Below are 133,384 nucleotides of genomic sequence, written 5' to 3'. Positions count from 1 at the left end.
CTTATTAATGAAAGCCAGGATGGCCCTTGTTCTATTACATAATAAATGTTACGTTATTTGTTAGCGATTGAGTTTATGATTTATATGTTACTCCGCCGAATATCGCGCTGCCCTTCATCAATCCCGCCCTGCTATTAGGTCGAGCTAGCCATTTCCTCGCACACCGACTTATTTCGTTTTGCGTCTCCTTTTGATTTTTCTCGGTTTCGCGGACGCGAATTTACGCGTCTGGCGCCCAACAATAAATTCGGTTCGTGTATCGTCGGAGGTGCGAGAGAATCGTCGGAGAGGCCTATCATCCTTCTCTCCTTTCCCCTTTTGATCCGTCACATGCCCCGGACCGCTCCGGGAGTGAAAAAGTCGTGACAATACATAATGAAACATATTACATATTCTCTATTAATTTCTTGAATACACATATTTTATGTCATCTAGTAATACATAAAATGGGTCTCCTGCAATTCTTTTTATTGTATATTGCTACAAATATTCACACAGATGATCGACTAACTTATCTTGTTTAATACCACCTCTACTACGAGCTCGTAAAGCACGTCACGAACCCATGTGACAACTCGTCTCGCGTGAAAAGTATATGCGTGGAGACAGTAGATTCCGCCTCTCTGCGGGGGGCTCTACTATTGTTAAACTTGTGCACGGCCTCGCACTTTTAGTGTACGTTTGCAATAATCATTTTTCACAGATAACTTTTTTGTTTAGAGTCTAAACCTAATTCTGACAACGGTATCGTATTTTTAGATGTAATCCGCTGGCCACGCTACAGTCTTTTTGTAACAATACATTGTAGAATTTTTATACAAAGCGAATGTTTTCGCAAGTTGAGGTTAAAACAAATGTCGGTATTACAGACCCGGCTATAGGATTCCCTTAAACCATACACTTGCTCTCTGACATTCCTCTACATAATATTCCATACAGTCATTGCCATTGTCTCACAAAATACATTTTTTACAATCTTCTAACCAATATTTTTTTGCTTTTTCCAAATTTCCGCATCTTAGTTTTACTAGAGCTCCCACATCACCTATCCTTCCTCTTTTTAAATTATCCTTTTTTAAATATTCCGGATCTCCATCTAACTTATCTAACACTTTATATCTTTTATTATACCTACTCTAGGATTTTATTTTCTTTCCATTGTCTCTGATTATCTCTTCCCTACTTATTATTTCATTCTCTAAATTCGCTCCCTCTCTTCTCAGTTCTTCCAGTATGCCTATTCCCCATCCATTCTTGTTGTAATATCTTTTTCTCTCAATATTATACCTATCCTTCCCCCCATAAGCTTCCTTTTCCTTCCAACAGTGCCTTACAATATCTTCTCCCATATCTTTTAAAATTCTTTCTTTATATTTCATTGCCCTTATCCCCCATCCCACCTTTAATTTAACCATATCTAGTTCTCTTGATATCACATACCTTGGTGTACAAAATTCTATAGCAAATATCCAACAAATATAGTCCATCATCATTTTTTCCAACTCTACCTTCTCTTCCCATCCCCAAATTTCTACCCCATAAGCCATAACGCTCTGCACCAAATATTTAAACATTATCCACCTCCTTAAGAAATCCTCCCTACATATTTTTTCTTCTAGTCCCCAGACTTTTCTAACCGCCATCCTACCTTTTTTCATCAATTCTCTAATGTGATCCTTATAATTACCATTCTTGTTAAACGTAAATCCTAAATATTTAAAAGTCTACCTTTTTTATATATTTTTCATTACCTCAGCTAAATTCGCTGTATACAGATTGAACAGAAGTGGACTCATTACGCAACCCTGCCTTACTTCTTTTGATGTCTGAACTCCTCCGTATATCCATGACTGGTCCTCACCATAACTTCCGTTTTCTCTTGTACCCATTCTACAAAATTCTTTCCTCCGTTACTGATTATCTTATCTTTACTTCTTCTTTCCAACTTTATCTCCTTTATGTCCAAACCTCCTAACTCTCCTATCTTTTTATTAAAATCACCTTCCCCTCTCCTCGTTCTCCAATAACCTATTCATTCTTTCCTCCAACTCTCTCCATGGCCCTCGAGTTGTACACCGAATAAATTCTACAACTTTCTTTCTCTCCTACTATTTCTGATACCACTACATTCCCCTCTTCCTCTTTAATTAACCTACTATCTACTTTCCCCCAATCCTTTTTGCCTATTACAAAACCTCCCTTTGCTCTCGCTCTTCTTTTTACTTTCCTAGCATAGCTGCATGTCCATTCGTGCATCTTTGGTAGCCTGTTTTTAATCCTCTCCCATCCCTTTTTTTCTAGCCACGTTTCACATAAACTAACAAAGTCGAACTTCCTTATGTATTCCCAAAACTCCCTGTCCTTATTTACCAAACCCGCTGTGTTTCAAAACAAAAATCTTCCCCCCCCTTTATGCTCTTCCCTCCCTTTTTGGTTTTCCTTTTTTCTCTATCTCCTTCCTTGTTCCTCTCCCCTGTGCCACCTTCCTGGCTTAAACGAAATTTTGTTCCTTCTCATTACCCTTACTTGTTCTTTACTTGTTCCTTACTTGTGCCCCAACTTCCTCTCTCTCCTCCCCTTCCATTCTACTTTCTCTGCCTATCTCGTTTTCCAACTCCGTCCATACTTTCCAGACTCCTTCCACTCTTATCCTTCCAAAACTTACCTTTATCTCTTTACTTCTATTTCTTTGCTCTTTGGCCACTCTCTCGCACGCCACCTAACCAAGTCTTTTTAAAAATAAAATAAGAAAGTTTAAATAAAATTCTTGATTTTTAATTTTTAATTGATATAATCATGACCAAGCTCAATTGCGCCTAATACTGGTAACCTCTAAATTTTATGTTCCTAATTCTGATAACCAGATGAACACATTAGTGGCAGTTCTTCTAACCAAACTTTGAAAGGTTTGCACAACGGAGGGAATAGGTATTCGTTTCATCCGGATAGTTTATGTTAAGGTTTAAGGTAATAAGTAGCCAGTAGTATGCACACATGCCTGCATTTATTGCAGATAGTGCTTCTTTTACATTATTTATACTGTATAAGCATCCTTTTTGTTTACTCATTTTTCTTTACTTTCTTCTTAATTACATTAGTACTACAAGCAAAAGTCATAAATAAATTTAATATATGTTAAAATAATATTTTAATATTTTAAAATAATATTATGATTAAATAATAATTTTACTTGCATTAAGGATATATATCGCTTAAGTCAAAATAGAGGGATGAAGGTAAATGTTATATGTGTGTTACAATAGTTTAAGTTCCCGCGCTTGCGATTAGAAAGACGCCAGAGCTTTCATGTAAACGTATATGCGCGAGCAACCAGGACGATAAGGAGAGGGGGATCGCACGATAGCAGATTGTGTGTGGTTCCGCGCTCGAGAATGTGTACGCACGTTCCAGATTAAATACATTTTTGAAGTATCAAGCAGTACGGTTATACATCATTTTGTTGTCCCGTGTATTCCTTACAAACATAACAAATTGGCGACGAGGATGGGATTGGCTCCCGGAATACGGAGACGAGAAACGGATTAACCGTCTAAGCGGACCACGCGCTACGGCCAGTAATCTGAATACGTTACACAGATAATAGCAAGTATGGTTGTGGCGACTACTGGGCAAGTACCCAATACATTTACAATTGAGCCATTCGACTCTACAACTACCAATCTATCTCGATGGCTTCTGAGGCTCGAGGCAGCGTTTCGAATATTCTCGATAAAGGAGGAAGCGAGAGCGCCATATTTACTTCATTACGTCGGACCGACGTTTTTCGATGTTCTCTGTGACCGGCTAGCGCCGCAAAGCCCGTTCGAAACGAATTACGACACCTTAGTCACGACTTTGAAGGGTTTTTACGATCCACCACCACTTGAAATAGCGGAAAATTTCAAGATCCACCAGCGCAAGCAGAAGGAGGGCGAATCTATATAAGAATTCCTGACAGCCTTACAAAAACTGAGCTTACATTGTAAGTTTGGAGAATACCTCAGGATGGCTTTGAGAAACCAATTAGTCTTCGGATTGGCCAACAAAAGGATCCAAGCACGCCTGCTGGAAATATCGGACCTGACGCTGGATAAAGCAACGCAGGTAGCCATAACCATGGAATTGTCAGAGAAAGGGGCACTGCAACTCCAAGGGGAAATGGAAGTGGGCCTGGTGCACTCAGCGAAGCGATCTACACGCCGTTTGAATGATACAGATAAGTCTAATAAAGCGAATAGTAATACAAACGTATGTAAAGCGAATAATAAGCCTAATACAGGCAAGACAAAAAATTCAAATACATACTCTGCAAATAATTCAGTAACATGTTACAGATGCAGACAAAATCACTTAGCTTCTAAGTGTTCGTTACACAAAAATGTTAAATGTAACTCTTGTGGTAAGTGTGGTCATTTACAAAACGTTTGTTTTCAGCGTAATCGTGAAACGAACGCAGTCACGGAAATATCACAGCTGGAACATGTGCAATTCAGAGAGAAAATATTTACAACGCTTTTAGTTAACGATAAAGAAATCAAATTCGAAATTGACAGTGGTGCAGCAGTGTCATTGATGGCAGTAAACCTAGCACGTAAGTTATTTCCAAATTCGTCCATCCATTCTACAGAATTAACTTTAGTTTCGTATTGCCGACAAAAAATTAAGCTATTAGGGTATATGATTGTAAATGTACGGTGCGGTGATAATTTGCGTGAGCTGAATCTCTACATTACTAAAGAAAAGAGGAATACATTACTAGGCCGAGAATGGCTAGCACAATTACGAGAAGAAAATAGTATTAAAAACTTTCTAAATCATATCAGTTCAGTAAATACAGTAGAAATTGCAGACAGAAATCGGTTGAATGCTCTTCTACAGAAGTATCAGTCAATTACGATCCCTACTATTTCAAAGATTCGATATGTACAATGTAGACTTACATTAAAGGAAAACGCGAAGCCAGTTTTTTGTAAAGCACGCCCGGTATCTTTTCGTTTACGCCCGTTAGTCAAACAAGAAATACGTAAATTAGAAGCAGAAGGAGTTCTCACTAAAATTGATACATCAGAATGGGCTACACCAGTAGTCCCAGTACTTAAAAAGAACGGCCAGGTACGCCTCTGTGGAGACTATAGCGTTACGTTAAACTCGCAGTGTTAATTGTTGACGATAATCATCCACTACCCACTCCAAACGAACTGTTTGCGTCAATGGCCGGAGGCGTAATTTTTTTTAAAATAGATTTGTTGCAAGCCTACCTACAAATGAAAGTCCGACCCGAAGATCAAGTTTTCCTTGTATTAAATACACATTTGGGTCTCTATCGTAGTAACCGCCTGATGTACGGGATGGCCTCTGCTCCAGTAATCTGGCAACGAACTATTGAGTCCATTTTAAAAGGTATAGAAGGTATAGAAGTATTTTTAGACGACATACGTGTCTCAGGTAAAAATATTGAGGATCATTTACGAAAACTCGAAATGATTTTCAAACGGTTGCAAGAAAACAATATTAGAATCAATCCGGACAAAAGTGAATTTCTCACAGACCGAATCAATTATTGCGGCTATGTAATTGACAAGGACGGACTACACAAAGCGCAAGACAAAATAGAAGCTATTAACGAGATGCAAAGACCACGAAACGTAACCGAAGTACGTAGTTTCATCGGGATGATAAATTATTATGGGCATTTCATTCCGAACCTTAGTTCAATTCTATACCCTTTAAATGGTTTATTACATAAAAATACCGCTTTTCATTGGTCTAAGGATTGTGAAAAAAATTTTCAAGCAGCAAAGAAAGCATTCACAAGCCCGAAATGCTTAGTTCATTTTGACCCTACGTTACCACTTTCATTAGCCACAGATGCAAGCCCATACGGGGTAGGCGCGGTATTATCGCATATTTATCCAGATGGAACAGAACGAGCTATACAATACGCGTCACAAACGCTTTCAGATACACAGAAATCATACTCACAAATAGATAAGGAAGCATACGCTATTATTTTTGGTATTAAGAAATTCTACCAATATTTACACGGCGGGCACTTTACATTAATTACGGATCATCGTCCCCTATCTAAAATCTTTGCTCCGCACAAAAGTCTTCCTGTTTTTAGTGCTATGAGAATGCAGCACTATGCGTTGTTTTTACAAGGATTTAACTACTCAATTAGATATCGCAAATCAGAATTACACGCTAACGCGGATTGCCTATCACGTCTTCCTATTAAGGACAATAGTACGAAGTGCGATGTTGTCGATATCTTTCAATTAAATTCTATCGAAACCTTACCTATTACAATTACAGAATTGAGAACAGCTACACGGCAAAAGACGCGAAACTTTCAAAATTATACGAATCGTTATCATCTGGAAAGAAAGTAGGAAAATACAACAATACACAAATAGACTTACAAGAATTTACATTACAGAATGGAATAATTCTTAGAGGTCATAGAGCGGTCGTCACTCAGTTACTGCGTGACAAGATATTACAGGAATTACATTTAGGACACTTCGGCGTCGTGAGAATGAAGAATTTATCCAGAGATTACGTTTGGTGGTCAGGCATCGATCAAGATATCGAATCATTAGCAAGAAATTGTAAAGACTGCAATACATTTCGAAACAACCCGACAAAAATAGAGTCACATGTGTGGGAACCCCCTACAACTGCCTTATTCGAAAGAGTACACGTAGACTTCGCGGGGCCATTCTTAGGACATTACTTTTTTATTCTGGTAGACGCGTACACTAAATGGCCCGAAATACATATCGTTAAGGATATTACTACAAAATCTACGATAGATTTATGCAGGAAAATCTTTGCTACTTTTGAAATCCCAAAATATTTCGTATCAGATAATGCAAAAACCTTTACTTCTACCGAATTCACTACATTTCTTAAAGTAAACGGAATTACGCAAAAGCTCACGGCACCGTTTAACCCATCAACAAATGGGCAAGCGGAAAGATTTGTACAAATTCTAAAAAATTCTTTACGTCGTATGCGAGGCAACTCAACAAATGTACACATTTTACTGCAGCAAATACTTATACAGTATAGAAATACAAGTCATTCCGCAACGGGAAAATCGCCAACGGAATTAATGTTCGCGAGAAAATTACGTACACGCTTAGATTTACTATTACCTACAGAAGGTGAGCATGCGCAAGTAGGAGGCAGAGAAGCGCCTATCGTTTTCGAAGTGGGGAGAAGAGTGAGTTGTAGAAATTACATAGGTTGCGATAAATGGATATTCGGAAGAATTGTAGAGAGAATAGGAAAATTACATTATAAGATTCAGTTAGATGATGGACGAACATCGAAAAGACACATAAATCAAATGCGTGCAATAGGCGAGAAAACGCCAAATAAACTAGCGGACAGTGTAATTTTTAATGATTTCACAGTCAACAATACTCCGCCTAGACTAGAGAGACCGATACAGCAGGCACCACCAGAAGAATCTGAACATTTGCAACAAGAGTTACATCAACAAGTCGTGCCTGTTGACCCACCAAATGTACCACAAGATAGAGCCGTAGAGCCTATAGCGGCGACTCCACGAGCTGGAAGACCACTAAGACCGCGTAATTTACCGATGCGTTTCAAGAACTACGAAGTCCAACTAAATTAAACAGAAACGAAACCTTTCGGACAAGCGTTTTATTATACTAGCGTTCTTTATTACACTTTGTCACTTCATTATCCAATTTTCTTTTCTTTATCTCTCCTTGACGAATCCGAACAAATGTATTTTTTTAGCAAGGAGAGTGTTATATGTGTGTTACAATAGTTTAAGTTCCCGCGCTTGCGATTAGAAAGACGCCAGAGCTTTCATGTAAACGTATATGCGCGAGCAACCAGGACGATAAGGAGAGGGGGATCGCACAATAGCAGACTGTGTGTGGTTCCGCGCTCGAGAATGTACGCACGTTCCAGATTAAAAATACATTTAGAAGTATCGAGCAGTACGCTTATACATCATTTCGTTGTCCCGTGTATTCCTTACAAACATAACAGTAAAATTTACAGGGATTGTGCATTTATATATCCCCAAAACCTGTGTTAAATTTGCGATCGATTGTCTGACCCGTTTAAAAGTTATTAACTTTTTAATTTCGTATGAATTCTTGTGGAGATTGACAGGTTATCAAATATATGCATTCAGAATATAAAGAAAAAATAGAAAACAATTATTAAAAAAATTACGGTGTATAGAGGATACATTGGCACAGATTCTTAATAAATTTTACGATAATTCACTGACTATATAGTTTCTGAGAAAAGAAATAAAAACTGCAGCATTCTCACAGATCTTGGCGATTGACCTTTTAGACTACTAAAGACCACCAAACGACCACCAGTCGATACCAATTAATGAAAATTCGATACGTTGAAGTTGTCCGGCCAACGTTACAGAGGTGTATATTTCTTTCTCTTTCGCAGATTTTTGCCAGAACTGCAAATTCGTCTTGCCTTTCTTGGCCTCTTGAATCGGAAGTGTCATCAAGTTTAAGGTATGTATGTTATGTTTCCCCGTTATCTGCGACACTTTATACTTCTCGGCGGCTCGTGCCTTATTCTTCTTTGGTCTCTCGTCTTCTTCGCTGCCGCTACTGGAGGAAGATTCATCGCTCATTTCTCGCGATTTCTTTTTTCTTACCTTTAAACCGTTTACTGGCGTCTTTTTGGGGGCGTCCGTTTTCGACTGGCTTTATCGTTTCGTGTTGGGTCGTCCGTTCAGCGACCAACACTCTTCTCGCTTATGTCCGGTCCTTTTGCAATAGGTGCACTCGAGCGTATTTATTCCACCGGGCGGGGCGTGTCCGGTTTCGGCAACGAGAATCTATTCGCCTGTCGGCTCGTATGGCAATCTCGTCCGTAATAGCCTGTTTCTCCACATTTGTGGCACTGTATCGCCTCGTTCCCCGGATATCGCGCATTTTCCGTGCTAAACTTATTTCTGTTTGTCGTCTGTCTGTTCCGCGGGGAGGGGCCCTTTACCTTTTCCTCCGCGACCTCCGCACTGGCGCCGGTTATGGCTTTCTGCAAAGTTGGATATCGCTGCGCTCTGACTATCATTTTGATATCATCGTGCAGCCCTATTTGAAAATTATGCAGTGCTTGCATCTTAATGCTGTCTAGAATCGCTTTCTGCTGCTCTTGTGAGTGTTCTTGGCCTTCCTCCATGGCCTCGTACAGTTCTCTCGCTAATTTCTCGACTCGACGTCCGAATTCTTGCGCGCTTTCTCCCGGTTTTTGCTTTAGGCAGTTAAAGTCTAATTGCAGGTGGGTCATGCCGCGCTTTCCTAGATATTCCGTTTCGAGCTCGCGCTTTAACTGCTCGAGATCGCGAATATCGCGCGTGTCGAAGTCTGTCATGGCTTTGCCCTTGAACTTTGTACAGAGTATTGCTTCTAAAAGCATGGCTTCGTCCGCGAGCTGTATATTCTTCATCGCGTATGTGCTCGCGCTTATAAATTCGAGGACGCGCTCGCGGGATTCTCCGTTTATCTCGGGAATCATGTTTCGGGCTTCCTTCAGGCTGAGGAACCCGATGTGGTGTCCCGGTTGGTTACGGATGTCGCTATGCGTTCGCCCGTATGTGACGTCTCTGGTTGCGTACGCGGCGATCTCGTGCGTCGGAACGATCGTAAGTGGCGGATTCTAGCCGGCTTACGCGGTCCTGTATATCCCGCATGGCGCGAAGAAAGTTGACGGAGCGGTCGAATTCTGCGGCCTCGGCGCGGTTCATGCGGTCTTGCATGTCACGCATTATGTTCAATATGTCGTTGAGCACGGAGTCCTGTGCTCCCGGATCTGCTCGCATCGGGTCAGGGGCTCGACTTTGGTCGGTTTCGGACGGTCGCCTGTTAGCCGCGGGTCTGAGTCGCTCTATTTCTACGTTAATCTGCGCGGGTGATATGTTCTCGCGCGGCGTAATGGCCGCGGCAGCTCGTTGCTGGTTCATTTTGTTGACCCGGGGGGTATAATCCTCTTCGGTCGGATCGATTACGTCGCTGTCGTAAGAGGTCAGGGAGAATTCTCCTCTTCCGGAGTTCTCGCTTTGTGTGTCGGCCGAGGTGTCCGATCGTGCGTCACCTTCGGTCGGGGGCGGTCTGTATGCGTCACTGTGTTCGTCACAGCTTTCGTTAGCTATGCTATCTCGCGGGTTTTTGTTCGCGTTACAGAGGCTAGCGTCTAGAAACTCGAATTCGTGTTCTACTATGACGTTGGGGTGTAATTTGAGCACCGGCGTATTATCGTCTGCGAGCTGCGCGTCTAAATTCTGCCGCACGCGGTCTAAGGATTTGTTGTCCGTACGTCGTGCGGCGCGAAGGCGGTTTCAAATGCTATTTTTGATCGCTTGTTGCGCACGTTTGCTGAGCACAAAAAACGCGTTGCTGACAGGGGGATGCCGGGATAAGTCGTTCGACATCTATCGGCGCTTACGCTTATATCTCCTGTAATCGCGAAGTTCGTTTTCGGCGCTCGCGGCTCGTTTCCCTATTTCTCGCAAGGTTTATCACAACATGGAACGGACTTACAGTAATGACGCGGTGCGCATGGTGTCTGCTTTCCGCTGAGTCGTCGTCCGCTGCTACGCTGTCCCGCTGGGCCGCTTCGCTGCCTCGCTGCTCCGTGCTACGCTGCTTCGCGGCTTTGCTGCTCGGTACCGCGCTGCCTCGCTGTGCGGTAGGTCGGGGCCGTCTCCGGTGTCGCTGATATGTGATGCTCGGCGGCCGCTACCGTTGATTCACTCCGGGATGCGTTGACGCCGTTTATTGTTTCGTTCCCGTTTTTAGGCGAACCTCTGACAGGATGTCCTTTCGGCCGGTTAGCAGATCCCACCGCTGCCATCAATTTTGTCGTGCCGCGCCTTGAAGTTCGTCTCAGGGCCGGCACAGGGTTCGCAGGATCCGCAGGAGGAAAAGGAGGAAAAAACAACTCATCCCGAGATGTATTTGGTTGCACAGGTGGTGTTTAATAAACAGCTTCTTTGTAGTTACACTCAAATCACTTATTTAACTGCCCTGACTTGCGGGATCAATAACGATACATGGAATTAACGCGGTCGCGTGCTTTCGATGGTAACTGCCCGCCGCTTATCGGAAGGGCGGGCCTTTTAACGTGTGGAGTCGCTTCCTCGTTGCTGACTCGGCTGTCAGCGCTTTTGCTTTCGGGCTTAGGTCAATCGCCTAGCGACCTGGTGAAGCCCGGAATGCCACCTAAGATGTCTTTGGCAATAGCCGGAACTCGTGCGCTGACAGCTCAGTGTCGCAATGAGGCCAACTCGGCTTCCGCATTACAACAATAAGATACAAATAAGACTACATTTGGAGACAAAACTAATGTAAAAAAGGATAAAGAATTTTACTTTATTTACCCCAAGAGGCCTTAAAAGGCGTTTTGATGGGACGTACCCAACCCTAACCTCCAATTCATCCACTACCTTACTGTTTCCTCCTTTGGACCAACGGTTTAACGTCTCTTCCGAAAGACGGAGTCCAGTTTTCTCCGCATCTTGCATGGAGGGGCGCGGTTTTACGGAAAAAAACTTTTCCATGTTACATGGCTTTAGTGGACTCGAACCTGGTTCCTTAGATTACGAGTCTGGCGCTCTACCACTAGACCACACCGCCGCCCGACAAAACTAATGTAATATATGTATTAAAATATTAATGTATCAGGAGTACAAATAAGTTTCCGCCGTTTTTTATCAAAAAAATCATTCCCAACGATTTTAAACGATGTGAAATTGCTTGTTGAGTCACTCCTAACGTAAGTGCAAGTTCTTTTTGCGTTTGGCACGAATCTTCCTCCAATAATGCTTCCAATTCCGTGTCTTCGTACACTTTCGGCCTTCCGCTACGTTCTTTGTCCTCGACGTCAAAATCACCGTTCTTAAACTTTTGAAACCACTCACGACAACTTCTATGCTTCTACAAGCAATCGATGCGCCTCAGCTGCAGATTTCTTCAAATTAAAGAAATAAATGAAAAGTTCCCGCAAATAACGCTTATTCGGCTTAAAATTCGACATTTTCGCACGAAAAGAATTATGTGATGCCGATACAGTCTGATACTATGTCAAGTTTATGGTGTTGCCAGATGTCCAACCTTACGATATAACACTTTACATCTGACAATTTCAACCATAACCTCCTGGTGGGGCCATCTATTGTAAAACGGCGGAGACTTATTTGTACACCTAATAATATATTTATTTTAATATTATTTTTTTTATATAAGAAATAATTCTTTGCAGGATTCATCATTATCAAAAGCAAATACATTCTCAAACACCTCAGAACAATCATTATGCAGCTCGACGATACAAGATGTTTCACGATCAAAAAATTTGATTCAACCTTTTCCATCGCCTTCACCAAAGTTGATACAACCTTCTCCATCGCCTTCACCAAAGTTGATACAACCTTCTCCATCGCTATCACCTTCACCAAAATTAACTTAGTTGCATAAATCTAATGCACAAAAAGATGATGAATTGGTGCAAGTTTTTCATAAGCATTTTCTTCTCTTACAAAACTAACAGATAAATATATAGGCAAAGAAGGTGAAACGAGAGATCACGCAATGGCTAATATGGTATTAACAGAATTACAAGCTGCCAAATAAACAAAGAAATCACAATTACGCGCGAAACTTATATCTGTTTTAATAGGACACATGACTTTTAATGATTAAAAATAAAAATAAGACTTATAACATAAATAAAATTTACATTTTACTTTTGCAAGTAGTATATAGATATTATTCGTGAATTCCATGTAGTCCTCTAAAGATATATTCAAGCTGCCATGATACTTGTTCTTCATTCATCATCCAAGTACTTATGTTGTTACGTTGGTTGTATGCCTCAGCAGTAGATCTATGATAATGTGCTAATGGTCTCAATCCACTCTCAATATTCTGACATTGATGTACTTCAAAAACTTCATTATTTTCTGCATCAATAAATTGTCTGCGTAAATATTGTCTTCCATTTCTTTCCTCATTTTTTCCCTCTATTATTATAAAATTATGAAGAGCTACACATGCTGCAATTATTTTGTCAACGTTATTAAGATTTTTATTTATTCCTTTTTTAAATATTCACCAGCGCGAAACTAAAATGCCAAAAGCATTTTCTGTTACTCGTCTAGCTCGCGATAATCTATAATTAAATATTCTTTGTTGAACTGTAAGATTTTTGCCAGGATAAGGTCTCATCATACGACAAGATATTTTAAATGCTTCATCTCCTACGAAAAAATAATGACTTTTTATGTTTGATTTGGGAAGGCAAACTTCATCTTTAGGTAAATTTAATGCTTCTTCCTCTATTGCTTGTCCAAAAGATGATCTTGAGAAGATTCCCCCATCACTCTTGCTTCCATATGCGCCAATGTCAACTAATGTGAATTTATATTCATGATCACAGGCTGCCATTAAAACTGTACTAAAAGTTTTTTTATAGTTAAAACACATGGAACCACTGTTTGGTGGAGCCTGTATTTGAACATGTTTGCCGTCAACGGCTTCCACGCAGTTAGGCATGGGCATATTCCAATCTTCATAGAAGCCTTTACTTATTTCTTTCCATTGTGCTTTATTTGGTGGCTTTACATATTCAGGTATTAATATGTGTGCTATTGCAGTTGTAGTTTCTCCAATTATGTTATGAACTGTTGATTTACCTACACGAAACTGTAAAGCAATCGATGAAATCTCATCTCCTGTACTTACAATTAAATATCTAAAGAAGAAATATATTATTATTTTAACATATTAATAGAATAAATTTTTAATAAATTTTTTATTTTTACCTTAATGTTATGATTAAACGATGTTCAGGCAAAATTGTTTCTCGATTGCTAGTTTTTTCTAAAAGTGGCATTACTTTATTTAATAATTTATTAAATACTTCTAATTACATTCTTGTATAGTTAAAGAACTTATCAGGATGATTTTTTAATTCTTGAACCAAAGTGCAGTAATAACCTAACGTATTACGACGAGTATTAATCGGATGCACCCACCATCGTCGATTTGCCCATTTCTTATGATATACTTTTCTTTTCTTCCTAATTGTTAATTCTCTTAACGTTGATGCGGATAGAGTGGTCGGGTGCACATAAAATAACCAGGAACATGTATAAGACGACGCTTTATTCTAAATACTTTTGCTCGCGCGTTTTTGCTTCCGCTCTCAAACGCCGATCGTAACAAACGAACTACTGAACTTCGGGAGTCGCGAACGGACACGAACGCTCTCTCCTCACTTCTGGCGGGCGCGAACGCTAACTACGCCCTCTTTTGCAACTCACTCGAATGCTACCGCGGATCGGTAACTCCGAGCGTACCAACGGCAGTACGATACCTCTTTATTTTTCACATCCTCCCACCTTAGATTTTCCGCATATAGGATGGGGAAAATCTAACATCATAAAATAAAATAATAATTTTCGCATATCTTAAAATAACATCTTAGAACTAAATTACACTTTCATATAACAGCGAAATTGAACAATAGACATCATAGCTGCTAATACAACATAAGACTCCTTATCTAATAACTGGCTTTACAGTACGTCCACTACGAGTTTTGTACGGCACAGATTCAGCTTCCTTTTCTATCGCTTTAGAGAGACTCAACTTCTCTTTCTCATCTTTCGAATCGCGCGCCGCGCTAACCTTTTTCTTATATAATGTATGTAGTTGCTCAGGGACAACATCGAAATCGACTTCAAGAGGATACAATCTTTGTATCGGGCGCACTAATTGACCAGACGCAGTAACTAAGCGCACTACTCTAATGACTCCGTCTTTTCCCGGAAAAGTCTCTATCACTCGGCCTAGAGGCCAATCCAATCGCTTAGTACAATCATTTCCTATCAATACGACATTACCGATTGATATCTTACGAGTTTCGGAAGCTCTTTTATTAACATTATATTTAAGCTCCCCTAAATATTCGGTCCGAAAACGTTTTCTCAGTTTATCTTTTAGGTGCTGTCGATACTTAAATCTACCTTTGAATTTTTCCCTATCAATAAAATCGCAATCAGGTACTCCGATCTCGCGGATCTCTTGTAAGAACATATTAGGAGTGATAGGATTGAGATCTCTAGGATCTTCGGATAAATACGTCAAAGGTCTCGCATTAATAATTGATTCGCAATCGCATAAGACAGTCGACATCTCTTCATACTCTAAGCACGCTTTCCCCAGTATTTTACGCAAAATTCGTTTCAAGACTTGAATTAGACGCTCCCACCAACCTCCCCACCAAGGGGCGCTTGGTGGATTAAATTTCCACTCAATTTTCTGCACATGACAGAGTTCTGTGACTTTATTCCAGTCAATGCGCTTCAATAAATTACTACAACCCTCAAAATTGGTCCCATTGTCACTATATACGTTACTCGGCCGACCTCTTCGGGCTACGAATCTGCAAAAAGCTTCCATAAATTTATCAGTCGACAAAGAAGTCACAAGCTCAAAATGCACAGCACGATATACGGCGCACGTAAAAATACAGATCCACGCTTTTATGTTTCCCTTCAGATACACGGGCCCCGCGAAATCAATTCCCGTTACTTCAAATACCCGAGCATCACGTACGCGGTTCATAGGCAAAGGAGCCTGCGTGTACAAATTACACATTTCTTTACAACAGATCTCGCAACTTTACGTCCGTGGATTATCCAGTATTCTTCCCGTAAGTGACTAAGTATTGCATTGACATTGCTATGTCCCAAACGCTCATGAGTTTCAGTTATTAATAATCTAGTTATGGGATTCTCGCCTAGCAAAATCACTGGATAACGGAACGAATAAACATCATCACGTTGCAGTATTTTAGATTTCATACGTATCAATTCATCGTCAGCCATAACAACATTCATTGTTCTAAGTTTTACATCGTCAATTCCATCAAATGAATCTTTCTGTGAAATTCGTAAAACCGTCTTTTCCGCAATTTTTCGTTCATCAAAAGTTAAATTCCCACCATGTCTTTCCCGGTCGGGCCATCTAGTATAACTGATAAATCGCTTAAGCCATGCAATCGCGCCTATCATTGTGTTGAACTTTGAAACTCTCGGAACATAAAAGGTTCAACTTTTACATCATGACTAACATTAGACATTACCGAAATAATCTCAGTCTCATTTATCGGAGTTTTTAATACTGCGGTTTTACGGATCTCACTTTTAATCTCGTCTTCTTGGTAGGTGACATTCGACATAGGCCACTCTGATGAATCTCTTTTAAGCCAGCTTGGCCCGTCCCACCAGTTAACTTTTATGAGAGTGCTTAAATCACACCCACGCGATGGTAGATCTGCGGGATTTAGATTTCCAGGAACATGTCTTCATGAATCAACTTTCGAAAGACTTCTTATTTCTTTAACTCGATTTTCAACGAAGGGCGCCCAAGGACAATTTCTTTGAATCCAATATAAGACTGTACTAGAATCACACCAATATGTGACTTCTCTGTCTTCCATCCTCAGTGAATTTAGGTTTGAGTTGGCTAATCTTGTGCCCGTACAAGCGGCCAGCAACTCGAGTCTAGGAGTTGTAACTGGTGAGACTGGAGCCACCCTAGCTTTAGCTGCAACCAAAGTAACATTCACATGAGAGTCGTACTCTATCCGGGCATACATCACAGCTACATACGCTTTTTTACTTGCATCGCAAAATACATGGAAGGTAACATTAGCTCCTGGATCTGAAGAGCGAAAGGCCCATCGAGGCAAATGTAACTCACTCAGTGACGATAGACTTTTCAGCCATTTTTTAAACTCATTTTGAATTTCCTCGCTCAATTCCTCATCCCACTTCACTTTTGAGATCCAAGTTTTCTGCAATAAAAGTTTAGGACATATCATAATAGGGCAAACAAATCCCAGAGGGTCAAAAATGCGATGAGCGAACGATAAAATGGTGCGTTTCGTAATTTTCTCATTTAATGTCGATTCAACGGGAGGCACTACCAGACGTAAAGAATCACAGCGCTTATTCCAAATCATTCCCAACACTGAAATATCCTCCGCTCCCGTCATTACACCGGTATGCTTCCACCCTCTAAGGTTAAACGCTCCGTGGAGCATAGCGTAACTCGCGTCATGCATAAATCCGTCAACTTCTTTCATCGTACTCAAACTAGTCACACAGTTATCCACGTAAAAACTTTCCATTAATTTACGGATATTGTCCATCGCATTTACCATACTCGACTTATATTTCTCGTCTGACATTAGTTTTCTCAAGTGAAAGTCAATTACTGCTCCGAGAAGAAAAGGGCTACAAGTTACACCGAAAACTACTCGAACATGTCTATAAGTAATTATTCTCCCGAGCTCATCATACCATAAAAACCTGAGATAATCACGATCATTCTTGTTTAAACATATTTGCAAAAAAGCTTTTTCAATGTCAGCGATAATACCGAATTTTTCTTTTCTAAAACGCAAAAGTATTGACGAAATTAATTCAATCAAGTTAGGCCCTTTTTCTAAACATTCATTTAACGATGGAGAGTCTCTGCCCTTGGCTGACGCATCGAATACAGGCCTGAGAGGTGTGGAGCTGCCTTCCTTGACGACTTCTCGATGTGGAAGATAGTGACCTTTTATTTCTGTTTCGTCGGCAGGCACCAACTCAATGATTCCCTTCTCTCGCCAGTCTTTGAGAACTCGATCATAGTCAGCATACATTCCCGAAGCTTTGAGCCTCTTCGTGGTCGCAACGAGTCTCTTCTCCGCAAGATCATGGTTGTTCGGCAGAGCAGGGTGCGATTCAATCCAAGGCAGACATACTTCATAACGTCCCTCATCGTTGGTTATGACGGTCTCGACAAAACGTTCTCGAACTTGTGCATCATAGTCCTTTCGAGATTTTTCGACAACCGGATCATTAATGCCAATGACATCCAGGCTCCATAAATCTGATATGCAGGTCTCTCGTTGTAACATAGAAGTAGTCTGGGCTGCGAATCCATCCTCGACATAATTCGGAGTTTTGCCCATTAAAGTCCAACCGAGATGCGTTTCAATTGCTGTCAGACCGCATTTGAGCTGCTTGGTTCTTCCTGTCATTAATTTCCCAGCAATATCAGCTCCAATAAGAATTTTAATTGGCTGAGCATGGCTCGACTCACCTGGTTCGTCTGTTAACTGTATGCCTAGCTCCTTTAATTCATTCATCCAAAGCTGCTCATCCCATAGAGGAACATCGGCACATATTTCGTCCTCGTCGTAGGCTTGGAAGTTGCAGGCATATTTTCTATCAAGACTGCTCATATGAACCAGGTATTTTCGGTGATCCTTAATTTCTGAAGACACGTTGCCGAACAGAGAGTGCTTCAGCTTCAACATGCCGATCGGCTCATAGTTCATGACGCGGATAAGGTCTTTACACACGTACGATTTTGTAGAACCCGAATCTAAGAACACGCGCATGATACGTTCTTCCTGTTTGTTCCTGATTATCACGTGTAATGTCTGCAGTATCACTTCTGGCCCTTTTGTGTGACTGAATAGCGACTTTTCATCTTTGACATCACATCCGTCTCCTTTGTGAGACGGCGCTACATTACGGTCGCCCATAACCTCCGGGCACATTAACACAACATGACGACGACTGCATAAGGCACATTTCAGATTTCCGCGACACATACGGCTTTGATGTCCGATCTTCAGGCAGTTGAAACACGCATTTTTGGTTTGCAACACCGATTTCCTGTCACTCAGCGTCATTTTGCGTGCTTTCTCACATTTCATGCTTGCATGTTCATTCTCGCAGAACACACACACGGTAGGTTTAGTAACCTTTCCACTCACGTGTAAACTCATAGCAGAAGGCGTATCTTTAGTGGATTCCGAGCGTTGTTTATTTTTTGACTGCTTCCGTTCATTCATGTCAAAACCGTTTACCGCGATCGTTATGCGCTTTTCATTTTCCACTTCGGATTGTAGAAATTTCATTAATCGTGTGAGTCTATCTTCTCTCGGCGGTGGCTCCTCTCCCATACGCTGTGGCGCAGATGGCGTCACTTGATTCCGCTGCCAGGCGCGTAACAATTCTTCCGGCAACGATGATTCGACGAGAGGGTACAACATGGCACCGCATCAGTCCGTTGTCACACCAAGAGATTCGAAAGCACGAAGTTGTGACTCTATTTTATCGAACAAGCTTGCTAACTTTATTTTCTCGTTCGGCTTCATAGCATTTTGCAATATTAACTTTAATAACTCACGCACATATACTTCTACAAGCATTTCATCACGTCCGAATCGATTCTTTATCGCGGCGATAACTTTATCATAGTTTTCATCGGTAGGCGGGAAGCTATACCGACTAGTTCCGCCGCGCGCGAATCCGGAACCATAGCTAGCTTGCAAGAGATACTGGAATTTGGTCTCGTTGTCGATTGTAGCGTTTTCATGAATCTTCTTGAACTGAGACCAAAATCGTAACCATTCCTTAATATCTCCGTCATACTTTTTGAGTTCGATTTTCGGCAGCTTGATCTGATCGGGTACTTGTGCACGAATGCGAGCGTCTGCCCTGTCGGTAACGGGCCCATTGGCGTTTGGCGTAGCCATGACAGGCGTCCCCATTGCGTTCATGGCGGCGAGTCTTGCTCGAAGAAACTTCCTCTTATACTCGTCGTTGGTGGCATCTTCCGTCGCGATGGCTTCGTCCGTCACGCCTTCCGTCTCGTGCATGCATGTCATTAACACCTCGTTAGCTTCCAGTAATTTCTCGTGCCTTTCCTCCAGAACTTGCAGAAACACGATTATTTCTTCTTTATTTACTGGTCGCGTGTAGCCATACCTGTTAAAGTCGCAGCTAAATCATTTACTGCGCGTGTAAAAGTGCGGTTCGTCGTGCGTTTCTTCCTGGCGGCCTCCATCTTGAGATGCTTGCCTCTTCACTCGCGATACTCGTATCCGACTGTAGTATCTCTCTTGTCCTGTCAAGGTCGCCACAATGTTAATTCTCTTAACGTTTGATGCGGATAGAGTGGTCGGGTGCACATAAAATAACCAGGAACATGTATAAGACGACGCTTTATTCTAAATACTTTTGCTCGCGCGTTTTTGCTTCCGCTCTCAAACGCCGATCGTAACGAACGAACTACTGAACTTCGGGAGTCGCGGACGGACACGAACGCTCTCTCCTCACTTCTGGCGGGCGCGAACGCTAACTACGCCCTCTTTTGCAACTCACTCGAATGCTACCGCGGATCGGTAACTCCGAGCGTACCAACGGCAGTACGATACCTCTTTATTTTTCACACTATAATTATTAGTATTAATGCTAATAGCATAACATGCACATTTATAGCAATTAACGGGATTAATTGATTATCGAGTTGATTATCCATTTTATAACTAACATTTATTTCTTATAAGAAACACACATCTCGTAAACTCGTAACAACGCTCTTATATCTTATTCTTATATCTTATTCTCTATTGTGAATTGTCTTATAGCTAATTTGTAATATTTTATTCTTAATTCCTTATGTTTAATTCCTTGTTCCTTATTCCTTTATCCTATTTCTTATTCCTCTCATTGTGACTGAGCCTTAAAAGTATCAAGGTAAAGTCAAAAAATAATCGAAAAATAAATACGAGATATTTCATATTTTATAGTAAAAATATTATGACAAAATTTTTAAGATATCTTAGGAAATTCTTAACGACAGAGAGTTTCATTACAGTGTTTTGGAAATGTCTCGACAAAGAATATGCAATAAAAAATAGTGGGTCCAATTTAAAAAATTCAAGGTGACTCTGACTTGACTTTAACGACGCCAAACTGATAAGGCCAGTAAATAGATCTTTTTTAACCCTACAAATTTTGTCTAAAACATTTTTTTTTTAAATGCGTAGTTTCCGATATATTTAAGGGTTAAATTGCGATAGTTTTTGTACACCCTGTATATATACATATGCATGTATACACATATACGTGTATGTGTACGTGCGTGTGTGCGACAAAGATACGTTTAGAAAAGACATCTGTCGAAGTTATCTTCACTATCTGTTTGTCATACTTCGTATATCTATGGTGTTAGTTATGTCTTCTTTTATACAGTCTTTTATACAGTGTAACAGGCGAAAAATATGTTCTATGAATACGGCACTATCGCCTACTGTATAAATAATTAGAATAAAATTATTAGAATATTTTTAGGGGGTATCAAAATGTTACACGAAGTTACTAACATGTAACAATATGTGCGTATATGTATAAGAAATGTGTGTGTGTGTGTGTGTGTGTGTGTGTGGAGTTATTTTTAATCTTTAAGTACGTGTACGATCCATGAAATACTTGTTTGAAATTTTATAAATATCTATTTTGTCGCTTTTTTATTAAATGAACGATGTATATATCTTGCGAGATTAATATACATACTGGCTAAAATAATAAAGTTTAGAGTCATTTTGGCCTCTTTCAATTTCTTCTTCGTAAATCTCGTGATTGCTCTTAGAATTTTTATCGCTCTCCTCTTCTGTGTCTGGTTTCGACCACCTTGTTTGCTAGCTGAGTTTACTTTGTCTATTGGACGAAGTAATTAAACTTCAAAAGTTGTACGAAAGTGTTTGCATTTTTTTCTCTTTTCAGTGTACTTCTAACGCAAGATCACGTGGCCTGTGTCAATTTTTTTTTAGCGTGTGTCACGCAGGGTAGATTTCTTCGCTCACGATTCTGACAGTTAATATTGTTGAGAGAAGATCTCGTTAAGTCGTAAGTTTTTTGCAGTAAAAAAAAAAAGAGGCAGGATTATATTAAATAAAAATATAGATAAGAAGAGGCTGTAAGGGTCACACGCGGATCCAGGTGCGTTTAAATATTATCTTGATTTATTTCAACAATTCCAAATTCCAAACGTTTCGGCTCCTGTCCGAGCCATCTTCAGTGGTATAGTATTAAATAATAAAATGTTCTCCTTAACAACATTATAGTGAGTTTACTGTTTCCAAGTTTTACAGAAACTTATTGTTAGTGATACTACAAGGTCCAAATCTGTAACGTAATTAAGGAGTTACATCCTTGTCTTAATTAGATTAATTCTATAACTCACTAAGTAGTCTGGAGAACGAATTCATCGAAAGTCATATAAAAATGGTATGAACAATGGCAAAGGCGTGATCTGTACAAAGAGATCTGTACGAGATCTTGTCGATATTAAATATTAAATAATATCGGCAGAATTGCAATAAAAAATGAACAAAGTCTGCTAACGACAGACTAGCGACGGAAAATGAACGCAGATCTAACGGCACATCTGTTCATCTCAAAAAATATTATGTATAATCTAATCGTAAAATAAAAATGTTTAAACAATAATACATTACCTCATTTGATATATATACCTATGTATAAATATAAATAAATAAAACAAGTTTCTTTTCAAGTTCAGCTAGTATTAACGACAGAATTAATTAATTATAGAAATTTAGACGTGTATACATAATTGTAGGCATACATATATACATATTATACAGATTTAAATTCTGCGTAATTTCTTTTGCCTGACGATTATTTAATTCATTTATTTATTTAAAAAAAAAACAACTTTAAATTGACCAAAAAGTTTGTCGTTAAAAACACATTCAACAATCACATTTTAAAACATTTTTTTAGATCCTGTTCTATGTACGCATTAAAATATTGATTAGTACTTTTCTCTATATTAGAATCATATTGAAAACTAGAATATTTCGTGGAATATGAAGTAAGTTGCAGCTTTACTTTGCAAATGAAGTATATTTTATCTACGTATGTAGTACATACATACACATGCACGCATGTACGCGCGCTCACACACGATTTTATAGGGGAGACCGGGGCGAAGTCGTCACCGGGGTGGAGTCGTCATTGCAATTATCTCGAAATCTGTATGTTGTGTGAACTTGTTATTAAGGGGCTGCTGGAGTGACGGCCGAACTTCCTCGATGTCGATAATTTCTAATTTTGTTTTTCCTATATCTGTCTTTGTCTAACGAAATGACATCTGTCCTTATGTTCGATTGTTGCGCCATTTCTTTTGCTGCTCTGCTTAAGGGGACTAGGCAAGGTTGAAAATGCAAAAATTGGCTCGTGTTTAATGGTTTATAACAAGGCCGCGAATGAATATAAAACTTTTTTATTGTTTAGGGTATTAATTATAACATTATAAAATAAAAAAATCCATAGAAAGTCGTTCCCAGATTAATAATATCGGCGTCCCAATGTAATAAGGAAAACTGTCGAATCCACGGTTTTACCACGATTCCAGTCGAACGGATAAAGATTTTGGCAAATTCTAAGAATATTTCTTTTCCTTAGGCTTCTCTCTATCGATTATACCTAAAAAATTAAAAATAAAAATAAAATTAACAAAATGGCGTCCAAAAAACAAAAAATTTGTAAAAATTCGAGTTATTTGTTATTATAAAATTGTAGCAATATTTTTTTTCAATCTGATTTTAGGTATAATTCATGCGTCATAGTGTTTTACAATTCCTGTATAAATTTCAAGTTGATATCTCTATCGGTTCTCGAGATATCGTGGTAAAATCATCAAAAAATGTAGTTTCGAGAAAATCGCATTCAAAGTTTCGGTACAATATTTATATTAGAACGGTCGTACTCACGCGGTTGGCCGCGGAATGGCCCCGGATTATCGTCCAATTTCTCGTAATTTTTATTCACTATCTGATTGCCTTGGAAGCGTTTTTTACGCGGTCGCCCTGGACGGACATACGGCGCCGATTTCTTTTTTCCGCTCTCTGACGAAGACATTTTTGTAATAAAGCGATTGTAATACGACAAACTTTCAATACATTAGCACAACCTCTCTGGGAGTCGATTATGTATAAACTTTAAACGAGGTAAAAATTAAAAACAAAATAATAAACAGAATAGAGCATGTAAGCCGAGCTAGATGTGCGTGTTTATTATTCTTTGTGTCAACCGCAATATATACAATTATTAGAAACAGAAACGTTTCGACTTCATTATTAGGTCGTCTTTAATGCGTCGTTACAAATTAAAACTTAATTCTACATATTGCATAGAGAACGTTAGAAATTAGAATAATGCTCAGACCGTTTGGTCGGGACCAACCGCGCGAATATCTGCGTTCGGCCGGCCGCGCGCCACATTACGTTTTACGCTCTCCTGACCTCAATTTTGCGAATTTTTCAAAAAAACAAACGGGAAGATATTTCTAAAGAATCACAGTATCGGAATATGCAAAAAACCGAAAATCGATTTTTTCAAAATTTTAACCTTGCCTAGTCCCCTTAATAGCCTGCGTGTATATTTTTGTGGAAAATATACACGATTTCTTCGGCGCCTAAATTTCTTTTTCAGGCTTTCAATCTCAATTTCAACGGTATGTTATTGTTTGTGCATGTATTCTGAAGAGTGGGAACATTTTATTTCGTACATTACATATAACCTATACAACTCTGTTCATATTAGAAAATATGGTTATGAGGTGACAGCATTTTTACATTTTTTTTAATTATTACTAATTTTTTTAATTCCCACTCTTCATTAGTACCTATACTTTACTCTTGTATAAAAGGATTTTGCGATCTATAAAGCCGTTTTAAAGAAAGAGCGCTGACTGTTTTTGACGGTAATTGTTTCCTGTCCAGGATCCCCTTAATACTGTAAACGCGGCTTATGGTGCCCACGTGACCAACGGAGTTTAGTGAGGTTATGTGCCATGTTGTGATTCTTATCGAGGCAAACGTGCTTTTGAAGGTCAAAAGTAAATTTTTTTGCGCGTCAAAAATTTGTAATATCTTAAATATTATTGTGTCTCCGAATCTCAAAGCAAGTGATTCTAAAGAGTAATGCATGCTGAATACGAATCCAGTGAAGTTTTTTTATTTTCATTGATTTCTAATATTTCATGAGCGACCAAGCTTGAAACTTGTATCCCGCGGCGGGCGAAGTCGTCACCAAGCCATATTATGGAGGCTTCCGGCAAAAATCAAAATCAAAGAAGCAGCAGTGGTCGGATTCCGGCGAGGACTTGGATAATATGTGCTGCGTGTGCTCAGTAGAGATGGCAGAATAAAGCTGAAGAAAAACGTGCGAGCGTAGGGCACATAAGTGTGTGCGGTTTTCTTGTAATTATTTTCTGCCATCGTGTTTTTAATTAATGTTTCTATTTTTCTATTAAAAAATATTTAATAAAATTTATCTTATCATGTATCATTTTTCATGATGGAATTATGAATTTTTATTTAAAATTTAGTCCGAGAATGGAGTGACGACTCCGCCCCGGCAATTTTGACATTTTGGAGTCGTGGACCCAATGGAAAGTTGTAAATCCATGTGACAACTCGTCTCGCGTGAAAAGTGTATGCGTGGAGGCAGTAGGTTCCGCCCCTCTGCGGGGGGCTCCACTATTATTGAACTAGAAACATAGTGTGCCTTCAAAGTACATGCGTGGGCCACAGTTTCCACGCGTGGAAAGTTGTAAACCCATGTAGCACCTCGCATCGCTATCGCCTATTGTGCAAGGGGCTTAAGATTGCCGGGAAAATCAATTCAAATAAGGTGATTTATCAAAATGACCATTTAGCATTGGGAAATATGCATAATGACCGGCAAATTTGATTAATTTGAACATTTTTGCTTTTATTATTCAAATGTCCCAAAAGAAGCGGGAATTATGCATATTGCCCGACCATTATGCATAATTCCCGAATTAATCAAATTGCCCGTAACATATTAATCTACTATATATTAATAAGAATGTACCCACATGTATTTTTTTATTGTTCATGTAGCATATATTGAGTATATATATATATATATATTGTATATATATATATATATATATATATATATATATATACAATATATTATATGTTTAAAAAAGTAATGGCAAACACAGCAGGCTTGTCTAGAATTCTTGGGTAGGTGAGCGACAGAAAGCGAGTTCTTTTGAAGTCAATTTTGTCTTTAATATATGTAGTTATCTTTACAAAAAAAGAAAATATGTTGACATGAAAGAAATTGAGAGTAACTAAAAAGTTTTTACATTAGTTGAAATGAAAACAAAACGAATCGGTAATCTGTCTTGAAAAAAGATAGAGTAGAAAATAAATAGATTGAAATAAAAACCAGATCTTACAGGACGAAATTAAGGTGTCTGAATTACTGATTGAAAATGTGATTCTGAAGTTGATTGCAACGTAATACTGATTATGAAAAAAAAAGAAGTGAGAACGAAAAATGAAAAGAGAGGGGGGCCTCTGCATTAATGTCTATAAGATCGATTTTTGGGCTAGAATCTCAAGCCAGAGCCACAAGAATGTAAGTATCAGATCTTAAGATGAGAATGAAACCTACCAGAGGCCTTTGTAGTTTTTTGAATAATGTCTATTTTCAAATATAGCGTCGCAAATGAGAATCTCTTAAGGACCACGCTTGCTGGACCGGACTCCTCGCCTCGATCCTCCCTCTCGGATGCTAGCTGCCGCAGCTCTCTTTTTCCTGGCGGTGAGCTCTCCCTGGTGATCCGAATCTCGCTCGGTTGGTCTTCAGAACACGCGCCGCTGAGATCAATCCGTCTTCTTCTTCTTCTTCTTCTTCTTAGTATCTCAGATGGATCTCCGGTTCTAATAAGCCATAGTACCACGCTTTATATTCAAGTCAACGGGTCCAAAGTAGGTGAACTCTGGAGCCCTCTTGTATGAATCGCAGAAGGCTTCAAGCCTAGATCAATCCGTCAAGAAAGAGGTAACGGACTCTACACGAAGAAACGCAAGCAAGTGCGGCCATGACACCTAACGAGAGAGAGGAAGGAGGCGGGGGCGCTTTGAGAGTAGCGACTCGCGCGTCGCGCTATCTGAATGAAACGATCGGGCGTTTGCAAAACACGAAAAGAATTCGAGCGCAATATCTGAACAATATAATATATAAAGGTAAAACACAGCGTAGGGATTGGAGCACGCCGCAGTGAAACTTTCACGCTTGTAAAGTTATTCTTTTTTTAATTTTTGTATTTTAATTATCGTAAATTAAGTTGGTACAGGATTTGTGATAGTCGATAGAAAGATTAGTCTTTTGGACTATCTACAAGAAGGATTATAAAGTTCTTAATGTAAATAAAAGGTTCCCACTCTCCGTTATCATATTCTTCATCCTCTCATGTGATCAAAGCGCAACTGCGAAATTGCACATACACACTCACACTTTTAATTATAACAGTTAATTGCTTGAAAAAATATATTTTAATCCTTAACCAGCACAATGGGTATTTAAGAGAGTAATTCTAGAAGCGGCTCACATCTAGTTACAATAGCAACAGATTACAGACATATTAGGTATGCCATTACCGAAAATGTTGCTTAATTAAGCTGATTATTAGCTGGTCTCTCGTCACGAGGTTTTCTTATTCACTTTGTCTCTATCTCTTTTAATTTAAAATTACATAATTACATTTTCCAAAGTTTTTGAATACTTATATCTCTCATATCAGGATCGTAAAAAAATCTAATCTGTTAAATATACGTAAGATCGATAATTAAGTTCATACACCCTTTCTCTATTTATTCCAAATATTATGAAGTTAAAAAGAAAATGTTTTGAAGACAAAAACATATTTTATTCTCTATTAGCCACGCTCTCTTACGTAAAATCTGAATTTGATAGATTTAGCAGGAGCCTAGTTTTGTGCACTGAGAACAAAATTTTGTTGAAAAACGTAAAATTCAACTAAAATATTTAGTCCGATATGTTCAATTAAACATTACAGTTGAATTAACTAATTCTTGATTTAAAAATTTTGATGAATGACATGAATGAACTATACCTTTTTTAATACAACTTAATAAATGTTGAATCAACCATTGAATCAACAACTATACAATTTTAGTCCGTACAACCAATTTTCTTTCCCAGTGTGAGATGCAAGGGTTAATTATCCCTTTACCCTTGCCATATCAAATGCATGACTTCATTATACTGATTAAAGATTAACGATGGATCGAGTTAATGATGTTTCTCTTGTTGTTGATTACAACAGAACGTGCAATATGATATGTTCGTAAATCGAGAGTGTACGGATCGTGTATAAGAGTACAGATCGCATATGTATGTATATGTGTGTATATATATATATATATATATATATATATATATATATATAGGTATATATAATAAATAAATAAATAAATAAATAAATAAATAAATAAATAAATAAATAAATAAATAAATAAATAAATAAATAAATATATATATATATGTCTGCTATTCTACCAAGAGTTTTAAAGCTAAAACCCCTAAAGTTAAGTTCGATAAAATCACAGGTTTAGAATTTATATTGTGTCACGAATTGACAGACTTTTAACGCTATATCTTCAACGTGTCCGGAGTAAATACACTGAGATGCCCTCTTTTTTTCATCCTCGTCGTAAGCGTGACGGCGAAGATTCTCTTTTTTTTCTTTCTCTTTTTCTCTTCTTTTCCTGACCTCCGAAAAATACATAGAGATATTTACATGCAAATGTACATCGAATCGGAGAAATGCGAATGTAATTACGCGTGCTTTCCGCCCGCGTTGTCGTTTCGTAAGAAAAAGAAGCTTTCGGGAGCATCGTTCATGTGTTACATGGATGATCATAATGATCACGTCGTTGATCACTAATTTATTGATACAGTCCTTAGGCATAGGTGCGTCGATGATGGAGGGTACACGAGGATCCGCAGATCCGAGAAGCGAGATGATTTATGTGACGCGTAATTTTATTAGGAAAATAGCTTCGTCAATCTGTTAAAAATAATATTTATTTTTCCACGAGGAACGTATAATTTCTCGATCGGTCGCAAGATTTATTTTCCCTACTATCCTATTATAGAACATTAGTATTTCGAACATTTTTACATTTCTGATCTGAGGATAGCCACTACGTCACTAGAAGGATGATTACATGCTAGTATTTGTTTGATAACGGTGACGTAATTGTGGCTAAATTGCCTACAATGACCGAGCATTCTTCATTGTTATTCACGCTCACGGGATCTTCGATTAAGGGACTAGATAGCTGAGATTTACATCCAGGTAAACAGACAGAGCTCTCCGCTTTCATCTGCACCCTAGCTCGATCGATCGAGTGCATGATACACCATTGATCTTTCAAAAGATCAATATGATCAGAATTCTAATCTACATACAAATATACGTACATATATATGTATATAAATATATATATATTTTTAAATATATATGTATATATATATATATACATACATACAGAGCATACAGTAACAATAGACGGATATAGATCTTTCTTTTGTAAAATTGCTTAAGGCTCCTGTTCACTCACTGCAGCCATTTTGGATTGATGACGTCAGAAGCGAGGAAATCATGAAAATATATCATGAAAATACTTGCGATTTACACTAAAATAAAAATGCTTTTTAATAAAATACCATCTGTAAACGATAAAATAGATTTGTAAAATACACCAAAAATTCCCCTTTTATATGAGTAATCCACATTTGTCGAAGTAACAAGAACGAAAACAAGCCGTTTGACAGCTGTCGAATTGAAATAAGTATTTGCTTGCATATATTAAATCACAATAAAGTGGATACCTTCGGTATATTTTAACACTATCACAATAATTTTAAATTTAAAAACACTGCACTAAAATGAAGAATAACGCTGTAAATCGCGAGGACAATTTTGCTTTGACGTGTCATTTTTCACGTCTTATAGTTCACAGTTTTGCCATTGTGGCGCTGTCACGCGGAGTTGGCTCGCGAGCCAGCAGGAGCCTTCTCTAAGAACTGCCCTTTCCATAAGAAAATATGGACTTTATTATTTGGTCTCTTTGTTTAAAGCTATAATTATCAATGTTTGGAGGTAATTGAATTCTGCGGTTCCTTCGCACGCGCAAGCGTGTATGTGTGTATGTATACGTGTATACGAAGCCCATGCTTCAATCCATTTTCTTGAAATGAGTTTGTTACCGGCGATATGTTATCAGAGCTCTTATACAACTGAATATCTAAAATAACAGTTTATACTTCGTTATATAAAGGATTCTTCAAAGATTTGATATGTGTCACGCCAGACTCTAATTCATATTTAATGAATTTATATCTTTTAATTGTACAAGGACGAGCGTGGCCTAGTAGACAGCGCTGGTCTATTGAGCCAAAGGTCCCGGGTTCGATTTCCGGTAGAGCTAGAAAAATTATATTCGCTCGTTCTCTTTTCGGAAGGCAATGGCAAACCACCGAGAGTATGTCTTACCAAGAGAACTTCTCTAAAAAAATATAGCCGTTCGGAATCGACGTTTAAACTTTAGGTCCCATATATACAATGTGTATAATCCACATGCGCAACACATGTATATGAAGAGAAGTCACCACGCTCGGACACGAGTAATAGGACTGAGGATGAATTGTGCAATATAAACGATGTTTAAAAAAAAATAAGAAAATAAGATTTATTAGATAATATTGAAAAAAGACTGCGATTAAATATTGCAATTTTACTCGGATTTGCATATTATTTTATTAGATATCATTGTCAAACATAACAAATTTTTCTAAAATTACTTTAAAATATTTTGCAACATTATATTCTAAACATGATTTCAATTAAAGGTATAGTATGCAAATAATTTATATAATTAATTTTTTAATTCTTTTATTTAGTATATTTTTAATTTCTGTTTGAAGCGCTCAGAACTGCAAGTTATTACGTTCATAATCTGTATTTATAAGTGCTATAGTTATTGCTTTTATTGCATAAATATTCAGAGTTCGGCAATTTATTTTCAGATAATTCCTAATCGGGTCATCTTTCTTGGGAGCGGTAACTCACAGTTAATCTTTCGAAAGAAACCATTCTGCATAATCTCATGAAACTTTACAAGCTTCTTAGTCGTGACTTAAGATGTAATCATAATGCCCCGTCGTAAAAAATTTCGTGCATCCGATGTAACTTAGAATTTTATATAGTTTTATACTTGTCTTTACAAAATGCATGTAAATGTAAAGATTAAGATATTTCTCATATTAAAAGCAAATATTATGAGCTTATCTCATAATTAAAGAAAGAGAAGGAAAAAATGTTAATTCAATCAAATAATTTGAGGTATAAATGAATCTCAGCATAGGCTTCTTTGTTAGATATCTTTTTTATAAATATTCTGCTGAAATTGAAACCATTGCAACGTCATGCCTTCGTCAATTAGCGTGCAGTATGCGAAGTATTTGTAGGCATACACGTAATTACTTATGCGTATAAATATATATATTTAAGGTAATTCTCCGCTCCCCTCTTCTACTAGAGAAAATCGATTTTCTATAGATTTTCTTGAAACTGTGAATATACGTTAATTTAGGTGTGCTTTATGCGTGGTATAAACTTCAGTACCTCTTGCAGTATAAAAAATCAAGATACTGAGCCTCAAAGTTTCAATTTTTACCAAAATTTAGTAAAAGTTGAAACTTTGAGGCTCAGTATCTTGATTTTTTATACTGCAAGAGGTACTGAAGTTTATACCACGCATAAAGCACACCTAAATTAACGTATATTCACAGTTTCAAGAAAATTTATAGAAAATCGATTTTCTTTAGTACAAGGACCGGAGAACTACCTTAAGAGGGGAGACTCGTCTCTTTGACCCCTTTTTTAAATAATTTTTTATAAAAAACTGAGAGTATTTATTGAATCCTAGTAAAATACATGATAATGTTGACGATCAAATGTACAAGAAAAAAATTTTTTATAGTAGAAAAAATACTCGCTGCAGCTGCTCGAAGTTGTCGTTTAGATTTTGCGCGGGAGAATGCCCAGGTCCTTGTAATGAACTGAAATCAACGAACCAAAATTTTTTCGTTAAATTATGATCCTCCGATGCGCATGAACCTAAATTTACATTAAAATTTTTATGATAAATATTATTTTTAGCCATTTGTTTGAACAAAAAAAATCGTAAAATTTTTTTAAAACGTCCTTTATTTAAAAAAAAAATTTTTTTTGCTAAATTTAGGTTCATGCGCATCGGAGGATCATAATTTAACAAAAAAATTTTGGTTTGTTGATTTCAGTTCATTACAAGGACCTGGGCATTCTCCCGCGCAAAATCTAGACGACAACTTCGAGCAGCTGCAGCGCAGCCATTTTGTATTTTTTGTACTATAAAAAAATTTCTTCTTGTACATTTCATCGTCAACATTATCATGTATTTTATTAGGATTCAATAAATACTCTCAGTTCTTTATAAAAAATTATCAAAGAAAGGGTCAAAGAGACGGGTCTCCCCCCTTAAATGGATTAGGCCACCTTGGAACTTTCAAAAAATCAAATTTATTTATTTTTACTTAAAGCATTCTTTAAGATGTTAAAACTAATGTCAAAATTAATGTGCAATTGGTCCTAATGCGAAAAAATGTTTTTATTTAAAAAATATCGTTAGGGAAGACCGGGGAAAAATTGTCACTATTTTTTTTGGTGCTGATTTGTAACAACAAAACAAATAATTTTAGTAAAATGTGGGTTACCGTTGTAAAGAGTGAACCTTTGGCTACAAAATTTACACGGACATTTTTGGTCTACGTCGCTTTGTTCAACTGATATAGAGTGAAAACGACAAGGGTGAAAAAATTGAAATGTCAAAATTGCCGGGGCGGAGTCGTCACTCTATTCTCGAACTGAATTTTAAATAAAAATTCATAATTCCATCATGAAAAATGATAGGAAACATTTTATTAATTATTTTTTAATAGAAAAATGGAAACATTAATTAAAAACACGATGGCGGAAAATAATTACAAGAAAAGCGCACACAATTATGTGCCCTACGCTCGCATGAAACGCACTGTTTCTCGTCAGTTCTATTCTGTCATCTCTGAGCATATGCAGCACATATTATCCAAGTCCTCGCCGGAATCCGACCACTGCTGCTTCTTTGACTTTGATTTTCGCCCGAAGCCTCCATGATATGGCTTGGTGACAACTTCGCCCCGGACACAGATTTTAAGTTTGATCGCTCATGAAATATTAGAAATCAACGAAAATAAAAAAATTTTTACTGGATTCGTGTTCAGCATGCATTACTCTTCAGAATCACTTATCTCTAGATTTGGAGAGAAAATAATATTTAAAATATTTAAAATTTTCGACGCGCAAAAAATTATACTTTTGACTTCCGAAAACATCTTTGTCTTAATGAAAATCACAACATGACATATAATCTCACTAAACTCCGTTGGTTATAATATTAATGGCGAGTTCACACAACATACAGATTTCGAGATAATTGTAGTGACGACTCCGCCCCGGTCTCTCTTACATAAGTAAAACTTATGCGTTTTTCTCAAAATGCATTTTACAAATTGGTGAGCAGTAGAACTTGAATAATTTTTGACTAGATTCACTTGAAATTTCAACAGCAATTTCTTTAAAATTATTTAAAGAAGTACATACAGATTTTACGATTTATTAACAATTTTTTGAGTTATAGAGAATTTTATACAGAATTTTTTACTAAAAAATGAAATTTTTTGTTCAAATCCTCACCATTTCTCCAAAAATCTATATTTTGAAAAATCCATATCTATGTACTTCCCTAGCAAATTTCATGTAAATAATGAAAATTTTTTTTGTTTTGTCCTACGATCAAATGGTGACCACTACTGCTCGCCGCGAAGTGGATTAAATCAAACAAATGCTGCTTCAGAGCCGCCATTTTGGAAAAAATATTAACTTTAAAAAAATTATTTTTTTTTTTTTGAAATATGTATAATAAAATGTATACATTAGATTTTGCAGTTATTGTACTTTAGTGTTTCTCCAAAAAAAAATTCCTAACAATGACGCGATTTTTGAAGATTCAAGGTGGGCCTAATCCTTTAAATATATAAGTCGTAGGCTATCGTCAACCGCTGGTTCCAAGTCTCCATACGATTATTCGATACTCTCTATACGCACAACCTCCTCGAAACATTCCACATTACCTTCTCTACACAAAATTTCTACCGAAAGATTACGCGATACAGATCCTACCCTTGTCATTTTCCAGATAGCAAGCTGACGTCAAAATAGCGAGAAATAACGTTAGCTTGTTACCTGAGTCGTAGACAGTTCTTGCAGTAGCTCATATTTTTGACATGGAAGTTAATATCATCATTTTTTATCCTTAAGGAGGTTCTACAGGTACTCTCTAGTCAGTCGAGAGATGAAGAAAAAATCTTTAAATTCATCAATTCTAAGTATTTATAAAATATTTTCATGAATTTTGATGATGTTAGAGCTTATATCGTACCCGTATTAGTCGAAGCGAGGAAAAATTAAAAATATTGTGTAAGTGCTCCTTTTACTCCGGCTTCTTATATGCGAGAAAATGTGATAACGTCACGAACTTGAGTCTCGCTGTTCTGCTCATATATGAGCGTGGTCCTTTTCTAGTCAGTGACTTTACTTTTATAAATTTACAATGACTCCTCCAAGCCCGACCAATTCATGGAGAAATAAGGATAGAGTCTTACGTAGTGTCAAAAGAGGAAAATTCGCTAAAAAGAAAGTTGTTCTTCGAATGGAAAATGCCCAAAAATCATTGACAGATAAAAGGTTATGTGAGGTGCAGTCGCTGCGACGTTGTTAAATCTCCCTTGTTATTCGAAGCACGCTACGTGAACTATGATATGGCCTGTTTCAATAGCCAATATCACAAAATTTTACACGATAACCCTTGTTTTTCTCTATATTTCTGAAAAGCTTAGATTAAGATCTATATAAGAGCTCCGTTTTTTGAATCTCTGGTAGGCCGCCTTCATATAATTAATATCTCGTTTCCTGTCTCCGGGAACCCTTTTGCCATAAGAGCTCATGTTAAAACTGTGATTTCAAAATTCATTTTTGCAAATTTTTACACGATAACCAATGCTAAAAATTTTTGAGCACTTTTCTTGCATCTTACTTTATACGTCCATGAAGTTTTTTTCCAATTTTTAGATACATCCATTATCTGTAGAACCTTCTTAAAAGAATTTATTTTTAAAAGTTCAATCTTCTGCTAACAACATCCATTCCTCTAATCTTTCGAGCGAAACTGATAATACTCTTATTCGTACACGAGCGACGAATGTGAAATTAATTTTCCGATACACACTGTCCCGTGTTCATCTTGCGTGAAAGTTGTAATTTGGGTGATATATTTAAATTTATATGTTACTCGCGCTGCATCATCCAATGTGCGAACGAGATCGAGTGGGGATAAAAATAAACATTCAATTTGAAGTTACATGTGTCGTGTAGATTTTTAATTCTGAGACGTGTTAGACGACAAGGATAAAAAGCGTCATCCATGAATGTGTTTAATTAGCGTGTGTTTTATAATTAATATTTTATTAGTCGTGGATATTTACATGAGTGTGTTATGAGAGAAAGGAACGTACGAGCCGCGTTTGGTCGCAACTGCGCAGCCCGTGATAAATCAATGGGCGAGATAACGGTGATACACGACAATCGCGGCGATCGCGGGAGTATTAAAATTTTTTATCGATTTTTCTCACGCAGTTACCATAAATGTATGAATACGCACGTCGCTGGTTCGTCCATACATTGTAGCCCGGTTAATACATGCGATATACGTTCGCGCGAAAATCCTGAGAAGAGCAACCTGGGATTATCGATTCGGAGCATGCTGCAATTATTTTGGAGATCTATAGTAATATATTAATATATAATACCTGATATTTAATATCAGATGTAATAAAAGCTACTTTAATAGTTTGACGTGTTCGATGCGGCGAAATTGAGATGAGTGGGATATCTCGTTATAATATTTCGATGTATCCCTTTCGTACAATTCTCAACAATTGTAATTTGAAGAATAGCTAAATAGATAATCAAACACTAACACTAAGCGTTTAGGTCTGAAAAGGTCGTATAATAAGGCGATGACTAATATTTATTAACAATAAGCCAGATTTCATATCGGTGTTTGTAGTATTAAAAATAGCACGAAAGTTATCTGAAGAAAAGTATAAAGTATTATCGTTTAACCGAAAAGCTTTTATCCTGAGATTTCAAATTTACTTCTCTTCGTGCTTCATGTTTTCCATATTAAAAACATTAGAAATAAATTTTTGTGTTAGTATTTGTGATTCAACTGTGTTAAAGCTTATATTAGTATTCTTATCGTTTTGGATACTTGCATTTTATTAAATTGCAGATAAAGAACTCTGACTTAATATTTATAACGTGGATGAATAATATAATAATATAAGATGTATATATGTTTAAAGGACTAACTGAACATATACGAATATACGACATATATATATATATTCTACTAGTCCTACTTTTATCATATTCAACTTAGTCATTTAAAGCTAAAAGAAAAATATTTAATCGATATTGATATGTTCCAGTCAACCATTAAGTGGACCATTAAGGGACTAGCAAATATATGTTCCGCGATTTGCGTAATGCAGTGCAATTTTATCCTATAAAAATCGTTGTTTGCGAGCGAAACTCAGTGTGTCTGATCTGTTTCAATTGGTCCCTGAACTTCACAGTTTGTAAATTACCCACGTGATGATATCGAGAATTTAAAGTATTGAAAAGGTAAAAACAGCTTTTTTAGATTAATGATTTGATCAAGATATGTACAAGTCTGACAACTCTCTTTGCTCGCTATCTTTATTTACCCTGTAATTACAAATAATGCTATGATGTCTAAGAAGATTTCTTCGCAAAATGTGATTAAAACAGTAATAAGAAAAGTGTTATATTAAAGTATTATCACGATATTAAAACGATATATTTTCTTTGAAAAGAATAAAATAGTAAGCACCTAGCGATATTTTAAGATTTTAATCTTTTAAGACAAAATCAACATTAGAATTATTGTTAAATTAATTTTTAGCATTAATTCTACTTGATTTAATCTATTTGACAATAAAACGAATTTTATAAGCTTATATATAGCTGCATTCAAAATAACTATCAATGATATTGATAAGATGAAATATTTGATTTATAATCACGATTTTATAATTGTCATCCCTTTTTTCTACGACGAGTCGTTCTACGATACTTGGCCCAGAGATGCAAAGTTGAGAAAGATCGGTAGCGACGAGGCACGTGCTTCGCGTAGCAGCGAATTGCGATAATGGAAAGAAGTCACGCGGCTCCGTTCTCTAAAATTGACCCGGTAAGATTGCAGAATGTTCCGGATAACCCAACGACGCGAGGTGGTTCTTGCGCGAGAATCTGTCGCACGTATTATTACACAATCTATATTGTTTCCACGTTGCGATGAACCCTGATAGGCGATAAACCGAGGGGAGAAAAAGGTCTTCTCCTCGATATCCTCTCTCTTCGGAGAGATGGAACCTCGCAGCTCACCCGCGATTAAGTTTCTCATCAAGGATATCGCGCTTTCCGCGTACCGCTTAAGCGAAGGAATTTCGCGTGGATACCTGGAAGTAGCGATTTCTTCCAAACTCTCGCTTAACTTGTGAATGTATACATATAATCAGTATATAGCCGACTTAATTACACGTGGAGATGGATTAATATATCTTCTTAGCGTAAAGTGTGTGAGATTGTTAAACTATCTACTACTAACATCGCTAATTTTCCCTTATTCATTTCTTCTTTTGTCTCCCGTCTGGTCCCGTCATCATGTCACAGACATTGATACACGTATAATAAGTTTCATGCGACATACGACGAGCTTGGCCTAAAGGAGTTCGATCGATGATCGAAAGAGTGCTGTTATCATAGATGTATATAATAGAACATTGCCATTGGAGAGCTTCTGGTAAGATCTGAAGGACAGAAGATGTGCTTGTTTTGAGACGCTTTCCTTTTCTAACCTTTTCTAATTGTGTCGTTGGTGGGGAGAAGGAAAGGTGGAGAAACAAAGGTAACAATATCAGCAAGCATATCAATTCTGTCCTTCAGATCTTGCCAGAAGCTTTTCAATGGAAATGCTCAATCTATTATATATCACTATAACTGTTATCAAGTTCCCTACGCATCCGTAAAAATTAATCTAGTACGTTTGACTCGCGAACGATCAGAGTACAATTCGAGCTTTCAGGCATCTGTGCGTCGAGAAATTTCGCACGCGCAAGTCTTAAATCGTCATTTGGAAGAGACATGTGGGTAATGCGAAAATAAATCGATTTCTATGAACGGTAAGCGCTTGCCACACGCGCCTGATATGTGCGCCAGGGTGCTTCGGATCAGCCGCGCTCGGCCACGCTTCTTCTTCTTAACGGCCGAGGAGCTTGCGTGGCTGGTCCGAGGCACCTAGTGCCTTGATTCGCTGCACGATGACGTGATATTGTAAGTGGTCGAGGCGCATAATTTCGAGTACACGCGACTGCACGTTTATCTTTACTACTGAGGAGATAAAGCAAGCAAGTGTGTCTTCGAGTTCATCTTAAGATTACCAGCCTCAGCACTCCGTGAAAACGAGAGAAGGCGCGCAAAAACCGCACGAGCCGCTTAATCACTTGGATAAACATTTCCGAGGCGTCAAGCTTGTCCACGGGCTAAAAATGTGAGTGTATCACAGACGTTTCGGCCCATCTAGGCTTCGATAACGCGGAAATGCTTAATGTATTTAGAAACAAAAATGCTTTGCCCCTCGCGTTGACTTTTAAGGATATTCAGAATTTGTCAGCTAAGTCGTACACGCGTGATTAACGCTGGAGTATCCTTTGGAAACGTAAAATATGATACAGACCCGTACACGACTTTGTCAATGTGTTTCAAATACACGGATCTGTGTTCGCCGATTAAACGCCAAGTGGTTAAAAACTATGTCATTATGTGGTCCCTTCGTAGATAAAAAAAAATTAAAAATACGCAGAGATGTGTATATATGTATTCAAGTGACATAATACTAAAGATTTTAGCAATGCTATAATAATGTAATGATTTCGTTAATTATAGCTTTCTCTCTGTGAGTTAAAGGTATCTTTTACCTTATGTGATTTATTATTATCTATCAAGTATTTGGATGACGTGATAAGATAATATGAAAATATGTAGCTCGCGATACTGCACTATTCTGAAAATGGTTCTTTGTAAAACATTTGTATCGTATTCACTAGCCAAATCGCGACATTTATAGCCAGTTTTCTGACTCGCTTCTGATATCTATTGATACATGATATCCCAGAAAACACAGAATACACCGAGTAAGGAATTTGATAGCAAATTGTCGCCAAGATGACATCAAATTCCGAATTTGATGCCATCTTGACGACAATTTGCTATCAAATTCCTTACTCGGTGTATTCTGTGTTTGCTGGGATTTTATGTAACTACGTAAGATGAAATATTTGATGGCCCGATTTCGTATAGATTCTTGAGAGAAATCTAGTTGAAGTTTACACCAATGTGATGCTGAAAATAAACGTGATAAAACGATACTTGAGAGCGAACGTCTGTTTTTATAATCCGTATCTGGACATGGCTTCAACGCTAAATCGAAATTTCTGTGCGAGTATGTATTTGATTTTGAATTGTATATTACAAAGTTGGAAAAACTTGGACTTTGATGCACCCTAATTTGATAAGCGATAAATAAAAAAGTGTCATTTCCTACGCCACTGTTACGCGTGAGAAGATCATGAACGAGTGTGCGAAATGGAAGGAGACATGTGTGTTATTATTACGTATTTATTCGTGCGTTGCCAGAATACAATTGATCGGATCTACACGCCAGCAAGCTCAAAATATCATTAATTATTCTTAAATCGTCAACCATAAGATATTTTCCATCGTAAGTAAAGATGTGCAGTAAATTTGATTTTAATTCTCGAGAATTCAAATGTGACAACTCCAGTTGAATTCTTCCTGTCGCAAATTAGAATCAATCCACGATATCGAGAGGTAACGAAATTATCCACCAAGCCACGTACGTTTTAGAAGTAATACGATACAAAAGATGGTCAAGTTTGATCCAGCTCCACTTCTTTCTCGGGACGTTACAAAAAGACACAGATTTAATGCACGCACATACACACACATTGACTGATTTCTACGTATGTAACATTTGATTGATCTTTTTAGAGAGAACTTCTAACGTACTGGAAAAAAAAAAAAAATATATATGGGCAACATTTCGCGCTTGTGTCGTTTTCCAACGTGCCAACAAAAAGCAAAGTCCGGATCAACGCGAGGTCGGTTACTCCTCGTAGCTGCGCGGTTCTTATAATACAAATAGCAAATATATTCATGACCTTTGGAGACTCTTCCAAGATAAGTGAGAGTGTCACTTACGAACAGAGATAGAGCGCGCGCGATCAAGAAATCCGCGCTCTCCCGCCTCACTCCGACTTATTTGGACCGATTGCAAATACTTCTGGGAAGTCGCAGCGTGCGGCAGAACGGCGCCGTTGGCCCTGGGTCGACACGGTGGGCACCGAGGTGGGCACATTCGACAACAGAAGGGCAAAATGTTTGGGTCCCAATTCTAACAATAAGACTAAGGACGAGACCGTGCCGCGCGGGATCGGAGGATCGGTCGGATCACACGAGGAGCTCCTTGAGGAAGTCCTCGGCAAGCAAGTCCTACAAGTAGTCGTCGACGCGCTCGTTCTCGTCCGGAGGGCTCGGTTCGCTCACGCTGAGGATCGGCAGGCCGAAGTGCTGGACCTCGATGCTCGACTCCGTGGCCGCTCGCCTCGCGTATTCGCAGCTCTTCGTGTGCCGCTCGGCGTCCGTGCGTCGGTGATAGTGGTACCGTGGCGGACGAGTGGCCTCGGACTCGTACGATCGCCGATAACACCTGCGAGATTTCCGGAATTAGTCGACATGGAATCAGAATCTAATTTCGGCTTAGATCGGTTTTCTTCGATTTCCGGCACATTTCTCTATTCAGTATTTCATAGTCTCTAATTAAGTCCTTTAATTTACGATTAGGTGGAACAGAATGGGGTAATAAAGCAAGGAACGTTGAAGCATTTCTTTCGAAAACTGTTCAAGATTAAAATTTTATATAATGACGTCCAGAAAGCCATTAATTATTAGAAGCATGCAATTTCGAAATTACAAAATTATCACTAAACTAATGATATTATAATAAAGGGTGAAAATTTTTGTTACGCTTTTGTAAGTGTAATCATATTTTTATAGCAATGAGAATATTTAATTTCCGTGGTTTTTCACAAAAGTTTCGGTTAATTATTTCTATATTTCTGTTTTTTGTGCAGTAATATGTACATACGAAGCAAAGCGATGAATATTCGGGGATTTATCTTTTTTTTTATTATTAGGATGGTGTGGGGTGATGTGCAACACTTTTTTTCGTTGCTCGGAAGACATATCCAAAAATCAAATTTTTGAATATATTATGGCTGTATAATGTAGAGGAAGGAAAATACTAAAATTCTGCATGATTAGATTTTCAAAATTTTAAATTTTTCCTAAAAATTTTTCGAGTTTTCAAAAACGTCTGTTTTAGCATTTTCAAAAAATCTTGGGGTGATGTGCAACACAGGTAAAATTAAGGTAAATAATGCATGAATATCGACATCAATCGACTTAAATGTTAAATTTGGGCTTCTTAAGGCTCCTGTTCACTCACTGCAGCCATTTTGGATTGATGACGTCAGAAGCGAGGAAATCATAAAAATATATCATGAAAATACTTGCGATTTACACTAAAATAAAAATGCTTTTTAATAAAATACCATCTGTAAACGATAAAATAAATTTGTAAAATACACCGAAAATTCCCCTTTTATATGAGTAATCCACATTTGTCGAAGTAACAAGAACGAAAACAAGCCGTTTGACAGCTGCCGAATTGAAATAAGTATTTGCTTGCATATATTAAATCACAATAAAGTGGATACTTTCGGTATATTTTAACACTATCACAATAATTTTAAATTTAAAAACACTGCACTAAAATGAAGAATAACGCTGTAAATCGCAAGGACAATTTTGCTTTGACGTGTCATTTTTCACGTCTTATAGTTCACAGTTTTGCCATTGTGGCGCTGTCGCGCGGAGTTGGCTCGCGAGCCAGCAGGAGCCTTAAATACAAATTAGTCGAAATCTGGTGAACAAAAAATTTCACTGTGTTGTAATCGACCTCTGACAAATGGAAATTTCACAAAAAAATCATTTTTTATTTGATTTCTTATTTATTTATCGCTTAAAAATTAATATAATGAAAGGAAAAACGCAAAAAACTTCATTTTTCATCATCTGAAAATTAGCTCGCAATTGACCGGAACAGCGCCGCGCCTGCTTATTTTTATACTTTTGTGGCATAATGACTAAACACATTGAAAAATGCATTAAAACATTTCATATACACATGTTCAATCGTAAAATAGCGATAAACTAACAAAAAATGAGTGTTGCACATCACCCCCAAAAAAGTGTTGCATAACCCCAAACACGCTATTTTGCGCGGACTGGCGTGACACCAACACAATGTAAGGAAATCACAAAATCGCTTTGAATTATCAAAAGCACTTGAAAAACTAACAGTATAAAAATATTTACCTATAAGATGACTAAAACCAATTTACGAAATCACTATGAATGTGAAAAACAAAAAAAACTTTCAGCTCGTAACTCGCTTTTTGTATGTACAGCAAATCAGGGTGCGTGCTATTGGCTGCGTTCAGCCGAAACTCCGCTAGCCTAGCAATCGTGAGCAGTCGCTCGTTTCCTCTCCTTTTAATCCATTAATTAGGTCAAAGGAGAGGAAACGGAAGCCTCGCAGCAAGGAAGATCCGCGGGAGGCCAAGGCACGGGACCGAGCTCGGATCCCCGAGACCGGCGCGAGAACGCCGATCGGTTCACCTCGCCCAGGCCCGGCACGTCAGCCAAACCCGCTTCCCGACCAAGCCCGACACGCCCCGCTCCTCAGAGCCAATCCTTATTCCGAAGTTACGGATCCAATTTGCCGACTTTCCTTACCTACATTAGTCTATCGACTAGAGGCTCTTTACCTTGGAGACCTTTTAATCCATTAATTAGGTCAAAGGAGAGGAAACGAGCGACTGCTCACGATTGCTAGGCTAGCGGAGTTTCGGCTGAACGCAGCCATTAGGTATATCTCGCGAGTTATTTATCTAAAACAAGGTACTGTCGACACAAACACATGGCAGTATGCGGTTCTGTCAAATGTCGACATGCAGACCAGGAATCGGAAACGTTGCACATCACCCCATGTTGCACATCACCCCACACCACCCTAGTATATATGCATCAACATTTTCGGTCCTCAACAAATGCAAACAAATTTAAAAAAATGCGTAATCAAACAAATATTTGCAATCGATCGAAAGTGATGTGGAAACTGTTTAAAGTTTGCAACTCTGTATCTGAAATTTATCTGCATATCTGTCATTTATCCTACGCGATTTGCAAAATGCGTAGGTATCCATCATTTGTCCTATGTATTTCCTATGTAAGAAACAGGCTTTCTATGTAAGAAACGTTTGTTCTATCTATGTAAGAAATGGGCTATAAAAGGAGCCTTACAGATACTTGATTCATTGCGTGTACGTGAATACGGTATTGTCGGCCTTGCACAAGATTCAACTCACGACCGAGTCGTTATTTTTTTTTAACAAACTAGGAGATATTCGTGGGACAAGACGATGTTATCTGCAGCGATTTATGACCGATAGATTCCGGGAGGCACTTTGGGTTATAAATATACTGATCGTTTGTTGGGTATTCATGAGACGATGCATTTTATAGACGCTCGCCAATTATGATCACGGAAAGATTCCGCAATTCAGTCACCTGCATTCGAATCGTTATTAAGAACGAGAGAGCGCCGAAGTTCGACGACTACCGATTCCTCTCGCGCTTTTAGAGTTGATAAAATTAAGGATCTTTACCGCTCGTCCATGGAAGCAGGCTGTCGCATGGGGCATCTGACATACTCGTGGCTTCCGCCAGTGCGCCATCCCCCGAAACGTCTGGTGACCAATGATGAAGCTGCCACCGGGGAGTCCCTGAAACACGAGCGCGATCATCCTTGATGACGTCAAGACATCATATCGTAAGACGTCTTAAAGACATCTTTAAGACGTACATAAGTTTAAACATGCGTGGTGTCTGGGTTTCGATATTCGCGCGTTCTGTGCGAGGGTACTTACACATGTGCGATATTTACAATTGTGTATAAAAACTTAATTACCGAATGGTTTAACTTTAGAACACACAGCTTCCAGTGCATCCCGAAAACACACACCATGGGTCTCCCAGAAACTCATGTAACTTTGATAGGCTGTAACTCTAGTTCATATTAATATTTTTATTTCTTTTCAAGTTTTGATATTTAGAAATATGCCTGAATAGGTTTTATAATATCAAAAAGTTGTATTGTTTTTGTCAAGTTATGAAGTTAAAACTAAATATCAAAAGTCAAAAATAGAAAATTCCGAGCAAGCGAAATTTTGTTTGGGTCTGGAAGACTGGTGCTGTGCGATCTAGAGTTAATATGTAATTTCGCAAATATTATATATCGGCGAACAAAGTTACAAACTACTGCTACGAAATCAAATCATGTCGAAGTTGGCCGACAAACGAGGCCGATAAATGTAAATTATTCGCTTAAGTCTCGTGCGCTCAAATTTGACCTACAAAAGGACCTTCAATTTCCAATCTTGAATCTTCATGATCTCATGTGGCGATCAAGAAAAAATTGATTGACAATGCAATTACTTACTAACTATAAAAAATAAAAATCTATTATTTATATTATATTATTGGTTTTTATATATATATATATATATATATATATATATATAGATATTGAAATTGATAATGCAATCACTTGCTAATTACCAAAAGTAAAAAATCTAGTATTAAAGTTCATATATTATTGGTAGTAGTACGGTAATTTCTCATCGAGGATATAATTCCGAAAAGGTCCACTCTCCGATTTTCATGAAATTTGGTGAAATAATCACAAACACTGCCAAATGAACATATCTAAAAGGTTTTTTGGCGCAATTGAAAATTAACCAAGATAATACTAAAATAATAAACGTGAATCATATAACAATAGACCTCGTATCGCCCTGTAAGCAGGAGATGGGGCGGGGTGGACTCACTTCGCGTGGAAAGTTGGAAACCTGAAAAGTTATTAACGAAATAGTTCAAGAAATATAATAGTTTGTGTCAGTACTAAGGGAAGTAATTTGCTGATATGTGTGTATAGACAGTACACATGTAGGTGGGGGAGGGGCTACCGTCCCTCCTCCGCAAGCAAAGGTAGGTGGGAATGAACCTTGGTTCGCGTGGGAAGTTGAAAACTCGAACCGTATTATAATGATAGACCTTGTTTCGCTTTGTAAGTAGGTGAGGTGGAGTGAACCTCACTTCGCGTGGATGGTTCTCTGGATAGCATTGTACGGATTTTCAACTTTCCGCATACAAACTGAGATCCACCTCCACCCACCCATGCTGTTACTTGTTAACGGTTATTGTTTAGAGAAAAATATAGAGATCATCGAAGCTTAATGTATGTACAATTATATCATTTTAACGTTATCTCAATTAATCTTTAACTGCGCCAAAATAGTATATTGTACAACTAGTGGGAAAAGTGGTCGATTCTGAATGAGTATAAAGTTGACCGTCACACTCATTTGGGTTCGACCACTCTTCTTTCCACGAGTTGTTCATACTATTTTTCCTAACAAGAGCGTGAAACAGGCCGCTTTTCGCGCTTGTTTTACAATTTCATTTCTCCACAGTTAAGAAATGGCTCCATTTCTCAATGCTTACGTCATCGTTACGAAATGGATCGTTTTGCTTACTCAAAACAAGCGCAAAAAGCGGCCCATTTCACGCTCGCGTTAGGAAATAGTTATTTGTGCAACAAGTGCTGAAAGATGAAAATTCACGGGTGCGGAGTTGACGCACGAGCCGAAGGCGAGTGCGGTCACCGCACCCGGAAATTTTCAACTTCACGCACGTGTTGCATACCCTATTTTATGTTGCAAGTGCGTGGAAAGTGGCCTATCATGCGCGCGTCGCGTGCGTAATAGGCCACTTTCCATGCACGTGTGACATAAAATCTTTTAGATATGTTTATTTGGCAGTATTTGGGATTATTTTACCGAATTTTGTAAAATTCGGAGGGTGGACCTTTTCGGAATTACAGCCCTCATCGATCCCAATCTATAATTTCTGCATCAAGTAAAATATCTATGTGCATCAAACATTACACATCATCCTACTGTGATTATTGTCGCCTGAATTAAGAGCAAACTTTTAATATCAAAGAGTGCGTATATTAATCTCTGTCCTTCCAATTATAGCTTTGCATCAGCTCTCCGAATAAGAATAAAATCTCAAGTCGTAGGTGTTTTTTGTCGAAGACCGATTGGAGATACCGCGTGAATTTACCCAGACAACATTCTCGCTCGTAATGGTCGCTCGGCGGACGATAGTAATCGCGAGATAGAGTTTTGAATGTCAAGAGAGATAAAGCTGGCAAGAAAAACGGTTTGCGTAACTACGGACAAAATCAAGCTAGGGGCTAGGGAAGGAAGTTTGCGTACATGTCGCATGTACGCGCCGCGCTTTCATAATTCATAGCTTCGTACAGCGGCTGCGTATATAGCGACACGTGTGTGCATGTAACGTTGACATTATGGAAATAATGCGATGCTTGGAAAAGGGAGCACAGGACGTTCGCCGCGGAGCGCCGTATCTAAACGGCGCGGCGTGCGTGCGCGTGATTGTAGAATTTAAATGACCTAAATATATACTCGGGAATATATTCCCGCCGCATGCAAGATTGCCGCTAAATCGCACACAAACCGCGTACCGAGAAAAGACATTCTAACTTGGGCGGTGCAACATGTTGTCGAAAAGAAACGAAAAGTTGTCATGAGAGCGTAGCGAAGTACAAAAAATTAAAGGGGATATTTCATGGCGTATTTTAGGAAGAAAAGGTCCTATAAAAACATATGCCCTAAATTGCTTCGTTTTCAAAATGCAAAATTACCTACACGCACGCTCCTGATGGATCTAAAAATGTTTCATCTCACTACTGGAAAATGGTTCTTAATACTACACGCATATCAAATTTGAATAAAATATCTTTAAACATTTTCCAGATTTTCAAAATTTGTATTAATTTTTTTTTCATAATTTTGACACCCTGTATTTTGAAAACAAAGCAGTTTAGAGTTTTAGAGCATAGGTATATTTATAGGATCTTTTCTTCCTAAAATAAGCTCCGGAATATTTTTTTTCATTTTTTGCACTTACTTACAAGTAACATTATTCAATTGTCACACGTAGATTTTTTTGAAACCCTATATACGTTATGTCGAATGGTTTTTACACCAGAATACTATCGCTAGGAGTTTTCAGGGTCTTCTGGTCTTTTTTTTTTTACGAAAAATCGACCAGCAACGTGCATGGCCTAAAGAGTTGTTATACATAGAATTGAGAAACCATTTCGAGGGTGGTTTCTACTCTTAAGACGCTTTATGAGAAAAAAAAACACGACACAAATATTTTTCGAAGTTCTACATGCCTACACAGTTTCATAAAGATCGGTGTGTGATACTTGGATAGTGTTACTTGTTAGAAAACACAAAATACCCTGTATACATCAAGCTCCGACATATTTGGATAAAAACGAAAAATATGTCTCTGTAATATTACATTATTTTTATGCTTATAAAATATATTTTTTCCAAAAGGAAACGGAGAAAGAGATACTTGTATTATATTTTCATAAATTCTTGAAACTAACATGAGACTAATTTTTACTTAAAGTAGGTAGGTATTATTAGATCTGTATTTCTGTAAAAAATTTCGTTGTGCTTTATTAACAAAACGGCTGTGAAATTAATAAATTAATAAAGTAATGTAATGAGGGGCGTGAAATATGTGCAAAAGCACGATATATGCGCGTAAAATAATTACCAAAACGGATGAGAGATTTATGAATGCAAAAAGCCATTCGATTACATATTGCGATATCGCGATCCATTTGATTATTGCTTCCTTTATAATCATCTTAACTGAATCGAGATGATCATATCGGCGAGCTATTGCGAGCTAATGCAAAAAATGAAACGTACACAATGAATGACTATAAATGGCGAAATTCATTAATGGTCTTCTAGCATACATAGCGGGTGATATGGCATCCTGAAATTATGATCGATTTATGATGGAGCGAGCGAGATGAGACGCTGCAATGATGAAACAGGTATTGTAGTAACTATATTAACCTTCGCTATTGCCTATTGCAACTTTTAGGTCACATATCGATTTTGTTATTGTTTCATTTCATTCTTGCGTTCTTCTTCATTTATAACTCTGTATATAAAGTTACAATAAAAATCCAATTTCTGTTTTTTTTGTCTTCATAGAAATATAGATTTATTAGCTATTTAATGTGTGTGTGTTTATATACCAAAAGCCTTTCCGAACATTCAGCAAATAATATAGACATGCAGTGGAAGATCGAAAAATTGATCCATTTAATGATTTCTGACAATTACGTTTATTAAGTAAATAAGATCATAAAATCTTTAGATTATTAAAACTATGTAAAATAATGAATAATATTATATTATAAATATTTGATTTTACCCTTGAATATTAAGAGTAAAATCCAAATCAAGAAATACTCATAAAGAATAAACTTTTTAGGATTGACATTTTTCTGACCTGAGCTCTAATTTCAATTTTCTATATATAAACTGATAGTTACTTATTGTTCCGTAGCATTTTTTTATGTAGGTATACAATTAATATAATTGTTAAAATATTAAAATACCAATTTTATGTTATGGATAAAAATATAAATGATATAGGGCCGATTGTTTCAACCTGTTTGTAAGCTAACTAATAGTTAAATCATATGTCTATCTTTGTCTAATTTAAAGGAAAAACAAAGACATATATACGATTTAACTGTTAGTTAGTTTACCAACAGGTTGGAACAACCGCGGCCTATAGTAAGGTACAAGTGATGTAAAATTACTTTACTTGTAAAATATACTTTAATAATTCGATACTGTACCGGAAATGAGTCGTTATAATTAGAAATGGGATTAAGTTCAATATGTCCCTTACGAAAAAAACACCCTAAATAACACCCAAAAAAACACCAAAAAATAATAGCGTAATTTTGGATCCCCAAATGGCGTTTACACCATTTGAGCGTTAACGCCAAGAAAAATACCAAAAATGACACCGAAAGTTGAGTGTCGACACCAAAACTTTGGGTGTCGACATTCAAATGTCGGTGTTAACACTGAAAATTTAGGCGTTGACACCGAAAATGGAGTGCAAACACCCAAAGTTGGGTGTAAACACCAAAATCTTGGGTGTTTTTTTCGTAAGGAGTACTTAAAAATCCAAGTCAAATCCAATAACCCTCCGTGGTCATACCTATTTTTTCAAACAAGGAAGTCACTCTGGGTCATTTTGACCCGAGACGAACTTTGATCGTTCACCATTTGACCATTTATCCACCGATTGTGTTGAAAAAATTCTCGAATGCACTTGCGATATTGCTAAATTGATTGCTATAAAAAAAGAAGTGTTTCAGGAATTTTTAACATATAAAAAAAGTTCGCGAAAAATTTGTTTTTTTTAACGGTCTCTACCTATAGAGGATACTTCGAACTCTTGTAGATGGCGGACCAAGCTCCATTTTAAGCTAGGTATTTAGCTGATATTTAGATCTAAATAAGGTTGGATCAAATTGATCCAGTGTGACCACGGAGGGATAATTAATCATTTTCTAGTTTTCTTTTCCTAATAAGGAAATTCTCGTTCGTGAGAAGACATGCGAGCGTGACATTGTAATACTGATTCCAATTATATTAAATTAAAGTTGTGTTTTTTATCATTCGGCTGATTATAATTTCTCGACACCTGCGCACATCCAAGATAATATCCAACAAAAAGAAACGAGGGAGAAGCTTATTCAGTATATAGGTAAACTATTTAATTATATTCTCGGATAACTTTTTTTATTGCCTCTCTTGACGGTCAATGGGTTAAACGTCCTACGCACGTCGCGGCGTCGTGCACTCTTCTCGGAGACCGACACAAAGATCGCCGGCGATATCCTCGCCGATGCTAATCGCTTGACGATATAGCGATGTAAAGAATACACGCAGCGCGACGCGGAGCGCTGTGAAAAGCGAGAAGGTCGAACGACTGCAAACAGGAAGGGTCGTAAGTAGCGGAGTCATTTACATGCGAGGCACGGGTCAAGTGGGCATCGCCTACTGAAATTGTGATCGATAACCGGCCGGCCGACCGCGCGGGGGCTTGCATCGCGGATCGAAGTCCGTCACGTCCCCTCGCAACGATGTATCGCCGCGTTTAAATTCCCCGGACCGTCATTATCGCTCGAGGGCGAGAGCGCACCTGACGCTTGCTACGGCTAGGTCGATGCGTTTACCCTGTGTATAAGTCGCGCCACCCGGCGATCTGCATTTCTAACAACTATATAGATCACTCCGAGTGGCAGCGGCAGCGAAACCGTCCATAGGGCAAATTAAAGCGGAGATGCTGGTATCGATAGCATCTTCTTCGATATTAACTTCTTCAAATGATTTTAGTCATATCTTTATAACAATTGATATTAATGATATACAATATCGATAATTATGTCGAATTGGATAATTATCCATTTACTGTTATTAATATCAATACCTCTCAAATTTAAATCGGCTAATTGTAAAAATTTCGTAGCTCGCGTAAAACGCGCATAACAAAAAATTTCTCGTATTTGACCTGGAATTATATTTGCGCACGAATACCATGTTTAATTTGATTTACATGTCGACAAACGCGAACGTTAAATTGTGTTAACGTTGAACGAACGCAAGTTGTATTCTTGGCGGTGCAATGATGATGTTTAATGAAATTGCCAATACTACCGGCGCGCATATTGCAAAGTTTTGCAGAAACGTATGTGCTTAATTCTCGCAAAATCGCAATAATTGTTGCAAGAACACGTGTAAAACATAAAATTGATATAGAAGGCAATTGCAGCGCGCGCGGGCAAACGTAAAACTTCATAAAATTGGTAAATCTGTATGCATTGAATACATTCATCCATTACGAGAAATTTACGGGGATGTCTCGCACAATTTGCAATTTTAATTTTAATGACAGATTTCCTTCGACTTCGGAGCCGATTTTCCCTTCTGTCACTGAAATTGAGACTCGCGCAATTCACAAAATATCCATTTCACGATTTCCTGGACTCGTGAAGGACTTTGTGGAAAGCTGCGAAAACAGAGTAGGTTTAACGCAAATTTGCAATGCGAATAAAAATTATTATTATTCAGCGTTTACTTGAACAATATTTTCCAAACAAAATTGCCGTACAACGCAACGTTACGATTACATTCTTGTTTGCGCGAATGCAACCGAAATACCTACGAAAATACTATAAAACGAACATGCTCTTTTGGTGCAATAATTGAAATGCACTACACGTACGCGAACGTACATGTCGACGAGAACTGTACATATATACATGCGCATCCCTATGATGGAGGAGCGCTATTTCGGCGATCTTTATTGTATTATACAAGTGCTCGTAAAACCGTTTTAGAAATTTGCGAGCAAAAAACGCTTGTGGCGTGATAATAAATTACAAGAGAACGAGGAGAGTGTCGGGGGGCGGGGACAGGACATCGTTCATCTAAAATCATGATGCAGAGAGCATTTTGCGTTCTACGATCGACACGAATTTATTTTTCGGATTGGGACGCGAATCTCCGGCAAACGGGAACGTTTATCGTTCTTCTATTATCTCATCCGTATACAATCGTAATAGATACTTTTGAGAGATACCACATATAATAGAATATTATTGGCGAAACAGCATAAAGAAGGGTATCTGTCCAAGTCGTTGAATTATAAGGGTATCGTCTCCATGCTGCAAATGGCAAATGCGAATTTCTTAGAGAGTCTACTTCGCCTTGCGCTTACAAGATAATATTAAATTACACTTAACTGCATGTAACATGCATAAGGTCTACGTATTATGGTTTAACCGTTGCGGACAGTTAGTTCAGTCTGTTGTGAATATTGCATTTCTATTGTTAGAAGATCAAATATTATGTGTTTTGAATGTTCCCTTAGTCATAATTGCTATGAGCGTGTAAAACCTCTTCTGAAAAAAATAGCAGAATAATATTGAATATAATATTGAATAATACTGAAATAGCTGACAAAGATACGTTGAAATATGGTAAAATTAATTTTAGTTCTCTCTATAACAGTCTACGTTATAGAATAGGCTGATGATTATTTTGTGCCCATGATATGCACGCTTTTAGCGTCGGACGCTGAAATATCGGGTCGAAGGATAAGCAAGAACTGAAAATCGGTGTGTGCAACGACTCCATAAATTTACTTCACCTTGAAGAAGGCTGCTGATGACCGGGATCTAATAGCGACGTTTCTATATTGTCCTTCGTTGTGCTCTCGAGACTGCTCTGCCTCCTCGAGTCCTGATCCTCGGACTTGTCATCCTGATTTGGTTTCAGGAAGGATTCTCGGTCACCCTCGGTGCTCTCGTCCTTGAAGTCTCTTCGCGAGTCCTGTTGGCGATTCGTTGACGCGAGAGGTAAGTTATCTGCACTGCGAACCTTACGACACAATTTGGATGTAGACCCGTGGCGTCGCAGAAATTCCTGAAAGCACAAAACGTGGGACGTATTCAGAGCAAACCACGTTTAGGATGATGTTTCTAAAGTTTTCTTTTTTTTCTTTTTTTATAGAAGAATTAACATAACATAGAGAAATACATTTCTCATGGACACTGTTTTACGTTGTGCACTATTTAGTGTAATACATTACGAGTGTAATGTGATAGCATAAGACAGTGACGCGTAAGTAGAACGCGGGAGAAGAGTATAACGTTTGAATTGAGCAGTATAACGTTTCCTTGAACGAAATATGTTTATCACGGTGTTGTAAAATGTGTACTGTGCTTCTCCTCCTTCGTGCACGATATACACTAACTTCGATCTTCGAAATACAGATTAAAAATCTCGAACGGCAACACGATATTCGTTCTGGTGTGTGTACTTTTTGCGGGATAATCGATTTTACGTTAACAACGCAACGAAGCAAATTCGGACTGATCACCCGTGAATCCTGGAGGACGTACCGAATCGCAGGAATGATAAAACGCAGCAATATATAATGCGAGAAGCACTCCGCGATATTAATTTATACATTTGTCTTAAATTTGTAATTTGTCAGAAATTGGGAACGATTGGTTATCCGGATATTTTAGACATTCTGTCAATTCCTCGTGCTGTAGCAAAGAACAATACGCTGAATGCAGCAAATCGCGTGTGTAATATCGACCTTGAAGAACACCAAGCAGAATCATGTATTATTAACGGTAGAACTGTGCTAGTACTGTGCCAATTGCGAGAGTCAATTGTCGTTAGTAGTATTATGCCAATCGCGTGGTCGGTGTATCGCAATATAATGTGAAAATTACATGTAATATATATAGAAAATATATTTGTATATAAAATTTACAAAGTGTGTACGACAAATAGTACGTATTATAGACATTTAGTGCCGTCTTGGAATGAGAGAAACGCGATTTGTAAATGTAATACACTCATCGTTCATGCGGCGAAAATAAATTTGTCCATTTCCTTACAAGTAATCCACGAACATATCGATCATCTGGTGCACTACACTTCGCCACAGACTACCTTGAACTTTGACGTTTGAGGTATCTCTTTCGCACGAACTCTTTTGTATTCATTATTTATTGAAATAACTGTCGCACTGAGGGATATGGTTATTCCCTTCGACTTGGTTGCGTTACGTTAACAATATATGCCGAAACGCGCGATCTGAAATTATAACAATCGTGTAACAATCGTGCAAAGTGGGAGAGGTAGCGTTGACGGGCGATTGTTCAACGACACGCGGGGAAAAAGTTTCAATTTTTGGAGGCTAATTTGTCGTCGGTGATCGGGATTAATGGTCTGTGAGCTGTCGTTGCGGTATACCTAATAATAATAAATTATCGGATAATCGCGCAAACTTTGTCTTGCGAAAGAAAACGCAGACTGCGTAAGAATTAATGAATTCTTGCTTCTCCTTAGCCTTATTGGATTTAATGACTACTTTTCTTTCGTGTAACTGGAACAGACTCGCGTACGAAAGCTTGCAACGCAGCCGCTATATCTACCTCGCAGGCTGGTATAACTTGATCTTCAATTTCCACAAGAACAAGAGACGCGACACGCTGCTCGGTGATTCTACATCTAATATGGTGTTATTAAAATTCAATGTTAGCCGATAATAAAAGAGAAAAAAGAAGAAAGATAAGTTTAATCAGCCCATTAGCTATTTCATATTCCTTAGAAATTCGCAGGTTTTTTCTCGTCATTTAAATTAAATTAAGTATCATTAACACTCTCACTGCGACGTGTATCATTTACACAGTACATTTAGAACCTAACCACGCAGGCCAGGTGTATCGTAAATGATACACCGAGTAATCAGGTCAAAAGCTATATATAAAAAAAGAAATAGAAAAGCATAAATACTGTAAAAATTGGCAATAAAATAGGACAACTCGGGGGAATATGCCACTCGTTATGTTTAACAAAGCAACGGCTAAAAACGCTCTTGTAAATACCATGAAAGTGTTCATAGTTCTATATCTGATGTTTTGCAGAAGTTTTGTTTATTTCCTGGCAGTCTTATAGTTTTTATTTTAATAATATAGAAATTTAGTAACATATTTTTTACACGTTTTAAAACACATGTTTTAAACAATAATGCCTTGAAATGTATACGAGGAAGACTAAAAAAGAAAAAAATGTAGTTGAAAAAAGTGTAGCTGACAGTTATAAAATTTAAAGTTATAAAATTTACAAAGTTTTAAGATTTTAAGGTTTATAAGATTTTAAAATTTGTAAGAGGTTTAAGGTTTTAAAGTTTTTAAGATTTATTTTTTATTTTAATTTTAATTGTTGTAATCCAATATTACAATAATTTTAATATTACAATTTAATTTTAAAATTTTACTTTTTATGTTAAAAACTATTTGTACTGTTTTTATGAATAAAGTAACTTTTGAAGTTAAATTACTACATGCAACTGGTCAAAAAACAGCCTTGGCCCGAAGATGTAATTGTTTTTTATTCCGTTTAGCAATGAAAGTGTTAAATATCTGAGTGAACTAAATTTTAGAAAACTATGTATCTTCCCAGGCAATACGCATGTCCAAAACTCCAAAATTGGGACATGGTACTGTCTGCAATGGGTCGTTATTACCGTATCTTGTTTTTAATAACGGTCTCAAATATGCATTGACATGTATCGAATCGCCCGTATGTCGTGTTAGATTATGAATCAGCTCGAGAGTTCCAGGATACGCGCGTATCCAAATGTTACAGAATTACTTTACCTCTCAATCTCGCGAGTGTCGATCGAGGCATAGATTCGAAAAAAGTTATACACGTCATTGTAAAGACTCGCGCCGCGTATAATAGTTAAGGCTAAACGCTATCCTTCGAACTCGTCCTGATCACTGATTTCCGATTTCAATCATCTCGATTGCTATAATCGGAAACTGGCCGCATGGGTTATGGTTACGCCGCGGCGCCGCGGCCGGCCGCTATATACGCGACGCGAGCTTTGCGTTGCTTTGCGTTCGCTCCGGGGAGAGGGCGGGAGGTTGGGAAAGGTCGCAGCGAAATCGCGCCGGCAGATCGATCGGCGGGTTCGAGGCTTTGAGGACGTGGCTGTCCACCTCACATAATCCATCGATCTCTCTACGTGGATTTTTCCCGGCGCGATTACTTACCTGCGATAGGAAGCCGGCCACGTCGATGGCACTGTTGACGCGCGGCCTCGAGGTTCTCGGCCAGCCTAAAGCTCCGCCGCTGTCTAAGGAGTCCACGTGATGGCTCGACCAGTGCAGATGCTGGAAATTTCAGTCGTTTCTGATCACGTTATCGGCAGGAGTGAGGGGGGGGGGAGGAGAAAGCGCGATCGACGGCGGTGATAATTGCAGTCGAGCGCGGCCTCTCGAGAAGCGTGACGTTTAATGCACGTGGGATCTACGTGATAAGAAAAGTTGAGAGGCCGACGGGGGCGAGCGAATAAGGGTGCCGTGTTGTGAACAAAATTGCAGAGACGAGAGTGAACTACAGGATGCGCCGGAGGTCCCACGCGATTCCTCTTGCTCGTAAATCTCTCGGTGAATTGCCAGTTAGAGTTCATGGATTAGATAGAAGAATGGTTAGTTCTTCTTTGCAACAATTTCTTCACCTTAACTAAATATCTTCGAATGAAACATCGAATTCCTTCAATTTGCTCCAGAAGAGAAGATGCATTAGATTGAATTTCGATCATTTATAATCTGAAGCTTGACTTTTTGAAATATTCAACGTTAAATTCCAAAAGCAACGTATCGATATCGAGAGAAAAACATTGAGCTAAAAAAATGCTCGTTTTCAAAGTCAAAGAGATAATTTTCAATTTAAAGTTTGCCATATGTCAAATTCATTTTAACATTAATTTCTGATGTCTTTCGCGAAGTAAAAGTAAAAAACTGTATTAGAATTTTTTAGGCGTGTTAAAGGAAGCGCGGTACTTCTAGGGCAACCAGCATAACGACGTGATGATGATTACAACATAAAAATGTCGCGCTTTTTGTCCAGAGAAAAGAAACGCGATTCACCGCGGCATAATGACAGAACAGGTCTCCTCGTAATGTAGCACCTTCATCCCACTGCCCCTTGTTTATTTACGTTGACGTCTCTCGAACAACTGAGACGTTTCTCATTTTGCAATCTACGTTGCTATGCTGTCGTTATCTATCTCGATTGACTTAGGGGGAAGAATTTAAACGCAATTTGGGGGATACGGTCTGCAAAACGCGCCTCTTCGATTCTTACCGACAAATATAGACATCGTATCTCACATCGCGGTCATGTCGTTTCCAGACTCAGGGGTTGATGCTCGGGCTACGATGGAAATACTTACACGTCAAAGTTCATCGTATATTCGAGACGCTAATAGTAAACGCTAATCAAATTCGGAGGCGATTCGAGAATCGGCTCGGACGAAATGGTGATTTCCACAAAATCGATAACGGAGATATTAATCTTATCTCGAGGATATACGCTCATACATTTTTTACGTAAGACCGAGTAAGATAATTATAAGCATTTCGGATAAGTGGCATGACATGAAGATTCCGCGATTTTGGTTAAAATGCGACTGATAAGTTATTATAAAACTTTTCGAAAGAATATAACGAAGATTTATTTAACATCAGTTACTAAAACGGCGATTGCTGATTTTAATCGGCATATCCACGAATCTGTACCATTTACCCAATTTCTCACAAAATCCTTTTCAATTTAAAGCAATCTACGAAATTGTGTTTAAATCAATTGAATCATGTTTTATTCAAATAACATATTAGATTAATATCTTTTCCAATTAAAAATAAAACATGTTAAATTTAAAAAAATGTGAACTTTAAAAGGAATTTGTTTTAATCTCATTATTATGCCGGCTATTTTCACGTTCCTCATTCTCCATTAAAAATATTTTTGGAGCACGCTTTCGTCCGAATTTTCGCATCACCAATTTTACAGCGTAAATCGCGCTGTTGTATCGCGGAAGCAACAAAAAATTTTTTTTCCATGGGGAAAAAAAAAAAAAAAAAAAAAACGTTCAGCAGCCAGTGCGGTAAATATTTACCCTTACGACCCTCTCCCCAATAACTTTCTTTTTCACATATATTATAGAGGTCATCCTCCTGAATAACCTTCAGAAGGTTTTAGCCGTCGTTCGTTGTTTATTAAAAAAGTTATAAACAAAAGAAATTTAAAAAAATCTGATCTAATTTAATTCATTATTCCGTATAAGGAACCTTTATACGATATATAGCTTTAATATAAATTTGTTCCTTAAAAAAATACTTCTCATTATTACGATATGTTTACATATCAACCTTCATAAAGGTTATCATTATTCGTACATTGTCAGGAAATGAAAATATTCAGTGTATCGAGAAACTCGAAACGATTAACATGTTGTTCCACGAATTTCTACATTTGACGTACAATCAGGATCAACTATTGGAATACTTTTTTTTATATAGTTTTAGCCGTAACTCGGTATTTATTAAAAAATTATTAACAAAAAGTTTGAGAAATAAACACTTTGTATTATAGTGCTGTTTATGCACACATATCAGCAAATTACTTCCCTAAGCACTAATACAAAGTGTTATATATTTTGCAGTTATATTTGTTCATAACTTTTTAATAAACAATGAGCGACGACTAAAACCTTCTGAAGGATTTACTCAGGAGGATGACCTGTATAATATATGCGGAGGAGAAAGTAATTAGAGGGGGGTTCGTATGGGCAAATATTTACCGCCAGTGCTTCTCTCCAACGTAGGTACATAATTTATTTTTCGATGCAATTTTTTCTGCGCGATACGACGCGCTGCTCCGGCTCTACTTGAAAGCATTTCGGGTAGACTATAAGCGTCTTCGTGACTCGGTAATCGTGATGAAAAGCATTGATATGCACTGTGCAAGGCATCGTCTTAATCGGTAGTTACTTCTTTTAATCTGCCATTAGTGCGAGGAGGTACAACGTTCAAAGCTGATCTAACGGACGCCAGTTCAATGCTCCGCGTATAAACTGACTCTTATTTCAAGTTTCAATGAAAGTGCCACATCGATCTCTGTCTTGAAAACAAGCGTAAAACATGACCAAACGGTGAAAAATTCATTTTGCACTCATAACAGCAAGATAACTGCAGGTGAACACAATGTATAAACGATACAAATGGGACAAAATAATATCGCGAAGCTTGAGGCAAAAAACGACGGTTGAGCAGACGACATAAAGAGCGGTGCCCTACCTCGTTGCACCAATAGCAGTGACTTTTCACCCGTAATAAATCGCTAATGTAACAACTCAAGCGGCTGGCATTATAAACTCCTTTGCATAAAGTCTTCAGTATTGTGCTTGAAAAGTGCCGTGTATATATATTTAAGGAAGTAATTGAGGTGGGGCTATAAGTTTTTAAGCGACTTGAAGCGATTGAGAGAGAGGCGGTGATTTGCTTTCAAACCAAGCTGCTGGAAGTGTTTGTTGAACGAAAAGGGGAATTTTTGTTGGGAATAAATCGATCGGACGGAGATCCAGAACAAGACGGTGGCCCCTTTTCGTAGTGATGAGTAAAATCGGCGCGCTCTTTTTTCTGAGGATTCTAATTTCTAATCTTCAGATATTACGGCGACACCCGTTAGTTTGTACATACGCAATAATCCGGTGCATTATCGTCGTCTTTATAATCGTCGCAATAATATGAAAAAATGAACCGTGTTTGCATTTATATGCATTTATAAGCGAGACAATCTAAGCCTTAGATTCTAAGGTAACTATATTCTTTAAAGTTGCGCTTTCCTGAATTATTTACAGACTGCTAGGAATAATATATCGACGGATTTCTGCGCTTTAGCGTAGTTTAAGTAGAAAACCCGTAAAACTCTGTGCAGTATTAACTCGCAACTGCCGTAAACGACATCAACTCCATCATAGATGTTTCATAAAGTGTTCAAGAAAAAAATACGTTCTTCTCTCTTAAATACTTTTTCACCGCTTTTATAATTATCACGAGAAAAAGATGAATAAAATGATTTATAAATTAAATTGTTGACGAAATTAATTAAAACGAGTGAAATAAAAAGTTGTCATGAGCATTCTAATCTGTCAATATGACAAATAATTATGTTAATCATATTTAGTCGTTAGCAGAGTTGAGAGTTAAACTTTCTTTTATGCTTATTATAAGAATTTCGTGAAATAATAAGGCGACCGTCGTGTATCTATCTTGAGAGTTAAGCTTGTCGCGCGGGATTAAACCGCTTTTAACATATATGCCCCAGGAAATATTCATCGATAGCGCGGTGGAGCATATTTCATCGACAGCCTCGAGTCGTGCTTAGCTTCTGCCTCTCGCCGATCTCGCGAATCTGTGTGAATTGCACGGAGATTGACGCGCGAAATAGAACGCATTAAGAATTAAAGTCGAACTGGAAGCATCGAGTCAATGGAACATAAATCTAAATCCATGGCCGCGTCCGCGCGCGGAAAAAAGTTCCATTTTAATGCCAGAATATATATGATCGTAAAAATTTTCCACCCTGCGCCGCCGCTTCTGTATTAATTCAGGAAGTAAACGTGGATCGTTTTTTCATGACACAAATGGTCGCGGAACGTTTTACAGTCTCGTTTATGAATCGTTAGTCTTGCGCATACATTGAGCGACGAAATTATTTTGTTCGTTATCGTCGCCGGGAACGGAAAACAAATTTGTTTTTAGTCAGTTACAGAAATTTTCAATGAGAGAATTAAAACCGGTTGATTATATTTTTATACGTTTTAAATTAGAGCGAGATGGCAAACGTTTTCTCGATTTACGGAGTTAGGATGTAAATTCTGTTTGCGCAATTATTTCCGTATTGAGCGAGACGATTTATCTTTCGCATTTTGAATTAAATCTTTTTGATTTTTGAATCAACCGTTTTTCACCCAACTTTGAAAATTATACGTAATTATTATGCGCAAATTTAACTCAACTTTTAACATCGAGCAAGAAAAGTATAGAATAAAATGAATACTTTAATAAACAAATATCAACAAAAGAGTATCGCGTGCAATAAAAAGAAAATTACGTAGTGTTGTACGTATGGAATTACGCTGATTTTTCAAGAGAATAAAAACAACATTAAAATCTCTTTCAGTTTCATTATATACCTCTTCCCATTCCGACATGATTCTGTGTTGCATTATAACCTGAAAGCTTTCACTTATTTCTACGTATTCCGAGGTACGATGTTATAGGCACGCTACCGTACGATACGATACCGTACTAGGCATCATATATGCTTTAACGCTAATTAAATATATTCTGCAAAGCATCTTCAACGCAAACACATCATGCCTAAGCGGTATAGACGCGTCATAATTATTCATAGCGAAGAAATAGGCAGCGTTAAACATTACTCGACAGCTAGCATTTGATATGCGTCCTACCTTAGGTCTAAGGTTAACGGGGATTTCGGTTTCACGTTAAAGATTAATCTTGCAGCTTTAAGCATTTCCCGTTTCAAATATGAAACGCAATAGGCAGTCAATGTAAACCGGCTCGCTAATTGCAGCGCTCTCGCTTCTCTAATTAGTCGAGTTCGCATCGGTAATGCCTGTTCCGCTCGAAACCGCGACTGCATGTATAACGCTTGATATTATTTTGGTAATGAAAACACACCACTATCTGAGCCGTCATCCATTCGGTGTGTTGCCTCATACACGGTATCAAACTATCTTTAAAAAATGTTTGAAAAATCGGCAGTATTACGTGTATCAAGATGCATTAGCGATGTTTCGATAACCGCCATTTTTCCGACTATATCAATCATAATACATGTTGATACTTGGCGCATAGATATGAAAAATTTATTATTGAATACCAAATCATTTAACGCTTGGTGCGCAAAATAGAGCGTTAAAAAACACGTTGCATATAAGAATAAATCTACGTTTTCACGTATTTAACAGACAGACAGTCTCGTTTTTTATTTATCAATAGTGTCTGTCAGCAAGTTTATATTTGGTACTGCTTGTGCTTATACTGTCAGCTTACCAGCACACAATCTCTTACGGTTAGATAAAAAATAAACTGTTCGGTGCTCTTCAATTTCTGTAAAATGTAGGTTTTCTCTCCGTGCAATTCTGCGAGCTTTATTCGTCGGTTCACTTGTGCCGTGACTGAACTCTACTTCGCGCGCACCAATTGCGAGATAATAAATCGTCCGACGAGATCTACGCACGAGAGGATTGGACCGTTCCAGAAAGCTCCTCTCGTCGGTTAAGGTTTCAAGTGAAATGGGTCACGCTAAAAATTGATCCAGAATTGCTGTAACACTTATTCAATCAGTCGCCGCGCCGGACGGAGTTTACCTTATGCAATTTAATTAGCTTCGCGCCGACGAAGGGTGAAGATCCAATCGAATTTACTACGCCTCTACTATATCCCCGTCGGGGTTCCCTGTCTCCGACAGGACTTGGTGATTTCGAACCAGATTCGGGTCAGCGTGCTATTAGTTTCTGAGCAGGTTTCGGCTGACTTCGAGACAGGATAAATTTAGCGGCTGCAAGATACACCTGCAATTCCGAGCTCAATCCAAGGTAGCAAATTCGCGATGGGCTTACGTACAAATTGCGCGCGAGTGTTTATCTTGCAAGCGTGTAAACTTTCCGCGGGTTGCGAGTTGACCTGCCAACGCGAACGGCGCACAGGACGTTCTTCATTTTCTCTTATTGTTAGCTACAGGGAATATAAGTTAAGAGAATCTCGTCACTACTATATACATCTATATTGATCAAAAAAGTTTTCAAAGAGATTTATTAAGACGGTTCAATTTTAGTTAGGCCAATAACTGAATACTGTCAAGGCAAATAAATATTGCTATATTATTACTATATCAATCGTGAAGTCAGGCAAATTAAGATTCACTAAAATGACTCAATTAATACGCGGTCGAATACTGAATCTTGTCAAAACAAATAAATATTGCTAGATTAATTGAATCATTTTTTTCGTTCATTTTTTATCTCTCATTAAAACTAAATTCACATTTTTTTTAAATCAGGCCTTTAATATTAATATACGCTAGTATAAATATCACGTATCCAAATTATATGTGTGGAGGATGTTCTGTATGTGTGTGTTATGGTCAAAGGGCGGCGGAGCACGGTCACTTCTTAGTTTGACTGGCCGATCCTGAGCATTTTTGTGTTTTAGTTTTTGACTAGGGCGTTTTTTAGTCTATTCTAGGAGATGGGTGGTCAAAGGAAGAAACTAAGAAAAACACTTTGGACCTTGTCTAGTCAATCCTAAGGTGTGTCTTTATTCGGTGTTTAATTAATAAAAAAAACCTACACCTCGTTTTACGTGGAAAATATGTATGCGTGGAGGCAGTAATTGGACACATACTGTAATTTAATCTTCAAATTAAAAATTACCACATACACACACACACGCGGGGAGGGGGGTGCCGAAGGCCTCCCTTGCACCCCCCCCCCCCTCGTGTGTTGTGTGTGTGTGTGTACGGTAATTTTTAATTTGAAGATTAAATTACAGCATGTGTCCAATGTCTAGACACTTTATGAAGTGCTACATTACCGCATGTGGCTGTAACATATAGATCCTACACGTCAAGTGAATGTAGTTGTCAACTTTAACTGTTAACATCTCGCTTCGTGGGGCAGAGCGACACTTTTTTCTGTCAGATTTTGTCGTTTTGTGCAAAAACACGTCGATTAAGTCTAAGTTCAATCGGTATTTGACTATCCCATTGCAATCACACTTAGGATTGATTAGTCAAAAGTCAAACTAGATTATTTTAGTTTCTATCTTTGACCGGTTGATTTAGTGTCTCCTAGGATTGACTAAAAACGCACTAGTCAAAGGCCGAAATACAAAAATGTTTCGAGGCTCAGGCTCAGGCTCGACCAGTCAAACTGAGGAGTAACCGCGCTCCGTCCTTTGACCATAACACATGTGCAAAAATAATGCAAATAATATATTAACCCTTTGGTTGTTAGGCAAAAAAATGTTTGCAGGCCAAAAATGCTTTTGACAAAAGAGTTAAATTAGAAAAAGAATATTTTCTGGGGGTTTTTTGAGTCACTAAATCTAAATCTGAGGCTAAAATCTCAATATTCAAAATGGGTGTTCAAAGATCCAAAAACTCGTTCAATTCGCATAAAAATTTGTATTGAGTGTTTCTTGAAGCCGCTGTTTTTTAATTCAAAATTAAAAATTTTAAATTAATGCAAATCAAATAATTTTTTGCATTTTTGGTCCGCCATATTGGATCGGCCATTTTAAATTTCGCAATTTTAACTTTAAATTGTATTTAACGACTCCAAAAACATAAAAATATTGTATCCTATTCTAATTGTTCTGGTATAAGTATTTTTTTTAATGTGCAGATATTTTCGTCATGAGCACTTTTGGCTAGTTTTATTTTTGCGGATATTTCTGTCATTGACAGTCAAGGGGTTAAACATAATTAACGTCAGACCGAGTTAGATTGACTTTCTTTTAAATTAACAATTAATCTTTTCTTTTTCTTTTTTATAAAAGAACTCCCGGGACAAGACTTGCCAACTCTGAAGCATGTTTTCTCTTTCTCCCTCTCTCCCTCCCTTCCTTCCTCTCTCTCTCTCTTTCTCTCTCTCTCCCCCCTCTCCCCTCTTCTCTTCCTCTCTTTATGCATTTTCATAAGATTTATATGCGCTCCAAAGCGGTCGCAAAAAGCGCTTTCTCATTACAGTGGCGAGCACAAAGTCAACAGCAGCTTTCTGAGTTACACAAATTGACCGGAGCCCGATCCCTCATGTCAGTCAAAGCTTTCTATCTAATACCCGAAAGAAATGAAGCTTATTTGCAGTCGACAAAGTATATGAAAGTGAACATCGGTTTTAAGCGGGATTCATTAAAACTCAGAGCTGCGAAGTTAGAGAAAGTTATGCTTCTGCCGTCTCTTATCCCAGCTTTTCCGCAAAAGTAGATATGACATGTAAATTTGATAATACGGATAGCATAAGTAAAATTGTAAAAAAAGCTATCATTTCCTGTAACGCTTTTTTATTAGCATTTATACAATATATGTATTGTTATATATGTTGTTTCTAATTGAATTTCTGTGGAAGAAGAGTTTAATCAAAACGTGACTTTCCGACTGATTGTGAGTTTCGGAAGTAATCGAAATAAATAACTTACAGTATTAATTTTACAAGAACGTGCCGCGGTAACTTAGATGCGGTATTTTCTTTAAGAATAGGACGTTTAATTTTTTTGAAAAACATATAAGATACTGATCGTATAATTCGAACACGTTTTTTTCTCACGAAACTCATTTCGAGTTTCTGTATTCTGTATCTTGTCAGCAATAATCGATAAAATACCCACGCAAAAAAAGTTGGCAAGCCTCGACTCACCGGCAAGAAATACGCCTTCGTCTCGTGAGACGATTTCTCGGCCTTCTTTTTTTACTTTGGTTTCCTCATTGATTGCGAGAACGGAAGTGAAAGAAGCGTGTATATGCAGTATAATGAGATTATACTTAGCGAACTTATTTTTACCGCGCTACATACGCTTATTTTTACCGCGCTACACACACACACATATGCACACAAAATTCTATTTCTGCGTAATTTATCTTCGTTCATTTGATATCATGGTGTTATAACTTGTATAAAAATGAAAAAGGAAAAAAAATGGAAAAGTTCGCGTTCGCTTATCAACGTATTATGATATAAAGCTTAATTTTTTTTAAATTTAAAATGCAAAAAAATACAAAGTGAAATATTCGATAATTACGTTACTGCAAGATAAGTTTGACGATGCAAACCCACCATTTTCTACACGTGTGAATTGCTCATTACGTGGCTAAATTCCTGGTGGAAACTTCTCTCAAGAATGGATGAAAATATTGCCTAATAGTTAATAATTAACAATGACAATTTTACAATGTAATAGTGATTCTCGTAAGAAAATAATCATGCTACTTAAAAAATAATGAATATATTAAGGAAACTTATATATATGGAGGTATAATGTAAAATAATCGCAAGAGAACAATATATATGTTATATATGTATATATATATAATATATATCTTGTAAAAATACAATCACTTATTATGTAAAAAAGTTACAATTTAGAAAGCTTGGATTATCGCAAAAATTATCGACGCAACAAATAGCAAAATTATTGTGTATACATATTACATATATATATATGTTATATATATATATATATATATATATATATATATATAAAATTTACTGTTTTACGATTAACAAACCCGCTTTAGTAGAGGCTATATTGCCTTATTTATATCTATACAGGGTGTTTCTTAAGTAAGTACATAAAATAAAAGAGAATATTCTGTGGCTTATGTGAAGAAGAAAAAGTCCTATAAACATGTTCTTTGAACTACTTCGTTTTTAAAATACAGGGTGTCAAAGTTGTGAAAAATGTATAAAAATTTCGAAAATTTGGAAAACGTTAAAATATATTTTATTTAAATTTGGTATGTATATATACATGTGGTATTAAGAACCATTTTTTCTAGTATCGATAAAACATTTTTAGATTCACCAGAGGCGTGCATCTTTGACACTCTGTATTTTAAAAATAAAGCAGTTTAAAGTGTATGTTTATAAGATCTTTTCTTTCTAAAATAAGCCACGAAATTTTCCCTTCATTTTTTTGCACTTTATTGTATTTAGGAAATACCCTCTGTATATAGATTTATGTATTGCTCTTTTTTCTTCTCGAAACTCAATTTCTTACAAGTTTTTTATAATTTTATAGTGATAGAATTAAAATAAAAATCCATTTCCTTAAGAAAAGAAGATAAAATTAAGATAAATCTATTATCTTAATTACAATTATAAGTATTCTAAACGACAAAAGTTTCGTGAATCCCTAAAATAGACGGAGAATCGTTAATGGTTAAATAGGCTTTCAATTTTCCCGTCCGATGCCGAAACGAAAATGATAAAGTACGAGTAGGGGTTCAAAAAGTGAGACAAGAAGATGTATAGACAGAGAGACGGGGTAGGTCACACAAACACAAGAAAATAGATATGTGTGAGAGTGAAAGAGAGACAGAAAGTAGTAGAAAGACAAAGTGAGAGCCTCGGTACAGCCGAGGTTTTTCTCCAGCATGGTATAGGTAGGGCCACAAGAAAATAAAATTGAAATTTTTAAGACATGTACCGATGGTCACGCGATGTCCACCCTGTGGAGTAGAGCGAATTGGCAGCCGCAGTCCCGGGGCTCTCGGGCTCTTCTGGGATACTGAAAGCACTGCTCCAGGACGCAGCAGCCCCCGCCCCCGCACTGCATCACCATATCCGACAATGTTGTCATTACCTTTCGTCGTTTTCGTTCGTCGGTTTCGTTTCGTGCGGTATCGCATTATTCAATTTTTTTTTATATCGTTTGTCGGTTTTTCGGATTTTTTTGTTTTGTTTTTCGTGACCGTGTAAGATCCACCAAATGTGACGCGTGAGGGGGTGGTCGGGGGAGAGGGCACACACGTAGCGCAGAACAGTGTGGGAGAGTACCGGTAATCGTACGTGGCGCCAGTCGTTATTCGCGAATTTTCGTGCAGTCAATCCGAAGAAACGACGTGGAGACAGAAGAGAAGAACAGAAGAGATATCAACAGAATTAAAAAATTGCGTTAATTGTGATTATCAATTATTAGTCTTACTGACTACAGCTACGTAATTTATGCGACTAACGTGGACTACTCGAGGGATGTGGATGTCTACGCTAATAAGCTTCGTTACTCTGCTCGACTTCTCGCTACTGGGTTATTTAACGCTACGCTCTTCAATTAGCTTGAGTTTAACACTTAATGTAACGAGAAGAAAGATTTATCGATTGTCAATTTAGTTTCTGGGCGTTTCTTTCTCAATCCGTTACATAATAAAATATAATCACGTTTGTTCAATAATTTGGTACTGTAAGAGATGCAGATGTTGCTGCACTGTAAACAAAACTTTATTAATAACTCTGCACTATGAAAATAATTACAAATATTTCATAAATTAATCTACGCATAAATTCTTCAAGGATTTAAAGCACTAAATTGACCATAAATCTTTCTCTGGTGTAGTTGATTTTCACATACACGGTAACATCTTCAAACCTTAATATCAGGCTAATTGAAGCATTTTCAAAAGTCCCTCGCTCTTGTGAGTTCCAACGAGTTCCAATCAATATATTTTGACTGAAAAAATGTAATTGCATCAACTGCAATGATTTAATTAGTTATTACTAAAATTAGAATTTATGGAGAATACTTAATAATATTTTTACCCCAAAAACAGACAAGCGCCCTTTGTTCCTTTCATAATTCTCGACAAGATGTAACTCGCCTATACACATATCTATATATGTATAGCCTAATATATATCGTACAATGTTACCGCGTACGTGTGTATAGAATAATGGTTGTTATTAGCTCATAAGTGATTTTTTGTGGAAATCATATTAGCAAAATTTTCACTTTTTTTTAAGAAAAGCGAAGACCGCCCGATAGATGGTTTTCGCGAAAATGCAGCATGTGAAAGGACGAAATGTATAATATCGAAGATAATTATATAGATATAGCCGCTCGTTTCTACATAAAAACCAAAGTACCTTATTGAACAACCAATTGTTACAACGGTAACGTTTACGATTACATCGTTACGTTGCTAAACTCATCACAAAAATCCCCTTTATAATATCCACATCGCGACCGGAGAAACGAGATAATCGAGTATTATTTATTAGACACGATTGACACGAATCTCGCGAGCGTCGAGTCTCATTTATCATTCATTCGCGAGTCTCTTCTAATTCGTCGCTTCGAATTTAGACAGAATGCTGTCAAATTAAATAGCTATTTATGCAGTTGTCTTTTTAGCGCAACTGAAGATCGCGTTACAGTTCATTTTTGAAATTATAACTCACGGCGATTAGATCGCGCCTGTCATATCCAATTAGCATTTGATTTGCGTAATACGCAGGCATTTATTACCTTAATCATGTATACAGTACAAGTCAAAAGTATTGCATCACTTATGGAAAGGAAAGTCGTTACTTGAAGAAAGACGTACATAAATGTTATAAAACTTTATTTTAGTAGGTATTGTTATTTATTTTACGCTTTAATAGGAATACTTTGGGAAAAACAAAGTTTTTAATAATTTTATTGCGTTGTTTTATATTATCGTTTAAGATAATATGAAACAACGCAATCAAATTATTTAGATAAATAAAATGTTATAAAATTTTATTTTATTAGTACTGTTATTTTATCCTTTGATAGAAATTAATACTTTGAGAAAAAATAAAGATCTTAATGATTTAATTGACGTTAAATAATTATCATTGACGATACTTGAATAATTATCATTAATTATTAGTGGTGTGACCTGACGATAATTATTCAACGTCAATTAAATTAGATCTTTGTTTTTTTGTTCAAAATATTCCTATCAAAGAATAAAATAATAGTACCAAAATAAAATTTTATAACATTTATGTACGTCTTTCTTTATTAAAGTCCTTTATTAAAGTAATAACTTCCCTTTCCTTAAGTGATACAGTACTTTTGACCAGTACTATATGTATATCATATGGCAACGTTGTTCACTTATTAACGGATAATGCGTTAACCGCGATATTGCAGCTACCAGATGAAATCTAGGCGCACCAACGTTCAAATACTTGATAATACCTGTTAATTGCGTTCGAAGCTTGACAGGTGCCACAGAAGCCAATGTCACTAAACTTTCGATCGTACTACATTATAGTGTAACGACAACTGCTCAATGCCAAACTCAACAAAAGCTATGTATATTTGATTTGCCGTTTTACGTATTAGCCACATGTTTGGGTACACTCGTAATTGCTAATTAATGTACAAGTTCTCGGGCGGTATATGGACATGTGCGTACTACAAACGCGAAGCACGTAGTAAATTGACGCGGTACATTTTTATCGCGCTCCTATATATTTACCGAACTTTTAGTTTTACCGAATTAATAAATCGAGCAGCTTTGAAACTGCGGCAAATGGGAAAGTTACCGGAGAAGGAAGACCGCGAGCGATATTAGTAATCCAAATTGTGTGTATAGATAGCATCAGCGATAATAAGTTTGGAATTTATAAAACGCTTTTGCGTTTAGAAATCGTGAGCGGAAATAACAAAAACCTGAACGCACATTTACGCACATTTCGGATAACAAAACAACAATAAAAAAAGTATGGATCTCTAAAACGCTTCAATGTATTAAGGGGAGAGATACACGAGGCCGGAAAAAAGGTCATTTTTGTGAATTTTTTTAAGGAAAACAATTTGAAATTTTGGATTGGGAGTTTTTCTATCTAAAAGTATACACATTCAAGAATATGTCGAATTTTTTTTATTTAAAAAAATCAAAAATTGACGAGGTTGTGGTATAATCTTTGAAGCGCCGTAAAAAAATCCGGGTAAACGGTACCCACTGGCGTTTTTTCAAAAATCATTTGAAACAAAAAAACCAAAAAGATTATTAAATTAGATACTATAATCTACTACTTGTCATAGCCGATTTTGAAAATATCGATTTATGACAAAATGGCGGACGTTTGAACATAACATAGCGATTTTTCGACCAAAAATTAGTTAGATAGATTTATTTAATTTCAGCTAACAAAAGCCAAGAAATGGACTTGGTTTATAATATACCTTATACACACTCATACCAACGACCAAAATTAGTTATTATTTTGCCTATAAAACAAAAACTAAGCAACGAAAAAAAAATCTTATGACAAGTACTAGATAATGATGTATAGAATAACCACAAAAAAAGTCAAGGCAATCGGTTCATTGGTTTTCGAGAAATTTTGAGTACCGATTTGAAAAACGTGGTTTTGAGAAAAACGCGTTTGAAAATTTGGGAATGAATAAATCATGAAATTTGTCAACTTACATGGAATCATCGATACTAGCTCCATAGTGTAAGTCTTCTGCGGTCAACGGAATGTTCATATTTTCTAAATTTTGTTGTCGGCGCCGTATTCGACCTTCTTTAGTTTGTTTTTGCGCTTGCAGCTCGGCTTTCGCTATGCGAGTTTCGTCTTCTTGCGCAGCGTACAAGTGCGCGCCCGATCCGACCGATATTCCTAACACGTTCATGATTTCTAACAATGACGTGACACCATTGTTGAACGTGCATGTTGCAAGAAATGCAGCAATGTTAACGATTTTGGCCCCGCTGTGCATCGTTTTTGGAGCTATCTTCCAAATAAGTTGGTTGAAGCTCTCATTGCTGTTTTGTGTGTATCCGCCAACACAGCGTTCCAACAATTTGTCATTGCTGAGGTGTTCGTAAATTAGTTTGATGGAATCTAACACCGTTTTTGGCAATGCTCGGCTCGGCCACAAAACATGGCGGCACGCGGCGCGCTCTCGGAGACGGTTCACTCTCTCGGCTGTAACTTCGTTATTTATCGAGATATTGACTTGCAATTTTAACCAGATATTCTTGAGACCTCAAGCTTCAAGAAAATGCAAAAAAATCGATTTTTTAAACCATGCTAGGTGTATATCTCTCCTTAAAACATTTATCGAAAATTGCGCTTGCACAAAAGCAACAGTAAAAAAAGAATATATACGGAACGTGTTTGGTATGACGAACTTGTCGAGATAATCGCATTCGACTTTAAACAACGTACAAAACAAAAAATCCGACAGCGATGTGAAGCGCGAGCGAAACGTTCATCCCGGTTCTTTTTTCTTTACAACAATTATTCACTGCCAGGGGTTAGATCACGTAGTTCCGCTGGGAGAACAACGAAATCGATATCTGGAGTTTCTTCAGCTTCTCTCTTTCGCGCGCGACTAAAATAAAAATTATTATAGATCCTCGTTTTTCACTGCCGCACAGACACGCGGATTGTGCAGGCGGATTAATGGCCGGCGGTATACGTTGGCGTGCGGGGGTTTTGAATAATTACCTTGTCTTGACCTTTTACGTTTCGTAATTCTACCGTGACGTCAAACCCGACCCGTGCGAGCCCTTTGTTACGCATAACAAACTGTTCGCCGCGAATCGCGTACCTAATCTACAAATCGAGCAAAAACCGAGCCCCACATCGAACCGCTTCAAACGGGTATCAAGTTAGTTTAATAGTCGATAAACTTTGCCCGTCAGCGATTTGCTGTTCATTTATTGTGACAAGCTGCGCTGATCAAACACAGCTCGCATCCCTATTAAATGCAAACACCTACGTCAGCATAAACTGATAGATTTCGCATTCTAGTAAATATGTTTCTTGGATCATTTGGAATCTATCTCAAACGATTGAATGATAACCTTGAAAAAATTTTAATTAATTCGTCTAAAAAAAATTAACATTTATTTAATTCAGGTTAAGTTACTGGTGTAACTACGTTATAAAAGCGTTAAAAAAAATTATGACAGAGACAGTTTTCTGCGCACAAACCTCGTAATTAAATTTATTTAATTAACGTATCAGCTATTGGAACGTTTCAGAGAAATCCGATTTTTTTTACTGTAGGTATTGTATTTTACGTTACGTGCGCTGCAATGTATTTGCTTAAATTACCTCTTATATAGCGTTTATAAAATACGTATTTTACGCGCATATTAACCAAATAAAAAAAGAACAACAAAATTAAGGAAGTTCGATGGCTACGACAAAACGCAGAGAGTTTTATGAAATTTTAATATGTTGTTCTGGAATGCAAAATAGAAATATGTGAATTTTTAAGGAATTTTTCACCGTCCCGTTTTGAAAAAAATCTACTCCAAAAACTTAAAAAGTACAATTTTTGGATTAGATTTTTTTCAAAACGGGGCGGCAAAAAATTCCCCAAAAATTCACATAATTCTATTTTGCATTTCAAAACAACATATTAAAATTTCATGAAACTGGCTGCATTTTTAACATAGGTTTTTATGGGAAATGGTATATTGCATATACCTTCAGAATGAAATAAGTGCAAGAAAAAATGCAAATGATAAGGAAAGAAAAATATGCACATGTAACTTAATAATTTACAAATAAATGAGCGAAAGAAAGGGGAAGGTTACCGCACATTTCGTAGAAAAATTAATTATTAAAGCATAACGTGCTTGATTTTTCGTCTGCTAGACTGCCACGGTCGTGAACGACGTGAACAGCAGCACGCATTATACGCACGCGGCGACCAATCAGAGCAATCCCCTTCATTCCCACTACTTCAAACGCTAGTGCGCTGTTTCCAGAACCCCCGCGTCCCACTACTCCCTCCGATGAAGCCATCGAACCTCCTTAACAAAATTAAGAAAAAAAAGAATAGAAAGATTAACAATATGAAGTAGTCAATTGATGCGCGTTTTGATGATACTTTCTTTAGATTACTTGTTATTGATTTTCTTTGATAATTAATTCATTGTTATGTATGCCAGGTAATATTAACAACTTCGATAATCGAAAAATATAATTAAAGATAAAATTGTTAATATTGTTAAAATTGCAAAAAGCAATTTTTTAAGTGAGAAACAGTAAATATTTACATTAACTAAAGATTAATTTGTTAACATTTTAATTTATAACCATATTCTGCTAAAACAATTGTTAATGACTAAATATTGAAATAATCGTTGTTTCCATTAGTCCAAACAATAAAATAAATAGTGATCTTAAACAGAATTGTGTGATTACATTTTCATATAAAATATTTTACATAAAATAATACATTTATGCTATTTATGAGACATATGCGAAAATTAATTAAATTAAAAAAATAACTAAATTAACAAAATTTAATTAAAATTATATTTTTGATAAAAATTAAATTTTTTAATTAAAAAAATTAAATTTTTAATTAAAAAATATATGAAAAGTACAGGGAAAAACGATCAATGTCCGTCCGGAGTAATTTTGAGGAAAAAGCAATTTTAAGTTTTAAGACATCAAATATTTTAGGAAGTTATTGAAAAAATTAGTACAAAATTTAGTAAATATCGGAACGCAGCCTTTGTGTTTACTTAGTGTTATGTTGGACTCTACAATGGTTCTTCCTCACAAGTGCATGAATTATGATCGTTTTTTTCCCCACATGGTATATTTTTCGGCATTATTTCCAATAAATTGTAACAGTTCTTGATCAAAACAAAGAAGAATTATGAAGGTTCTCTTGAAAATTGAAAATGCCACAAGAAAGCATGATCAATTTCGACAAAAAGTAAACTTTGATCGTTTTTCTCCTGTATCCTTTATATATATATTCATTTATATACTATATGGTTCCATACATATTCATTTAAACAAAATTAATTTTTCTTCTTTGAGCAGCATTTTTCCCAATTTTATCCAATTAATCTTATTCAGTTGTTATCTTTATCCTCATAATTTTACTTATTTTATATAAGTATTTTATATAAATTATATATAATTATTTTATATAAAATAATTTTAATCACAAAGCAAAATATAAAAAAAATCTACTGTTAAATCGATCTCTTTTGTACAATAAATTAACATGTGGCTTGCATACTGTAATTATCGACATAACTTTACCTTCCAAACATCATACGTAATATTCTAGCGTAATTTAATATTTAACTTTGCGGTCTTCTCTATTCGTTAACGGAGCTTCAAGCTATATAATAGTCTTCAGGCAATTTTTCGTCTAAGACTACGCGTTAAAATTCGGAGTGGGGAATGGTATTTATGACGGAAATATTTAAAAGATGTTCTTCCCAGTCATTCGCATATCGAGCTGCAATGCGTACGGTTGAATGAGCGTTACACGATTGTACCTACTTTCGCGAGTGAACCAGAATTCGTAGTATGTTAATAACTCACGGAAACACCATTACGTTTACGCCTTTATGTCCGCGCGCCCGTTCCCGGCCGTGTATATCGGCATTATTCGAATTTTGCGCTGCCGACGAGCTCGACGATCGTATACGCGCAATACTCAAGAGCCTATCATACATACATGCATAATGGCGATTGCATCGCGCCCGTCCAATGTGTATAATAGAGTGCCAATATCGTGCGGAGTACGGAATTTCACGGGAACAAAAATGTCAGGCATTTGACGCCGGCTCCGGATCCGGTCTCGTTGTTGCAAAATCAGGAGCTTGTGTCGCACCCTCGTCACATTCGCGTCTCGCGCAAGTCGGTCCGGCCGATTTTCGATCGGGTGTTTTTCGGAAGATATATTCGTATTTAAATCGGAAGACCGACCCACATTTGTAAGATATATAATATTCCACCCCGCTGCCTTCCTCGATATATTTTAAAGTTATTATACCGCAAAATTATACATTTCAAATACCTCTGTCTTACAATTAGATTAGAAAAGAACATTAATACATTCCCTAAAACCCTTTTCTTAGCTGACAGTATTGGAAAATTCGTAATATACAGGGTGTTCTAAAATTTGCGCATGTGGACTACAAGACGTGATTTTCTATGGTAAAAGAAACAACTTTTTCCCTTTAGCAAAATTACGTGCGACAAATAATAAGAGAGCAGGTTAAAGTTAACGAATGAGCGCTCTCGTCTGTGTGGCACTTAAGGCGAGCACGCACTTTTCAGTCACTCGTATCCAGTTCTTGACCTTTTTTCTGTATTGTATTGCCTAAAATATAATAAAAGTTAATAAACCTATTGCTTATATTCTTACGTAATAAATAAATAAAAGAATTATCTGATTCCATGTAGCACCATCTGCATGAAAATAAAGAAAAATGTAAATAGTAATATATGCTTTGTGTACTGAGCGTTTTATTATTCTAAATATTGCACAATTACTTGTAGTTAAATATTATCACTAAACTTAACCAATTGCTTACTAGAACGCTCAGTGCACAAAGCACATTATTATTTATTTACTTATTTTTTTATTTTCAGACGGTACTACGGAATCAGACAATTTTTTTATTTATTTATTACGTAAGGAATAAAAACAATCTTATTTTGTTAACTTTTATTATATTTTAAGCAATACAATATAGAAAGAAGTCAAAGAAGTCACTATAGATATACGAATGACTGAAGAGCGCGCTTGTTACATGCAACTTTGCTAAAGGAAAAAGTTGTTCTTTTTAGCGATAGGGAATCACATCTTGTACTCCACATACGCGAATTTTGGGACACCTTGTATAATCAATTCCGAGCAATTATGTTAGGTCTTTTTAGAGTAATCCGGTATTTTAAGATCTAAAAGTAAGATTTACGAAAGAAAGTCATTTAATTATTGTAATCTACAATTAAGTGTGAGTTTCCCAAAGAGAGAAACTCCAATTTTAACAAATCTTATCGTACATTCAGGCAAACTCACTATAGTATTTAGAAATTTTCAGCTACCGTAAAAAAAAAACAGTTTATGTTACAACGCTTAATTCTCAGTTACATCTCTCAAAATATTCACGCAAAATGTTGAAAAATATTTTGCCTAAAAAAAGGATCTTAAAGTAATTTTTTTTTCACAACACCTCCACGGAAAAAATTCGACTTTCCATGCTTGTAGAAAGGGGCGAAAGCGGCCAATTTCACGCCAGGGCGGCATAGCGGGTGGAAAGTAACCACTTTCCTCCTTAAGGAGGAAAGTAACCACTTTCCGCCCTCTAGGGAGGAAAGTAAGCCCTGGCTTGAAATTGACCACTCTCGCCTCTCTCTAGGCATGGAAGTCGAACTTTCCGTAAAGATATTGTGAAAAATATTATGTGCACCTCGGGGCGAAAGCTTTTTCAGACTCGTGTGATTTGCCGCCCGAACTGAAGGCGAGGGCGGCAAACTTCACACTCATCTGAAAAACGCTACTTTCGCCCCTTGGTGCACAATATACTATTCCCTTTTGTTTCTTTCTTTAGTAGGAGAAAATTTCTAAATCCTATCAAACGTTCATTAATAGATCGGTTGGGGGATTTTTTCGGCCTCCGCGGTTCAAGTCGCGCGGAGCGCCGACGTGGCGACGGGCACGGATATTGCCCGTCGCGTCGACCGGGTGCGGTATACCTATGCGTTACCTGAGAGCACGCGTGCTGTGTCGGATGCTGCGTGTACGCGGAGTTTGCGGACGCGCACACGCCGGTGCCGGGAACCTTGAGCTGCTCCTTGTAGTCGGGCTGGTACGGCAGCAGCATGCGTATCTTGCCCCAGCGATTGAAGAACAGGGCTATCGCGCCCGCCCAGACTATCAGCACTAACACTACTATGCCCACTTCGACGCCGCGGATCTGCGAACCAAGCAGTCGCGTCCTCTTGATTATCAGCTTCGAGTCAGCTCGTGGGTCAGGATGTAAAGGCTAGCAATGGGATTAAGTATCTTACAAGTAGGTCCGAACTCTACGCTAATTTGTTGGCGTTGTTTCGAACTCTCTGATGTTATTATTTCGAAAAGCAGGAGTATTACTTCCAAGTGGACTCAAACCTTGATTAAATATGTTCGAATCTTTTATGAGTTATACTTTCTTACATTTTGCTTTTACGTTTCTTTGAATCAAAATGTTTGTATAAAGCAATAATTGTTAAAATATCTGTACCTCAGAAGTAAAGAATCGTATCTCCAGTTTTTGTCAAAACAAAGTTAATTTACTTTTTCTAATATACCAAGAACTTAAATTGTAAAATAATAAAAAGTTTTATGCCTATTATTACTAGTTCCTAAGATACTAATGTTTAAAAAAAATTGCATTAGAAATTTTCATAGAAATTATAGACTTTAAATCTTGTTTTCTCTAAATTTATTATTATGGAGATATATACAATATTCTTTACTATTTTGGGCTGTAAAAAGAGTGAGGCAGGGATGTCCAATTAGCGCGACATTATTTGATATATATATTTCAGACATAGAAGAAAAGATGAAGAAAAATCCTGGTAAAGTGAAGATCGGAAAGGAAAAGATATAGTCGCTAGAATATGTGGATGATATAGTAGGTACTCTTGTGTTGTATATATAGAAAATAATAAAGATATAATAAATATAATGATGAAGGTGTTCTACAGGTATATAAAAAGAAAGAAACTAGAGCTAAGTACAGAAAAATAAAAAATAATTGTATTCAAGAAGGGAAGCGGCAAAGAGAGAAAGAGAGAATGGTGGGGAGATAGGAGAATTGAAGAGACAAAAGAAATCAATTACTTAAGGTATAAAATATGCAGAAACAATAATGACGAGATGCACATAAAAGATAGAACAAGGAAAGGAAAAATTGCGATGGCATGGATATGGAGTTATAGAGAAAGGAAGGAGGTAAAGGTAGTTCAAGAGAGATACATAAGGTGGATTCTAGGTTTACGAAGATCTACCCCGGAGTATGTGGTGAGAGAAGAAATGAAAAGAGCGAAGATAAGAATTGTAGCGGGATGCAGAGCGGCAAAATATGAAGAGAAGATGAGAAATGATAACGGAAATGTAATTCTAAAAGAATGCTGGAAGGAAAGAAAACAGGAAGAAAGCAGAGAAGATATACAAAATTGGTTGACAGAAAGTAAAGAGAGAAGAGAGTACATACAGAGATGCGACATGAGCGAGGAAGAACTGATAAGGATAGGAGATAAAGGTATTGATTGCATGGTGTCAAGAGACAGAGAAGTATATAGATATCCAGGAGAGAGCGGAAAAAATTGAAAACTCAAAAGCGTGTAAGGATTATAAAAATATCAAAATAAGATGACTGCCTAGATATATCAAAGATGGGGTCAGAAAAGTGAAGAAAAAGATAAGCTTAATAGCGAGAATGAGGTGTGGAAATAGACAAGAGGGAATATGCATTGAATGAATGAAGAATGGAGAAAATGTAGACTATGCGGGAAAGAAAACAAAGATATGCGACATGTAAGTATGAGATGTGAAAAAGTGGAGAGTTGGAAAAGAAGTATGGCTGAGAGAGAGAATGAATGAATGACCTTTATTAGCTTTCTCAGCTATTTTTACATACTACATATTTATACATACAACAGAACGTACTCTTTTAGCACACGTTTGAACATTTTTAGTTCTTCGCATCTTTTAATTTCGGCTGGCAGTGCGTTATACATTTTTACTCTTTCATAGAAAATACTTTTTTGCGCATTTTTCGTCCTACGAAACACTATTGCTATATCGCCGGTTTGTCTGGTTTGCCTATCAGTGTTCTTTCCCACTAATTCTAGACGGTCTTTTAATTGTTCCGGTAACATGTTGTTCACCGCTTTAAAGATAAATGTACACACATTATAATATAGCCTCTGTCTTATGGACATAAACTGCAGCGCTTGCAGCATATGCTCCACTTTGGTATATCTATTGCATTGCAGTATGACTCTCATAGCTCGATTTTGCGCTTTTTGCAGCCTGGTTAGCTCCGTTTCACTCATGTCAATTAGTAACGTTGCACAATACTCAAAATAAGGAGCTATGATTGTCTTATATATCGTGCATCTGGTATAAGCCGATATATAACTACCTATTCTATTAAGAAAACTCGTTTTTTTTCCTATTTTTTTTAGCATATAATCACAGTGATCTTTAAATCTAAGCCTATCGTCAATCATTATACCTAGGTATTTCATCATTTCGACACGCTCTATCTCAGTTCCATCTAAGCATGTCAACATAATATTACTTCTTCGCTCTTTTCTTACACTTCTAATTATCATATATTTCGTTTTCCCTGCATTCATTTTTAACTTATTTATATTCATCCACTTTTCTCTCTCTCTCTCTCTCTCTCTCTCTCTCTCTCTCTCTCTCTCTCTCTCTCTCTACTATAACAAACATCGAATTCATTTTCCTTTCTAGTTCTGCGCTACTTTCTCCTTCTACATATATTAAAGTATCATCGGCAAACATTTTTATCTTACACTCTTCTGGACAGACTTTGATTATATCATTTATGTAAAGTATAAATAACAAAGGTCCCAATACAGATCCCTGTGGAACTCCATATTCCGTTGCCATTAATTTTGACCATTTATTATTAAATCTCACCTTCTGAGTTCTATTCGTTAGATATGAATTAAACCATTCAAGAACTTTACCTCTGATTCCATATTGATATAATTTTCCTAGTAATCTTTCCCTATCTACTGTTTCAAACGCTCGCTTCAGATCCATGAAAATTACCCCCACCATTCTCCCTTCACTAACTATCAGTTTCCATTCGTCTATAACAGTTTGTATCGCTGTTTCACATGAATAGTGTTTTCTAAAGCCGATTGATGTTCAGTTATAATACTATTATTTTCTAAATATAATTCAATTTGCTCTTTTACTACTAATTCTAGCACTTTCTCAAATATAGGTAACACATTAATAGGCCTAAATTCACTCGCCTTCTTGGCTTTATCTACTTTTGGAATCGGTATTATTGTAGACGTTTTCCAACTTTCTGGACAGCAACCATCTCTCAGAGAGTTATTTATTATATCAACAAATTCCTCTTTTATTACGCAAAACGTTACTTTTAATATATCGCTAGTTATTCCCTCTTCCGTACCTTTCTTTTGTGGCAGTCCCTTAACAATTTTCTCTAGCTGTTCTATCGTGATATTCTCAAAATTTTCCATAGTTTCCATATTTTCTATAGCATAAATAATTCTTTTACCTGTGTAGGCTTATCCTCGATTATAGATTTTATTATACTATTAATACTCTGTATATAATATAAGTTAAATTTATCCGCTATATTGCACCTTGTTGTACTATAATCTATGTTATCTAATATTTCAAAATCTATATCTTCTATTTCTTTTGCATATACTGGCTCGCCTCTAATAATTTCTTTTAAAGTTTTCCACATAGTCGTAGGATTTTCCTTATTAATATCTATCATATTTTCATTATATTCTTTCTTTTTGAGAGAGAGAGAGAGAGAGAGAGAGAGAGAGAGAGAGAGAGAGAGAGAGAGAGAGAGAAGAATCAGCCAGACTTATCGTGGAGAGGGAGATATTCGGAGCCTCTCTCTCTCTCTCGCTCTCTAGCTCGTAGCTCTCTCGTCTTCTCTCTCTTCTCTATCTCTCTATTTCTCTCTCTCTCTCTTCTTCTATCGTCTCTCTCGGCTCTCAGCTCTTATCCTCTCTATCGCTCTAGATCTCGCTCTCTCTAGAGAGAGAAGAATCTAATCAAATTGAATCGTTATTTTACTTACAACAAAACAAACGCTCTGGGATACATCCCCTAAAGCGTAGAAACATACGTATGTACAGAAAGTAGACGTAGTGTAATAATATATAACACAGATATGACTGTAGTCGCAAAAACAAAAAAGAAAAGATTGATAACGATATTCTCTCGATAATCTCTGTATGTCCAAACGGGCTCGTTGGTCGATTCGCCCAGACACGATCTCTTCACTCTCAGTGCTCAGGATGTCGTCGCGGCTCGTGAAATAAGATACTCTCGGGTAGTTTAATAATAGGCTTTAATAATCTGATCAATTACACAGGGGGTTCTCGCTATCGTACGCTTACGCTCGGTATCTTGGCCTCAGCCCTACGCTCAACCGTCTCGCTCGAGCTCCCGTGACTCACTGCCCACCCTCGCAACTCCTCTCTCTCGCTCTCACTCACACCATCACGCTCGCTCGCTCATTGGCTCTCGCCATTACGCTCTCTTATTGGCCACTGCCAACGTACGCTCTGCTCTCTGTCTCTCTCACTCAGTACTCGCTCGTTATCAAGATATAAAAGTAAAATAAAATAAGAGAAAATTAAAAATAGGGAAAGAAAAAAACAACATTAAGCGCACAATCGGTATCAACCGTGGGTTCGTCCAGACATTGCAAGTAGGTGATGGTTGTACAGTTTTGATTTGAAGACCGGTAAAGAAGACGCATTGCGTATGTCCGGAGGTATGCCGTTCCACAGTTCCGCGGCAGAGCTACAGAAGGAACGCTTGTAGAACTCTGTGCGACACTGCGGAAGGATCAAGGTACCGAGCGGAGCCCTTATTTCACGCGTGACTCTGTCATGTTTGAACACGAAGTTTGAAAAAATGACCTCGGGTTTTTTCTTCGCTAGCACCGAAAAAGTTAGGCTCCCCACGAAGTACAAGCGTCGGAAACTGATCTTAAGCCAACCAAGTCTGTCGAAGTAAGGCGTTATATGTTCGTTCCACTTGGCCTGGAAAATAAAATCTCTGCAAGCGAAGATTTTGTTCGCCCGTGATGTTAGTTAGGATCGTGCAGCCGTAGTCAAGTATAGGTACAATCAGGGCCGAGATCAGCATGATGCGAAGAGGAAGCGGTAGGAGATGCTTGCAAAGCTTCAGTTGATACAACGCCGAGTTAACTCTCGTTATTGTTTTCGAGATCTGCCTTTCCCACGACAGCGAACAGGTTAATGTAACACCCAGATATTCAACTGAGTCCGAAAAAGGTATTATGGAGTCATTTACATAGATGGATGGTAACGCGTCACTCTCCAGACTACTAATATAACGCAGCGTCCCCACAATAATCGCTTGCGTTTTCTTAGGATTAATTTTAAGCCCATTTTCAGTAGCCCACTGCACAACTCTCTTTATGTCCTCGTTTATCCTAGCAATCGCATCGGCAAGAAAGCCAGGCTGGAATGCAAATAAATTACAAGATCGTCCGCATAAAATTGATATTTACAGTGTTTTAATATCCCGCTGAAGTCGAGTAGGTATAATAAGAAGAAAAGGGGCCCCAGCACAGAGCCCTGGGGTACCCCTCGGTGAACAGGTCGGTCGGAGGACATTCCAGAAGGATCACGAACAGCCTGCCCTCTACCCGTCAAATAAGAGCAGAGCCATTTTAACGTTGAGTTTGCGAAGCCCAACCTCCTGAGCTTTTTAATTAGGCGATGAGGACAAACATTGTCGAAGGCCTTGGAAAAATCAAATAGTACCGCGATGGTGACTTTTCTCTTATTAGCGGCCAGTCTTGTATCATCCAGAATCCTAATCAAAGCTGTCTGTGTAGAGAAGTCCTTCCTATAGGCGGACTGAAAAAGATCCAGGATATCATTCTCCTCAAGAAAATTCGTGATCTGGTCGGCCACTATGCGCTCCAGGGCCTTAGAGACAGCACATAGTATTGATATTGGCCTGTAATCATGCAGTTCACAAGGGTGATTCATCTTCGGAATAGGGCAGATAACAGCTGATCTCCACACACTAGGATAGACACCATAAGAGAGACAGTAGTTGAAGATGTGGGTCAATGCAAGAAGGATGCAGGGTAATGCTCTGACGATTAAACTCCGAGGGAGCTCATCTCTCCCGGTAGCCTCCGAATTACTCCTCTGCAAAGCCCTAACTATCTCCCCTGGTTCGATGTTATTCCAATAAAACTTTTGGTCACTGTATGCCACCTCTCCCAAGTCGAAGACGATGCTCTCTTCTGGATCAGAGTCCTTCGCGTGACCCGTAAAATAAGCATTCAATTCCTCAGGAGTGAAAACCAGTCTATCGTGCTGCGCTTTAGATCTCAAAAAGCCAAAGTGCTTGAGTTTTTTCCACAAGATGTTGGGCTCCTTGGCATCGTGAAAAGTTTTATGGAAATATTCCGTCTTTGCCCTTCGTACCTCGAGCTGAACCAAATTTCTGAGTCGCCTATAAGTATCGTAATTTGATTCCGTTTTATTCCGTCTCCAGACTCTTCTCGTCCTGTCCCTGTCCCTCATCAATTTCCTTAAATCCGGCGTGAGCCACGGCGCAGGAAGATGTTTAGGGCATATAACGCAATAAAGCGCGTGTTTATTGTAACAAGTCCTAAGGAAGTCGTTGAGGATCCTCACTTTAACGTCAATATCCGGGGTTAGGTACAGTTCATCCCAGTTCTGCGAACCCAGCTCCGCAAGGAAGACTCATCAACCTTCTCGAGATTCAGAGATATCAAGTCCGACCTAATCTCCTCTCTGGACATATTGCACGAAACTCCACGGATCAACATTCTGGGATTGACTTTACGCTCCTGCTCCAGTCTAAGGCCCACCCTCTCGAGGTCGATGGAGTTCTTGATTTTAAGCAGGTCGACTGAATGTGCCTCGATACGCACCCCGTTATTCTTGACAGACGAGATACGGTTGACTTTAAGATTGTACTCAGATGGCTTAATAACTTTTTGAAGGGCAACTCTCGTTTCCTTCGACGATTTGTACCTCGCGGGGGAACCCTCCACGGGAGTGACTATGAAACTCGTAGTCCTCGGCACCTCGATTGAGGAGCCGCGCGCAACCCTCAGCCTCGACCGCTCGGAGGCAGCAACCGCCGCATAAGAGGGCGAAGGAGGAGAGAGAAAAAGAGAGAGAGAGAGAGAGAGAGAGAGAGAGAGAGAGAGAGAGAGAGAGAGAGATTGATTGATTGATTGATTGAGCTTTATTAACCTTCTCGGCTATTTTTTACATAAAATATCGTTAAATTAATTCCTCTACATGAGGTACAATATATTCTCTTAACCTACGTTTGAAAGGTTCAATTCTTTCGCATTGCTTAATTTTTATCGGCAAGGCGTTATACTGTTCAAACCTTCATAAAATATACTTTTCTGTGCGCTTCTCGTCCTGCGATATTAAATTCTAATATTCTCAGTCTGCCTCGTTTGCCGTCCACTCACATCTCCTACTATTTCTATCCTATTACTTAAATGTTTTGGCATTATGCCTCTTACTATCTTAAAAATAAAAATACATACATTGTACATTAGCCTCTGTCTTACATTCATAAACATAAGGGTTTGCAGCATCAATTCTACCTTTGTATATCGCGAGCATTGCAGTATGACTCTCATGGCACGGTTTTGTGCCATTTGCAGTCGATTCAGTTGCGTCTCACCCATGCCTATTAACATCGTTGCGCAATATTCAAAGTGAGGCGCTATGATAGACTTATACACAGTACATCGAGTGTACGCCGATATATCATTTCCTATTCTATTCAGAAAACTCACTTTTTTATTTATTTTCTTTAACATATAATCACAGTGATTCTCCCAACGGAGTTTACTATCGATCATTACACCCAGATGTTTCGCTATCTCGACACGCTCAATTATAGTTCCATCCAAACTTTTTACTATTATGTCTGTTTTTATTTCTTTCCTTATACTTCTAACTATCATATATTTGGTCTTATCTGCATTCATTTTTAACATATTCACATTCATCCATTCTTCAAGTATATCGAGCACCATATTTAGTTTTATTTCTAATTCCTCACAACTTTCTCCTGTTACACTTGCGGTCGTGTCATCTGCAAATAATCTAAATATACTTCCCTCCGGACAGACTTTAACTATATCATTTATATATAAAATAAACCATAGAAGTTCTAATACTGATCCCTGTGGCACGCCATATACTGTCTCAATTATTTTAAAACATATATCATTGAATCTAACTTGTTGCTTTCTATTACTTAAATACGATATTATCCATTCCAGTACCAATCCTATTATTTCATACTGATATAATTTTTCCACTAATCTTACCCTATCTATTGTCTCAAACGCTCTCCTAAGATCCAGGAATAACACCCCCACCATTTTTTTCTCCTCAATTATCAACTTCCATTCCTCGATAAAACTTTAAGTTGCTGTCTCACACGACTGCTGTTTCCTAAATCCCGATTGGTATTCGGTTATTATTTCATTATTGTCTTCTAGAAATTTTCTAACTGTTTTTTTACAACTAACTCTAATACTTTTTCATATATCGATAACATATTGATCGGTCTATACTCGCTCGCTTTTTTTGGTTTGTTTACTTTTGGTATCGGTATTATCGTGGATGTTTTCCATCCTTCTGGAAATTTACCTGTCCTAAGCAAATCATTTATTACCCCTACAAACTCATCTTTTATCACAGGTAGCACCATTTTCAGTATATCACTATTTATCTCTTCCTCTGTTCCGTTCTTTCGTGGTAGTTCCCTAACAATTTGTTCCAGATCACATGCACTAATTGGCTCAAAATTTTCCATAATTCCCTTATTCTCGATTACATAAATAGGTCTCCTACCTGTGCCTTCTATCACCTTAATTATTACTAATAGATTGCACAATGTTGCTAATACTTTTTACATAATATATATTAAATTTATCAGCTATATTGCATTCTTCTATGTCTTCTAATATTTCAAAATCTACATTATCGATGTTCTCTGAACCCCTTTGCTCACCTTTAATTAATTCTTTCAAAGTTTTCCACATTTTTGTAGGATCACTCCTATTATTATCTATCATATTCTCATAATATTCTTTCTTTTTTGCCCTAATAAGTTTAACTACTGCATTTTTTTCATTCTTGAAAAATCCCCAGTCCTGTTTTTTACCTGAGCTTATTGCTCTACTGTGAGCCTCATCCCTTCTATCTGCTGCCATTCTAATTTCATCTGAATACCATATTTTTCCTTCCCATATTTTCGGAATCTTAAACTTTTTCTTAGGTGCTACAGTATCCATTACACTTACTATACTATTGACAAATCTCTCCGCCCTTATACTTATATCTAGCCCTTGATCTTGCTCAGTTCTTTCTTCCATTATTCTAAGAAATTCATCTACATTAAATTTACTATAATCTTTGACTCTAAATTCTTTATATTTATTTCTCTTTTTATTCATATTAGATTTTACTTTTAGCCATGCATGGTCCGTTATTTTCGGTTTCTCATTCACTTGTACCTTTATTTTTTTATTCGAAAAAATTAAGTCTATTTCGACAATTAAATAATTGTTCGACTATCTTTTGTAACTCTCGTTGGACAATCAACGTATTGCCTCATCCCTAGGTTTTGCATTACCGTTAATAATTTCTTTGTGTAAAATGAATCTACCATTATATCTATATTAAAGTCCCCTAGCACTATACAGTCATACTTTATTATTAGATCTTCAACCGTATCTTCCAAAAATCTCACAAAATCGCCATTTGACGCACTCGGCGAATGATACACTACTGCTATCATACCTTTATACAAATTCTCTCTTATTTCTACCACCACGCACCAACAATTTGACACTATCTTTTTCTTATCAACTATTTTAAATTTAATATCATCCTTAACATATATATATATATATATATATATATATATATATATATATATATATATAGTACTCCTCCTGTGTTTCTATTTTCAGCATCACATTTAACTATACTATACCCCGGTACATTGACTTCACTATCCTCAATTTCTACAGTCAATCTAGTCTCGGATAACGCTAGAATCGCAGGATTCACCATCTTCATAATCTGATGTTGAATTTCATCCTTATGCGCCAAGAAGCTTTGCGCATTTGTATATCAGAGTAATTCCGCTTCTCCCTGTAGTTGCTATCAGTACAAAATTACCTTTTTCAAAAAAGGTAAAAAAGGGCGCCAAGTACACGCGTGGTTGTTACCTCGAAAAAAAACCCAAGTGGTAGTATCATTAATTTTATTCAAAAATAAATAAAATCTATTCTAACCTAGGTGGTAGTAGCTTTATTAATTTTTAAACAAAATTATTAAATTATAAAATAAAAATATTTAATTAAAATAAAATAAATAAATTTTTCTTGTAAAAAACTTGGCGCTGCTTTTTTAAGGTTCTAAAAAAGCAGCGCCAAGTTTTTTACAAGAAAAATTTATTTATTTTATTTTATTTTATTTTAAGGTTCTAAAAAAGCAGCGCCAAGTTTTTTACAAGAAAAATTTATTTATTTTATTTTAATTAAATATTTTTATTTTATAATTTAATAATTTTGTTTAAAATTAATAAAGCTACTACCACCTAGGTTAGAATAGATTTTATTTATTTTTGAATAAAATTAATGATACTACCACTTGGGTTTTTTTTCGAGGTAACAACCACGCGTGTACTTGGCGCCCTTTTTTACCTTTTTTGAAAAAGGTAATTTTGTACTGATATCATGCGTTTTGTAGTGTTACGCATCCTCTTCTAAAAAGGGCATGTCATCTATACGATCTATCGAATCTGTCGAAATATTGTTGTCGCTTTTCCGCTTTTCTCGTCCTGCTGCCGAGAGAGAGATCATCCTATAAATACTAAATAAATTATATACATGTATAATATAAATATAAATAATTTTAATTACACACACACACACACACACACACACACACACACACACACACACTACGTTTACGCGAACGTTACTTCTGTAGTAACTTACGATAATTCCTTCGCGTAAACGGGATTTTGTAGTAACTTACGATAATTTACTCCGCGTAAACGAGTGAATTATCGTAAGTTACTACAGAAGTAACACTCGCGTAAACGTAGTACACACACACACACAGACACACACACACACACACACTATCTGTCACGTATACTATGTTTACGCGAGCGTTTTACTTCCGTAGTAACTTATACGATAATTCCTCCACGTAAATGGAGATTCTGTAGCAACTTATGATAATTCATCCCGCGTAAACGAGTAATGCCGGGATTACGATGAATTTAACGTAACGGGACGCGACGGACGCGAAGTAACGTAACGTAAACTTGAAGCAGCGTGCATTTCAGAAATGATTTGACAGCTTGGTATGAATAGAAGGTTAAGATTAAGGTTATCTTTAAATTACGGCGATCGTAATTTCTTAAGTTCACGTTACGTTACTTCGCGTCCGTCGCGTCCCGTTACGTTAAATTCATCGTAATCCCGGCATAAATTATCGTAAGTTACTACAGAAGTAACGCTCGCGTAAACATACAGTTTGACAACTTTTACAAGGCAACATATACGTACGTGTTTGTACGATTTTGTAGATACACCTTCCTTCTTAAAGATCTCTCGGCATCAGCTCTTTACGGTCAATACTTATATATATTTCACTATCTGTCACGACGCGGCAACGGTCACGACTATCACACACTTAACACTTATCCTTTTCTAGGTTGTAAAAAACTGTCACGCACTGCGACAGTGCACGAGTGCACTCTCGTGTCAAAAATGGGAAAGTGACACACCAGCCGCCATTTTTGTCCGACGTGGACGTTTCTTAAAAAAAAATTTTCCACATTTGGTCTTTGCATTGCAATATCTTCGCTCGTAGGGCACGTAACGAAAAAAAAAGACTCTTATTTATAAATCAAACCCCAAGCTATCGATCGAACCTACTTAGAAGTTGATCCGTTCACTCGTTATTGAGATCTCAAAATCTCGGATACTCGCAACTCATACGTTCGCGTAAAAGAGTCACGGTGCGTCTCGCTTCGCGCGTACTTGGCGCGAGACACTACCGTGTCTCTTGATTTTGCATCTTCCCAGCCGGCTCTTTTTTTCTCTTCCTCCAATACTTTTTAAATGTCGGACATTCCGAATCCAGCGCCTCGTGTTCAACATTTATCTTCAAGTTGTACGTCTGATTTTTAAAGGTACAGTTTACACACCTCTTCTTTGCCGTTGTACATTCGTTCCTGCACATTTATAGCATGTTTCCTGCCTCGTGCAATTCTTGGCAATATGATAATATTCCCAGCATTTAAAACATTTTCTAACACTAATGTAATTAAAGATCGGACATTTTTGCCATCCTAAATTTATTTTTCCTCTGTTTATTAGTGATTTATGAGTGCTTTCATCCACTTCAATTATTACGGATCCTTGCTCAGTATCCTTATTTTTTCCTCTTAATATTTTCTTCACTAGGTGCAAAACAAGATTCTTCGCCAATTCTATTCTGCTTCTTGATTGTGTCTATCAGTTTATCATCCTCCATTTTCATTTCTTCTCCACCAACATTAATTATTTTAATCTTTGGTTTCCTCTTCTGTGGCTCAGAGACCTTGACCTCCTCGCCCATTGCCGTTTGTACCGTCGTCTTTAGCTTATCCTTCTCTTCTTCCGTCTCATATCCTAAGATCACTGTCCCTTTACTTCCCTTTCTTAATTTGGTAATTCCTATTTCCATCTTGGTTATATTAATTTTATCTTTAATTATTTTCTTCGTAATTTCACTGTCTTGTTGTACTTTAGGTTTTATAATCAAAATATTTTCCTCCTTCCTGTCTTTAATCACGTCGCTATATTTTCTTGACGCTTTACCAGATGGTCCATATGCCCCTTGCATCCACATTTTTCTTAATTTTTCTAATTCCTGTTTAATGCCTTCCATTTCCTCACGAACTATTACTTTTATCATTGACTTGATCTCCTTTTTACATGCTGTCTCATCTTTTAATTCTTTTACTGCTCTTACCAGCATCTCTATTTTTCTATTGATATCCCCTGCTCCACTCGTGCCTGCTACTTTATTCCCGCTGCTTGCCGCCGGACTCATTTTTGCAAGTACCGTTGTTCTTCCTGTCAAGGCCGCTGCTTTATTTATATCAACTACTTTATCACCATCACTAATAATGAATTTCTCGAATGGGCCAGGACACGACACCAATTCGCGGTTTTTATCATAAATTTTGTGCTTAGATACACAACCTGGATGGTAAAAAAGTTTAGCACAGGATTTGCATGCGATCACCTCCGTTTTTATCGCCTTCTTACATGCCGAGCATCGATACTCGGCGTATTCCTCGTTCATTCTGTTGATATCGGCAGAGACAGTTAATTGACTTGTCACTTTAACACGTCACTTTCACACGTCAGCGTTTTGTGTTCGCCGCTGATGTCTACCTGTCGTACGAGGCTTCGATGACCTCTGTACGAAATGCAGTTCTCGTGTCTATGTATCAACATATTCCGGCTAGATAACACTCATGGCTACCTCCGGTCTATGCAAATATTCGTTACACAACTTTTTAACACTCTCCCTCACTTCTAAACCACTCAAAAATGAACACTTTTACGGAGCGATGTTTCACACGTCTGCTTCTGCTGAGAGAGAGAGAGAGAGAGAGAGAGAGAGAGAGAGAGAGAGAGAGAGAGAGAGAAGTAGAGAGAGACGCTAAGTTACTCGTAGCGTTCATCTGAGAGATATTCAGATCTCGATCTCGTCTCTTCTCATCTCTCGTCTGTCTTTCTTGTCTCTTCTTTTCTCTCGTTCTATCTTTTTCTCTTTTCTCGGTTCTTTACGTGCCTTGTCTCTTTCCTTTCGTTTTCTCTTCTGGATCCCTTTCTCTCTCCGCTTTTGCTCTTTGCTGCGTTCGTTTGTGCTTGTCTTGTTTTGTTCTCGTTTTGTCTGCTCTGCGCTGTTTCTCTTGCGCGTGTTACTTGTTTCTCGGCTTTATACTTTCCTGCCTCTTCGCTCTTTCGCCCTCTCTTTTCTATGCTCTTTGCTCGTTTTCTCTGCTTGCGTCTTTACGTTTCTTCTTTTCTCTCTTTCCTTTAGCTTTTCTCTTGCTCTGTGGTTGTGTCGCTTGTCTTTCTCCTCTCTCTGCTTGAGCTTACATATCTCTCTCGCATTCTCTCCTCTCGCTCTCTTAATCTCTTCTCTCTCCTCGAGAGAGAGAGATATGCTGAGTGACTATGAAGCAGGGTATGGATGGATGAAAGGTTTGAAAGAGATAAGATTAGAAATGGAGAAAGAAAAGAGTTCAAATGTAAAAATTCATAATATATGTATTGTTCGAATAGTTTATAAGCAGAATCGTAACAGCAAAATGTAAAAACCGGAAACAGGATTTGACAAATGTATAGTTGTGTAAAGTCTGGCAGGCTAAACTGCTATGTAAGCACCAGAAGGTGAAGCATTAATAAATACTACTACAGTATATTCTTTACTTCTATTCTCTCTACTTACAGATACATTATTTTTTGATAATTACAAATATTAAATTTTATCAATTTGTTAAAATTAAATATATAAAAAATATAGAATATAAATTACTTATAAAATCTTTACACATTTATACACTCTTTGATTAAATTTTATTCTTAGAGTTCGAGTACTACTTGTGTAAAAGATTCTATTCTTTATGGTAATATTCTTTATGATAAAAACTACTTATAATAACATTTTGAATCCAGGTACTTATTTTAAAATTCGAAATTTATAGTTAGTCGGGATCAGTTACTTCACAAGTACAATGATCTATTATTTCTTACTAAATATTATTTAAATCTTAAGAAATAAAACTTGATTATAGAATTTGACTCGGATTAAGTGTACATTAAACTTGATCTTGATTTAATATATGTATATTGAACTTGATCCTACCCCTAATAAAGACGGTATTCGCGATCACCGCGATGACAATTCTCTCATCGAGAAGATCATCGAGAACGAAAGTGAGACTTACTTTATAGAATTTATTTATTGCGCTCGTTGCGCGTTTATAGTGGAGGTACTCTTTGTGACAAAAGAAGGAGTTGACACTTTGTCGACAAGATGCGTAATAAAATTACGCTTTACATGGGTACAACATTAATTGTTACTTACATTTTTCAATGTATAAAATCCTCTTTATGATGATTTCTTCAAACATTTACGAATATATGCTTTAAAATACGCGATACATACAAAAAATACCATGGTTTTTTTTAGAATAGTTTTTATTCGTATGCGCAGCTGAATTTACCCATTTCAGATTAAAGTATCAGCGTAATGAGAAAACCCGCGAAGTATTAAAAAAGATTCGTTTTTTTTGTAGAAGGGTCGCAGCCCCTTTCCGTAATCGATTAGATTTCAGCAAAGTTTCGCGGTCCTATTACAATCCCCTCGTTTCTTGCTCCGCCTTTATTCTTTCCGAGAGATAATCTTGTATCCCATCGCGAAGATCAATTTTCTAGTTTTCCCTCCACTTAGTGACACTTTGAACCCGTTGATTTTGCGGAAAGACACGCTTAGGATAACAGATTGGTATAAAAGTCTAATTTACGCGCTTTGGGTGCGAAATGTCAGGGTGCAAAATTTATGTAAACCTGAAAACCTCCTCTGAATTGCACGGAATTTATGCGAGAGAGTTTATTATATCGACAACGGTATCAGAAGAAATAACAGATATACATATATTCTTCTAGCCAATATCTCCGCTGATACAAATAGAAGCATATATATCTGCGACGCGAGTAAGACTTTCTTTCTCAAAAGTTTTGTTCACAAGGTTATACTTTTCCAAGAGATGAAGTATAAACTGAGGATTCGCAGAGATCACAAAAGGAATTAGCTTAAAGATTGTGAACATCGATAAAAAGGAATTTTTCAATCTGCGCGATATACTTTGAAAGAGAAATTTATTAGGATATATATGTTGAATCGATACAGAAACCTAAGTTATAAGCAAGAAAATATTGCGACCTTTTCAGTACAGTAAACTATTTTATTGTATAACCTTTTCGCATATTTTTATTAATAAATATGCAAATCTATGTATATATATATATATATATATATATATATATATATATATATATATATATATACGTTATATACGTGCGTTATGAGCTATTTTATGAAGTTACTTTCATTTTAAATAGTTAATTATTTAAAAACGATTACTACTTCCACAATGTTATTGACAAAAAATTTTAGAAAATTCCAAATTTCAAAAAAATTTTATCGAAAAATTCAATATTTAACAAAGATGCTTTTCGTGTTAAATCTATTACGACTTTGTTTGTCCTCTTATTAATTGAAAAAAATAAATTTTTTGTATTAACAGATAGAAATGCGCGATAGAAAATGGTCGCCAGAGTCTCAAATTCTCGCGCTGCCGCTGCTTTAAATGGCACAGAAATATCGATGTTGGAGAATGCATTTCAGAAAAGCGCGGCAAAATACCGAAAGAGACGCCAACTGTGTATTGCCTTTTATTCAGTCATTTTTCTTCCGTTTCTCCATTTCCACGGTTCTCAGTGCACGCAGATATTTCATCTATGGCATGATAAATTGATTTCTCTTTCATCAAAGCAATTTCGTCCTATTCGCTTTCACGTGTGTTATTTAAGGACATTTCCTCGATCTACGAGCTGTAAAGTTTCCGCGCAAATTCAGACCAAACAAAATTCTTCCAACTTTGTTAGAAATAAAGTAAGGAGATTGCGCACACGTTTATACAAAGTCGGAACAAAAATCGCGAAACCGATTTCCAACGCGAGACAACGAAACCCCAGAGCGCGAAATTGTGCATCGTTTCGGAGAAAAGTAACTTACTTGTATATACGGTTGAGGCTGCTGCGAGGACGGTGGAGGTGGAGGAAGAGGACCACCGGTTACCGCTGCATCTTGCTGCGGGGACGTGCGTGGTGGCTCTGAAAACGACACGATCTTGTTTACTCGATACGCCAAATTGCGTCGCGTAAATCACCGCTGTGAGATTTTACACGGTACTTTCTCGTCGGTGTCGGCGTCGAAAAAATAATGCTCATTAAATTCTATTTCGTGAGTTAATTTCTGTGCGCTATACGTATGATTAAAGAAACGGCTATTAAAAAAGCTTAAATCGAGCAAGAAAAATTAGCAAAAAATTTTCTGAAAACTAATTTCTCGCAGTTAGAATTTATTTTTTACAATTTTACTATTCCAACGTTCCATGGAATAAAACTGTGATCTCGGATGGATTAACTGAAATCAATTGCTTATACATATTTTAATTATATACCTACATAATAACAAAAAATAGATAAAAAAGTATCTGTTGTATTTTTTTTATATTTTGTAAAACTGCAACCCGCACCGAGCTAAGTTAAAATCAATTTTACGAGGTAACCCAAAAGTAAGCTAAATTAAAATTAAATATTCTTAATATATTGAAGCGCCGAGAAATAAGAGGATAATTGTAGTAAATATAGTTTGTGATTTTCATATTTTTAATTTGGATATTCAAAACCTCAAATCTTTAAATATTTAATTCACTATGATATATTTTTAATTAAAGATATATATATTTTAAGATATATTTTCACGAGCTATTAAAGATGTTTGTTTGTTTATGAGTAAAGTAAAAAGGATAGAGAGACATTTCCAGGAAGATGCATTGCAGAAATGCACGCGAACGAAAATACCGCAAATACCACATTGCGGTATGGCTTGCGTCTTTGTGCGAAGATTAATAAGTGAAAAAAGAAGAAAATGAGGAGTGACTGTGGAGCAAACGTCATAAGGGATGCTAATGATAACTACACATAATGCTAGAAAACTATTTTTTCTTTGTCAGAACGCACCTGTCACATGTGACCGTGATGCCGGAGACAGGTAAAGCTTAGGAAGGCAAAGCTTACCGAGTGTACGGAAGACGATCGGTCTACTTCGAAACTTCTTTCCGGCCCTCACGGCGGTTACGACCAGCTGATATTGCGTGTCAGCTCGAAGGCCGCTCAAGGTGACCGCTTCGCTATTTCCTGCGACCACCGCCACGACCCTGTAACTAACCACTTGCCGTTATGATTCTGATGTGTTTCATGCTTACGGTCGTTTTCGGCCCTCTTTCATGAAGATGTTCCCACTGATACAAGCGTAAAACCGTTACCTGAGAGATCTCCCTAATTCTGTATCATTATAATTACCATAAGACAATAATTCTCGCATTAATAAGATACATAAATTAATAAATAAAATTATTACAAATTACACATAAAAAGTACTTGAAGTAACTTTTTGTATAATACATCTTTTATATAGTATACGCGTACAAAGGATACTTTACAAAGGATACTTTTTTTATAAAATCAAATTAGTTTAGAAAATATTATACAGTATCAAAGTTGTAAAAAAATATATACCTATATATAAAAATTTCGAAAATCTGAAAAATGTTTAAAGATATTTTATACAAATTATGTGTACATGTGGTATTAAAAACTATTTTCCAGTACTAATAAAACATTTTTGGATCCACCAGGGTCCAGAAGCGTGCATCTTTGACACTGGTGTATTTTGAAAACAAAGCCCACAGAATATTTCTTTTAATTTTTTGTATTTACTTAGAAAAAAAAACCATGTATAAATCTTTAATTAAAAAATTGGCAGATATCATCTTTATGAAACACTGAATATAACACGATGAAATTATAATAACTTCAAATAATAGCAGATTTTTCTACTAGTACGTTTATACACCAAAATATCTAATTGTAAGTGGTTTACATCTCCGCTAATGTTATTAACAATTAACACATTTTTAAGCATTAGTACATTAAACATATCAATCATAAATAATTGTCAGTATCAGTTGACACATCAATGGTTTCTACAATTTAACGGATTTTTAAGGAATACACTTAACGATTATCGATAGCCGCAGTATTAATTTCTTGTCAGTGGTCATCTATAACATGCCACTAATGACCACATATATACATGTTTAATAATCCTTTTGTTCTTACATTATTTAAAAAGAGTAGCATACATTTTTGGATATTTAAGCTTCTCAAACAGGATATTTTTATTGTACAATAAATGATCTAATGGATTTACTATTTAATTGATAGTTAAATATATCGATTAGCTTTGATAACGTAATTGACGGTATGTCTCTCGATGTAGGGCATCACAATGCGTCATTATAATGCGGAATCATGGCGATAATAAAAGAACTCACATCGCGTTAATAAAAAGAATTATGGTGAAATGAAAAAAGAAAGAGCGGGACAATAGGGGAAAAAAATTAAACGGATTTTGTTCCATTCATTTCACATTTATAACAGCTACATCAATAAGAAGCATAAAGATAAAGGTATTTTTTGCTTGAAAGCATTTCTTAAGTAAGTATGTATTATATGATAATACATTAATTTTTAATAGATTTATAGTAACAAAGAAAGTATAATTAATTAAAAAACTACTTTTTTATACATTGCATGGAACAAATCTTTTTACAAATTAATTAAAAGACGGCGATACGAGTCAAGCGCGGTACGTGGTGCGCAACTAGAGAATTAATAGTTACAGAAGTAACGAATTACAATGTATATACGTATATACATATATTCCAACTTAATAAACTGCGCGCCGATTGTATGTCAGACTTGAAACACAGTTATCGTTGGAACATTAATACCCTTCCCTCCCCGGAATTAAATCTATACGATTTAATTATTTAAAAAACTGTAAAGGAATTATTGCGAAAAATAGCCAATATTCTCCAATAGCTAGAGGATCGTCACTGATCGTCACTCACTTTCGTCACTGTCGTGTCGGCGTGGCGAGGGACGACATCCCGAAAGGACCGGCAGCCGAGCTTGTGGAATTTGTGAGGCCACTACTCGAGCACCTCGTAACCCACGTTTGAGCATACTCAGCATACGTAAGATCGTTCTGACGGCCGGGGCCCTTCCGAGAACCGCGTAGAATCGCGGGAAGCATGCTAAGAGAATCGCGTACTGTGTCGCGAAGTATTTTGTAGCATCGCGTTGGTGCAGATGAGTATTACCGAGCCAGTATTTATTAAATGGAATATTGACGGAGGGCCCGGCCAACAGAGTAATGTGGGATCGCCCTGCCCGAATAATCGTACGCGGCCGACAGTCACCGTGTGATTCGTTGTAGTTTTCGTCGTGTCTTAGAGTTTCGTGTAATAGCGTTTTGTGTAATCATGGTGCGTAATGTAGCAAGGTATCCTTCGCGCCGAGGTGGACCGTATTGTCGCAGAACGGGGGAGGAATGTTCGCGCAATCACGTTCCGGGGCGTGAAGCACCTGTCTTGGATCTTTGGTGCTTTTCGCGGGAGGCCCGCGTCTAGCCATTTTGGGACTATTCGCGAGACGTCGCGGATGGTTATTCGGTCGTTGGAAAATCGTCGAGCGTATGTATCGTGTCTTGCGTTTGTGTAAACGCGTATTGTGTATTACGGTCGTGTAACTGCGTCTTATAAGTTGCGTCCTTAGGCTAATTTTCGCGTTATTGTATCTCATAGTCTACGCGTTCCGCAGAAAAATATCCGAGAAAAAAATTGTAATTTACCGATTCATTTTAAAGAAACCTGCCCATTTATCCTGAAGTAATCTTCTCTCTAAGATTGTAATTCACCGATTCAGTCTGAAACAACTCGCTGATGTATTCTCGCGTAATCTTTTCTGATGTCAAATACATTATATTTGTGTTATTGTTACTTGCGTGTGTTAACTGCGCTACGTTCCCTCTCCTCCTCCGACCGCGATTACCCGAAGAAACTCACACCTGACAGAATTGCGATCTTGTGGATCGTGGTGCGAGAAATCGCACCTGGCGCCCAATATTTCGAGGAATTATTTAGTCGAGCTACCATCTGGGTTTCTGAGAGTCTTGTCGTGATTGATTTGTTGTAAGATCATTAGTGAATAAAGCGACGACGCGCTCCTTCACGGCCGGCGAGACCGTGAGGACATCGTCGTTGTCGTCACACAATAAATGAAAAACAAAACAAGTAAAAATTTGATGCGCATTGTTCAATGGAGCAATTATAATTTGAGCAAAAGATAGGCATTAAATTTCAAAACGTTGATGCCATCATGTAAATTAATTGATAATTTTTGAAAATCTTTAACAGCAAGACACGATGGAATCGCCGTGTTTAATATAATGTGATTAATGTAATGTTAATAATTAATATAATAGCTTTGTACAATATAAGTACAAAATAATGTTAAATGCAAAAAATTATTTCAATGCATTATTATTAATTCCTTGAAATCGTAAATCACTAAAAAGTCACTTAACAGATTAAACTTTATAAATTTAGATAGATAACAGAATGACCTATCAATTAATTATAAAACAATCATATTTTAATAGAACTTCAATGTGTCATCTATTTATTAAGATAATAATGTGCATTTAAAAGTTAATTGTAAAAAAATACGGCGTCTAATTTTTTCTTAATTTGAAGAACAGAATTCCATTTGCGAGAACCAGTACGCAGTTGCATGATTTTTGCAGTATATTAACCCCTAACAAAATATATCGTATCCCGAAAAGAATGCTGTCACAACTCAAAAACTTTTGATTTTGAATTAAGCCCATAAAAAGTATGCCTAAGGTTTTCTACATGCTATAATAGTATTATAAGTCTATATGCAAAATTTGATGCACGGAACGGGAACAGAAGTGTCGTTATTCTTTTAAACCGATTAAGTTGCGGTCGCTGGATAAATAAGTGAATAAATATAGTGAGTGTCACAGTACTTCTACCGAAACAACGTCACAACTTGAAAATATTTTAACTTGTGACAGTCTTTTACTACGAGATAAATCAATTTTTTCAAGCAAATTCATTTGGCAGCAATTTAAAAAAAACAACTGAGAATGAGATTGTGGAAATGACAGACATTAAAATTATAAAAGTAGAAAAAAATTGTCTTTACACTAATTTTTTTAAAACGTCTTTCTCTCAGCAAACAAAAAAGTACTGGTAAATAATAGAAGAAAATAAAAAAAGTCTTTCTCTGCCCAGAATTATAACCGGCGTACTTAAAAAAATTAATTATAGGAAACAAAAAGAAAGCTGATATTCGAGAACTTCTCAAAGACGATTATATTCCAAAATTATCGTACTTTTTACGAGTTTATTTTTTAATAATTCCATTAATTTAATTAATTTTTTAATAATTTGATAGTTTTTTTTAAGAATAATAATTACTATGTTTCTTCGAATACTGTTTAAGTTTTGTAATTTATTAATACTTTATTATTTTGTTACGTTCGAACTTATTTTATAATACATTGATTATCTTCAAAAGTGTAATTTATTTCGTATTCTTTCTACTTTTAAAGCCTATAGAAGTTTAATAAAAACATATCTAACTATTGATGCAAGAACAATTACAAATCTGAAAAATCACCCTATCGAGGGGTGCTGGAAGTCTTGAGCCAGAATTTTTTAGAATCATACCAAATTTCTTTAAGAAACAGTATAAGTGTCATAACAAAATATCGTAATTGTAATCGCGTTAGTTATCTCACAATTCAAAAAAATTATATTAAATTTTTGTTACTTTCTTCTGAAAATTGTGAATTTTTGAGTTGTGACAGTATTCTTTTCTGTGTGGAATATATTAAGCTGTGCTATTTTGCTATGAGCTCAATCCCGGATTTTGTGAATTTTGCTTTCACAACTTATCTCTTCGTGATCTTTCTTCGATACTACCTTAAGAATTCAGAATGCAATCTGTATCCTTGTGAAGACGCCAGCAAGATCATTTTCTCATAGATTGTATCGAGGGTTATCAAAGTGCAGCTTCGATTTATCGTTGCTACGGTTCGACAAATCCCACTCACACGCAGAAGGCTCGTGTTACGTTACAACCGACGTCAAGACGCGTAATTTAATTGGCGACATCGAATGTACCGTTAACAATCATGGAAGATCAAGATTATCAGAGTATATATAATTTATCGTCATCATCCGAGTTCCGCTTTATAGTTTATTATTATACATATAGAATTATTATTATTATTATTATTATTATTATTATTATTATTATTATTATTATAAATTGTTTGCGTAAATATATTGCAACATATTTTTATATTATATTTTAGATAAAGATAAAATAGTTCGTCAAGTACAATTTGTATAAAAACTGTTCTAAAGCGAACGAAAAATAGAACAGAAACAGTTCGGTTGAACAAAGTTGGACCGCAAATCAGTTACAACGCACGTTCCCGGGGAAGCAAAATTTTCCAATTGACCTATTTAATATATCCCCTTTCGTGTGCATTCTCGTTGTTACGTAAGGCCATAATCTCACTGGCGTAAGTGTACGTTGGATTTTACATATAACGAGGCCCCGTAGCACTGGACTCCGTCTTATCATGGCAAAGATCGATGCTATGCATTTGCGCAAAGCACAAAAGCACTTTGTGCTTTGAGTACATTTAGGTAAACGAACGCTGCAACAGGCCGTCTGACCTTCTCATGTTCGCGTTTCAATAAATCAGCGCACAGGGTGTATGTTATCAAATGTATCTCCTCTCACTTTAAAGAGAAAGAGAGAGAGAGAGAGAGAGAGAGAGAGAGAGAGAGAGAGAGAGAAAGAGAGAGAGAATAAATATTTCTCTATTAAAAATGCCAACAAAATTTTTTTCTGGATTATGACCTACAAAAATTCTAGAAATGCTTACAAATTAAGCTTTAGGAGAGCAAATACATAATTATAAATCTATTTTATATACATAATGTTTCCTAAGCAAGTACAAAAAATTGACGGATATTCCATGGTTTATTATAGGAAGAAAAGGTTCTATATACAAACATATGCCCTAAACTGCTTTGCTTTCAAAATACAGGATGTACTGGAAAATAATTCTCAATATCACACACATGTACGCGTACCAAATTTGTATAAAATATCTTTACAAATTTTCCAGATTTTCGAAATTGTTATGTATATATTTTTACAACTTTGACACCTTGTATTTCGAAAACAAAACAGTTTAGGGAACATGTTTCTAGGATGTTTACTTTTTTTTCCTAAAATAAGCCACGGAATATTTCCTTAAATTTTTTGTACTTGAGAAAATACTCTGTATACATAATGTTATAATTTTCAACAATCACGTTTCAAGGTTGCAAAAGATAAAAAAAAATTTTAATTAAATATTTTTACTATAGAAAAATATGCCTCCCTTGTGTATAAAAAAGATTTTAAAATATTTTAACTTTTTAAAATAATTTTCAATAAAAAAAAAGTGGAGCAGTCAATAAATCATATTTTAGTAATAGAACATAATAACGGTTTAGCGCAAATTTGACGTTCTTTTTTGTTTACGATTTGTGCAAGTTGAATTCTATACGTCTTTCATTCCTAATGGTACATTGCCATTCGTGAATCTCGCGAATCCGATTATTCACCGTTGCTCGTAAAACATATTTATATTAATAATTATATATTAACATTTCGCGAGTTTGTTAGCACAGTAACATTAATGTACACTGTGCACTGTAGACAATTCATCAAAAATTAATGATTTTGTAAATTTAATATAGATACCCTAATATTGAGGTAGATATAATATTGAAAGAGAATGAAAAATCAATACTTATTGTTTGTTAGTATATACAAACGGTATATATGTTTATATATTTAATCAGTCGTATGCATTTATCATTTCAATAAAAAGAAGGAAGCAAACAAACACGTAAAGTGCAGAAGTAACTAACACATGAAGCGTGAACTAAGGGTGAATACTAAATGATGACTTGTAAATATATGTATATAAGCTATTGCCAACAGTAACTTGTACAAAAGTTTACTCTAAACAGGTGCGGAATTAACCCTTTCCCGCATGCATGTCACGATAAACTCGATTCCTCTGCCGTGTATGTACAATAACTCGTTCTATTGGATCTAGTTAAATTAGTTACAAACTACTGTCGAATAGAGTTGCAGTCCTTGACAGAATGAATAAACTTGTCAACAAGGTCTTCTACAAAATTACTTTTATATCAAGTATATATAGTTATTTTAGTTATTTATAATATATGTGCAAAGAGGCTCAGAATTTCTTAACACAGAAAAAAAAAGTGTTAAATCAACACTGATATATTTGTATACAAGGTGTTTCCGGACATTTGCGACAAAGGAGTGCTAGATCTTGGTAAATTGAATAATTTTTGTTGAGTAACCGGCCTCTTTAAGACGCTAGACTGCGTCGCGCATTCGCCGGACTTAACGTGCCTTGATTTTTTCTTATGACGGAGACATGTAGAAAGTTTAATGTATGTACAGCGACCCCTGTCGATATCCAAAATGAGCTCATCGACAGGATAATGAACGCATGTGATTTGATTTGCATACTCCTGGAATTTTCCAGATCAGTCAATGCATCGTAGATGCAATGCTTATATTGAAGTTGCAGGTCGCCATTTTGAACATTTGTTGTAATAAAATAAACAAAATAAAACTAAAAGACATCTGATTTTTTTAAATTTCAATCTAATCATACAAAAATCAAACAGCGTTCAAAAAGGCTAAAAACGATGCCTAGAGTCTTAAGAAGGCGCCGCCGGACAAGGATTACTACAAAAATTGTAATTCAATTTATCAAGAAGTATTCCGTTAAGTAAATGTCCGAAGAAACACCTGTATACGCAAGAATATACCTATATGTAACCCTCCATTCCTCTCGTGTTAGGCGAGAGCTAACATTACATCTTATTTCTTAAATTGTATACATGTGGCATAAAAGTTAACTCTGAAACTTTTTGACTTTCCATTTATAATCTTTTAGATTATATTTATATAATTATTTTTCAAAATTTTGTTAATAAAATTTTTAGATTATTAGATTTTGAAAGTGCTAACATGATATATCTATGCGCAGCGCTCATGTCAAGAGCAAATACTTACAAGGTGACACTACGCGCTGCTCTTCGCTGATTTTGATGAAACTTGCAGCAATTGTAGGAAATACTATGTAGTGAATACCTGTAAAGCCGTTTTTTTTAAATGAACCCTAAGAGCCGAATTATAAACAATCATAGATGGATTTTTCCGTTGGTGTATCCATATTAAGTCTTATCTTCTATTCTCGCGATTGAAGTGAAACTTTGGGAAATGATTTAAGCATGCCACAGGAATATTTAAAGCTAATCAGATTTGCTGCAAAATTCCTAGAAGCACCAGAATTCAGAATCATTATTGGTGGCTTGGCAGGGTCTGCCGCCTAAACTAATAATTATATTTGCATGTATTTCTGTGGATAATGTTCCTGAATGTTTCCACAAAAATGCTTGCTTGCAACAACTAGCAACAGTTTTGCAGTTTGCTACTCTTCTACTTATTCATGATCTATAAATCAATTTATTTTAAGCAAACAGTGCTTGAAACAGTAGTGCTTCTTACAGTTTGGACGGTAGACTTCACCTAGAGAGCCTCCAGGGAGAGACTGGCCAAAAGGCGAACTGTTTCTATCTTTATTTACATTCAATCCGGAAATAAGAAAGACGGAGGTATTAATATGAAAATGTAGAGAGAAAAACAGGATTTCTACTTTTCCTGTTTGCATGCAAATGGCGGCGAATTGACCAGTCTCTCCCTGAAGGCTCTCTATAGACTCCACCAAGCCTTAACAATGATTCTAACTTCTGGTGCTCCTGGCAATTTTGCAGCAAATCTGACTAGCTTAAATGATCCTGAGGCATGCTTAAGTCAATTCTCAAAGTTTTATTTCAATCGCGAGGGTAGAGGATAAGCGGCTTAATATAGATACGCAGCGAAAAGATTCACCTATAATTGTTCATAACTCGGCTTCTAGCGTCTAGTCAAAAAAACGGCTTTACAGGTATTAACTACATAATATCTGTCTTACAAGTTTCACTAAAATCGGTAAAGAGCAGCATGTAGTGTCCCCTTGTTAGAATCGACGCGACTCGTGCTGTTGCCAAATGAAAATTTTACTGTTTTAGATTGATGTACTGAATTACCGATCGATGTTTCATCCTCTTGTTCTTACAAGACTGTATTTGGACGCTACTATTTCCAACGTCTGTTAACCTATATATATAATCAACCGTTAACTTTCAGAATAGCCAACTTCTATTGACTATTCTGAAAAGTTAGTGGTCGGTTAGAGTTTAACAGACGTTTATAGTGACTCTTTATCTGAGAAAACTATGTGGCAATATCACACGAATACAGTGACAAACATACAAGGACGGCGCAGGGCTAACACGAGGGCACTGACACGTTCGTTTGGCGAATGAGGGCAATGGAGGAGTAATCTTGAAATGAGATTATATTGCGACTTGCTTGAATGAAGTCATTTATATAGTTCAACGAAGTTTTTTATACGAATTCAATCAAGAAAAAAAGTTGAAATAAAAAGTTAAAATTCTTATAAGAAAATCATACATTCTTGCGTATATATAAATATATCAGTGTTGATTTGATACTTTTTTTTGTGTACTAAAACAGCTTATAATGTTTTACGTAGCTTATTTTAGATAAAGATAATTCTAGAAAGCATTTTAGTTTTAAAATGCAAAAGTAGGAAAATTCCGTATTATTTAGTTTGTTCGCTAATGATGTATTTTTGTGATATTTTTGTTGTTATGTATGTACATTAGTACTTCTATAATGTTTTCTTTATACGTGAGAGAGAGTCTTAAACGCTACATTTTTACTGGAATTTAAATTAAAATTCTGCAAATTACTTTGTTGTAATATGTTATATAGTTTTGATACTGCTTTTCATTACAAAATTTTTACATTTTTAGCTTGGTAAAGATTAAAACTTTTTATAAAAATATTAGAGGATACCTTAATTATATTGTTTTTTTTTTACTTAGCTTTATTGCCACTACGACATGTTATTAAACTTACGTTATTATACGAAAATCGGGAAAAATTAAATACAAGAAATTAGATATTGATCGTAATAGCACGAATGAAACCTATCACAACCTACCATGGTAAACATCATCAATAGGTACATTTGCGCATTGAATGAGGTCTTTGTTCCGGTGATAAACAAAACACACGGCCTTTAATTATTAACTCGTGAGTATTTGCATTGTATGTCGCGCTGTATGCCGTGTTGCCTAATCCAAGAATATAAATTATATACAATATGTAATATGTTTTATTATCTTTTTCATCTTTCTAAGATATGTTATTTTGCAGAATCTAAAAAACTTTGTTCACGATTAGGGGAGAATGGAGGAAATATGGACACCGGGTAAAACTGGACACTGCTATTTTGGTATTTTCCTGCGTCATCCCGGTCCGTACTCTTCCGCGATAGTGTCACATGTATGGGCTCGAGTCAAGCCCACGGGCTTGCAGAAAGGGTACGGCCGAATGACAGCAAAATACCAAAGTGGCAGTGTCCGGTTTTACTCGGTGTCCGTATTTCCCCCACTCTCCGCTACAGTAAACAGCACGAATTAAGTTGATAAATTAAGAAACTTTACTGATTAATAAACATAAAAAATTAAGTAGAGATAAAAAATAAAAGGGTTTTTTTTAGATTGACACGTTATTTCAAAATACATTAAATTCATTTTGAGAATTGAGAGTTAATAAGTAAAATATGATAATAGATCGATTCTGTTGATCTAATTAAAATATAAAATATTATATAATGTTTTAAAATATGCAAGTTCGTAATATTTGTTATATGTCACTTGTTTAAAATGCGACGTATTTGGCGAGCACTCATGGGTTAAGCAAAAGAAAGTTGTTTGAAGAAAAAGCGGGAATACCTGTCGTCATAATTCCTGTGCCGCAAAAAGAGGTAAAGATCTCAATTAATATTGAGTCCTCTTCGAATTGACGTGAATATCGATTTGACATCGCTCGCCCGGTTTATATATTCTTCTGTAAATCTATCTCTAAACCTATCCTACTGTGATTTATCTGCACGTTTCGGTACATCTATCGATCCGATAAAAGCAAACACACGCGGACCGCAAATGTGTTCCTAGAATGCAAAATCTAATTGTTTTCTTAGGCACGCCAAAACATACCGCGTATGATGTGTGGACGGATATTTAGATTAATCGCTCTGAAAAGTTATTTCGTTGTAAAAATAAAAATCGTGCAGCCAAGCTTATATGATCTACTTTCGTAATTTATGCTATTTAATCGCTTATTTCATCAATTTATATGTTATCCAGCTATAAACAGATCCTATTTTAGCTATTCAGTGATAGAAAAATGACATTTATAAAAAAGATACTTATAAAACTAATATATGCCCTTATTTATTCTATAATATATTTCTCTAAAATAAAATAAGCTTTTAATGCTGAAGCCCTCAATTTAATATTGGATAATAAATTGTCAGGCTTATTTAATCTAGCTGAGCTTAAAAAAATTGCGCAATAATAAATAATATTACAAACTAAATCTTCAGATTAAGAAGAAAATTTGAAACACAGATAAAGATAGATCCAAGTATGATTAACGACCAAGGAAGAGTTAAAAGGTCTTGCTCACTAATATTTATAAAATAATATACATATTATATATAATAATATATGACATATTATGTCTAATCTTTCATCAATATATTCCTCACATGCCATCTACTATAAAGCTAAATTAATAAGAGCGTACTAGTTAAATAATTTTGCTTCTAATTCTAAACGATTAGATATACAATACGCGATTATATTCAGAGAACATCTAGATGTTCTCGACGATTAAAGAAAATTATCGATGGCATGTAATATGCGTGCTGTTGTATTAAACACTCACGAGATCAGGTATACGCGTCACGCACAACCCGACCTGCTTACTATCCTCCTCGACCCTACCCTCCAACAAGCACCTACGGGCACAAATGGTCTGGCACAAACGGCAACATTAAGTAGGGGAGACCGGGGCTCGTTGGCACAAGAGGCAAGTTGGTAATGCGTTCCGTTTACGTATTTATAGCGAAAAAAACAATGGAAAAGTTATCACAAAATATCTCTTATATGACATAGGTACTTTTTCCAAAGTTTTATTTTAATCAAACAAGTATTACAATAGAAAAAAAGAAAACTCTGATTCAAGAGGTGGCAAGTGAATTTTCGAGCGTTTCAAAATATCGTATTAATGTTCTTCAGCTTGAGAAGTAAATCAAAGTGACAAAAGAAAAGTTTCGGTTACTATACGACAAGTTATTTTGACTAACAACAGTAATTTATTGTAATAAATAACTGAAATAAAACGTATGTAGGGATGGGGTATGTTGGCTCATATCAGACACGCTTAGCTTGACTTATTGTGAGACCTGTTTGAGCATGTGATTTGCTACCTACAATGCTGATAGAAGCTAGATATATATTTATAGTAATATTTTTATGTTGAAGAAAGCTACATTTATAAAATAGTTTACAATTGTTTTTCTGCAACAGTGTTTTGCTATTCGATCATTACAAAGTAACTTTAAAAGATACAATCTTTATCAAGTAGTACGTATCTGTTGCCCGTTTTGTGTTTCTATTACGTATCATTAATTTAACATTTGTCGCATAGCCAACTTACCCTACTATCGGGGCAAGTTGGCTACAATGCAGCATGTTCGTATTTCACTTATTACAAAGAAACTATACAGTATACAGGAGCGTTCCTGGCATGAAACTGTAGAGAAAGGTTCTCTCTATCATATTAGTAATGTTTAATCATGATAATTAGTTGTATGAAAACTCAAATGCCAAAATTGTGAAAACAGTGCCAACAAACCCCGGTCTCCCCTATGTTGTCGTTGTGAAACTTTTTATACATATACATTTATACCAGATTCGATAAACCTAAATGTCTGCAATGCGACAGTTTGTCGCGATCCGCGACATGTAAGTGTGTCAGCGTTTCAATTGTGTCAGTGTGCGAGAGGAAGGAAAGATAAAAGAGAGACATGTAGATTTTCGAACGAACGAACGAAAGTGATGTGTGTTATTCTTCGATTCCTCAGTTATACATATATAAAACAGGACAAATATATAATAATTTAATTCGAGGAATTGATGTCGACCTCTTTTTTGAATAAGCAAAATTTTTCTTGTCGAATAAGAGCAAATGATAAAACTCGCGCGTTTTTATTGTTGAACGCAACGTAGAAGGAATTGTACGCAAGACGCGATATCGACAATATATAAGAACCATAAAGTTTGCAAAAGACTAGAGTGACTTTGAAGTTGAAAAAGATTCGCAGCGATATTACTTGATAAGTCAAAATTTCTGTGTATAATTTCCACGTTTTCGAAGAACAATGTGTGAAGAATAATAATTAATATAAATTTAGGCGTTATGAAGGATGTAATCACAGCAAATGGAACATTTTATTGGAAAATTTCTATTTCTTTCGAAAAAAAACCTGATACCCGATAGAACGCGGCACTTTTTATTCGGATGCTGTTTGCGCGGTGCAAGATAAAAATCTGAATCCTTCCGCGCGTTACTCGCAATATCGGAATCGTTGGAACGCACCTGGCGTCGGTTGGCTTGTACGTGACGTCGTATTTCTCGACCTGGTCGACCTGGCTGGTACTCCAAGACACGCGCACAGACGTCGGATTCAGGAACATCACCGTTATGTTTTCCGGGACGCCGGGAATGCCTGTCACCGAGCCTGCGAACAATCAATATGGAGTATGTATGTACATACCTGTCGTTATACGATAATATCCGCTCGCCGGCTGTAGGTATTAAAACTATCCCCATTTCTTTGGCGCGAGTCCCTCGACCGATCAGGAAAGTAAAATTCATTCTTAGGAAAAATTTAAATCGATCTTTCTTAATGAACTGTTAACATTCGACTTGTATAGCCGCCTATATTAACATTTTTTTTAATATTTTTAAAATTAGAATTTACATTGAGAGATAAGTGTTTGTATTTGCCACTATAATTGCATAGTAAAATAATCGTGGTTGAGGTTCTTATTTGTGATTATCATTATTTATGATTATTATTGCTATTATTGCTAATAATAATAAAAATAATCTTATATAAGTACACGGTTTTTTCGATTTTGGTCATTTTTATCATTTATAATACGACTTACATAAATCATAGGTTATAGTGAATAAAATCATGTTATGGGTAAATAAATGCATGCTAAAGCTATAAAAACAATAATGCAATATATTGAGTCAGCTATAATTCGCATTGTTAAAAAAATAACTATAAAAATGTAGTTGGCACTAAAAATTATGGTAATTATGGTGAAATTGTGGTAACTATTTTATTTAATAGTAATAGGTATTTAATAGTAGGTAACTATGTAATAATACCTATTTAATAGTAAAATTGTGTACAACTATTTTTTCTCTCAATGTATCACTATCTGTATTTTGTAGATTGTGTGCCAATAAATCCAATCTCTTTTTTGCTTATATTAATGCAAAGAGTTTATCGCGAATCTTGTCTCACTCTGTACGCATTTTGAAAACATTCGGATCTCTCAGGAGACGTTCGAGCAATGCGAGAGGCACAAGCCAAGCTCTACTTAGAAGTTAGTGTCTCTCATAAGGCGAAACAAGCGAGTACTTTGTAATACGAATAAAAGTAAACGTTGCGAGAACTGTTCAATCCTCTCAATACTTTCCACAAAGATTCCTTCAACAGCTTATAAAATATTTTAAATGCTTTCCGTAGTTTCTGTTTTACTTCTTCGCTCACCTACGAATCCAGCTCCTTGGAGGATTAGTATTGTAGCCCAAAGGACCATGCCGCCAGGATGGCGGGCCGGATATGGACCGCGTATCCTTCCGCACACGTGTCCGTCTCCACTTCTGCTTCTTATTGTAGCCGTGCGTCTTTACGGTGCAGAAGCAAGACGTCAGTCTGCGCATACAATTAATTCAAATCTAAAAAAATCTAATTCAAACTTTACAAGAATATTTGTTTTTCAGGATCTGTAGCAAAATATCATCATCTAATCGTCGACTCGAAATGAAATATTTCCTTTGAAATTATAAGCAGAAATTAAAGCAGCAAATTCTTCAATTTTCAAAGTTCTTTAATTATGTCTACGATGGGAATATCGATGCAAGGTTTTGCAAAAGCAATCCTGGAGAAATTCTTAAAAGCGATGTAAGGTTTATTACCTGTACATGCATCTTTTCGAGCGTTCCGTGTCTTCTATCCTCCTTTGTCGTGCTGCATCCTTCTTCTCGGGCTACGTCATAATAATGATAGCGCGAGATTACCGCTTCACAGTACATTATTCAGCCGTGCGTTTCATTTGCCAATGGTATCCCCGATGATCCGTTCGCGAGCTCATCCTAGATTACAGCTGCAATAATGCACAAACAAACCGTTAATTCGCAAATAAATTTACGTATCTTTTGAAATTATTATGAAATCACTATCGAACTAATAGCTGCTAGAATGATAATCAGCATAAGATAATTGTTTGAGCAAGATTTGTTTTAAATATTTCAATAGTCCACTGGAAAGGCAGAAAGCAGCAATAACACTTCAGTCATATCTTCAACATAATACAGAGTCGTTTCTAAGTAAGTAAAAAACTGAAAGGGATATTTCGTGACTTATTTTAAGAAGAAAAAGCTCTATATAAACATGTGCCCTAAACTGCTTCGTTTTCAAAATACAAGGTGTCAAAGTTGTAGAAAAAAACGAAAATTTCGAAAATCTGGAAAACGTTTAGAGATATTTTATACGATATGCGTACATGTGGTATTAAGAACCATTTTCCAGTACCAATGAAACACTTTTAGATCCACCAGGGGCACGCGTTTTTGCCACTTTATATTTTGAAAACAAAGCAGTTTAGGACCTATGTTTATAAAACCTTTTCTTTCTAAAATAAGCCACGGAATATCACCTTCAGTTTTTTATACTTACTTAGGAAAGACCCTGTATATTACAGTATATTAATACAAATTTGTGTAATCTGTTTCGTCTTATTAAAATCATTATCAAAATATCATTTATTTTACGCGCGCTTTAAAAATTCAACAGCCAAAGCATCGGACGCGCAGTTTTTTCATATCTAAAAAATTACGTAAAAAATACTATAAATAAACAATTACATCTCGACTGCATCTAACTGTTTGTATCTGAAAAGATTTCGATTGAGACGTTGCTGGCTTCGCGCACTCACGAGAAGAATCGCACTCGTAACGTTCGAATCGAATCGGGTCACGACGGAACACATATCCGGCAGAGGCTCGCGTGGGCCAATAATAAGAATCGCGTGGCCGATAAAAGGACCAGACGCGGATCAGATGTCTCAGCAATTTGCGCGGCTGTCTCGTACGAGTCGTCGAGCGACGCCGACTGACCTTTCCTCCGGATTACGTGGCCGCGGTATACCGCGGCTGCGGTGCCGGGTGCCGTGCCAACGAAAATACAACGGACAAAAGCCGCCTCCGTTCGGTGGTGCCCGCCTCGGCGAGCCGCGGGGCTTGCGAGCAACAAATGGAGCTTGCGGCTTACGTTGGGCCGCCTTTATACTCCGGCGGCCGCCTACGAGCAACGGCTTCGCGCGCTTACAGTGGCGTAAAGTCGTGGGAGAAGAGTTTGTTTAAGGGGACTAGGCAAGGTTAAAATTTTGAAAAAATCGATTTTCGGTTTTTTGCATATTCCGATACTGTGATTCTTTAGAAATATCTTCCCGTTTGTTTTTTTAAAAAATTCGCAAAATTGAGGTCAGGAGAGCGTAAAACGTAATGTGGCGCGCGGCCGGCCGAACGCAGATATTCGCGCGGTTGGTCCGGTCTGAGTATTATTCTAATTTCTAACGTTCTCTATGCAATATGTAAAATTAAGTTTTAATTTGTAACGACGCATTAAAGACGACCTAATAATAAAGTCGAAACGTTTCTGTTTCTAATAATTGTATATATTGCGGTTGACACAAAGAATAATAAACACGCACATCTAGCTCGGCTTACATGCTCTATTCTGTTTATTATTTTGTTTTTAATTTTTACCTCGTTTAAAGTTTATACATAATCGACTCCCAGAGAGGTTGTGCTAATGTATTGAAAGTTTGTCGTATTACAATCGCTTTATTACAAAAATGTCTTCGTCAGAGAGCGGAAAAAAGAAATCGGCGCCGTATGTCCGTCCAGGGCGACCGCGTAAAAAACGCTTCCAAGGCAATCAGATAGTGAATAAAAATTACGAGAAATTGGACGATAATCCGGGGCCATTCACTGCGTCGAAGAGGAAATTTTTGAACCGCGTGAGTACGACCGTTCTAACATAAATATTGTACCGAAACTTTGAATGCGATTTTCTCGAAACTACATTTTTTGATGATTTTACCACGATATCTCGAGAACCGATAGAGATATCAACTTGAAATTTATACAGGAATTGTAAAACACTATGACGCATGAATTATACCTAAAATCAGATTGAAAAAAATATTGCTACAATTTTATAATAACAAATAACTCGAATTTTTACAAATTTTTTTGTTTTTTGGATGCCATTTTGTTAATTTTATTTTTATTTTTAATTTTTTAGGTATAATCGATAGAGAGAAGCCTAAGAAGAAGAAATATTCTTAGAATTTGCCAAAATCTTTATCCGTTCGACTGGAATCGTGGTAAAACCGTGGATTCGACAGTTTTCCTTATTACATTGGGACGCCGATATTATTGATCTGGAAACGACTTTCTATGGATTTTTTTATTTTATAATGTTATAATTAATACCCTAAACAATAAAAAAGTTTTATATTCATTCGCGGCCTTGTTATAAACCATTAAACACGAGCCAATTTTTGCATTTTCAACCTTGCCTAGTCCCCTTAAGTTAAACCGTCAGTCTCCACCACCCCCAACCCTGCCCCCGACGAGAGATTCTCTTCTCGGAGGAAGCAAAATGCGTTTTTAGGCAATATGAGAATTATGAAGCGCGAGATAAACGGATCTCTTGACTTGACTCGGGCTGAAACGTTCCCGAACGACAGCGGCAGTAAAATTGTGATGCAGAAATAATATTTGCATTGTAATTTAAAAATTTAGAAATTGCAGTAAGACTGTAAGCAATTAACAATTAGATATGATGATTTTATATTATTCTCTAAAACTCAAAAAGTGAAATATCATTCAAAATGAGTAAAATGTAAGTGTAACTAAAAGTGAAAATTGAGCCTGTGCACTTCGAACGATTCACCACTCTAAGAAAGAGTAAAATTGCGCTCTATAAGTTGGAGTGAAATCGCACTCGATTTGAGTGAAAGGGCACTTTTTTACTTTTTGAGTGCAATAGATCAGTGTTCATAGGAGTGAATTATGTCACTCTACAATTTTGAGTGCAAATTAAATTTCACTCTGTTAGTATTATTTATCAGTCGAACTTTAGTGAATCGAGCTTTAGAGTGAGATCGTCTCCGAGATCACTCCGGTACAGTAGCCGCTTTAATTTGAGTAAAAAATTCACTCCTACCTTATGAGTGCCCGCAAATTTACTCAAATTAGAGTGACAATTCTCTCTTTTGGAGTGGATCGCAATAATTCTAATATATTAATGGCGAAATCACTCTATGAAATTTAGACAGTATCCTCGTGATGTTTAACAGTTAGATCTTTTCTTTACGAGAAACGGAACATTAAAAAAATTGTGTTCAGGTGTGGAAAAAGGCCTATCGAGCAGAAGTTTACGTTGACAATGTTGACATGATTTGCATGTTATAGCCACTGAACATATACATCAAATATTAATATTGTAACGAAGAATTTGGATAGTAACAATTCTATCTACTTGATACGCGTTGCACATATCACGCTCTATTAATAAATATTTTCTATTCTGTTATCATTGTTTTAATCATTATTTATATAGTGTTTCACTTTATCACGCTTCAATTATTTATTCAGCGATTTTTAATTTCTCCAACATTGAGGTCCACCTATGTGCGCGCCACTGAACACAACGACTTACACATGCCGTGAAAAATATTTTCATCGGACGGAGAATTTGTGTGTGTGTGTGTGTGTGTGTGTGTGTGTGTGTGTGTGTGTGTGTGTGTGTGTTGTCGGGCTTTCTCTTTCAAGTCTTTTACGAGCATCCGAGCATTTTGCCGTGCCTGATAGAGCAAAACTTTGCGGTGTAAAAAAGAAAATCGTTATTGTCCGTGGCCATGCATTACCAGCCAAGTAATACAGTTTAATCCGTCGATTAAACAAACAAAAAAAAAAACATAATAGGATTTTAGAAGTTTAATCGAATAAAGTTGTTGAATTTTTGGAAACTATTATCTTCAATATTAGCTCTAATATTAGCTCCAATGTTACTTCCGGAAGAAGCATAGTGCGCGTAATTGTCTCCACGTATGATTTACGTAGAATATATGTGACGTCGGACTGGAACGATAATATCTTTTTATGTGCGACTAGAATAATAATAAAAAAAACTAAGTCACCTGCAAATCTTCATGATAATAAAGAGAGGGAAAAATAAACGTCATCACGTAACAAAACAAAGCAAAGCATTTCAGAAGAATAAGAGAAATATCGTACATTAAATGTATTTAATATTTCCAATAATAGTTGATATTCTGATAATATTTACTTTGAATGTTTATAGATATCATCCAAGTGAACTGAATAAGCGTTGACGCAATACGGAGATTTAATAATTTCAGTAAACAGTTAAATGTATTTAAATAAACTGTATTTAGAGCATTGCGGGATTAAATATGTTTAACACTAGAACTACCAGAGATTAATCTATATTTATTTCTACCGAAGAAATCTTAAAAAAGAAAAGAGAAAACAAATTAATAAAATTAATCATCTATGTAATTTTAATAAAAATCAGGGAAAATTTTAGAAATTAAGATATAAGAATAAATAATAAATTATTTAAAAATATCAAACGGGTTATTTTTATCTCCTTGGTAGTCTTAATGTTAAATTTTCACAGTTTGCGAAATAAAAACAAATTTGAGAGACCCATCAGGCAATCTGTAAACGCTTAAGAAAAGGATAAAGCCGAAAAGTGGGACCGTCAACCCAAATGTTGCACTGTTTGTTATTTGTCCGTCATATCGAAAACCGGCGTGTCACGGGGAAAAAATAGCAGACCTGAGTGACATTAGATTTTTTTCTTATTACGTTTCGTATGCTAATATAGGTACGTGAAACAAATTGCGTGAACTTCACGCGACTGTAAATCTTGAGTTGCCGTGTGCGGTAAAAGGCACTTAAAGTTATATTTACATCATACTCACTTCACTTGGGCACATGCACGTACAAAATTGCGACACGTGCACTCTGCATTGCGGTAAGGGTACTTGCGGTGTCCCACGATCGAATCGCGATGACACGGCGCGCCTAATTAAAGTCTCCGTAAGTTTCTCGACATCTTGATACGAAGCAAGTAATCTTTGACATCGCGGAAAACTAACATTGACACGTTTTCAAGTTATGCATAATTGCATTGCTTTAGTGAAGATACTGCCATCCACGCGAAGGACAGCCTTGGAATTAAATTTCAAAAAATGATTTCATTATTTATTTTAATAGTTAGGCAAATATCATTATCTTTTCTTTATGCAAACACTGTTTACGAAAAATTTCAAAAGTGGTAAAGAATGTCAATCTTTGTTGATTAAAAATAAACGAGCAGGAAATCATGCAAAACTTTCTTTCGCGCGATATTTGAAATTTTCGCAGAAAGTTTCATCTTTTTGTTTATACGCGACCGCTCCATAAATATGGGCATAATTAGTTGAACTGACGGCATTTTTCGGACGTGAAACGACCTCGTCGGTGCGGTGATGCAAATTGCGGATTCTGCAATCTCTTAAAAGCGATCACTTTGCGGCCATTCATCTTACAGCTGCTATTTCGAGAGAGCTTGCAAGACATCGACCACGCACGCAACAAGTTCGACGACTTTTCTTTCCTTCCTCTCCTGCCTCCCCTGATCCTCCTTCCGACTTGGCTGGGTGACAAGCGCTTTGCATAACATACTGCATAAATCTGCATCCGTATTTAGCTGGATTATGCATACGCTGATCCCGTAACAGTAGAAAAAAACTCGTTTTAATCTCTCCCTTTCCCCCCTTGCTCTCTCTCTCTTTCCCCCCTTGCTCTCTCTCTCTCTCTCTCTCTCTCTCTCTCTCTCTCTCTCTGCGATTGCTTTTTGCGTGCGTATTGCAGCTCGACTCAGCGTCTTTTTGACATATACCGTGGGTGTGTTTAGTAGGTATGCTGCGTGCGTGCACTAAGTGCAGAAAGACGATTGCGACTACTTCTGTTGAGTGTGAGTGTGGGAGATCATTTCATCCGGGTTGCGTCAAGCCATACTCGGTTACCAAGTACGCTGACACTTGTTGCAGGTCATTGTCGTCTTTAAGTTTACCTCTTACTCCTGAGGTTAGTGATACTGTGCCGTCTTTCAACTTTGACGTGATGGCTTCTTCCGTGGACACCGACACTCTATCGCATGCTCAGTCGCGATCTCAGTGTAACAACTCTACCAATGAGCTTTTGCTTCGCTTAACGGAACAGTTGAGTGCGTCTAACGTTAAATTAAATGAGCAGTTGCGCGAGTCAAATAGTCGTTTTTCTGCTTTTGTTGAGAAGCAGCGACGTACTAACAACGAACTTATGGATAAACTTGATAGGCTAAGCTGCATTGCAAGCAGAGTTGAGTCCAATAGTGATCGTATTGTAGAGTTGGAGCAGCAATGCGCTGCTCTTAGGAGTGAGATCTGTGAGCTGAGAAGTGATCAAAGTCCCCAAGCAGCATTTTGACGTCCGCCCGACGTTAAGATAAACACACTTAACGTTGGTATCCAACGTTTTTGCTACGTCGTTTCAACCCTCTTTTGCACTAATTTGGGGAATCAAATTTAGGTTGTACCAACGTTGGAATCCGACTTATATAAGTTAAATTGAGGTTACATTTTTTCCACCAGTTTTAACGTTGGTATGTAAACTTTGATTTTGTACACTCTGCTAGACCTGAGGTTATTTTTTCACAACGTACATTTTAGGTGTAGTTTTCGTGCTTCCATTCAAACCATATGACGGCATTGGTGTAATAAATGTATCATAATACGTACTTATCAATTTGGCACAAATAAAATGGCTTTATAGGAAAAATATAGTTTGCGCAGTCTTTGATACTATTGTAATTTTGCCATAAATACACGAACCCAGCACTGAAATTGTATAACAAAACCCATTTTATTAATAAATGTGGAAATGATAGGTCAAAATTAAACGAATCCTTTCTAAAATATTCCAATTTACTAAATATTCTAATAAATAACTAAAATTTTTAAAGTGTAGATTTTAATTTTTTTTCATCAAAATTACTTTTAAGATAAATATGTTGTCAAAACTTTTTAACAACAGATTATATAAATGCTTTAAATTGTTAATAAAGTGCGTTAAAAAATTTAAATCTAAATATACTGGAAAATGGCGGATTATTTGCCTTCCTCTTTGAGGAATGAAAATGGCGAAGTCAGCGTTCCACACTATATCAAACTTTACGTAGTAAAAGGTGCGATAAATTCTACTAAAATTTGTCTTTTCGTATAAAATAATTAACTTTTTCAGACTTTTCCAAACTAAGTAGTATACCACTGTAGGCAAAATTGTACCTATATTGACTAAAAGTCTTAACAAGGTCGCCAAACTGACTTAACATGTCGATAAAGTATTAATTAGTTGAAAATTCTATACTAGATTTGCGAATGAGTCGTATATCTTAACCAAATCCGACCTATGCAATACCATCTATATGGTGATCTAGAGCATGGTTATGGCAGCCGTGCAGCCGAGCAAACGCGCTCTCGAGCTGTGAACCGCGCGGCGCGCGCGCGTTGTTTCCCGACGACGCGACGATAACCGCGTGAGATGAGATGGACCGGTTCGGCCGTGGATCGTCAACATTCGTCGCATAGTCCTCGTAGCTCACGCACGACGCCGCGAATTGCCGTCGACGATGCCCGCTTGACGCAGCAGTAATCTGCTCTACATTTTTTAAGGCAGAATTTGTTACCATTTCTCGCGATTTCTTAACGTCAGTCAGAAATGACCACAGGCGACGTTTCACAACGTTAGCGTTTTACAACGTTTGATAACAAAACGTTGGTTTACGTTGGGAATTACGTATTGAAGTCGCTCGAAAAGTGTAGTGCAGATCGAGTATAACGTCAGGCGAACGTTAAATATCTTAATGTCGGGTAATAGGACTTAAACTGTTTCGAATTTGACGTTGGGAAAGTGATAAAAAAGCACGTCGTAATTTTAACGTTTAGACTGCAACGTCCAAAAAACGTTAGTAATTATAAGTTACATTTTATAACTTTCTTGAACCGCTTACAACGTTGTGATTAGTAGAAAAGTAGTCCTTAGTCGGAAATTTAACCGAAAAATGCTGCTTGGGTCGTTCGCCTGTTCCGCCGACTCAATCTGAGAATGAGCTTATTATATCGGGTTTGCCTAGCTAGCGCTCTTTCTATCACTCCCTCCGTGTGTGTGCGCAATGTATTCGCTGCTCTCGATATCCCTGATTTATCTTGTCATGTTCTTGATGTCAGGGCTGTCATACGGAGGCTTCCTTCTGCAGCATCTGGCACAACGTCGCCATCTTCTCCTCGTTCGTTAGTTGTTACCTTAGCTTCTCCGGCCGTGCGTGATATTGTTATCTTTAAAAAGCGTGCACGGCGTACGCTGAAACAAAGAGAGGTCTGCGGTAATGACTCAGATAGGACGGTCTACGTCAACGAACTGCTTCCTAAGGAGACTTATGGCCTGCTTCAGCAAACTAAACGTGTCGCCAAAAAGAAATCATATAAGTATGTGTGGGTGAGGGATAGACGTATTCGGGTCAGACAGTCCGACGGCGGGCCTGTAATTCAGATTAATTTTTGTACCGACCTTGATACGCTCCTTTGACGGGCACATTCCGACTGCTTATCATCTTCCGTTTCATTTCGTCGATCGGCTTTGAGAATTTCTCTCTTCAGTGTTGCTCAATTTAATGCGAACTCTCTTCGAGGTCACATCGACTACATTCGATCATACTTCCATGCTAACTTTTATCACATAATCTCGGTCTCTGAGACATGGCTTAACGCCAATATCTCAGACGAACTAGTTGCTCTGGATGACTACTTCCTTATCCGACATGATCGTGTGAGTCAGATTGGTGGTGGGGTAGCATGTTAGGTGCATAAATCGCTTAAGGTTAGGATCTTAGCTACCTCAAGCAACGTCTGTGTTAATGAACCTGAGTATCTTCTTATCGAGGTGCGTCTGTCAAGTGGTGATTTGGTGCTTCTTGGAAACCTAAGGGACTTTTCTTACATGAGTTTGTTGAGTCATTAGCTCGATTCTCGCACCTTTATAAGAATATAATTATTAGCGGTGATTTAAACTGCAATCTATTGTCAACGAATTGCGAGGCGCAGTACTTGCGTGGAATAATGTCTAGCTTATCTTTACATATTGTGGACTCTGGTCCTACGCATCATACAGCTTGTTCTGACTTGTGACTTGATATTTTTGCGGTGGATGATGCGGACAAGGTTGGCATCATTCATGAAGTCTGCGAGTCTTTTTATCGCTGGGCACGATATCATAGCGCTCTCTTTAACACTTAATGCTAATCATACATCTGATCGATCCATCTCTCGACGTAATTACAAGCGCATAGATTGTTCAATGTTCACTGAATTTCTCGGTTCTATTGTTGGCGAGGTGATCGATGGTTTGTCTAGTGATGCGGATGTCAATGGATTTTGTGAGGTACTGTCTCATCACTTACTAAGAGCACTTGACACCTTTGCTCCTTTACGTGTGTTTGTTGTTAGGAAACTTCCTGTGAAATGGCTCACGAGGGAATTGGTTGATCAATTGCGCTATCGTAACCGGTTATATAAGCGCGCCAAACGAACTAACTGTTTGTTAAGCTATGCTATGTATCGAATTTTTCGCAATCAGCTAAATGCTGACATCAAATGTGCGAGAGAGAGAGAGAGAGAGAAGAGTGAATTTTACTTCAAATCTCTTATTGGTATTACGGATCCAGCAAAACTTTGGAGGGAGCTAGCACGACTTGGTCTTGCGAAATCATCTCACACTTCTCCTCTTCATTTCTTTACTTCTAATCAGCTTAACTCTTATTATTTTTCTGTTTCCAATGTTCAACCTTCTTGCTTACACTCTGACTTCATTTCTGCCATTGCTTCTGTAAATCGTCTTTCTGATCGTCCTGAGTTTGTTTTCTCACCTATTTCTGCTCAGTCTGTTTTCAGGCTTATTACTGCCCAGTCCATCCACTCTTATGCCTTCGGTTCCGATGGTATTCTTCTCTATGCTCTCCGTATCGCATGGCCAGTGGTCTCATCCTGTATTACAACTTTGTTTAATCGTTCTCTGGACGCTGCTTTGTTTCCATCCAAATGGAAGAAAGCATATATTCGCCCTCTCTCTAAAATTCGCACACTTCTATCCCCGTCTGACACTAGACCAATTGCGAACTTACCTGAACTATCTAAACTATTAGAGAGAATAGTTGCTTTGCAGATTGTTGAGTACTTGAATCAACATAATATCCTAAATCCCAGGCAATCTGCGTATCGTGTGGGTTATAGCACGCAGTCTGCGCTCCTGCGTGTTTGCAACGACATTAGGCAGGGAATTGACGTTGGACTCTTGACCATTATGATACTGTTCGACTTCAGCAAGGCGTTCGATACTGTCCCTCATTTGCAGCTGCTTATTAAACTCAAGGAGATTGGTTTCTCAAATGCAGTTCTAAACTGGATTTTCTCCTATTTGACCGGACGCTCTCAAGCTGTTATTGACAATACTGGCAATCTTTCTGATTGGATTTTCACTTCTTGTGGTGTTCCTCAAGGCTCCGTGCTTGCCCTATTGTTGTTTTCTTTGTTTATTAATGATATATGTTATGTACTTTTTTATGTGTTTCATATGATTTTCGCAGATGATGTTCAAATTTACCGTCAGTGTTCACCTGCTGATATCCCCCTTGCTTTGGAGCTAATGTCGAGAGATGCCAATGCAATTTTTGAGTATGCTAACAGGAATGGGCTCAAGCTCAACCCAGCCAAGTCTAAGGTCATTATATTTGGTAGTCAAGCTTATGTCAATGGTATCGATCTTGGTTGTTTATCTCCCATTATCGTGAATAACACTCCTCTACCATTTGTAAGTGAGGTGAGAAACTTAGGTGTGGTATTTAGGTCCAATCTTTCTTGGACTAAACACATCTCGTTAGTCTCGCAAAAAGTCCATTTTGCATTGCATAATCTAAAATTTAATAAAAATTCTCTTTCCACCAACCTTAGGATAAAGCTAGTCGTCACTCTCATCATGCCTCATATTGACTATACTCTTGTCTTGTTTATCATGGTCTTAGTAAAGAGTTAAACACCAAATTACAACGTCTTGTCAATTGCTGTATTCGCTTCATTTTTAATTTAAAGTATGATGAACATATTACTCCTTACAGACGTCAACTGAGATGGCTCACTGTTGAGAATAGGCGGCTGTACTTTCTTGGATGTCAGATATATCGTATTCTTTATATGAGTTCGCCTGTATATCTCTGTGAGCTGTTTATTGCTCTTGATCCGTCACTGAAGCGATCTGACCGACTAGCTTCATTGGCTGCTCAAACTTTCCACATTCCGGCTCATAGAACTACTGCCTACAGAAATTCTTTTCTGCTTTCGTCGATATATTTCTGGCACTTTCTTCCTGGCACTATAAAATCAGCATCTTCCTTTCCTGCCTTCAAGAGTCTTCTTAGTGCCTACTTACATGCGTCTGAATCTGAGTGACTGGTTTATTCCTTTTTCTTTTTTCCGTGCTTGTCCTTTGTTTTGCCTGTGAGATGCTATTCGGCTGGTTGTGAGTTGCGCTAGTCTTAGCTGCGTTGCGATTAGGTTTAAGTTGCGTTAGTTTCAGTTGCGGTAATTATAAGCAGCTTTTAAGTTTTTAAGCTTTCTTGTCTTGCGTTAGTCTTGTTGCGCTGATGCGATTAGTTTTAAGTTCCGTTAGTCTTAGTTAGATGCGGTAATTATAAGTAGTTTTTAAGTTTTCTTGTTTTTGTTGCTTTTATTTATGTTTGTATATGATTGCTTTGTTATCTTTTTTTGCCTTTTAGTTTTGCTTGGGCATATAAATATATATATCATATATATCATATCTCTCTCTCCTCCCCCCTCTTTCTCTCCGTCTGTACGGACACTCGGATTTGTGCCAATTCTGGGATACCTCAGAAAGACACATCCCTGAAGCTCAATGCGTACTCTCTAAATCTCATAGAGTAGTCAGTAGTTTTGCCACTAATATATTAGGGTGATTGCAATAATTACTCCAAAAGAGAGGGTTATCACTCTAATTTGAGTAAATGTGGACACTTATAAGATAGGAGTAAAATTTTCACTCAAATTTTTAGAGCGGCTACTCTACCAGAGTGATCTCGGAGACAATCTCACTCTAAAGTTACAGTGAATCACGATTCACTAAAGTTCGACTGATATCTCTAACAAAAATTTTCCAATCAAAATTGTAGAGTACGTAACATAATTCACTCCTATGGGCACTGATCTACTGCATTCAAAAAGAGTGCCCTTTTCACTCAAATGGAGTGCGATTTCACTTCAACTTGTAGAGCGCAATTTTACTATTTCTTAGAGTGGCGAATCACTCGAAGTGCGCAGGATCAATTTTCACTTTTCGTTACACTTACATTTCACTCGTTTTGAGTAATATTTCATTCTTCGACTTTTAGAAAGTAATTGCGCGATTTTATGGCGACGTTTAAATATATGTATCTTAAGGATTTAAATATCTAAAACGTATACATTTACGATGTATTCGTTGGATGCAAAATTCTAACGCAAAATGTCAAAAAGTATCACAAATTTTTCACATATATTATGATTAAAAAAGAAGCATGTGAACATTAGCGTTACTAGCATTTTAATTCTTGTGAGTTATACTATACTAATGACAGATTGTACTTGCATGAAGTAAAAAATAAATGTTGCAAAAATTGAAACGGATAAAATATTCTTATGTCGATGTTTGTATTCCATTTTATATATTTAACTACCAATATTTTTTATCATGTTATTTATTTTATTATTTGGCGCTAATAAAATAAATAGCTATACATATATTTGACAGGTTTTTTTTAGTCTAAATTTTTATAAAACTAGTATTTTATTTATACAAATTATAAAGAAATGGAATAAATATTTTCTTTGTTTATCGAATCCAATAAAATCATTTAAAATTTAATAAAGAAAGTTTAAAATAAATATAAAAGATATTTTATTATAAATTTAAATAAAACCCTCTGTAGATGTCTGATGTCAAACAACTCGCTGTTTAAGGATTAATTAAAGATTATAAAATTGTAAATATATATAAAGCAGCAAAATAATTGCATACGTTCTCTGTTGCGTTAAAATCGAGCGACAGGAAAAGTTAAAAATAATAGAGAATGATACTTACAGATTTTATGGCAGAATAAATGAAATTAGAGAAAAAGCAAGAGAATAAGAGAGAGAGAGAGAGAGAGAGAGAGAGAGAGAGAGAGAGAGAGAGAGAGAGACCAACATAAAGGTATGATAATCAAAATAAAATTTTACCATCACAAAAGCTAGATTACGTATTTTCCGCTTGTATGTCGCCGATGGGATAAATCGATAATTGCCAATCTTTTTTTTCTTACAATATTTTCAAGCGTTTTATGCATCGTATCGGCATTCTTTATGCGCTCTATATTTATACGCAATAATAGACTCGACGGATGGTGGTTAGTGCGATGCCGTTATAAATAGATGAGTGACTGTTGCTTGCTCAACGTGGCGAGAGAAAAATAAACGTCTGCGTTACTGAGCGATTTTTGTGCCGTCGCTGTAAACGATGTAATATAAAACGCGCATAGTAATATCCAAAATAATACTCTTAATTCTACGGAATGGTAACCTCGCGCGAAATGCGTCGACGTTACCGCGACAAAACTGAGCGACAAGCGCTCTCGTGTTTTTTATTAAATTATTTCAATTAAATTTGACAATTATATATATATATATATATATATATATATATATATATATCAATATTATGTTATTTTCCCTTCATAATTTTGTATGTTAATTAAATAATTTCAAAGATATAATAATAATAATAATAATGATATTCGATGATGATATGCGCATGCGTTATTATTGTCATCGAAATTGCTATGTCATTATAGTTCTCAGTTATTGAATCAATTTTTTGAAATATATACGCGAAAAAATTATTACCGCTTTAATTTATTACTGTTATATGAATAACGCTGTAATGCTTATTGTTAGATTAAGATCTGTCGGTTTACAGTCTAACATCAACAAAAATGTGCATTCTGCTCAACTTTTCTTTCAAACTGCGTTGTCATCCAATTATAGTTAGCATAGTTCAGGCGGCTACAGTCATCGACATTTTTCTAATTTAGCTTTGGCGCTGTTTGATACTTGTTTGATATACACAGATGACTAATGGAGCAACGCGTGATACAAAATGACTTGTGAAAACGTCAGTAAAAAAATTATTTTACAATATTATTCCTAAAAGCATATTTTATACAATGTTTTATTTTTTCATGCATAACTAAATATTCAACAAAACCTAATTCCTAATATAAACTATTTTTTCACGAATAAGTTGAAATTTAGTACACTGCAAAGTGTATTATTTTAGCCAAAGCTCTTACACATTTCTTGCCGTTTTAAATCAAAGTTATTTAACACGATTGAACGTATGAACTTTTAATTTAATACGTTAAACGTATTAAATGACGGAATTTAACACATAAAGAAACACGTAAAAAGAAGTTTCTGTCATTTTTAAACGTGCGTGTAAAAATAATACACTTGGATTTGCAGTGTACCTATTGCATAATAATTTTTATGGTAAATGTCTAGATTAAGAGCGACCTCACCGATTTCAATGACCTTAATATATGTTGTCAAGGTCATGACCCCGAGTGACCTTTAAAAGGTTTTAGCCGTCGCTTGTTATTCGTTAAAAAATTATTAACAAAAAAAGTTTGGAAAATATAGCAGCTATTTTGAGTATTGGAAGGCATAAACGACTATTAAGTTTTTTTTAAAGCAGAGAATACTTTATTTTGCGAGAAAGTCGCTGCTTTACCAAAACACAACATTTAAAGCAGTAAATTGTTGATAAATTGAAGTATTTTCGTATTATATTGTACTATATATACGTATTATCCGTAAATAATATATCGTATTATATACATATACACATGTATTATACACATGTGTATAAACAGTACACAAATAGGCGGGGGGAGGGGACCTTCTCACTAATTTTAGGACACGCCTTCGGCGTATAGATTAGTGACGCGCTTTAAAAGTATCTAAGTGTTTAAAACGCGTTAAGGGTTAGTTGACGCGCTTTAAACATTTAAATACTTTTAAAGCGCGTCACTAACCTACATAGGTTAAGGTTTGTTAACACGCTTTAAACAGTTAATATTTCTACTCATGTAGTTACCTTTCAACCAATGTAAATAAAAACTTGGAATGTCATAAATAGAGTACTACCTTATACATAAACACAAATTCCTTGATCCTGTATAGTGTGAACCTCGCTTTAACTTAGAAAGCACATACAAAGTGTACATACTCCTTATTCTCTACTTTAAATAACTTTCCTTTCAATATATCAACAATTCACTGCTTTAAATAATTTTCCTTCGTTCATACATATACTATTTCCACATAAATATCAATTATTTATGTCTATTAGTACTCAAAATAACTGCTATGTTTTCCAAACTTTTTTTGTTAATAACTTTTTAATGAATAACGAGCGACGGCTAAAACCTTCCGAAGGTCACTCAGGAGGGTGACCTTGACAACATATGTCAAAGTCAAGGTCATCGGAAGGTGGTCCCTATTACTGCATAATTACCGTTATTTATGCCTTCTAATATTCAAAATAGTTGTTATATTTTTCAAACTTTTTTGTTAATAACTTTTTAAACGAATAACGAGCGACGGCTAAAACTTTCTGAAAGTCACTCGGGGTCATGACCTTGACATATATCAAGGCCATTGAAATCGGTGAAGTCGCCCTTAATCTAGACATTTACCTTTCGAACAAATTACTTTTTAATCAGTTGTAAAAAATCGAATTAGCAACTTTTAAGTTACAAACAGTTAACTTTAAAAACATTTCACGAATTAAGCTTTTCACTAATTACACGAGATATCTCAATTAAATAATACTTCTTTCTGTCACTGCTTTAATATATATTTTTGAAAAAGAAACACGAGTTTATCATGTACTCTTTTTTGAAAATTTTAATTAAAAATTTAATGATTCCAAGATAGTTATTATTAATAAATTGCAACAAATAATGGGCATACTTGTACAAATCTTTTTAAAAACAATTTGCCTCCAAACTCGTCAAAAAAATTTATAATTATTAAAATATTTTATATCAGAATTAGAAAATTTGTATTTATAATATATAAGAGCCATTTAGTAATTAGTATTAACGTTAATTGTCGTTAATAAATGATTTTTTATTAGACCTGCTTTTATTTATCTATCACAAGTTAGTACACTTTTATTTATTTATTATAAATAAGTTAAATAAGTTACCACCAGACGTAAATTGTGTTTCTAATTATTGAAGCAATTATTAATGTAGATAGCCTTATGCGGTTTAAGTCAAATTATATATTACGTCTACCGCGCAGTAAATTGCGATGATGCAGCGGTTAATGTGGTAAACACGTTTCCATATTACAATCATAATTTACCGAATTTAATGCAAATTCTGCCACGCTATAGCGTGTAATATCTCTGACAACAAAAATTTATTAAGTTTATTAAATAGAAAAATTAATATACAAAAATTTTGTTTACTGTTTTCTTTAAATCGTTGCAAGGTGTTTGTGTAAAATATTATGTTCTCAATTATTTTCGCACTACAAAAAGGAAATTTCAGAATTGAGTGTAAAACAGATTTCGTCAAATATTAAAAATGCCTTTCTCTTAATATCATATATTTTTAGCCATTAAGCGCATTGTGCTATAGATAAAGATAATTGAGAAACAACTTCTCCAATTCTTCATCAAGAAAGTCGAATTCATTAACCGTTGGAAATCATTATTTTGCGAAATGTATTTATAGACGAGCCGCTACAAACAAATTTACGGCAAAAGTGTTGTTATACCAAGAATAGCGAGCGGTAATTTCTACATCGATCGCGAAATATCGCGGCGTAATATCTAGCGCGTAATTTCGCGGTACCGCCACCGAATGAAGAACGTAATGGTTCAACGTGTATTTTACGATTAATCCTAGTATAATGACACAACTTCCCGTGGCGACCGTCGATGCTAACTGCGACAGTAAAACCTAATTTTCAGAAATTTCGAGCAACCGCTAACGACGTTTCTACATGCAAAGTCGTTAGTGTGATTGCTTCATAAGTTTTCATAATAGTTGTTGTATTTTTCGTATGTTTGTATGTTATGTGCGATATGGCGATAGTTGAAAATGGATGTAATGTGCGTAACAAGGTATTTTATTCCTACAAATTTTTGTAACAATAAAATTATTATATACTTATTATATTATATATACTTTTATTATATAACTATATATATATATAATATATGTATATATAATATATATAATATCCTCCTCCTCTCAGTTCTATTACTCGTGTCCGAGCGTGGTGACTTCTCTTCATATATACATGTGTTGCGCACGTGGATTATACACATTGTATATGGAACCTACAGTTTAACGCCGATTTCAAACGGCAATTTTTTAGAGAAGTTCTCGTGGCAAGACATACTCTCGGTGGTTTACCATTGCCTTCCGAGAGGAGAACGAGCGAATGAAATTTTCTAGCTCTACCGGGAATCGAACCCGGGACCTTTGGCTCAATATAGACCAGTGCGCTGTCTACTAGGCCACGCTCGTCCTTTATATATATATATATATATATATATATATATATATATATATATATATATATTGTGACGTTGCGGCTCGCCGCATCGTCGCGGCGCCCCGCCGCCGTCACAAGACGCGGAATTTCGCGCCCAGGGACGGACCAGGGAGGCAACGGCGAGATCTCCAGGGGTCGTAATTAATTGCGTTTCCACGTTCTGATGACGTTCTTTTTTTTGCAATGTAATACGCGCGGCACCTCACCCACACCACGGCAAACCTTCGAGGGAGTACGTGGCGAGGAAAATCAAGGACGATCGATGACCCGGGAGGGGTGGCAAACGCGGAAGCAGCAGAGATCGCGGGCTGGCGAGAGCAGCGCGGCAGGCGGGCGGCACGTACGGCAGCGACGGACGAGGCCGCCGATAGCGGGGCCCCAAGCGCATGGGTGAACACCCGGCTTCAGCAAAGGATCTCTACAAAACATCGACCTACGGGGTGACTGATCACCGCCCCAGGGTCAAACCGGAGACACACCGGCGAGAACCGAATTCCGTCCGCTGCTAAGGACAGAATTGAGGAGTCGCACGCCGCCGAGGGACCGCTGCACGCCCCCGAAGGATCTCGTATCGACAGCACTGCGCCGGGACACCGCGGGCTTGCAAGCTCGCGCCCGATTGGCTCGCGCGCCCCTCAGGAAGGGGTACCGTATCGATTCCGCAATCGAGCGGGTCTAGCGTTTTCACTCTCTGGTCGTCCGTCGGCGAGAATCGTTTTGTAAGATACGCGATAGCCACCCCGAGTCGGGTATTTCGATATTCGTCTGGAGGATCGAGGATCGTGGTGGAAGGCGACGGCGAGGAGCCCAGGAGGAGGCGTATTCCCGGTGAGGTTGCCCGTAAATCGCGATATGTAAAGCCACGACACCGCCCTCCGGTACACGCTCTCGCTCGGGATAACGTCTGTTAAGATTGAGTGTAATTTCGCGATCGATAACGAGAGCGAAGGGCCTCGGGATGGTATCGTGGCCGCGGAACCGTGGTACAAGCGTTGTGGCGAATCCCTGGAGATCGCGATAGGCGTTAATGAGTTCGGTATCGCGAGTATATTGCGTTGTCCTCGCGACCTTGGTATACGGCCGCATACGGGCCGGTAGTTCGTCAATTGCGTACCGTTTCTTCGCGTCGGGAAATTCTGGTGTTCGAGCGTCGGTGTTAGCGTATCGATCGGTGTTCGAATTTCGTTATTACGGGTTGATAATTGTGCTCTCGCGTTGAGAAACTTTGCGTCCGGTACTACTTGCGCTGCGTCCTATACTCGCGTTAAGAAATTACCGGCGTTCACACGCTTCGTGCGTTTAGATGTTAATTGCGTAGTTCTTCCTAGCGTTCCGTGGATATTAGAAGCGCACTTCGAGTCAAAGGTGGTGTGGCCTTCTCCACACCTGGCGCCCAACATTATTAGCGATATCGCGACTGGCTTGGTTAAACGACTCGGCGCCTCCCCGTTGCGCCCGAGCCGAATATCTCGCGTTAAGTTAAGGCATTATTGCGACAGAGTTTTCGTACGGTCCCGGACGTGGTTTCCACGCAATCCAAGCGTGACGTACCCTTATTTCGCGACATTTTGTGTGGAACCTCACTCTCCTGAGTGATATTAAGCGTCTTATTATTATTCATATTATTCATACCATATTATTAATTGTTTGAGAATAGAACCTTCAGCGGGTTTATTAGAGACCCAATTAATACTCCGTGGGTGTCTCGCGTCCGCAGTAAAATTAGTTCTGTTAAATGAATCTCGACACCCCGCCACCGGCTATTCTTAATTTATTTATCGAAATTATCTTGTGTTTGATCGAAGCCGGATGGATAAACGTTGTTATTTTCCCGACAACCAGTACTCAATAAATATTATATTCTTTGTTATCTGACTGAGTATGAAATTAACGTGTCACCCCGCCGAGTGCCGTGCCGCCCTTCATTAACCCCGCCCGTGATTAGGTCAAGCTAGCCGATTCCACGCACCTCCACACTTCGTTTCGCGTCTCGTTTAGGTTTTCGCGATTTCGTGGACGCGAAGGTACGCGTCTAACATTCGGAACATTTCGTGGAGTATCGGAGGTGCGAGGAAATCACTGGAGAGGCCAACCATCCCGCTCTCCTAAGTCCTTTTGATCCGGCTCACGTCCCGGAGCGGTCCGGGAGTGCAAAAAGTCGTGACAAAATTTGGCGCCCAACGTGGGGCTGCCGAAAGATCGCCGAAAGGCACGTAAAGGGCTCGGTACGGCGCTACGATATTTTCGTGCGGGTGACAAGAGTCTCGCGGATTACTTGCTGATTTCGTTTCCTTGTGTTTGTCGGAATAAAGAATTAATCCTTTCCTTATTTCATGTTTTGATGCGATATTATATATGATATATTTCTGATTGCGATATTATTTAATTGTGTTGTGCCATATTATGTTTTGTCTAACCTCTTTCTTGCAGCTTGGTGTAAAATATTATTTGAAAATTGATTATTGAAGTAAATGTATTCGGGTGGGTTACTCGGTAAATCGGAGATATTATTCGGTACCGTGAGACGCGTTGGAATTTGGTGAAAGTGCGATTGCGATAACACCGGAATTCGGTGTTTACATCGAGCGGACCATCGCGTCAGAAAAACTGTTTGCCTATTTCGCGTTACCGTTACATTCCTTTCGCGAGTGTTATTGTTCGTGTGTTATTGTTCGCGTGTTATTCTCTTTCGGAAATACGGTAACATTCCGTAGCTTTCGCGCGGAATATAGGTTTCGCTTTCGAGAATAATTTCGAACGACGAAATGAATTCCACCGAGCTTACCGATGAGTGGATCCTCCACGCTACGCGCGAGGAACGGATCGCCGAATTGAGTCGACGCGGATTAGCCACCGACGGGTCCGATCCCGAGCTGGCGCTTCGCCTGTTACGCTTGCTGACGACCGCGCGTCGCGGCGGCGGCTCCGAAAGGGCATCCGAGTCGAACCGTGTGGCCGACTCCGAATCGAACCGCGCGACGAACGTCGAATTAATACAGCTGACGGGGGCCGATGCGGATTACCCGGTTAATGCAGGATACCTTGAGATTCCTGTGGGGGACACCCGCCCGGATAGTCCGTCCGCGGGGTTGGTTGCGTCTTCGCACCTCGATCACTCGGGCGTTTCCCGGGATCACGTGCATCGAACCTCTCACGAGGCGGGCGAAAACTCCGCGACGACCATTTATAATATCATGCGGAAATGGGACTTAAAGTTTTCGGGCGCGCGCGGAGAGGATGCCGAAACGTTTCTGTTGCGCATCGAGGAGGGCCGCGAATTGATTCCCGTTGCGGACGGGGACATTTTGCGGTGTCTTCCGTTCTTTTTATCGGGCATTGCGCTTTATTGGTTTCGTGGAAAGAGGGAACGCCTGACGACATGGGCCGCGTTTAAAACCGCGTGGCGTACACGTTTCGGAAACCCAGATTTTCAGTTCGCCCTTCGCGACGAAATTATGCGGCGAACACAAGGGGAACAGGAGTCCGTAACGGACTTCCTGACTTGCTTAAACACCCTTTACGATCGGTTATCGCCGCCGTGGCGCGAGGAGGAGAAGGTCGGGTACGCGCACCGACACATGCTGCCCCGGTTGCAGACTTTAGTTCCTCGGGACGCGGTAAACAATATGGACGCGCTTGAGCGATGGGCCGCGCGTGCGGAAGCTAGCTACCGCGCCGCACAGAATTATCGTGCTCCGCCTCCGCCGGAACGGTCCTTCTTCCCGGATCTCGCTTACCGAGCGCCGAAGGGCGCGAACCGACAGGGGGGCGGGCAACATCGCGATTCCGTGGCTGCTCTCGGCGTGACTAACGCAAATTCGAGCGGAGCAGGGGCGGGCGCGAGGAGGGCCAATGCCCGCGGGCCGAAAGAGAATACCCCGGCCGTGACTGCCGCATCTGCGGCGAATGCGCCGGGCACCTCATCGGTCACCGCAAACGCGACGCAGGCCGCAAAATGTTGGAATTGCGATTCGACTGGGCATTTCGCGCGTGATTGCACGGCCCCGCCGCGTAAACACTGTTATCGGTGTGGAAGGGCCGAATACACCACCCGCACTTGCCCGACGTGTTCGGGAAACGAGTAAGGGAGTCGCAAACCAGGGGCGACCCGACTCCTAACCCCTCCGCCCCTGAAAAGTCGTTACCGATAGAGCACCGCGATGCCGCGTATAGCGCGTTTAGCGAACAGGGAGGCTCGGCCTCTCTCAAGTTTCTGCGCATCCAAATCAAGGGATTTGAGGTCAGCGCTTTAGTAGACTCGGGTTCTAGCCGTACGTTCGCGGGTCCGGAAATTATCGCCTTAATTAAGCAACTCGGTTTCAAGTTCAATCCGGCCGGCGGCAGGCGCGTGACGACCGCGACCAATCAGACGGCGAGAGTAAAGGGGGAAGTGAGGGTCCCGATTAGCGTGCACGGTAAAACATTGAACATGAGAGTTTATTCACTACCGACATTAGCGTTACCGTGTATCTTGGGTGTGGATTTCCTGACGGCATTCGGAGTAAATATCAATTTCGCGAACGGTACTTGGAATTTCGTTGAGGATTCCTCGCGATCTTACCCTTTCGAGAAGGGATCTTCTAGCTCTCTCGCGAGCGTTCGAGTGATAGTGGCCGGAGATGACAGCGTGGATATCGAGCTAGGTCAAACGGGGGAGGGAGAAGGGACGCGAAAGCCAGAAGCGTCGCCTCTCGTTTGCTGCGGACTAAGCGAGTTAACCCCCGAACAAGAACAACAGTTACAATCGTTCCTAAAGTCACAAATTGCGGGAAGTACAGAGGAACTCAGCGCCACCACGTTGACCGAGCATAATATCGATGTAGGAGACCACCCTCCAATTCGGCAACGTTGTTACCCCGTGTCACCGAAAATAAAGGAAGCCATTTACGAGGAAGTAGATCGCCTACTAAAGGCCGGTATAATAGAGCCGTCGCAGAGCGAGTGGTCGACGCCTATCGTCATGATTAAAAAGCCTAACGGGACGTATCGCTTCTGTTTAGATTTCCGACTCGTGAACAATGTCTCGAAAAAGGACGCGTACCCACTACCGTATATGAACGCGATCTTAGACAAACTGCGTAAGGCACGGTATATTTCGACCATCGACCTCAGCCAGGCTTACTTTCAGATCCCGCTATCAAAAAAGAGCAAGGAAATCACGGCCTTTGCGGTACCGGGAAAAGGCTTATTTCATTTTAAGCGAATGCCGTTTGGCTTAACGGGAGCTCCCGCCACCTTTCAGAGGTTATTAGATCGCTTAATTGGACCAGAAATGGATCCTTACGCGTTCGCGTATCTGGATGATATCGTCGTGGCTACCGAAACTTTCGAAGAGCATCTCGAGTGGTTGGGACGAGTTTTCGCGCGTATTCGCGAGGCGGGCTTAACGATTAATCCTGAGAAAAGCAAATTCTGTCGCGCGCAAGTAAAGTACCTCGGATTTTTAGTCCAACGGGAGGGT

The 133,384-nt window shown here is 37.3% G+C and overlaps 3 protein-coding genes across 15 annotated transcripts; all 3 read right to left on the bottom strand.

Annotated features, from left to right (window-relative positions):
• Positions 1-19,152: 19,152 nt before the first annotated feature.
• On the bottom strand, positions 19,153-19,940 carry LOC143893525 (uncharacterized). Its single transcript, XM_077399019.1, has 2 exons — positions 19,862-19,940; positions 19,153-19,808 (listed from the first exon to the last, which is right to left on the bottom strand). Exons 1-2 carry the CDS (start codon positions 19,938-19,940, stop codon positions 19,153-19,155), a joined length of 735 nt encoding a protein of 244 aa, XP_077255145.1.
• A 13,971-nt stretch (positions 19,941-33,911) lies between these two features.
• LOC143893518 (uncharacterized) lies at positions 33,912-111,354 on the bottom strand. 10 transcript variants are annotated; one of them, XM_077399003.1, is made up of 11 exons: positions 111,203-111,354; positions 110,003-110,190; positions 109,575-109,739; positions 108,383-108,524; positions 94,712-94,914; positions 93,702-93,799; positions 76,724-77,002; positions 55,876-55,995; positions 52,446-52,720; positions 43,910-44,026; positions 33,912-40,827 (listed from the first exon to the last, which is right to left on the bottom strand). In XM_077399003.1, exons 3-11 carry the CDS (start codon positions 109,621-109,623, stop codon positions 40,611-40,613), a joined length of 1,500 nt encoding a protein of 499 aa, XP_077255129.1. In that variant the 5' UTR covers positions 109,624-109,739; positions 110,003-110,190; positions 111,203-111,354; the 3' UTR covers positions 33,912-40,610. The 10 variants fall into 10 exon arrangements, with proteins under 10 accessions (XP_077255129.1, XP_077255128.1, XP_077255134.1 ...); XM_077399002.1 differs by lacking the exon at positions 111,203-111,354 and adding an exon at positions 110,951-111,192; XM_077399008.1 differs by lacking the exon at positions 111,203-111,354 and adding an exon at positions 110,951-111,192 and having other exon boundaries at positions 76,724-76,933.
• LOC143893519 (uncharacterized) lies at positions 87,427-90,478 on the bottom strand. 4 transcript variants are annotated; one of them, XM_077399015.1, is made up of 3 exons: positions 88,775-90,478; positions 88,403-88,654; positions 87,427-87,695 (listed from the first exon to the last, which is right to left on the bottom strand). In XM_077399015.1, exon 1 carries the CDS (start codon positions 90,189-90,191, stop codon positions 89,274-89,276), a length of 918 nt encoding a protein of 305 aa, XP_077255141.1. In that variant the 5' UTR covers positions 90,192-90,478; the 3' UTR covers positions 87,427-87,695; positions 88,403-88,654; positions 88,775-89,273. The 4 variants fall into 4 exon arrangements, with proteins under 4 accessions (XP_077255141.1, XP_077255138.1, XP_077255139.1 ...); XM_077399012.1 differs by having other exon boundaries at positions 88,403-90,478; XM_077399013.1 differs by having other exon boundaries at positions 87,427-87,686; positions 88,403-90,478.
• Positions 111,355-133,384: the final 22,030 nt, after the last annotated feature.

This window comes from Temnothorax americanus, unplaced genomic scaffold (assembly GCF_048541705.1).
Source record: "Temnothorax americanus isolate GAGA-0224 unplaced genomic scaffold, ASM4854170v1 Scaffold120, whole genome shotgun sequence".
NCBI lineage: Eukaryota > Metazoa > Arthropoda > Insecta > Hymenoptera > Formicidae > Temnothorax > Temnothorax americanus.
This window is presented reverse-complemented; position numbering and strand designations above follow the sequence as displayed.

Coding starts and splice junctions, on each gene's coding strand:
- LOC143893518 (XM_077399003.1), bottom strand. CDS start 109,623: ATGGTCCTTTGGGCTACAATACTAATCCTCCAAGGAGCTGGATTCGTA. Junction 55,996..76,723: donor CACAGCACGCGTGCTCTCAG/GTAACGCATAGG, acceptor TGAAATTTCCAG/CATCTGCACTGGTCGAGCCA. Junction 40,828..43,909: donor CCTGCTTCCATGGACGAGCG/GTAAAGATCCTT, acceptor GAAATCTCGCAG/GTGTTATCGGCGATCGTACG.
- LOC143893525 (XM_077399019.1), bottom strand. CDS start 19,940: ATGGAGGCCGCCAGGAAGAAACGCACGACGAACCGCACTTTTACACGC. Junction 19,809..19,861: donor TTTAGCTGCGACTTTAACAG/GTATGGCTACAC, acceptor TGTTTCTGCAAG/TTCTGGAGGAAAGGCACGAG.
- LOC143893519 (XM_077399012.1), bottom strand. CDS start 90,191: ATGAACGAGGAATACGCCGAGTATCGATGCTCGGCATGTAAGAAGGCG.